The 126,183-nt window shown below is 34.0% G+C and overlaps 8 protein-coding genes, 1 long non-coding RNA gene and 2 pseudogenes across 16 annotated transcripts in view; all 11 read right to left on the reverse strand.

The window, feature by feature from the left end:
* Positions 1-1,165, reverse strand: part of LOC145029322 (uncharacterized) — a 1,611-nt gene extending 446 nt beyond the window's left edge. The window contains exons 1-2 of the mRNA XM_078977893.1: positions 1,101-1,165; positions 1-960 (exon numbers count right to left, since the gene is read on the reverse strand). The exon at positions 1-960 is cut by the window's left edge and continues 446 nt beyond it. Of these exons, the coding sequence (XP_078834019.1) occupies positions 1-874 (874 nt within the window). The 5' untranslated portion in view covers positions 875-960; positions 1,101-1,165. The remainder of the gene's footprint in view (positions 961-1,100) is intronic.
* Positions 1,166-4,337: 3,172 nt separating this feature from the next.
* HCF152 (Tetratricopeptide repeat (TPR)-like superfamily protein) lies at positions 4,338-6,880 on the reverse strand. Its single transcript, XM_078981602.1, has one exon. It carries the CDS (start codon positions 6,729-6,731, stop codon positions 4,476-4,478), a length of 2,256 nt encoding a protein of 751 aa, XP_078837728.1. The 5' UTR covers positions 6,732-6,880; the 3' UTR covers positions 4,338-4,475.
* Positions 6,881-13,148: 6,268 nt separating this feature from the next.
* Positions 13,149-14,958, reverse strand: LOC145029323 (nuclear transcription factor Y subunit B-1-like). The gene is made up of 7 exons (XM_078977894.1): positions 14,817-14,958; positions 14,412-14,641; positions 14,172-14,301; positions 14,057-14,062; positions 13,897-13,965; positions 13,746-13,796; positions 13,149-13,333 (listed from the first exon to the last, which is right to left on the reverse strand). Exons 2-7 carry the CDS (start codon positions 14,627-14,629, stop codon positions 13,286-13,288), a joined length of 522 nt encoding a protein of 173 aa, XP_078834020.1. The 5' UTR covers positions 14,630-14,641; positions 14,817-14,958; the 3' UTR covers positions 13,149-13,285.
* A 34,017-nt stretch (positions 14,959-48,975) lies between these two features.
* LOC145032704 (putative LRR receptor-like serine/threonine-protein kinase At1g67720) lies at positions 48,976-53,500 on the reverse strand. The gene is made up of 14 exons (XM_078981603.1): positions 53,163-53,500; positions 51,895-52,932; positions 51,679-51,811; positions 51,530-51,601; positions 51,347-51,415; positions 51,202-51,273; positions 51,051-51,119; positions 50,809-50,963; positions 50,478-50,716; positions 50,262-50,388; positions 50,090-50,158; positions 49,780-49,966; positions 49,563-49,698; positions 48,976-49,486 (listed from the first exon to the last, which is right to left on the reverse strand). The coding sequence occupies exons 1-14, from the start codon at positions 53,242-53,244 to the stop codon at positions 49,163-49,165; spliced, it is 2,772 nt and encodes a 923-aa protein (XP_078837729.1). The 5' UTR covers positions 53,245-53,500; the 3' UTR covers positions 48,976-49,162.
* Positions 53,501-61,994: 8,494 nt separating this feature from the next.
* Positions 61,995-65,182, reverse strand: LOC145032705 (APETALA2-like protein 3). Its single transcript, XM_078981604.1, has 10 exons — positions 65,027-65,182; positions 64,317-64,869; positions 64,011-64,036; positions 63,849-63,879; positions 63,457-63,735; positions 63,263-63,372; positions 63,040-63,170; positions 62,897-62,968; positions 62,604-62,814; positions 61,995-62,192 (listed from the first exon to the last, which is right to left on the reverse strand). The coding sequence occupies exons 2-10, from the start codon at positions 64,817-64,819 to the stop codon at positions 62,149-62,151; spliced, it is 1,407 nt and encodes a 468-aa protein (XP_078837730.1). The 5' UTR covers positions 64,820-64,869; positions 65,027-65,182; the 3' UTR covers positions 61,995-62,148.
* A 15,895-nt stretch (positions 65,183-81,077) lies between these two features.
* Positions 81,078-81,906, reverse strand: LOC145029324 (ethylene-responsive transcription factor ERF026 pseudogene; annotated as a pseudogene).
* A 5,627-nt stretch (positions 81,907-87,533) lies between these two features.
* On the reverse strand, positions 87,534-89,931 carry LOC145030363 (uncharacterized; annotated as a pseudogene).
* Positions 89,932-90,739: 808 nt separating this feature from the next.
* Positions 90,740-93,857, reverse strand: LOC145032706 (protein REVEILLE 8-like). 8 transcript variants are annotated; one of them, XM_078981606.1, is made up of 9 exons: positions 93,548-93,857; positions 92,811-92,868; positions 92,551-92,674; positions 92,278-92,439; positions 92,056-92,148; positions 91,843-91,952; positions 91,503-91,562; positions 91,204-91,303; positions 90,740-91,047 (listed from the first exon to the last, which is right to left on the reverse strand). In XM_078981606.1, the coding sequence occupies exons 1-8, from the start codon at positions 93,715-93,717 to the stop codon at positions 91,220-91,222; spliced, it is 861 nt and encodes a 286-aa protein (XP_078837732.1). In that variant the 5' UTR covers positions 93,718-93,857; the 3' UTR covers positions 90,740-91,047; positions 91,204-91,219. The 8 variants fall into 8 exon arrangements, with proteins under 8 accessions (XP_078837732.1, XP_078837735.1, XP_078837733.1 ...); XM_078981609.1 differs by having other exon boundaries at positions 92,071-92,148; positions 93,548-93,856; XM_078981607.1 differs by having other exon boundaries at positions 92,071-92,148; positions 92,266-92,439; positions 93,548-93,856.
* A 7,197-nt stretch (positions 93,858-101,054) lies between these two features.
* Positions 101,055-103,205, reverse strand: LOC145030365 (uncharacterized). Its single transcript, XM_078978740.1, has 2 exons — positions 102,419-103,205; positions 101,055-101,095 (listed from the first exon to the last, which is right to left on the reverse strand). Exons 1-2 carry the CDS (start codon positions 103,203-103,205, stop codon positions 101,055-101,057), a joined length of 828 nt encoding a protein of 275 aa, XP_078834866.1.
* Positions 103,206-103,243: 38 nt separating this feature from the next.
* LOC145030366 (uncharacterized) lies at positions 103,244-113,528 on the reverse strand. The gene is made up of 10 exons (XM_078978741.1): positions 113,517-113,528; positions 113,348-113,388; positions 113,109-113,229; positions 112,856-113,035; positions 112,702-112,770; positions 112,418-112,623; positions 105,818-106,746; positions 105,502-105,701; positions 104,015-104,666; positions 103,244-103,749 (listed from the first exon to the last, which is right to left on the reverse strand). Exons 1-10 carry the CDS (start codon positions 113,526-113,528, stop codon positions 103,244-103,246), a joined length of 2,916 nt encoding a protein of 971 aa, XP_078834867.1.
* Positions 113,529-113,890: 362 nt separating this feature from the next.
* On the reverse strand, positions 113,891-114,510 carry LOC145029325 (uncharacterized). Its single transcript, XR_013676471.1, has 3 exons — positions 114,303-114,510; positions 114,085-114,178; positions 113,891-113,995 (listed from the first exon to the last, which is right to left on the reverse strand). It is a non-coding gene; the product is annotated as an uncharacterized LOC145029325 (long non-coding RNA).
* Between the last annotated feature and the right edge of the window lie 11,673 nt (positions 114,511-126,183).

Below are 126,183 nucleotides of genomic sequence, written 5' to 3' on the forward strand. Positions count from 1 at the left end.
TCATTTTTGAAACTGATGGAACTGATTCCAAATCTGTAAACTTTAAGATTAAAGCAGTTGCAGTTGCAGATGTAGAGTTCTCTTTCTTTGGTTTCAACTCAATGATCTTGTCTGTCCAGTAAGAGTCTCTAATGCCATGTTGGATTTCTGGTTCTTCCCTCAATTGGGATTTTGTCTCCATGCAATAATTCCTAAAATCAGACGAAAATTTCACCAGTGATTCAAGGTTATGATGTTTTTCAAACGGGTTTCTGGCGGAATATCTAACAAGGGAAAGAAATTCATCCCTGTTAAGTTCAAGATTTTTCCTTTTTCTGCCTCTTTTCTTAGGTGTATATTCCACTTCAGAAAAACTATGATTACTTTTTGTCATCAAATCCGATAAGCATTTCATTTTCTTGCATGGGCTTAAACCACCATCTGGATAGCCTTTCCAAGAACTAAAAGATGATAACTGAGCTTCCATGGTTAAAATCTCTGATGTAGTTATCCCAAATGGATCTTTAGCTAAATCTTCAACACACTGGATGATTTTGGCAGGTTTAAATGAAGCAACAGTTGAATCTTTTTCAGTGAATTCAACATCATTTGCTTCTTTTGTAGAGTATTGGCGTAAATCAACAACAAGATTGATTGCATGTAACTCGCCTACTTCTGAAACTAAATTTGTCCCGAGATTTGGATCATCTACCAACCCTGATCTTGAAACTTCACCATTCAAACGCATATGATCATTTCCCCCATTTTCAACATCTTTCGAAATTCTCTCATCTGACGCCATTACGATCCCTTTTCCATATCCAGAAACCCTAGCATCGCCAACTGAACCGAAGCTCACAACACCATTTTCATGCTCATCAGAAGACGATTCCATCACTAGGGTTTAGGTGTTCGATGATCCTAACAAGAAACCTCAGTTCCTTACACTATCAGAAGTTCGTCGATATAAACAAATAATCCCTAAAACACATGCAATCCACGATAAAACGCAAAATCAAGAACCAAAATACGCATAGGAAAAGTAATTCAAGAACAGCGTGGAGTGTGTTGGATGAAAACGTTATTATCAGAAAAGAGAAGCGAAAGATGGCATACATTACCTGGTGCTAATCAATGTCGCAAAATCTTCGTAAAGAGAAGCGACATAGTGTTAAGGAGAGAGACTTTACGCTTGATCGTTGCAAATGAGGTGACTGTTATTTATCAAGTAAGATACAATTGGGTTGTACACGTGTCATGATAGGGGGAATCTTGGAATTCGGACACAACATTTTCTGTTTATCATTTCTATAAGTTCTTTTTCCACTAATAATAACTTATTAATAATAACTTTTATTATCGATAGGCAAATTCGATCTAAAACATCCACGACAACAACCACGATTTGCATCCATCTCAACCTAAGACTGATTTGTCGTTGTGGTTTGTGGTCGGACAACGATTGACCATGAACGTTGTACCAGGATGATGTGTACGTCCGTGGTTGTAGTTCCAAGTGGTAACGAAGACTCTCAGTTGAAACTTAAGAGTATACCTAACCATCTAACTATTTATTAAAAAATTAATTTTTAATTAAAATTTTCTTTTTCTTTTTTATCTATATGATTTCCCTTAAACATAAATGTAATTATCTTGATTCTTTTTTGAGTAAATTATACTTTTGGTCCCTATGGTTTGGTTAGATTCATATTTTTAGTCAAACTTTTAAAAATCTGACAATATACATCTCCGTGGTTTAAAGAAATTACATTGCATATCCTTAGTTAATTAAAAAAACCATTTAATTTTTTTTATATTCTTTGCTTACATTTTATTTTATTTTTTTATATTTTTATTATTATTTAGATTTAATTTGATATTTTTTTTTGAATAATTTTTTCTAGTTTTTTGACGTGTTGTTTGAATACATTTTTTTTTGATGTTTTATTTGTTTATATTTTTAAAATATTTTTTTGTAAAAAATGTAGAAAAGTTCATAAAATGTGAATATTATTAACATAGATTAGGTATACAAATATTTTTTTAATATGATTAATAGATAGGTTAACCGGAAATCGAAAACGAATTTTTAAGTAACATAATGGCTAATTGGAAACCATATAACTTGAAATGAACAAAATTTCTAAAAATAAAAAAATGAATTCGAAATCTGATTAACATTTTCCATTGAACAAAATGTAATTTTTTTTCTAAAACTGAAAAAATTGAACTCGAAGCCATTGACACTCATTTTAATTTCCGATTAGCCTATACAATATCCCTATTAAAATAATTTTTTTTATACCTAATATGTGTTAAACATACTCACATTTAACAAGCTTTTTTATATACTTTATACAAAAATATTTATAAAAAGCTTTATAAAAATATAAAAAAACAAAAGATCAAAAAAACATTAAAAAATATATTCAAACAAAAATAAAAAAAACTAGAAAAATTATTCAAAATAAACATCAAAATAATGTAAGCGAACAAAATATAAAAAACATTAAAAAATATGTATTCGAATAAAATTTCAAATATATATATATATATATATATATATATATATATATATATATATATATATATATATATATATATAAATCAAAATAAATCAATAAATAAATAAAATTAAATGCAAGAGGCAATATATATATATATATATATATATATATATATATATATATATATATATATATATATAAAGATTAAAAAACAAAAATATAAAAGTAAGGATAAACTGTATTTTTAAATGGACTAAGGATGTGTAGTGTAATTTCTTTAAACCATATGTATGCATCTTGTCAAATTTTCAAAAATTGAACTGAAAGTGCAAATCTGACCAAACGATAAAAACCAAAATTGTATTTACTTTTCTTTTTTTAGCTTGAAAACCTCAATTATTGTTTAGATGATTGAATTGCTATGTTGATTGTTTGATTACGTAATAAACCATTTAATTAACTTAAGTAGCCAATAATGTTATTAACTTCGTAAGATGTTGATTAACATTATAAAATCAATTGATATAATTGTTGGTTTTTCGGGCTTATGAGAAAATGACTTGTGGTTTGTATAGTTGTTTGAACATTAATGCAATTTTCGCATAATTATAGAGAGCTTGTTCAGTAACTATGTAGTGAATTAGTTTCATTTGAAGAACATGCTTTATTTAGATGATTTTGTAACTTGGTTGAAAAACTTATAATCAAGTGCTAGACAAATAAGATTTATTATTTGATTAACTCATTAATGAGTTTGATCAAGTTAAAAAGTTTTTAAGAAACTATTGCACAATCACAACTTATGATCATGCTTTTCCAATAATTACACGATTATAATACAAATGTCGATTAAGTTATTTTTAGTTTATTATTATTATTTTTAGTTAAATTAATACATCCGGTTTTATAGTTTGAACTCTCTTTTATTCGGTTAATTATATGATTTGATGTTATGTTGCTATTCTTTCTTGCCATTTTAGTTTTGCTATAACCCAACGTTTGATTCTTAACCCGGTTCATATTGGCCGTTTAAATTAGGGTTAGTTCGCTATCGTTATTCGATTTGTAACATCCGTAATTGTTTTATGAATTGATGTTAAGTGACTTACATAGAAATAGTTTTGTGATGAGATTAACTTAGGTGTAAATTAAAATTGCATGTTTTCACGCTCCCAAGCTTGTGAGAAGTATTGAACGTTGTTGGTAACATTTGCACAAAAGTTAATGGGATCTTTCAATCTATTTCTAAGAGCTTGTTTAGAATAGGTTAGTAAAGTTATGTTTAATTGAAAGAGCATGTTTTAGTTATACAATTCGATGAATGGAAGATGCTAGAACTTGTTAGTATCTTCAAGTACCAACTTAGACTAGAATTTAATTTGATATTGATTTATAATTAGCATGCATTAATTAGGTGGACATAACTTGAAACCGAATTGTTTTTACTCTTGTTTCTAGTATTTCTTTAACATTATTTCATTTTAGTTTTACTCATTTTCAAAACCTTCACTGTATATCTACTTTTTATGTATTTGAATAAAACCATAACTATTTTGGTTTATTTATTGATTAAAACTAATCCCTAAAGATCAAAATTGTTTGCTACTTGTACTATCATTTTTAAATCATATAAATACAAATATGACTTACTATTTGATGGATTCGACACCCATCAATAATACTTCACAATTGTTCATCGAAGATATAGACAAAACAAATTGACCACATCAGAACAAAGATACAAACACAAAATTAACCACATGAGAACCTTAATCTTGAAGAATTAGAAGTTGCAAACATATAGGCACAAAAATGTTCAGCAAAGCTTTAGGAAAAAGAGAACAATGGTGGTTGGTAATCAAATTCTCAGTTTTATTTCATATAACCTTGATCGTATAATCCTACAACTAACAATACACTTATGTATACATTCCAAGTAATTAAAAAATATATATATATAAACCTGTCTCTATATATAAGATTGTTACATTAAATCGCATACTCATCATCTTCAGCTCCTTCAAGTCTCCACTCACTTCCATAGTAAGAATTGGGCAATCCCAACCAGAATTTAAAAGCTTCAGCTGCTCTTTTCCTCTCTATCCTCCGATCTTGCCTTGCTCTTGAAGCATGTTTGCTTGTAAACATCCTCGAATGCATCTCTACATAAATTCTCGTATATTTCGTCTTATTTGGTGCTATTCCAAGTTCCTCCATGAACGCTACAATTTCCAAAGCTTTCTTAAAGAAAGCAGCTCTCACACAGATATCCGCTAAAGTATCCAACAGTCCTTCATCCGGCTTCAAAATCGGAACATTTTGAGGACCAGATTTAGAAACCCTAGTTTCATCTGTTGTTATCAATCCACATCGTTCCTTTATTTCGTTCCAAAGTAACAGAGCATCTCCTGGTTTTTTTGCTAATGCTATGCAATTAGCGAGACTCCCGTATGTAGCTACATCTGGATAAACCCCTTTCTTTTTCATTTTCTCGACTATTTCATTTGCGGGATCGAGCATTCCTAATCTGGCATAAGCTTCTATTAACATGTTCCAAGCGACTAGATCTACTTTCACTCGTGGGTCCTTTTGCATTTCGTCGAACACTTCGTGGGCAAGCTTCGGTTGCCCAGATACAGAAAACGCTTTCATCAGAGTTGTGTAACTTATCTTTGTGGGAGCGATGCCTTTTGATCTCATTTCGTTGAAGAAGACGAGAGCTCCTGCACAGTCGTCGATCAGTATACATCCATCGATCATTGTGTTGTAGGATACTGCATCTGGTTCGATCCCTGAATCGATCATCTCTTTGATAGTCTCCCTTGCGTTATTTATTTGTAGTTGTTGGCAATACCCTTTGAGGAGGATATTGTAAGTGACCCGATTGGCTTGAACTCCTGCTTTACTCATCTCGGATAGAACTTGCCTTGCTTTTTCCATTGCTCCAACATTCACAAGTGCAGAAACGACTGTTGTGTATGAAACGTGATCTGGGTGACTAGAACTGTCTTCTTGGTTTCTCATTGCCTCGAGCATTCTCACTGTATCTTTGATCCGGCCTGCTTTCATGTAACCCTTCATTAAAGTTGTGTACATTCTAGTGTTGGGAAGGAATACCTTTGGCAACAATGGTGGTTCGTAATCAGCTGGGTGTTTCATGTTCGGAAGCAATTTCTCGAACACTTCATTTTCATTTTCATTTGGGAATTCTTCCGAATTTGAATCCCTTAAAAGCTTGCAAATATCTTGTCTCCCTTCCCTCATTGCTTGAACGATTTTCTCTGCGGTTTCCAGATCGTTAAAGCCGATATAGGAGGCCACCAACGATTGCAATGTTGTCATACACACCGGGATGCCCTTTTCGAGAATCCGTTCCAGTACAAAGACAAACAAGTCTTTCCTCTCAATCCTCGCACAAAGCTTGATCATGATATTGTAAGTCAAGATATCCGGCTCGCATTTGTTCTCAGGCATTTCCTCGAACAGTTGAAGGAACTTTTCGGTCCAACCCAAATTGGCACACGCATTAAGGACTGCATTGTATGCCGCAGTGTCAGGGCGCGAATTCATCACCATGGTTGGCTCCGTGAATCTCTTGATTGTCCGGGTCACCGATGAAAACAGCTTGACGGCCTCCTTGGGGCCATCATCGCCTGATGCTGCTAGGCGACTTACGACGGCACTCCACGCCTTGACATGAGGGAGGTATCCAGATCTAAGCATAGACTTGAGAATAGAGTTGGCGTAGAGTGTATCACCGGACTTGGCAGCAGCGACAGCAAGAAGACCAAGGGAGTTAGAGTCGAGACGATGGAGCTGGCGTTCATGACGGAGGCGTTGGATGATGGATTGAGCCCGGGTGAGGGCCGACGGCGTGTTTTGATACGATAATTGGCAAACTAAGCGGCTAAGGCAGGTGGGGTTTGGTAGATGAGGGGATTGAGTGTAGACAAGCCAAGCCTCCTCGGTTTTTCTTTGCCGGAGAAGGCTTAGGAGGGTGTCGTCATGGGAATCTCGGTGTGGGGTTGCAGTTGTGGTGATAGAGGCGGAGGAGTCAGTGACGGCTCTCACTCGAGATGGGTTTGTGGTGGTGGTGGAGGAGGTGGATGTGAAGAGTTTGGTTGCGAAAGGTGGGTGGGACACCCAATGGAGGTTGGCAGGGGCGTTGAGCGAATGGTGTTGGTGTTGTTGGTGGCGGGATAGTGTTGAAGTTGTGGTGGATGACGGTGGTGGTGTAGCTGTCATTACGTCGGAAAAATGGAGGGATGAAGGAGATAAGGTACGGGGCTTATCGGAGAGAAGGGGGTGGGGGTTATTTGAGTGGAGGAAGAAAAGTACAACATATTGAGCAGAGTGTACCACGTCGACAAAATACTGTCCTCTTGTTTATCGTACATTTCTGTGGATGATAAAAGGTTAAATGCTATTTAACCATCAAAGTATCCTACTTTCTCATTTCACCAACCAAATTCTCCGATTTTACAAATACACGATACCACCCTCAAATTTCATTTTCCTATCATTTTTTTCTTTCATTTTTCTTCTATCTCTAACCCATTTTCACATTAGAATAATACTATTTATATCTTTAAAAATAAAATTAAAATTTAGTTGTGAATTTTAGTCTCTCTTATTTTTATTTTATATATTTCTAATTTATTTTATTGACTAATTATAATTTAAATATAATATTTAATATTTATAATATCATGTTGTATACTAATTTATATTAATTAATCATAAATATAAAGTTTAATATTTATTTATTGAATTCATATAAAAAAGTTAAATATATATTAAAACCTTAAAACACGATAACATAATTTATAAAATATAGTAAACAAATATGATTGTAATCTTGATCTATTTATTATAAATATAATCTTATTTATTTAATAATTATTTATAATAAAGTAATAATTAATTTAAATTTATTATATATAAACATTTTATTTATGATAATATAATTTGAAATATTTTTGTAATGAAAAAATATAATATATATTTGTTAAAATCTGATTAGTAGATATGTGTATTTGATAATGTATATAAGTTATAAAAATAAAATATTTTAGGAATATACTTTTTGAGTAAAAAATAGGGTAGAAAATGGAGTAGGGTTGGGGATGAAACACTATTTACATAATTTTTTACTCTATTTATGGGGAAAAATAAAGATGGGTTTGAGATAGTATCAGTTAGTTAGTTAGTTAGTTAATTAGTTTTTAAATCGTATATATTTTTCACTTTGATAGTAAAGTTACAAGTTTTTTAGAGATTTTTTTATAACTTGTATATAGAGTTTGTTTTCTTTTTTTAGTGTGGTCCATATTATAAATATATGCGGAGTCGAAGATAAAATCTCCAAAAGAGTCCTTCTAGATAGAAGATAGACTCCAAAATATATAGACATTTATATTACCATATCATACCGATATGGATACACTAACACTCTCTCAAAGTTGGAGGCTTAATAATGATAGATAGGGATGTGGTGAAACACGGGGGTGTGGGACGCTGACTCTAATACTATGTTAATATATGTTGAGTCAAAGATAAACTTTCCAAAAGAGTCTTTGTAGAGAAAATGGGGACTCCAACATATATAGTCACTTATATTAATGTATCTACCGATGTGTGATACATTAACATTTATATATAAGTTTTGTGGAAAGTTTTATTATAGTTAAGACATGGGTGGGCCTACTTGGCATCTCAGGATATTACGGACAACCTCTTAAATTTTACCGTCAAATGCAAAAATTAGTGTAAATTCGACAAAATCCCTCACAAAAGATTTCGTTGGGAATCCATCACAGAGTCCTAATAAGTGTAAACTTAATGTAAATGTGTCATATTGACACTTTTAGTGATGTTTAATCATCTAATACATGAAAAAACATAAAATATGATGCAAAATGCTAATAAAATCTAATATAAAAGATGCATAAAATGGCATATATCAAGTAGCGATGCCCGCACCAGTTACCTTGAGGATTACTGATGGCCGCCAGGTTAAGGGGGAAGCTCCAATGGTGAAGAGTAGGGCATTCCAGTTGATAGTCGAGGAGGCGGGAACAATACCATATGTGGTTACCGATATGTATCATTACCATATCTTTTACTTCTTTCCTTGTTTATGTATTACTTATGTTTTAACTGATCACGTATAGAGACGTCTTTAGTCAACGGTATGACTGCTCATGTTTTGTTCGATTCAGGTGCTACCTGATCTTTTGTGTCTCTTGTGTTTAGCAAGAAGTTTAGCAACACTCCAGGGACTTTGGATTATCCATTGGAGGTATAGATTGCCATTGATCATTCATTGAGTGCTTCTATAGTTCATTTGGGATGTGTTATGAATATGTTCAGTGAGAGATATTCGATTGATTTCGTTCTGATTCCTCTGTGAGTGTCAAAGGTTATTGTGGAAATAGACTAGTTAGGCCCTAATGGGGCCATGATTGATTTTGATCACTAGTTTGTGAGAGTTCGAAACCTAAGTGGGGGAGAAATGATTATTCATGGCAATGGTGTTTAGCGTCGACTGACTGTTTGTTCAGTTGTGAAAGCTAGGAGGTATATTCAGCAGGGGTTCTTTGGATTCCTAATTTATGTGGTGGATACACGAGAGGAGGGTAAGAAGAGTGTGGACAACATTCCCATTGTTCCGGAGTTCCCTGATGTGTTTCCCGAGGATTTATTAGGAGTTCCTCTTAAGAGACAGGTTGAGTTTCCAATTGATTTGATTATGGACGCGGTGCCCATAGCCAAGGCAACCTATCACTTAGCTCCTCTAAGAGATTCAGATGTTTTCTACACAACTATAGGAGCTGTTAGACAAGACATTCATCAGACTGAGCAGTTCTCCATGGGGAGCATCGATCATGTTTATGAAAAAGAAGGATGGTTCACACAGGATGTGCATTGACTACCGGGAGTTGAAAAAGTTGGTGGTGAAGAACTGTTATCCACTTCCAAGGATCGATGATTTATTTGACTGAATTCAGGGTGTGTCTTGGTTCTCTAATATTGATTTGAGATTGGTTATCGTCAGATGAGGGTCAGAGATGAGGATGTGCAAAAGACGACCTTCAAGACTCAGTATGGTCATTACGAGTTTGTGGTGATGCTATGTGGAAGAGGTTGTATGAGGCCCTATTTTTAACCGTTCTCAAGGGTATGTATGATTTTATGGTTTATTGCGATGCATCGATTTTTGGATTAGGTACAGAGCTTATGCAGAGGGGTCACGTGATTACTTACACTTCAAGGCAATTAAGGCCTCACGAGGCGAATTATCATATACACGATATGAAGCTGGGGGATAGGGTTTTTTCTCTAAAGATTTGGTGGCATTAGTTATACGGGGTTCGTTTTAACATTTACACAGACCACAAAAGCTTGAGATATCTGACGGATCATCCGAATATGAACATGAGGCACAGAGGCAACATAGATGGTTGGATGTGGTGAAAGATTATGACTGCAAGATTTTATACCATCTTGGGAAGGCCAATGTTTTGGCAGATGCCATGAATCATAAGGCAGTGAGTTCACCCATTAGATATCTATGTTTGAGGATGGTTATTGTTTCACCATTATTAGTTCTTATTAGGAAGGTACAAGTGGAGGGATTGAAGAGAGAGATTCAAAGGAAAAAAGAATCAGCGGTCATATTCCCTTATTTGTTAGGGATAGTCGTCGATTATTGAACCAGTACGGGAGAGTGGGGGTCCCGGTTGCTAGTGGGGTTAGGCAGACGTTATTAGAGGAAGCTCATAAGTTGAAGTTTTTGATCCATCCGAGGGACACAAAGATGTATAGAGAATTGAGATTGAGCTATTGGTGACCTTCATGAAGAGGGATATAACATGGTTTGTGGAGCGGTTCTCTACTTGCCGGAAAGTCAAGGCCGAACACCAAAGTCCCCATGGAAAGATGTAACCGTTACCCATTACTATATGGTAGTGGGAAAAGATCATTATGGAGTTTATTACGAAGTAGCCGAGGATGGTACATGAGATTGATTTTATCTAGGTCATTGTTAATAGGTTGAAAAAGAGTGCTCATTTTATCTTATTGTTTAGAGCATTTCTGCCGAAAAGTTGGATGATATCTATATCAGGGAGATGGTTGTTCGACATGGGGTTCTAGTTTCAGTGGTTTCAGATCGTGATGTTGGTTTCACCTCCAGGTTATGGAAGAAGTTTATGAGGAGTTGGGTAATCAGTTACTTTTCAGCACGACATACCACCCACAGACTGACGGACAAAGTGGTCAGATTATTCAGATGCTCGAGGATGTGCTTAAGGAATGTGTGTTAGATTTCGCTGGGAGCTAAGATACTTATCTTCCATTGGCAAAGTTCTCGTACAACAAAATTTATCACGCAAGTATTGATCGAACTCCCTTTCGAGATACTTTATGGGAGGAAATGTTAGACCCTGATTTGTTGGGGGTGAGGTCGTGCATCCCGTTATAAGGAGTACTGACGTAGTACTCAAGACCATAGAGTTGATAAAGCAGGTGCGTGATCGGCTATAGACCGTACAGAGCCGCCTAAAGAGTTATTCTGACTGACGACATTCACACCATGGAAAGATGTCACCTGGTTGCGTACTCATGTCGGAGATTATGTGCTTCTGAATGTCACTGTGGAAAGATGTCACCCGGTTCCAGGAACGGGGCAAGTTGGTTCCCCGATATATTGGTCACTTCAGGATTATTGTCGAGGTGGGCAAGGTTGCATATCATTTGGATCTACCTGACAAGCTTAGTTAGATCCACAATATTTTCCATATTCTCAGTTGTAGGAGTGTTTGGCTGATGATTCCACATTGGTTCTCTTGAATGACATTCATATTAATGAATGTCTGAATTAAGTAGAGAGGTCAATTGCGATTCTTGATGAAGACCCTGCATAACAATGTGGTAGGCTTGGTGAAGGTGCAATGGCAGCACCAGAAGGGTTCGGAGTGGACATGGCGGCCCGATGAGGAGATGATAGAAATTTACTCGAAGTTATTTGTAGCAGCAGACTTCAAGGATGAAGTCTGATTCAAGTGGGGAAAAGTTGTAACACCCGTATCCACAAGTATAGTTATCTAAGGTTAAATTGGTCTTTTGTTGAATTTTTATGCCCTACATTGTGAGTAGGATAGTCCCCTACACTAAGCGTAGGTGGAAGATGTCATGCGAGGGATTAGTGACCTACTCTAAGCATAGGTTGAGTTACACTGAGCCTATGTGCATTGCATCCAAACCCTAATTCTTGGGGTTGTGAACCCTATTTAAAAGTTCTAACTCCTTGAGCGCCTTTGCGTGCTCATCTTCCACCCTCTTATTTAGTCATCTTGAAACCTAGCTACCTTTTTTGAGTTTTGAAGCCTTATAATGTTTTGTGTGCTTGTTGAAGGAAGATGGTGTTTATAGAACCAAGTGTGAAATTTCAAGATGTGTAGATATGATATTTTCAAGCAAACATTTCTCTCTATAAGGTATAATGTTCCCATCTTGGTGTTCTTTCATGTTAGCTCCAATTTTGTTATGGATTTATATGCTTCTTGTCCCAAAATCTTTGTCTTTAAGAGTATGAGCTACTCCAGATCTTTTGGATGCCATTTTCTGATGTTTTTGGGGTTGTTGATTCACAAAAATGAGAGCCTGGTTACACTTATCCATTATAAAAATTGAAACAAACGATACCTAAATATATAGTAAACAAACGATAGCTAAATAAATATTAAACGCGTAAAAATTATATCTATATTTATTTAAAAGTGACATTTTATAAATTATAAAAGTTGAAACAAACGATACCTTGCTTCCATAGCGTGGAGATCCTTTCAAAAACATTTTTTCGCAAACGGAATCTTCTTTTGAAATCGCTTGGTTGGTAGACACAATTTTCCGCAAAGTAATCGTTAACTAGTCGGTTATGCCCTTCCTCGCGATCTCTATTTAACGTCGCACGTCGAGTGGGTAATGGAGCTGGATCTGACTGTACTAGGCTGCCTGTATAATACTGGTACATCATACTCACGAACAAATCATCTTCGTCATTATCATCGTTGTACGGATGAGCCAGATTAAATTGATCCATATTTTGGTTTTGAAATATTGAAAGAAACATGTAGAGAATTTTGTAGGTAAAAATGAAAGAAATATGATTTGATATAGTATATATATAAAAATTGATTTTTTTTTTATGTTACTGTTTGAAAACAAACGGTCAAAATTATGTTGAAAAAAAAAAAGAAAATACCCGTTATCACCATAACGCGCCTTAATGCGAGCCTGGGACGGTGTTCCCCGCCATGGCACCGTTAAGGGCGTATGTCACGTAAGATAACGCCTCATGCGCGTTGCCCACAGTTCGTCTAAAAAATATATATATACCTCTCCCCGTTTTTCACCATAGCTCTACGCCTCTACGACAATCCAGAAGGTGAAAAGTACGTCTTTTTTTAGCTTGTCGGATACGCAGTTTTTTTTTTTTTTTTTTTTTTTTTTTTTTTTTTTTTTGCAAATCCATAATCAAATTCAAAGACATTACTTATTTAGTACACCGCTGATAAGGTTGCACAACATAATAGTATATAGCAACCAGCCAACACGAAAATCTCAATAAGAATCAGAATAAGAGTGAATGAGATATATCAAATAAAGTTTTGATCTTAACATTTATAAATAATTGAAGCCTACATAAATATTTCCTACAAGAATCCATGATATCAAAAACAATATTAATATTACAACCCCACAACATAACTCTGATAAAAAAAAATAGCATCTTCCTACTCTGTTCGTTGCATGGGTACCATCATATGTTGTTGACCTTGCGCCTGTCACGTTTCAGGAATCTTGTCAAATTATAATTATATACAAATCCCACAAAAAAAAAAAAAGGCAAAAAACAATCTCTTTTCTTAACAGTGGGACACGTGGAATGGTCAAAACATCGCACTTAAACTTTACAAAATAAAAAATGATTTAAAATTTTAAAAAACTAAAAAAAAATCTTACAAGAAACGGCTACTTTTGTGTTTTCTCAATTAAAAAAAAAATCCGATGAGAAGGTTAATGCATGCCCACATAAATAAAAAAAATCAATATAACTTTCTACTTTTGGTTGTACCACAAAGGCACAAAATACAATGTTTCCTCTTTAAAAAGATTCTTTTTCCAGATTTACCTATTGGATTTGACTAAAGATATTTACATTTTACAATCTAATCCAATCCAATTAAATAGTACCTGTGAGTTTCCATAGTTAGGACCTTGTGTGTATGGATTTTGAATGCCAAACTGTAGAAATAGAAATTAACATTAGATTCAAGTTTAATTCATACATAATTAGACTAAACCTGATTCTTTTGTTTCCATGTAATTAATTAATAATTATTACCTGTGCATTAAGATTATTGTCTTTCCTTGAAGACCCTTCGTGGCCCTTTCCAGATCCCTTTGTGTCACCCTTTAAATTAATTACACGTAAACCAAACATTAATTAATTATTATTATTAATTAAAATTAAAATACAATTTTTAATTAATATGTCAACTAACCTCCATCTGTCCAGTAATTTGATCACGAGCATAAAGAAATCCAAACATGAAATCATCAGTAATTAAATTAATAAGCTATGATTAGTAAGAGTGTAATGTTCTGAAAATTAATTACCTCTCTGTATCTGTTCAAGTAGGATTTGAGGGGATCAATGTAATCTTCGAACCCTAAAGTTGCCATTGCCCATAGAAGATCATCACCATTGATGGTTTTCCTCTTTTCCCTTAGACACTTATCACTTGCCCTGTATCCGATTCCAAATAACGTACAGATCTATATAAAATCAGATCAACAATACATGTATATACAAACTGATTAACACGCAGGTTTAGTTCAAAGCTCAAACGTTCGTACTCGCTGGTGATAAAGCTGATAAACTCAGAAACACACTCCTGGACAGTTTCCTTAGCATCCTTTGCGATTTTCCCATTAGCTGGGAGCCCTTTCTTCATAATGCGACTGATATTCGCAATCGGTAAGAACCTGTCTTGCTCCCGAACATTCGAAGACCTTGGACTCAGATCCCCACTCTCATGGCTTCCACCGCCTGGACTCGTGGGGCCCTCCGCCATTCAAAACCCTACCTACACACCAAAACCAGAACAAAATAATCATCCATCGATCTCATGTAACACAACCACAAGTCCACAACCTCGACTAATAACTCCTCCTTTAAATTAATCCGTAAAAAAACTAGCAAACACCATGTGTGACGCAAAAACAGTGTCTGAAATTGGTTAGAAGAAATTGAGGACTTACCAGTTGGAGAGAGAAAAATTCGTAAAGTTTTGGAGGAAATTTGGGCGCGAGAAGCGTGGATGAAGAAGATCGGACGCTGGAGAAGAAGGGTCAAGGGAGAGAGGTGACGATGGAGATGCGAAGGTCTGTTTTATCAACACCGTTGGTTGGTACACTCTGCGTCTTTTAGATGCCAACAGTTGTACGGTGTCTTCAAGCTCTTTGCCAGTTAATTTCAATTACACTCCTCATGCTATGGTAATATGTCATATCAGTCCCTATAACATGGGAAACATATTTACTTCACATATATTATAATAAAATAATAATAATAATAATATAGTAAATATGACCGAAAATGCAAAAATACTTTGAGGGTTTATCCGTCCCAAAATTATTATCTACTGACAAAAATCACATATGTTAAGAAAACGGTAATTATCAATAATTTTATTATATGAAATAACAGTTTTACTTATTTATTGTATTTATTTTCATAAACTATTAATATAAGACGAGGTATTAATATAAGACGAGGGAAAAAGTAAAACTTTAGAATAAAATCTTAAGGTTAAAGAAAAATGCAACAAAAAATAAAGTGGATTTTATCAAAGTCTTTTCTCTTTGATATATAGTATACATATTGTTAATATTTATGTTGAATACAGTATAATTAAAATATTAAATTAATCTTTTGGACAACAAGTCATTCATTGTGATTCAAACATGAGACAATTCATTTGAAAAGTTTAATTCTAAAAAACATATCAAATGTTTAAGAATAATTATTCCTTTTTTACATTTTTAATTAATATTTTATACAAAGTTAATGACATAAAATCTATAATAACCATAAATTTACTTTGTTAATCATTCATCATTGAACATTTAATGGACAAAAAACTATATTTTGTATTTATTTAACCCAACAAAGTGGATATTAACCGGGTAACACGTTATTTAATCACATGTATCATCCAATATAGCATCTAATAAAACAATATTTTTACATGTTTCCATACGGCGTTTGTATAGATGTTCTTTAAAAGTTCTAATATTGCGTTTATAATTACTGTTAATATCTTACTATGATTACAATCAATGAAATTAGTGTTTGTTTGTGAAGATTGAGGAAGCAGTGAATATATTTAAAGATGTTCACTGTTTAGAATAAACAAAGTTATCCAGTTGGATTGGATATTCAAAAATTTCCATTAGTTTTTCGAAAAGTTAAATTATTATTTTTAGTTTCATATTGGTTTTGGTTTATAAAACAAGAACTACATAGTAAAAAATAATAACAAATTGATCTTTATTTATTTATATTATTTATTTTTAATATATCTTTAATCATTTATAAATTTACTAAATTATTTTTAAAAGATTAGATAAATGCATCCAATATAATCCATTATTATTATTATTGTGTATTTCTACTCAATGAAAATTTTGTCGATAAAATAGTAAATTATAATACATTTTTCTTAGTATTTGTTTATAAATTTTAATTCACAAATAAATAATTTATGTTAATTTCTTTTATAGATTTTATTAATATTTGAGTTCTATATTTTTTAAAATGTCTTGATTTTTGAAAACCAAATTGAGAATAGTAATTTGGTTGGATCGAATCGAATCGGATATGAATTTTGTTTGGACTATTCGGATTTATGTTTTGAAAACTGAAATAAATTTGAATTCATTTGATCGGATCATATTTTACTGATCCATCTAAACAAACACCACTAAATTTAATGGGAAAAGGGTGTTCGTCTTCATCCATGACAAAACAAATCCAATAAAAATGATGAAGCAGTAAAAAATATAACATCCCAACAACCAAGGCTAAATTTTTCGTTTTTAAAATAAAATAACATCCATTTTTAATAAAGCTACAACCATTTTTTCATAAACCATTATTTGAAAACATAGTTAATAAAAAGATAATGCGGAAACTCAAATCATAATCTGTTGATATGTGTGTACAGTCTTGTCTACGCAATCCGATAAGTACCTACAAAATTTTTAATCCACAGTTGTAAGCATAAAGCTTAATGAATTTCCCCAAAATATCACATACAACACAAGATAATAATTAGCTATGGGTTATCAACAACCCTAGGGACTATCAGTGGTCCTAGTGTGCTAACAACACGCCATGTGGATTAACAACACAACTCACAAGTTATCAACAACGTTGGGGACTATCAACAGTCTCATAGACTCACAACAGTTTAGGATTTATCAGCAACTCAGTTCACATATAACAGAAATCTATAAATAGACCCAACTGGTCAACATGCATACACTACCACACAGGCAAGTATAGTGAGAAGACTCACCTGAAGTAGCAATCACAACATAAGGACCACTAAAGTGACTAAGATGGATATCCAGTTCTTTGAACTCCTAGAACCATATAAACAATCTTAACACACAATTAAGATATCACTATAACACCCCTTAATACACTTATGTTCATCTTTTATTTATAAAATACGCTCATAAGCCAATTCCATAAACCATATGACTAACTTAATTCATTTAGTCAAAATATATTTATTTCTCTAAATTAAAGATCATAACATCACCAAAGATATCAATGAATTGTAGCATGAAGCTAAAATGGCCCAACACAATAATCACCATATGTTAATTCATTTAACTTAAAACAAGCCCACCATGATTGATTACTTATCCCAACATCTAATCCATTTAAATGAGATAGTCAAATAAGGTCAAAGGGGAATACCTCACTTCATCCCCATCGCACAACAACTGCACTAGGGATTTTCTAGAAAACAACCTTCTTCCGACGACACCCCAAAATTGATGGGCTTTCTTCCTTCGGCTGCAACAACCATCTTCCTAAACATGTAGCATTCCATCGGAGCTCCAAGATTACCCATCTTCTGCACTTAACTGAATGAAGTGCACCAAAAATATCGATTTCAACGGAGTCTTCCCAAAGGAATCCCGATTCTCTCTCTCTCTCTCTCTCTCACGCTCACTCTCACTCTGTCTCTCTCTCTCTATCTCTCTCCCTTTATTTCTCTAACTATTACCTCTCTCGGCTTCTCTCATCATCTCCTTCCAATTCCTTACAACTCACACACTCATAGCTTAAAGAAGAAAAAACCACTTATTCCTTACTCACCGTCCTCTGACGTCCTCCGAAGGTGAAATCCAATGCCCAACAGTAGCTTCAGTGATGACAACCGCCTCCTCTTTCTCTCATTCTTTCTCGATCTCAAACTCTTTCCCTCACTCTCCAGCCGCACAATGTAACACCGTAAAATTTTCAAACAAAATTTTCATTTTAAAACACAATAAAACTCATGTTACATTTTCTCAAAAACCATGAGTGTCTCAAATGTCAAAAAATCCACAAGTAAAAATCACAATCTCATAATCATAAAAATAATCTCGCTTCAGTGTGTACTATCAAGTTGGTGCCTTCCCATGATCTTGAGAGGTACCTGGAACACATAACACATAACACGGTAAGCACGAAACTTAGTGAGTTCTCCAAAATACCACATATATCTCATTAGCCTCTCATGGCTATACTCAAATGAGACCCTACGATTAATGTGTCTTAGTGGGACCCTCTAGTCCCACAACTCGGGTGGACCCTCCGGTCCTAACTCAGTAAGCTCAGAATAATACACAACACAAATCACAAAGATATAATGCAAGATATCACAATACTCAATATAATACATAAGACCCTCCAGTCACACAAAGGTTACCACTCTAGGTAAAGTATAGTGAGAAGATTCACCTCGTAAGCTAGCAAGTAATAATCTCGTACACGAACCTCGTACTAGCCTACGCCTAAAACATAAGATAGTAATCTTCAATTAACACTTAAGTCACGACTCGAAATAAACTAGGTTATTGTCTCTCTCAAACTTTTGAAATGGGTAAAAGACCATTTTACCCCTCTATGGTTCCCATTCTCCCTGCCTTGACCAAACCCTAAAGTCAACAGAAATCAACACTCGAGTCAACTGTTCATGTTGACCTAACTCGCCGAGTGCATCTATGTGACTCACCGAGTCCCCCTTGTTCCTTCATAATATCGCAAAAACACAACTCAACTCGTCGAGTTGTCCCGTTAACTTGCCGAGTTACCCATGTCCAGACTCATCGGGGAAAACCCTAGCTGACTCGTCGAGTCAGCTCTTTGACTCGTCGAGCCCCTTAAGTTAGTTTCTCATTTAGATGTTTTAAGGCAGATCTACCACTCTACACTCTAGATCTAGGCTCCCAAGACTCGAATGTCACGTAAAGTTTCGATCTTTACGTTCATGCATGACACATTTTGCTCCAATATGCCAATACAACTCTAACAAAGGTATTTAAGCACAATAACTCGTATATAGTTGAATAAAGTTGGGACTTGTGGACTCTATGGACCTCACAAGGTCTAGATATGAAGTCTAGACCTCCTGATAGACTCCATGCACTCAATGTCCCAATAAAAAGGTGGTAAAGCCCTATCATTCATAATCATGAGATCTAACCAATAAGATAAGAAAGGTGTAGGATTTTTACCTTCCACAGAAGCTCCAAGTGAAGGAATGTTGGATCCCATAGCCTCTCCTCGTTCCTTGCTTGTATCTGACTTCTTTCCTTCCAAAAGAGTCACCAAAACACTCAAATATTAGCTCAATCACTCTCTCTTAGCTCAATGGCCGATTAGGGTTTCACATAGGGGAGTTGGGTAGCTAGTGAGGTGGGAATGAGGACATAAGTTTTCTTAAATAGGCCCCAAATATGGGGATTTAGGGTTTCATCTCACAGTGCCAACTCGGCGAGTTGGCTCTCTGACTCATCAAGTCGGTTATTAGACCCACGTGGTCAATCAGTCTCTACTCGACAAGTTGAGGCACCAACTCGTCGAGTTGCTCATTAGATCTTAAAACAAATAAAAAATAATATACATGGGAGTCTGGATGTTACACATAAACATGCACTCACCCATCAATATAGGGTTTGGATTGGTTAAATACGGGATATGCTGCAAATAACAACAAAACGTGATGAAGTTCTACCCTCATCCCGTAGTCGTGATGCACAGACCAAAGAGGCATGGGTTTTCTGGAATCCATAGAAATAGTTCCTAAGTTTGGATATTTGGTGGGTTAATAAAAAAAACAAGTTTATGAACATAACATAATATCTCCTTAGACCTTTATATCAATTATTATTTTTATCATTATAACTTCAATTAGTAAATGGTCATTTTGATGACAATAACTTATAAATAGTATTTTTAAATTAAATAAAACCCAAATGGTTCCTTATTTCTATATATATAATTATTCAAATATTTTGTAATGCCCGGTTCCTGGTATGTATTTTAAAAAGAATTGTTCATTTACGCAAAGGGACTCGACGAGTTAAAGGCTCCAAAATCGTCGAGTAGAAACAGATTTTTGGGACGCCGGACTTGACGTCTACTTGACGAGCCAAGAAGCCTCGACTCGACGAGTAGGAATGCCATAGTGAAACCCTAATTTTTAGGGTTTTCACCCTATTTAAGGACTTTAACACTCCATTGTGGTCTCCCTCGTCTCCTCCCTCGGTCCAGCAAAACCCTAATTCGTGATCTCGCCTTGTGAGTGTGTGTAAGTGAAAAGGAGTGATTCTTTGGTATTGCCTTGAAGGAGTGGAAGCTAGAAGTTCTTGGTAGAAGGAAGAAGCCCTAGATCCATAGATTTCATGGTCAAAGCATTCTTATTGAGGTATAAAGTCTATACCTTCTCTATTCATTTACTAGATCTCTTCATGGAGTAGTTTAGGGCTTTAAGGAGCCCATTTTGGGACCATTCATGGATGAAAGCATGTTATGGAGTCATGACTTCAGATCTAGAGCCTTTGAGGGACTCCATGGCATAAAGGTGCCAACTTTATGGTCATGGGATCCCCATGCAACTTGTGAACCACTTTTTAGGGTTTTTTGAGCTAAATAACCCATGCATGGACGTAAAGTTAGAAACTTTACGTGATATATCGACCCTAGGGAACCAGGTCTATGACTTGGATGTATAAAGCCCAAATAGAAGTGATTGTATCGATTTAGATTATGGGGGACTCGATGAGTTGTTCATACAACTCGACAAGTTGGGTCGTGGTCCCCCAACCATTTCTGTTACTGAGTAAACTCGTTGAGTCTTGGAGATGAATCAGTGAGTTGGACATGTTTTGGGCTTGAAGATTGAAGAACTCGATGAGTTCAAAGAGGAACGCGACAAGTTATGAGCAAAATGTCCCGACTCCGTATGAAGGAGAACTCGACGAGTTTAAGGTATAACTCAACGATTTGTGAGTAAAAGGTCCCGACTATGTTATAAGGAAGAACTCGATGAGTAGGATCAAGATTTCAGGTTTTATGGATTATGGAACTCGACGAGTTGATACACCAACTCGGCGAGTTGAGTCAACAGGATGTTGAATTTGACCAGGATGTTGACTGTGAATTTGACCATTGACCAGAGTTGAACTTTAAAGGGGTTATATGTATGAAAGGGTAATTAAAGGAGAGTGTTATGTGTAGCGGTTTGAGAGGAGTTGATCCTAGTATTGAGGATAGTTCAACTATTACGTAACATCGAGGTGAGTTACCTTCCAATAGAAGTGGGTCGAAGGCACCATTGTCGGCCCACTAGTAAGAGTTATAGTAGAGATGATTGTCTTTGTGATAATTATCTGGTATGTCATTATCTCTTATGCTTATGTGCTAGTATGTTATGATGTTATGTTATAGTGGTAGGAGGGGTAGGATAGACCCCAGTACCAGTTGATAGGGCCGAAGGGGTATGCTAGCACCTGGATAAGCTAGGCAGTACATGACTTATATGTTTATGCACTCGGATACTATTTGGTAGAAGTAGGGGGTGAAATAGTCCTTGGTACCGATCGAAAGGACTGAAGGGGTAGGCTAGCACCCTGATATGCTAGGTGAGGTACTGGTCGATAGGACCAAAGGGGTAGGCCAACACCCTGATATGCTAGCCAAGTTACCGGTTGAAAGAGATTGAAGGGGTAGCTAGTACCCAGATATGTTAGACAGTATGTGTTATGTATGGTATGTGGTGAGAACCTTAAGTTATCAGGAGGTGAATAGTTAGTTGGGTGATAAGTGGAATGGATTCAGAAATGATTCATTGTAGGCGCTTTGTCTGGGAGTCAAATTATATCAAGACTTTAGATTTCAGATTGAGTAAATGTGATTATGTGGCAAGGGATTCGTTCATCATCGGGTTGTAGATCCCTACGAGGGTTGGTTTTGGTTTCCTTGGGGAAGGATAGGGTATGTTCGAGGTTGTATCCATGTTGCTCAGGTTGTTTAGCATGTCGAGAATGTTAAGGAATGATTTCGAGGATGAAATCTAATTTAAGTGGGGGAGAGCTGTAACACCCTGTTTCATATTGTTTCCCATTTTGGAGTAATAATAAGGGATAGGATATTAGCTGGATTGGGACCCTTGAAGAATTGATATTTGGACTCATTTGCGGTTGGATATAGGGATGTCAAAAACCCCCGTAGGACCCCGATACCGTATAGGACTAAATTTTTTTAAAAAATCGGAAGCGGGAGCGGGGAGGGGGCAGATTTAAACCCCGTTTATTTTCGGGAATGGGGTCAGGAGTCGGTATTTCCATCCCGTACTCCCGTAGGAGGCCTGGTTGTACATTTATGTAAAAAATATATATTTAATATAAAATACATATACAAAATAGATTTTCTAGGTTTCACTTTCCCGTTTCCAATTAATTGATATTGAAGATGTAGCGAATTGATCATATATTTTTGGACATGTAAGTATTTTATATTTGTAATGTTGGATTTGTTGTATTTTATATTTGTAAGATTGCTGAAATTGTCGTTTTGTAATGTTGGATTCATAATGTTGAATTTTTAGTTTTTTAGTTTCTAAAGATTAGGTTTTAAGCTTTTAAAGTTATTAAAAATAGTTTTTTTAGCCTAAAACAAAGCAGTTTTTTAGCAAAAAAAATCGAATTTTAAGCCTATAAACCGGGGGAACTGGGGAAATGGGGGCGAAAAACGCAGATATCTTTTAAATCCAAGGGTAAATATTTTATTTTTATTATAATCAAAACACAGATATCTTTTAAATCCAAGGGTAAATATTTTATTTTTATTATAATCAAAACACATATATCTTTTAAATCCAAGCATTCCAAAAACATTGCTTAATTATAACATTTATTAGAGTTACATCCCAAAATCACATAATACGGAAAAAGCGGGTGAGAGCGTTGCGATTAACCCGAGCCCTTCCATTCCAAACCAGTGATAACTGAAACCATAAACAAAACGGTAAGCACGAAGCTCAGTGAGTCCCCCGTAACATACCCCACACAATCCACATAATCACATAAACCATATTAGCCATATAAGCTACACAAGCCATGCATACAAGCATATAAGGATGCCCTGGAAACCCTCTAAGGTCTTACTCCGGGTGCCATGGGAACCCCCACATGGTCTTAGCCTAATGACATGGGAACCCATAAATTGTCTTAACTTAGGATGCCTTGAAAACCCTCCAAGGTCTTACACCCAAGTGCCTCGGAACCCCCTACCCCCCCCCCCCCCCCCCCCCGCGCGCGCGCGAGGTCATTCATGCAAGTATCACAAATACAAGTAGCATACCACATAATCAACTAGCATACCACATAGCATATAATGGGCCGGCCTTGGTGCCTTCGACTTATTAGTATGGTGAGGAGACTCACCTCGATTGCAGAAGCTTCCTGGAAGAATCCCTAGTTGCTGCCCCTCCGACTTCCTGAGCTATCAATAACAGAACCAAATAAAATCTTAGTTAATAGGCCAAAACCCTCAAGTTTGGCCCAAGGTCAAACTTTGTCAAAAGTCAACGGTTAATGGAAGTCAAAGTCAACAAGTCAAACTTTAGGTTGAGTACGCCTAGCGTACTCAGCTCGTACAGATGGCGTACTTACCAACTAGAATCAGTACCCCATACGAGTACAACAGTGTACGCCCGATATACCTGGCCAAATTTCACTTTTCCATCAAGTGCTTAATCTCTTAAGTCCTTTCATCCAACACTCAGATCTAGTCCCACAACATCTGTAATGCCTGCAGATTCGAGCTAGTCAATTTGGAGACAATAAGCATCAAAAATGACTTTTTGATAGAAGATTATTTTGAATAAATAATCTTAAATAAGTTATAGTATATCTCACAAGGGTTTCGTACATATAAAGAATGCTGAAATCTGATTTATAACGAAGAAGTTATGACCGGTCGAAGTTTTATGTAAAAAGTGAATTTTTGATCAAGTACTTTTTAGCCTTAGAAATCTAAACGAAATTTGTAGTATACGTTAAACCGAGAACGTGAATAAAAAGAACGCCCAAATCTGACTTCATATGAGGAAGTTATGATTTTTCTAAGATTTAGCATAGCAGTACGCAGACTAGAATTCGAATTTCAGATCAAGCGATTTTTAGCCGGCACAACCTAAATGAGAATTGAATATCTCATTAACAGAAGCTCAACGATAAAAAGACAGTAAAAAATGGAGTCCGTATGTAGAAGTTATGAATTTTGCACGGTCGTTAACACTGTCTCCACCTAAATGAAAGTTTTAGATCATGTCTCTACCTAAGCGTGGATATAAACAACGTCGAAAACGGAGCTTGTATGCAAAAGTTACGGGTTTAGAAGTCGGCAGGGTGTTGCTGCGAAGGGGGGGTGACGTGGCTGAATCTGGGCCATTGCTTTCTCCCCAAGTCTTGCCACCAGATGATGACATGTGGCAACAAGTTGAGCCATATTTCAGCCTATAAATAGAACCCCTTCCACCCTCATTTCTTCATACCTCCACCTTTCTTTTTCTCTCTCTAACTTCTCTCTAAGCCTACCCCCCCTAAAGCCCTAGGAAACTTCCCTAGCACTAGAAGAAAGCTCTGGAACACCCGATGACTCCGAGAGAAAGAGCTTTTCAGCTCAGAAGCTCTGCTCTAACGAAGCCCGGTTTTTAGCAAAACCCGCTGTAAGTGAGATACGCCTAACCTACTTTAAATAAAGCTTATATTTAAATATAATATCATTACTATGAACCTATAAATAAGATTTATCAGTGATTTAAAGTCGTTATACTGATTGATCTACTATGGGGATGATGTCTAGGCTATGATTTATTGAGGTGTTTAAAGTGGGATTTCCAAACAGTATACTTCGTATACCAAATGGACCATTCCTCCGATATGATCCTACCTGGTTGTTCCTTTCTTGATTGATCATGAAGTAGACTCTGAGTTAATGAAAAATCTAGACTAATAATTAGTCGCAATAAATATTGGATTAAAATCTAGTGGTACTAATACTAGGTTTTTTCGAAGGAAATCATAGTGTTAAGAAACGAAGCGCTGCTCGAATTTCGCGTCGCCACCTTAACAAGTGAGTGCATAGTCCCTTTTATGAACATGATTTTAATACAAGTATCGATTGAAGTATTAAATGTATGTTTATGTGTGAAATATTTGATTTTGCCTGAAATACGTTTTAAAGAGCATACCTGATAATATATGACGATTTAGGATAAAGAATAAACCTAAATTAATTATGAGGAATATTAGGTAGTATCTTCTTATGAGTACGATTGAGATATACAAGGAGAATAGAACTTTAATTTATGTCATTGATCCATGAGCATGGATTAGACATAGTAATTCGTCCCTAGTCTGAGAGTATGGATTGGGCACAATCATTTGTCACTAATCTGGGAGCATGGATTAAGACATAGTCAGTTGTCCTTATTCCGAGAGTATGGATAGGACATAGTTATTTGTCATTAATCCGGGAGTATGGATTTAGACATAGACAATTATCCTTAGTCCGAGAGTATGAAACTGGCATAGTTATTGATCCGAGAGCATGGATTAGATCCGAGAGTATGGATTAAGTAAAGAGATAAATTTGAAGGTCCGAGAGTATGGATAATGATGTTGTGAGGATCAACAGGGTGGGTTAAGAGTTGATTATATATGGTGAAATTGTATACTTTGTGAGCTCTAAAGTATATATTGAAGGGTTTTGAGCATTCTAACACTCCTAAGGTGTACATGCAACCCTAGAAACCTTGGATCTATATTTTACTAAGATACATGAAAATTTGATTTTCCAAGGTTCTTAACTTAACTAGCATGACATGGGGAACTTTGAAACATAAAAGCTAGTAAAAGAACATACCTTTTAGTTGCTTGGATTCCTTGAGAACCTTGTGAGCCTAACACCTCAAGTGTGATGCCTTAAATGTTTCACACAACATCACAACTCTTGGAATAACTTTGAGATAATTACACTATCACTCAAAATCAGATAGCCCTCTTGTTCTATACATAGTGGCCGATTTTGCTTGCCATGGAGCTCCTTATATAGTGTGCCACATGTAGCGTTACTCCATGTAAACCCTAATGTGCATGGCTTTTCATATTTCATGATCCATGGGTTTATAACCTCCATGGACTATCCATGGAGCACGTTATGGGTTCTAGCCCAATTCAATAAACCATGGATCATTAGCCCACTGTACAAGAATAGATGATTTACACAATCAACCCCATATATTTAATTAGTCTCCTTTTGATCACCAAATTAATTCTAAATTAATTCTTGATCAATACTAATTAAATAATATTATTAATATATTAGAACTTATAATATATTAATAAACCCTTAAGTGTCCTTTCTCTTATTTAGTCTATCCAAGTACATACACAATATAGTTATGGACTTAGATATCTAATCCAACAGTCTCCCACTTAGATAAGTCTAATAACTATAGTTACCGATATGACTTCAGAAACCGATTAGCAATCGTAGCTCTTTCAAAGTATCGCAGAAATGAGATGATGATGATACGCCATTTAAGATAAGTGATCATATAGTCATCTGCTCTCATGATATCAGCCGGACAAATACATGGAACAATGTCTTACTTATTGTCCAACAGTTTGTTTCGCGATTTTCGATTTGTTTGACATAGAACTTAATCGAACACATCAATTTAGTTCTGACTGGACCCGATACATAGGTCAAAACAAACTCATCGAGGGGCTCACATATCGTTTCTAATCTAAGAAGGAACATATATACTTCGACTCATATGCTTATTCTACTACTTGTTGAATTATACACAAATGCACGTTTTATAACATCGTGTTACCAATGCATTTTTGTGCAATCGATGTATAACCAACTCATAGTCAACAACTCATATCTCTAGGTTTGAAGACTTATATGATATTACTGTCTCACGATCACCTGAGATAAATTCCATGAAGTGATACAAGTAAGCGTGGGTTGAGTCCAATACTCAGAACTTATGAGCACTCATGAATGTTGTAGCAACTCTTGCTATGTCCAACACCTTAGACATCTACAAGCCAACTTCATGACAGTCTTGATTCATATCTACTTCCAACATATGACTTACTGTGGAGAATTTGAATAATATGATATACCATAACATAATTATTTTGGAAGTCAAAACATGCAAAATGAAATGATAGAAAACGATTGACAGAAGATAGCAACACTTTACTTATAGACGAACAACAACTTTTATTTATCATCAAATGTCAATTACACTTTACAAATTTCAAAAGCTATCTAGTTTCTACAACTAATATCATCATTTAGCCCTATCCGCCTCGCATGATGAAGATGCTTAACCCTTCCCAGTCCCTTCGTGAGGGGATCTGCTGGGTTCTCATCTGATGATACCCTTTTGCCACGAGGAGATCTTCTTCTATCCAATGCCTGATAAATTGGTATTTCCTGTTGATGTGTCTGGATCTTCCGTGATCCCTTGGTTCCTTGGCTAAGGCAACTGCACTTTCACTATCATATAAAATTTCCATAGGCTCCTTTATAGCTGGTACAACTCCAAGGTCTCCAATGAAGTTCTTTAGCCATATAGCCTCCTTTGCTGCCTTACTTGCTACTATATACTCTGATTCACAAGTTGAATCAACCATTGTCTCCTGCTTGGAACTTTTCCAAGTAATTGCTCCTCCGTTAAAGGTAAAGACCCAGCCTGACTAAGAGCGGAAATTATCCATATCAGTCTGGAAGCTAGCATCACTATATCCTACTACTCTCAAGTCATTAATCCCACCGAGGGTAAGGACCCAGTCCTTAGTCCTCCGCAGGTACTTGAGAATGTTCTTTACCACAGTCCAGTGAGCCTTGTCAGGGTCCCCATGATATCTGCTAACCATGCTCAATACAAAGGCCACATCATGACGAGTATAGCATACATGATCGAGCCTACAACGGAAGCATACGGTACTCGACTCATCTCAACTATCTCACCCTCTATACTCGGTCTCTGAGTCTTACTCAATATGGCGTTACTCTGGATCGGTAACTCTCCTTTCTTGGAATTCTACATGTTGAACCTATTCAACACCTTATCCAAGTAGGTACTCTAACTAAGTCCAATTAGTCTCTTACTCCTGTCTCTTAAAATCTTTATCCCTAAGATATAGGCACCTTCTCCAAGGTCCTTCATAGCGAAACACTTCCTAAGACAGGACTTAACCTCCTGCAAAGTTGGAATGTCATTTCCCATGAGTAGTATGTCATCCACATATAGTACCAAATAGCTAACTATACTCCCACTAGCCTTGACATATACACAAGATTCATCTTCGCTCCTCGAAAAGCCAAACTCTTTGAATTTCTCATCGAAACAAAAGATTCCATCTGTGAGGTGCTTGTTTCAATCCATAGATAGATTTATCAAGCTTACACACTTTATTAGGGTACTCTGTACCGACAAAACCCTCTGGCTGACTCATGTAAACATCCTCAGCCAAAGTTCCATTAAGGAAAGTGGTTTTGACATCCATTTGCCATATTTCATAATCATGAAATGCAGCAATTGCTAACATAACCCTAATAGACTTAATATTTGCTACTCGTGAAAAGGTCTCATCATAATCAACTCCTAGAGTTTGAGAAAATCCCTTTACAACTAGTCACACCTTATAAGTGTGTACATTACCATCCATGTCGGTCTTCTTCTTGAAGATCCATTTGCACCCGACTTTCTTACGACCTGGTACATTGTCAACCAAGTTCCAAACTTGATTGTCAAACATGGACTATATCTCGCTGTCCATATCCTCTTTCCATTTATCAGCCTCAGAGCTTGCCATGGCTTCCGTGTAGTTGTTAGGTTCATCTAGACCTACCAATGTGTTATCATTGATAAGTGGATCACCTTCCGCAGTAGTATGGAAACCATAGTAATGCTCAGGTGCATTCCTAACTCTCGTAGAATGCCTTAGAGGTACAAACTGTTCAGTCGAGCCAACATGAGTTTCCTCGTCAGGTTGATTGCTAGGGTTTGAGGTTCCTTCACCACTTGACTCTTGAATTTCTTCAAGGTCAATTTGCCTCCCACTGTTTCTTTGGCTTATGAACTCTCTCTCTATCTATCTATCTCTATCTCTTTTTCTTTCTTTCTCTCTCTCTCTCTCTCTCTCTCGACTTCTCCTTGCTATGAAGACCACATTATCACTGGGTCTTTAGAAGAGGTAACCAAAGGATTTTTGTGGGTAGCCAATAAAAATACACCTCTCACTTCGAGGTTCGAGCTTATCGTGAGTCTCGCGCCTCACGAAAGCCTCGCAACCCAAAATGTTGATGTGGTCTAGATTGGGAACTTTTCTAGTCTAATTCTCGTGAGGTGTTTTGGCAACCTTCTTTGTAGGGACTAGATTAAGGATATGGGCGGCAGTCTCAAAGGCATACCCCCAAAATGAGATTGGTAGAGAAGCTCGACTCATCATGGAACGAACCTTGTCCAACAAGGTTCGATTATGCCTCTCAGCCACATCATTAAGTTGTGGTGTCCTAGGTGTCAATTGTGAGACAATCCCACATTCCTTAAGATATTCAAGGAACTCTGTACTATGATACTCACCACCTCGATCGAATCGGAGCATCTTAATGTTCCTGCCCAATTGATTCTTCACTTCCTGTTTAATCTCTTTGAACTTTTCAAAGGTTTATGACTTATGCTTGATTAAGTAGACATATCCATATCTACTATAGTCATCAGTAAAAGTCACATAGAAACGGTTAGCATCCCTTGTGGCGGGTCTGAAGGGTCCACACACATCAGTGTGTATGAGGTCCAACAAACCCTCACCCTAGCATAAGTACTAGTGAAATGTGATTTTGTCATTTTCCCAAGCAAACAAGATTCACAACTATCATCCGACTTTAGGTCAAATGACTCCAAGACTCCATCCTTTTGGAGTTGGCCTATGCGTTTCTTGCTTACATGTCCAATACGATAATGCCATAATGATGCTTTATCCAAGCTATTGGAAGAGTCAATACACAACACATTATTTCCTAGGTTATCTACAACCGACACAATTTTATATACACCATCACAAGGTAATGCTTTAAAATAAAGAACATTATTAAAGAAAGCATTAATACCACCACATTCATTATCAAACGAAAAGGTAAAGCATTGTTTGTACAAACCATGAAAGGAAATAATATTTCTCGCTATTTCAGACGAGTAACAACATTTATTCAAATCTAACACTAACCCACTACTTAGCAACAAAGAATAAACTCCAACCTTGGTGACAGGTGAAGTTGTCCTATTCCCCATGATCAAGTTTATCTTCCCATGCTCCACATTTTCACTTCTTCTTAGTCCCTGCAAATCAGAACATATGTGAATACCACAACCTGTATCAAGGACCCAAGAATTAGAATGTGGTGAGTTATTAGACAATATAGTGTAAATACCTGCATGGTTAGGTTTCACATTCCCATCCTTCACATCTTGCAGGTACTTTGGGCAGTTTCGCTTCTAGTGCGACTTTTCATGGCAATAGAAGTATTCGGCCTCTTTAGGGTTGGCAGAAGGAGTGACAGAACGTCTTTTGGTTCCACTTGAAGAGGTGCCATCAAGGGACTTTCCCTTGGTACCCTTCGAAGGACTCTTTCTCTTCTTCCCTTTGCCTTGACCGATTGCTAAGACAGGGGCCGCGGTAGGAGTAGGAATGGTAACAATCGATTTACCCTTAAGACCACTTTTGGCGGTCTTCAAGAGTCCTTGAAGTTTGAGAGTGTAACTTCTTCCTTGTTCATGTGGTATGTCATTCGGAATTAATCATAACAAGAAGGTAAGGAGTGAAAAATGATGTCAATTGCCAACTCCTCGGGGAAGTTGACATTCAATTTCAACAAACGGTCCACATACCTTTGCATTTTCTATAAGTGGGTCGTGATGGGTTCACCATCCTTCATTCAGCTTGTTATCATGGCGGAGATGATGTCATACCTCTATTGATGAGCACTTTGATGGTAGCGTTCCATCAAGTCCTGGTGCATCTCAAAAGGGTAATAGTCCTCATAGGACTTTTGGAGCTCGGTTGTCATCGTGGCCAATATGATACATGCCACTTTGGTGGCATCTCTCTCATGAGTTTGGAATTCAGTGATCTCCTCAGGAGTAGAAAACGACTCATCAAGTTCCTTAAGCTCCTTGTTGATGACATATTCCTTGTCCTCGTAACAAGTGACCATCCTGATGTTTTGGATCTAATCCATAAAGTTGGAACCATCGAAGATGACTCACCCACAAAGGTTCATGAGAGAGAAGGAACCAGTAGTGTTTGAGCTAGAAGCAACATTATTGGAAGACATCTGAAAAGAAGAAAGAAAAGTTTAGATTAGATATAAAGATAGTCCTTAATAAGACACCCAAATGTAATATTAAGGCTTGGACCCAACACAATATTTTATAACTTAGAAGAGGGATGTCGTAATCCAATCTATAAAATATTTGAAGGTAGGTGAATGACGATTCACCAATTTCCACCATGAAAAACGAAATGTACAATTAGGTTTAAATTGGTTCTGAAACTCCTGGATATTTTTGAGATTCATTGAAGTTTTCAATGGCATGTTTCAATATCGAGTGTGCCCTTTAATTTTTGTGACTGGGACGTCGAGGATCACAAAACAAGGTGTGAAATAACCATGCAAATTACTTGGTACTCTTAATGTTTATCACCTAACCGATATGTCGGTTAACCACACGAGCTCCACCGATTTATGATAAACCTTAAGCCACCCTTTGTCTACCTTGTTAAGTACAAGTTAGTGTGTAGGTTAACCACACACACTCCACTAACGACTTAAGCAAAGTGCAAAGTGTAATTTCATGGGTTAGCACCATATTCAAATTTTCCTAAAGTAACTAAGATTGGGAATTTATAAAACCATTTAGTTACTTTACAATCATCATGCTTTTAATGAGGATTAAAGTCATTGTCCTACCCGTTCGACTAATGACCCTCTACCAGTCAAGGAAGCGGTGGGTGAGAGTGGACACCCATTAAGCTGTCATTTTATAGGCAACAACCTTATACCCCCTCATATAGACCGACTTCGTGAATGAGGCCTACTAACGGTAAAACGACTTGTTCTTATACATACATATATATATATATATATATATATATATATATATATATATATATATATATATATATATAATATTATAAAGTATAAGGGTTGAATTTTAACTTTTAAAATTCTAAGGGTTGGAACTAAAGTTTTTAAAGTGACTTTACATGTTCGAAAACTTGAGGGCAAGTTTTGTAACTTTCAAAACTTTTCAACTTCATAACTTATGAGTTAATAGTTTATTAAAATGAACACTCTTCATTTTTCATGTAACTTATGTGTTTCTTTAATGAACTTTAAAAGAGTGACTTTTGGTAATCCATAACATGAGGATAAATTATCGATTCCATTAAAACACATCAAGATCAAGAATTAAACTAACAAACTATTTGCAAATAACTCTTATGATCTTCTAAACTCATAAGTGTATGAACATTCATATCAACAATTTCAAGAATCATAAATAATACATACAAAACTTGAAATTTTGATAATAGCCATTGTAAATGGATTAGCATAACCATTACAACATCTAAAACAAGTTTTATAAGACCAAAACAGTTTAGGGTAATGTTTCTAGTCCATTTCCAGTAGCAAAACTCGAAAATGTGCACTCAGTACCTTCTATTCGTCGAGTGCACGGACCTACTCGACGACTAGGATGAAATAACTCATGGACTCGTTGAGTCCCCCTATGGACTCGGCGAGTTCACTCAGGCAGAAAGCAGATTTATCGATTTTCTTAACAATTTTGCATCAAGTATCAAGAAACAAACCTAGGCTCTGATACCACTGAAGGGTTTTGAGCATTCTAACACTCCTAAGATGTACATGCAACCCTAGAAACCTTGGATCTATGTTTTACTAAGATACATGAAAATTTGATTTTCCAAGGTTCTTAACTTAACTAGCATGGCATAGGGAACTTTGAAACATAAAGGCTAGTAGAAGAAAATACCTTTTAGTTGCTTAAATTCCTTGAGAACCTTGTGATCCTAGCACCTCAAGTGTGATGCCTCAAATGTTTCACACAACACCACAACTCTTCGAATAACTTTGAGAGAGTTACACTATCACTCAAAGTCGGATAGCCCTCTTGTTCTACACATAGTGGCCGATTTTGCTTGCCATGGAGCTTCTTAAACAGTGTGCCACATGTAGGGTTACTCAATGTAAACCCTAATGTGCATGACTTTTCATATTCCATGATCCATGGGTTTATAACTGTTGGGTTTTCTATTGGGTTTTTTTGGCCCATGAGGAAACCCTACTTATTTGGCCCATGTATATATATGTTTACATGCCCTAATTCCATATACACACAAAAATTCTCAGCCACCAAGAGCAATAGTGAGAGCAAAAGAGAGAAATCAAGGGTTTCTTCAATTTCCGTTTTTCTAGACACACCTTCAGTGTTCCTTTGTTTCCCGGAGATCCAACGGTACGTTTTCTCTCTTTTTTGGAAAGAAGCTTCCCAACATTGAGGCCTTCAGATCCAACGGTTAAATTGTCGAGATCAGCTCCAAAGACTCGGTAATCGTTGTTTCTATTTGCTGTTGGAAATCAGGAACATTTTTGGGTGATATTCTTCTTTGTCTTTGCTTATTTGATTCCATATGCTTGATGTGATTTAGTTCCAAGTATATGATGATTATTGTATGCCTCTAGTACATCTAGAGAAGACTTTGTATTGCTCTAATATTGGTGATAGTGGATTTGAAGCGGCTCTAGTAGTGCCGTGGTTTTACTCTATTTTATTGAGAGGTTTCCACGCTAAAATTTCGGTGTCTTTATTGGTTGATTACTTCCTGTTTTTTGGGTTGATTATATTGATCATATAACTTGCATTGGGGCTGATTTGTTGCAAGTGAAACTATCCTATTTGTTTGCATCCTAAAAGGTTCATTCAAGACGGGAATAGTTTAGTCAAACGAAGTATTATTCCGCATTGTTATTTACCGTTGTGCTGCATTTTTCACAACAATAACCTCCATGGACTATCCATGGAGCACATCATGGGTTTTAGCCCAATTTAATAAACCATGGATCATTAGCCTACTATACAAGAATAGATGATTTACACAATCAACCCCATATATTTAATTAGTCTCCTTTTGATCACCAAATTAATTCTAAATTAATTCTTGATCAATACTAATTAAATAATATTATTAATATATTAGAACTTATAATATATTAATAATCCGTTAAGTATCCTTTCTCTCATTTAGTCTATCCAAGTGTTGCAATCTCATGCAACCCAAATTGACCATGCCAACCGAGTTAAGTACATACCCAATATAGCTATAGACTTAGACATAGAATCCAACATATATATGATATAACATTGTGGGATTGAAATCCCTATGTACTCACCAGGTTTCCCAACCAGACTCACTCAGTTTATTTGTATCACTGGTGTCGATATAAAGCTACACTACACCGAGAGATTAAAGAGATGTAGATCAGTAGTTCAAATGAATATAAGTTCTGTTTATGCTTATGTCTCTGTTGTAGCGCCCCGATTCCAGGTATGGACTTAAATAAAGAATAATTGGCCTTATGTCCTACTCGGCGAGTTGGTTTCCCTACTCGTCGAGTAGCAGCGGGAATAGAATGCGTGTTTAGTGACCTACTCGGCGAGTAGGAGCTGGCAGATGAAACCCTAAATTCTGGGGGTTTTGCACCCTATTTAAAGGATCATTGGCCTCCACCAGCCTCCCCTTACTGCTTCTTGTCCCTCTTAAACCCTAAATCATGTGTGTGTGTTCCTTGGTGTGTTCAAGCTTGGAGGAGTAACCTTGGAGAAGGAAGCACTTGAGGTAGCAAGGAAAAGCAAGGCCAAGAACTTGTGGGAAGCTAAGGGATTTCCTCAGTTATCACTCTCTGGAAGGTATTAGGCTGTTCCTTAAGCTCATTTCTCTTTTAACCTCTCTTGGATGGGTGTTATGAAGGGCTCTCCATGTTTAAGCTAAGATCTGAAGTTGTAACTTCAGATCTGGACTTCCCTTGACCTCTAGATTCATAAAGTTCCCAGCTTGTTCAAGGATGAGACTCTCCCAAGGTGTAAAACTCCATTAAGAGCTTAGATTGATCATTTAGGGCCTTTAGAGCCTTGCATGTGCGTAAAGTTTGCAACTTTATGTGATAAACATGCCTTAGGAGCTTGGATCTGTAATCTGGGACCTTGCCATGGCTTAAAAAGCATCTACATGGATTAAGAACTGCAAGGACTCGGCGAGTTGAATGAGAAACTCGACGACTCCGTTGAAGATGGCCATGAACTCGGCGAGTTGGATGAACAACTCGGCGAGTTCGTTGAAGATTGCCTTGAACTCGGCCAGTTGTTAGAAGACTCAACAAGGTGGCTAGGGTTTCTTCCAAATCTTGGCTACATATGAACTCGACGAGTTAAAAAAGGAAACTCGACGAGCCAATCAAGGATTTCACGACTTCTCGAATTCAGGGAGGACTCGACGAGTTGGTGATCTGCACTCGACGAGTCGAGTCAACATAGACTGTTGACTCTGACTGTGGACTTTGACTTGGAATAAGGGTTGACCAGTTGAATTCTGTTGGTTTCTGGTAATTGGGAGATTTATGAAAAAGGTTGTATGGTACATATAGGTGGTGGAGTTCGTGTTGAACCCGGGAGTTGAGCTTTCTTATTTCCGATGACAGTTGCGAGGTGAGTTATCCTCACTATACTAAGGGGTCTAAGGCACCAAGGCCAACCCATTGGATATGATATCCTAGTAGTTGTATTATGTTGAGTATGAGTTAGTTATGCATGCTAGTTGAAACGCTAGAGGGTAGGTCTGTAGGACTACCAGTGATACTGATTGATTGCCTGTATGTGCTTTATCTGTTACATGTTCATATGTTATGTGGGATGGGTTGAGGTTGTACTGCTCCGTGTGGTAGCCAACAAACCCTAGAGTATTCCAAATATGAGCTGAGGGCCCGGTAGGCATTCCAGACTCTTACTGAGGACTTGGGAGTATTCCAGATATGAGCTGAGGGCCCGGTAGGCATTCCAGACTCGTACTGAGGGCTCGGTGGCAATCCAGATGTGCGATGAGGACCTGGTAGGCATTCCAAACTCACATTGTGGGCCCAGGGGTATGCCAGTCTGTAAAGTTGTGGACCCGTTATGTGCTGTTCTGCTCAGTTTGTTATGATATGTTATGGTGTGACATGGTTATGTGGACTATATATGTATCGGTATTTTGGGGGTAACTCACTAAGCTCTCGGGCTTACAGTTTTAGTTTATTGTTTCCGATACATCAGGGGATCGCGGCAAGGCGAATGCATGATCATACAGCTCCTCCTATTATGTTATGTTTCTGGGAAAACTCTGATACAAATGTTTTTTGAAAGTTTTGATGAATTCGACATGTTTTGTAATGTTTTGATGAATTCGACATGTTTTGAAAGTTTAAATTTGTCTTGAATTTTTGGGTGTTACATTTGTATTGACGATGACATACCAAAGTTTTAAAATGAATAAAATACATTTCTTCGGAAATGTTTTGATAAGATATTTATCATGTTTTTCTGGGAACAAATTTCGCAACACTTTTCTTTAAAAGGTTACTCCGATTTGAAAATAAAGCATATGGCCGTGAAAATGGGGATGTCACAACATCATTGTAAGTCATAAAGTTTCCACATTTATGACTTTACATGTCTAGAAAAGGTCCAAAAGCTAAAACCTTAACTTATCAATCCATTAAGACATCATGACACTCTCATGGAAGGTATAGAAGGATCAAGATTACATTGTTATGGATCCTAAAAGCTCCATAATGGATATAGTTTCCAACATTATTCATTAGAATGGTCCAAACCACAAAAATATCTAGCCTTTAAGCATCAAATGGGACCAAAAGTCTAGATCAACAAGCTCCAATGCAACCAACACTTCTACAAGAAGTTCCTTCTTCTCCAAGGTGCACCATCCATACTCAAAAGCACTCAAAATCACTCAAAATAAAATTATTTTACCTCAAAGGCTCATCTAAGGTTAGAGCTTCATGAAAGGGGTGTTGGAGGGGTGGATGTTGAGAATGAAGTGGGTTTGGGGAAGTTAAGGAGCTTAAATAGGGCTTAAACCACGCAAATAGGGTTTCTACTTTGATTTCGTATGCCCAACGCACTCCTGGTATGCCCAGCGTACCCAGGATTCCATTAGTACGCCCATCGTACACCTTTTTATACGCCCAACATACTCAACTTGGCCCAAAACCACCCAAACTTCAAACGGTCATAACTTCTTCGTTCTAACTCCGCTTTTAACGTTCTTTATATCAACGAAAAGGTATTTAGGAGATCTACAACTCTATCTAATTACTTTTAACTTAAAACACATCAAACTAAAATCCATAATTCATAAAAGAAGTCTGAAACACTACATTCCCATTTTACCCTTTGACTCCAAAGTGCAAACCGAACTATTAGGTCACATATCTACATTACCCACATCCAAATAGGCCAAAATCTTACCTTTTTAGAGGCCCTAATCCTTATGATGACCGCTCTTCGGGCCACAACCTCGAATTAAGAATTGATTCGGAACAGGGCGTTACAATATATATATATATATATATATATATATATATATATATGTATGTATATAGGGATAATGTCATAAAAAACCTTAAGTTTGGCAGAAAATGTCGGTTTTACCCTTCGGCAGATTTTTGGTTCGTTTATATCGCAAATTTGTCATTTTTTTTGTTGGTTTTGCCCTTGTTACCTGCAATAGCAGGTTTCCAGGTTATTATGAATTATTTTTTTGCAAAAAAACCCTTAAGTTTACAAATATTTTGAAAAAAAACCCTTAAGATTATAAACATATAAAATATAAATATATATTCAAAATTTTATAAAACTAAATAGTTTTCTATTGAAATATATTTTTAACTTTACATATGGTAACTTTTATATTTGTTTGATATAAACTTTTTATATTTAAATTTTAAAAAACTTACCTAGTTTTAACAAAATTTGAAGATATTTCTTAATTAATACTTCAACTTTTCAAAACAAAATTAAAAAACATTTGTTAGTTAATACGTAATTATGCTAAAATAGTTATTATGAATAATATGGTATCATGTACATTCAATTAATTTTTTTAAAAGGTAAATAAAAATATTTTATATGTTTAAAAGGTTTGTATTTCAGAAATACTAACATATCGTATTTTTTATATGTTTAAATACATAATAATATTATCATATTTTTTTTATAAAAATATCATAAACATGTTAAACATCAAAAATAAATATAAACATTTTAAACATATAAAATATAAATATATTTGTCTAATTTATTATATAAATATATTTATTTTTATATAAAATATGATAGTTTATTATTTCTGAAATTCAAACCTTTTAAACATACAAAATATTTTTATTTTTCTTTAAAAAAAATTAATTGAATGTCACTAATGTTATATTATTATTAGCTAACAGATGTTTTTTAATGTTACTTTGAAAAATTTAAGTATTAATTAATAAATATTTAAATTTTGATAAAAGTAGGTAATTTTTTTAAAATTTAAATATAAAAGCTTTATATCAAACAAATATAAAATTTACCGTACATAAAGCTAAAAATATGTTTTAGTAGAAAACTATTTAGTTTTATAAAATTTTGAATATATATTTATATTTTATATGTTTATAATCTTAAGGGTTTTTTTGCAAAATATTTGTAAACTTAAGTGTTTTTCGCAAAAAATAATTCATAATAACCTGGAAACCTGGTATTGCAGGTAACAAGGGCAAAACCGACAAAAAAATGATAAGTTTGCGGTATAAATGAACCAAAAATCTGCCGAAGGGTAAAACCGATATTTTCTACCAAACTTAAGGTTTTTTATGACATTATCCCATATATATATATATATATATATATATATATATATATATATATATATATATATATATATATATATAGGTTCATTTGAGACCATGCTAATTTTATAAGACATGGGAATGCGATCCTAGCCACTCATTTTGGAGATAAAAAAATTATAAATCGCAAAATAAAAGGAAAATTCCAAAAATTATTTTTTTAAATATTATTTTCGTTATTTAATTTATCCAAAAAATAAAAATAAAAATAACAGTTTTTTTAAAAATATTATTGAAATATTATAATAAAATATTACACTGTAAATAATAAAATCGAATTTTTAGAATGTTAGAATATTTTAATATTAAAATTGGTACATATGCTAAAATAATCTAATATTCTACTTGATTTGTTAGATTTTTCAGAATATTCTAATATTTTATTAGAATTTTTTGAATATTTATAGTTTAATATTCTAGAAGAATATTCTAACATTCTAAAAATTCGATTTGAATAATTACAGTATAATATTATATTACAATATTTCACGTATATTTTGAAAAAAATGGTTTTTTTTTTTGATAAAATAAATGATGAAAATAATATTTTAAAAAAATTTCAAAAATTTTTGTTTATTTTGCATTTTTAAAATATTTTATTTGATCTCTAAAATGAATGGCTAGGATTACGTCCCCATATCTCACTAAATATGATGATGTTAAATGAACCTAACCTTATATATATATATATATATATATATATATATATATATATATATATAGAGAGAGAGAGAGAGAGGTGGATTCAATTGAGAAAATAAAAAAGGTTGAGAATGAGGGAATCATTCTCAGCCACTCATTTTATTCAAGCATAAAAAGACACGGTGACAAACTTGTAAATATGAGAACAACCTTTAATATCAAATACGTATTTGTAGTTCAAACTCATTCATCGTTCATCATCCAAATTTCTTCTCCATCTTTCAACAATTATCCAGATTTCTTCGATTAAACCATCATCAATCCATTTTTTTTTATCGGGTAAAGCCGTAAAGGGGATACGAAGCAGATGATGGCGAGAGGAAAACGAGAAGCGAATTGATGAAAGAACATAGCGGGCTTTGCAGCAAACCTTCGTTCACCTCCCGTCGTCGGCAACAAAGGAGACCAAGGTGAAGATTCTCCGGTGCTCATCTTCGTCTGATTAAGGGGGAGAAGCACGGAGGTTCGTCGCCCGACTCGCAAACCGAGATGGTCTCTGTGGTTTTGACTAGACCAAAGGAGGAGGTGTTTGGTTTTGCTAGGAGATTGCGATCGGAAAGAAGCCAGAAGCGAGGGTTTGGTTTTGCTAGGAGATTGGGTCGGACGTCCGTTGCCTCTTATTTGCTTCCTGCCGGCGAGAAATGAAGAGAGAGGGAGGCGAGGGAAGATGGCATCGGTGTTAGTGGGTCAATGAGCCAAGGCATAAAGGGAAACCGAGGTTCCAATCGACGGAAATAGTCTAGAAGATGGTGGCTTTTGGCTGTGGTAATCGACGGGAAGTGCTGAAGGATCTCGATGGGGCAGTTGCTGCTTCAATTGGTACGGTCCTCTTCTTGTTTCTTTTATTTTGATTGTAAATCAGTTAGGTGGGTGTTTGGGTGATCGATGTTCAACGAGTGAGTAGATGGGGGAAAAAGATTTGATCAGGTTTGGTGTGTTCATCATGAACAGATGGAGAAAGGGGTTTGACTGGAAATCAACGATAACGAAGGGAGTTTGGTTTGTTTCATTTGACAGGAAAGAAAACAGATGCCAATGATTTCATGGATGTTTGTTTGCTATTGTTTAATCTTGTTTGGATAGAAATGTATGGTGTGTTTGGTTGGATCATTTGACAGGAAAGTCTGTATGTTATTCATATGTGAATAACATATAAAAATTATATATATTTGTGAAAATACATTATAATATTCATATGTGAATATACTGTGTAATCTTCATATGTGAATATACTGTGTAATATTCATAAGTGAATATATCATCTAATATTCACAAATGAATATATTATGTAATATTCACATGTGATATACCATATAATACTCTATAATATTCAGATATGAAAATATTATCTAATATTCATAAGTGAATATAGTATGTAATATTCATAAGTGAATATACTATGTAATATTCATAAGTGAATATACTATGTAATATTCATAAGTGAATGCATCGTCTAATATTAAAATATGAATATCATATGTTTATTATATGCTATATTCATATATGAATGATACTTCAATTGTAAAAAAAATAATAATAATAATAAAAAATTAATCATAGTTTTTATTCATAACTGAATAACGAATGTACTGTAGTAAAAACCTGATTTATTTTTATTCACTTATGAATAACGATAGCTGAAAATATAAAAAAAAAATTATTTTATCTTAAAACTATATCAATATAGATGTCTATTTGTAGAGAATAAAAAATCATGAATTTTGGTATATTTAAAATTATTTTTCGATAAAAATAGCTTCTTAAAAATTAAAAAAAATGAAAAAACTATGTTTTTGTATATATTAAGGTAATGATTAGCATAGTTTAAGGAAACATGTTTTGTTGGAAAACACATATCTATTCCTTTCCCATTTCTGCTGGTACGACGGAGGTTTTTGCGACAAAAATAAATAAGTGGCTGATAATGATTCCCCCATTCTTAACATTTTTTTTCTCAATTGAACCCTCCTCTCTATCTATCTCTATCTCTCTCTCTCTCTCTCTCTCTCTCTATATATATATATATATATATATATATATATATATATATATATATATATATATATATTACTTAAGGAATCAATCAACCAATCTTTTTTTTTTTAACATTTAGAGCTTGTTTATTATATATATATATATATATATATATATATATATATATATATATATATATATATAAATTTATAATTTTTTTATCATTTACTAATGATATCAAATTTGATTAAGAAAATTCATCAAATTCATAGTGTTAATCTTTGTAGATTCATAATGTGAATATGAATTCACACGGTAAAACTTAAAAAATACATAATTTATTTTTTAGCGTTCACAATGTGAAGTTATTAATTTAAAAAATTTTAGTTTTTTTTTTCAATAAACAATTAGTTCTAAAACTTGAACAAAAAAATTTAGTTAGTTGAATAACCAATAATTATGGTTTCTTTTTTGAACTTATATATATATATATATATATATATATATATATATATATATATATATATATATATATATATATATATATATATAGGGAAAGGATCAAATGAGAACACCTAAAAGGTTGAGAACGCGAGAACACTTCTGGACCAATCATATTATAAGGGTATATTAGTAATTGTTTATTTATTTTAAATAGAATCAAATTAAATTCAAATCTTAATTTCCTAAAACTTAGTGATAATGATTATCTACCTAAAATAAAATATGAACCGATTTTTTTTTCTTTTATTAATGGATATTAAAGATAATTTATATTATTTTTTTGTCAAATAAAAAATCCTTTTTTTTTCTAATTTACTATTCATCAAAATAATTTCAATCATATATGAATAAAACATTTGTAATTATAAAAATATATGTTTGTAATCCTAAATAATAAATCAGAATTTAGAGATAACATTTATAAATGAATAAAAATAAATTACTAATCATACATGAATATGCTAACAAATAAAAAAAATCAACACATTAAAAATTATATTCATAAAATAAAATTTTCAAAGATTGAGTTTATATATTTATATATTTATATTCATAAAAGAATATCCGAAGACTAGTTTGATACATTTATACATAATTCTATTCAACAATGATTAAACCACTTCAAATAATTTTTTTTTTGCAAAATTCATCCCTATATCAGCTATTTTCTTGAATTGGTCACAACCCCTTCCTTCTCTTTGAATCAAATGGCACGCGAGCTTGTGTAACGAGTAGGAGCAGGCACAGAATCTAAAGAATTCTAGCATTCCTTTTCCTTTGATTAGTATCTACAAAAATAACAATAACATATAAAGACAATAAAAATACCAACAAAATATTAAAATGAATGATTAGTAGAAAAACATATGTTGTTATAATCATAAATGATTATAATGAGGGCATCTGAATTATTGATAACATAATCTTTAGCCCCATAAACATCACCTTTTGCTATCTTCATTAGTTTAGACGTACAAACATTGACCTTTTCTTTTCCTGCTCTAAAATGGCGACAAAAGAAGCATGTTTTCCTTATAAGAGTGAAAAGCATACCAAAAAGCAATGGATTGTATACTGGTGAAACAAGATCAATGTGACCACAATGCCCTGGGCATTGAAATGACTGCTGCCCACATGACTTACAGGGTGCTTGTTCATCCATTGGGCCCAACAAAGGATCATACAATCCTCCTGGCATTGGTCTTCCAACACTATCAAGTAAAATAGGGTTTGTAATCTTTAAAACATTGTGCTTCCTGACCTCTTCATCAGTCATGAAACTGAACCTTAAACCCTCCACAATCTCAGACGCACCCTCGGTGGTCTGAGCCATCTTTTACAACTGAACAGCTTCAACACAAATCGAAAACAGGTATATGTTCCAAAAGATAGGGGAGAGGGGAATAACGGATTCCCCTGTAGACCATACCGATGCTTTGCTCCTACACGATGCCAGAGAGCACTAGCGAGAAGCGCAGCCGCCGAAATAACAGTAGGGATGATAGATTTCCAAATTAAAAGTTAAAAAAATACCGCTTTCTAACTTTACGGCGGCAGACAGCACCAATAAGCAGTAAGGGCGGAGCAAGGGTAAGGGGCGACTGATGAGGGCGGAAGAGTGGTGGGGATGGAGGAGGGCGGAGGCGCACATAGAGGCAGGAAGCTGAGAGAGGGCTGAGGGTTTTTCAAGGTTTGCAAAATTAGGTCAACGAAATAGAGAGACAGAGAGTAATTATAGGAGTTTACAAAATTAGGGTAATGTTTATTTACCTTAACACCCTTTATAATTTTCTTTAATTCGAAATTTAATTTTTAAATGTATTAATAATTAGAAAAATAACAATTAATTATAGCCACACATCTTAAAAATTAAATGGTCTAGATCTGTTCTCACGTTCTCAACCTTTTAGGTGTTCTCATTTGATCTCACTCCTATATATATATATATATATATATATATATATATATATATATATATATATATATATATATATATATATATATATATATATATATATATAATTTCTGCTAGATTTCACAAAGAATGTAAGCCATGGTCCCCCCACAATCAAGATGACTACGACATTTGTGATATTTTTATCTCCTATATATATATATATATATATATATATATATATATATATATATATATATATATATATATATATATATATATATATATATATATATATATATATATATATATATATATATATATAAAGTCTGTTTCAACCGAACCAAATTTTGACTAAAAACAAAGCAATTGGTTGTTAATAGATATTACATGAAGTTAAAATAGTCATTACACACATTTTTTCATGATATATAGTTATTTCAGAGTTAAATATATAAGATTTGAACCTATTAAGACAAGACCTGTTTCATTTTGAAGTGGTTAAATTTCAAAAAATCATCAATAGGCTACCATAACGACGGTTATTAGCTACATATAACATGTCTATACTTTTATAATTATATTCACTATTCCGTTTACTCAGTTTTGATGAATTTATCTAACATGATCATAATTAATCAATTTGTTCTTTACTCAAATATATTGTTGTAGACATACTTTTTTGTTTGGAAATGCATAAATAACCATTTAAAGAAATATATCATATTTAAACATAGATTTTGTTCACACATTAGAAGGTTAGGTATCAAGTTGAAACTCATTAATGGTCCCCTACCATATTTGATGATAAGACAGAATTGTGGCCTTCAATAATTCTGATAGATTTGAATTATACGTACGTTGGTAAGTGTCATGAATGTCGACCACTCAAAAATGGTAGGTAATAACTAATTCCGTATCATGTGGAGAGGTCGGATATAGTTTCTTGATTAAACCATGTTTTAAGAATAACTGTTATATTTGTATGATTGTTGATATTTGATATATATATATATATATATATATATATATATATATATATATATATATATATATATATATATATATATATATATATATATATATATATATATATATATATATATATATAAAAGATTTTTAAAAACATCTATTAGGTATTTTAGGTTTTAGAAAGAAAAGTAATAAGTTTTAAGGGATTTTCTAATATCTGTTATAAGGACACATATAAGAAGTATTAATTAATCATAATTATTATCATAATTAAATGTGAAATGCATTAATTATAGAGATTATTAATGAATTTTATATTTAATTATGATAATATTTTTTATAATTAATGTGTTTAAAATTTCATTATGATAATAATTGTGATTAATTAATACTTGTTATACGTGCCTTAGGGCACATATTAGAAAATCCATAAGTTTAAAAACAATTAATACCATTTCGACTTAGAAGTAAAATACCATAACAAAACATGAAAACAACATAAACATTGAGAATACCATTTGTTTAAAATCGAAAAAAATATTTTGATATCACTAGTTTTGAACAATCATATCTAAGTTATCTTTGGTGTTTTAGTTGAAAAAATAATTTTTAATTTAGAAAACAGCCCTATTTTATTTTTTCAACAATCTAACTCTAATTTACACTCTATAAATAAAAAAATTAATAATTACATTCTAAATTTATAGTGTTAATTATAATATAGAGAAATGAATAGTTACAATTTAAATTTAGAGTATTAATATATCATCTCTCATACACTTCAATTTTACGATTTAAAATAGAGTTTAAGGTTTAGTTGGAAATGACCCATTATAAACTCTATTTTACATCCAAAAAGTATAGTGCTACGGTGTGGTTAGAGATGCTTTAAGATAGATTATCAAAATATGCTATTTCAACCTAACTTACAAAAAATCTTGCCTATAAGCTACAATAACATATTTTGTGGTGAACCAAATGATAAAATACAATAACCTAAATTATGAGCTAACTTATTTCAAGGACCTAAAAATACAGATAATACTAATTACAAAATATTGTTCTAAATTTTAATAATACCATTAACAACATTTAAAATGAATAGTTTATCTTTTATGATTGTATTATATTACTAAAACAAAGAAGTGTTGCTCCTCTTAGCCTTCCTTAATCTCGTTACTATTGAGCATAACAAAACAAACATTGGAGTTAATGTAAATTAAAAACTTTTACTCTAATATCATGGAACGCTTCTCTATTATTATGTTCACTTACAGGGTATTGTGTCCGATCAACACCCCCCCCCCCCCCTCTTCCCGGGACACAAATGTCGATCACCCCGTATTCTACAAACCAAACATACATATTCTTGATTTCATAATTCAAATATTATGCTTAGATAACTTTAATTTGGAAGTAGTCATACAGTAAATAAATCTATTTCAAGGTGGAATCCGTACAATTATCCCAAAATACAAAGCAACATTAAAGGTATTCTAGCCATAATCGATGAAAAAACTTACCTTGACACCCTAATTTCTTGTTCTCGTAGTTACAAATCGTGTTTATTTAAGGTGAACACTCGTTGATTTCTTGCATAGGTCTCTCCAAGCTGTCCGGTGTTGATATTGGAGGAATATATTAGGTATTTGATAGGTAAAATAAATGACTAATAGATGAATTTCAAGTTTCAGCAAATCCTTAGAAAGTTTAACATATGTCAATTCAATGATAGAGGTAAGTCGAAGTTCAAATATAATAACCCGTATGATAACCATTGGCGGAGCTTTATAAGGGCAAGGCGAGATGATAACTAACAAAAATACCACATACACAAATAATTAGCCTCTCATGGCTAAATCTCGATAAAGACCCTCCGGTCATGTGTCTCAATGAAGACCTTCCGGTTTCACATCTCGGTATGGACCCTTAGGTCATAACTCAATATATACACAGAATAATATAGCAACATAAGTTACAAAGACAAAATTTATAATAACACATATCTCAGTATAAGCAAATAAGATCATCCAGTTAATAATACGAATAAAACCCTTCGGTCAATAACACGAATAAGACCCTCTGGTCACACATAAATTACCACGCAGGTAAGCATAGTGAGAAGACTCACCTTAGTCGATGGATACAAATCCTAAACGTGTGTTGCACAACGGCTCCACATACTAAGCCAAACAAGATTATTCCCATATAACATTCAGGGTTATACCCAAAGCACAAGGCCCAATCTAAACAGGCCCTCTAAGGCCCAAGTCTAAACTAGGCCCACAAAGGCCCAACTTAATAACTCCCTAGGCCCAACAAGGAAACCTAACAAGGCCCAAAATAGCAAAGCCCAACCTCAGAAACAAGTCCATGTCCAAAGCCCACAACTCCACTGATTAGACGAACGTACGACGTTCGTGGGCGGAATGCACAACGTTCGCCGCCAGCTCGCTTGACGGGGACTTAGGCCGGAACGCGTTGCGTTCCTAGGGATTACATGCGGCGTTCCTGGCGTAATTCCAATTCTTGTTCTATTGACTTACTCCATTAAGTCCAACGTCCAACACCTCAGAATAATCCCATAATATTGCATTAATCCATAAAGTCGAAGGCTTTAATCCTTAGCATGGCTTAAAGGGGCCCAAACATTATTTCAAGCACTCTAACTTCATAAAGAGGCCAATAACTCACATTTAGTCCTTAACTCCTTAAGTCCTTTCACCCAACACTCAGATTTGATCCAAGAAAGCACTTTACAACATAAAGTTCCTAACTTTATGCCTTGTGATGGCTAAATGTGCTCAAACACAAACCCTAACTTTTAACACAAAAACCCAAACTTCATAATCCTTTGCATGGATGGAAGGAATGGACCAAGATCACATTTTTATGACTTAGAACACTCAAATTAAACTAACGGTGAATGAATCGTGCAACTTTTAATAATAATTATAACATTAAATTAATTACAAAATAAATAAATAAAAGGATATAATAATCATTTTATATCTTGTAAGGGATAGAAGCATGCAAAATTAAACTAACGGTGAATGAATCATGCAACTTTTAATCAAATTAGGAACGGTCCGAGTTAATTTTTGAAAATAAAGACTAAACATACATTTTGGTATACACGAGGTACGGTGTAATTTACCCTTAAAATAATAAATAATAGACAAAATTACATAAATGATCTCTATGCCTTGAACAAATTACATAAACGGTCCCTATGATAGGAAGGATAAATATGCTATTTCACAAAGGATTTAACACTATTAGTCAAAATAACCGGTTTTGCAACATTTTGAAATCATAAGGACCATGTGCAAACAATTCCTCATAAAGATTACAATTGGTCTATCCTCTACAACCACAAGGACCATTTATGTAATTTTGTCGAGTTAATATGATTAAAAGATTTGCTTCTTCCGACTACCTTGCTAATTTGTTGATTTATTGTTGCTTTTATGGATGCTTTGTGATTAAAGAAAACAAAGGATTTTATCCTTATTTTGATACCTTATTTTACCTTTTATGGATGCTTTGTGATTAAAAAAACGAAGGATTTATGGATGTCTTGCTAAACGGTCCCTAACACAGCTCCATTGCAATGGTATCAAAATGGCCTGGCATGGTGGAGCCCAGGTTGAGTGGATGCCATGAAATGTTTCACTGTTCATGGCCAATTGAAGAATGCCGATCTCCATTTGATCCTTTTGAATCAATACCACCAATTCATGACCAATTGAAGCATACATCATGTACAAACAAAAACCCCCCTCAACAGTGAAGGTGAAACCTCAACGTTACCCTAAAACCCAAAATCGAATTACCTTTTCAAATTTCAACTAACCTATTCACAACTAGATCTACCTATCGGGCAGAAGGGAGTGCAACAGACTCATGAAACGACAAGTAAGGATCGCCACCATGATCAAGTAATCCCATATTCAACGAAGAATGAAAAGATGTCCGTGAAATTTCATCAGAACTACCTCCCTCTCCACCCTTCTCTATCGCAATCGCATCTTGAATCTCCTTAATAACTTCAGACATTGAAGGTCTCGTGTTTGCGTGAGGTTGGACACACATCAACGCTTTCTCTGCTATCTTCCACATCGATTGAATATCATAGTCGTCTCCTAAACACGGATCAATTATCCCTTGAATGTCCCCGTTCTCTATATGAAACTTCGCCTGCAAAAAACCAACCCTAATTACCTCTCATGGATTCAACCATTTTTTTCTTTTGTTTTTCACTTAAAAGCCTTACCCACTGCACAATGTTGCGGCAATTTATACCAAAGCTTTCGTTAGAAATGGCTTCTTTACCAGAAACCAACTCAAGAAGAATGACTCCAAAACTATAGATATCGCTTTTTTCTGTCAAATGGTTCGAGATGTAATATCTACAAATCACAAGTAATATGAAGATGAGAATCAACAAAATTATTCAAGAAAATAAGAAATTAAATCGAACATTGACTTACTCAGGATCAAGATACCCAAGAGTGCCTCGAACTATGCTTGATACATGTGAAGTTCCATCAACTGCAAGTTTCGAGAGACCAAAATCTGAAACTTTGGCTTTCATGTTGTGATCAAGAAGAATGTTGCTTGTTTTCAAGTCTCTATGGATAATGGAAGGGACACAACCAGTATGAAGGTACTCGATTCCTAAAACAAAAACGAGATATCTCATATATCAGTAAGAAAGGTTAAGTGCAAGAAATATCATTTCTTCTTACTATAATCAGATACATTATTTAGAGTGCAAATGCCTTAATAAGAAAAACAAACCTTTGGCAGATTCTTGAGCAATCTCGAGGCGCTTGATCCAATTGATTCTTTGTTCTTTTGCTAAAGGTCCTAATTTGTACACAACCCTTTGTTAATCAATGCCAAAAAGACTCAAAAAGTCAAACGAATCAAAACCAAAAGGGCAATCCGATGAGGTAAATTAAGAACTTACCATAAAGATGTTCTTTGAGAGTTCCATTATGCATGAACTCATAAACAAGAATATCCATCCCTTCTTCTTGGCAAAACCCATAGAATTTTACCAAGTTTCTATGATGTATTCTTGACAGAAGACTCACCTTCATAAATTGAATTCAAAAATATTTACTTGTGTTGATTAAAAAAAAAAAAAAGAAACAAACAAAATTTGTTGTTAAAAAAAGTAAACCTCATTTGCAAATTCCTTCTTTCCTTGATGAATGTTGTTATTTCCAAGAAGCTTGACTGCAATTTCCTTTCCATCATTCAACTTACCATAATACACAGTTCCAAATCCACCAGATCCAAGTTTCTTCTCAAAATCCTTTGTTGCAATTCTAATTTCAGATAGTGTAAAACATCGGGCACCTTCTGAAGTTGTTGTTGTTGTTGTGTTCATAGAAGAAACATGCATGATGTGTTTAGGCTCTAACAAACAAAAAAAGGACAATTAAATAAAAAATTATCATGAGACTATGAATCCTAAAATTACAAAACTTGAAGTAAAAAAATTACTATACCTTGCTTGTGATCTTTCTTCCCTTTGCGAATAAGCATGCATGAGATTATGAACCCTAAAATTAAAACAGCAGCCCCAACTAGTAATCCAAAGATAATGTATATAATGTTTCTTCCTTCACTACTTTGTTTATGAAGATTTTTGTTTCCAGTGTAGCTGATAAATCCAAATCCAGAAATAACAACTTACAGATTGAAGAGAATTATAAATATAGTTTTAAGGAACTAAAAAAAAAACACTAACTTTAATACTATGTTCTTGTTCAGAAGGCCAGGTGGCACAGATCCAGATAATAAGTTATTCTGCACATACCTGCATAGTGCATAGATTGACTCGTTGAAGTCAAATGTTGACTTTTCCATTTTTAAAGTCAAAATGAAAATAGAGTACTTACAATTTACTTAAATTAGGTAAGTTTGCTAAAGAGGAAGGTAGATGACCAGTCAACCGATTGTTTTCAAGATGTCTGGATAAAAAAAGTCTTATCAGATATGAATATGATCACAAATTATAGAATAACAAAGTAAAAGTTATTTTACATGATTTTTAAATTCGGGCATCCTGTAAAATCAGGGATTTGACCAGTCAACGCATTCCCATCAAGCCACCTATTGCAAAGAAAATGTATTTTAGACTATTTGTTATTATGTACATTTAATAATGTAACAAGAATAGGTAATTTTGGTTATGTACTAATTATGTATATGATAATATACACTTACAATTCTTCTAAGCCGGTCAACTTGGTCAAATCCAAAGGGATGCTTCCAGTCATGTTCTTATTAGACAATTTTCTGAATTGAAGGGTAGAATAGTCAATGTACATAATATCACCATGATATATATAAAGTTTCAAATTTGAAAAACTTACATTGATATAACCTTGGGTTGAGGATCGGAATCACACTCCAACCATGACCATGGAACCGGTAAGCACGGATCGCCACCTTCTTGGGCCCACTCTAACGACTTGTAAACAGAAACTATACTCGCAACCACACCCACTGAAACATCATGAAAAAAAGACTATAATACCCTTACAAGAAAAATGAGGGTAGAAATAGAATAGTGATATAGTCATACACACCATCAAAAGAAGCATCAGCTATTTCGAGATATCTACTGATTTCAATCGCATTAAGAAGAGGGCCTTCAGTAGAATCAGATGTCTTCCCGAATCTAAAGGATAAAACAAAAGGAAGTGAAATGTTATCAAATCCGGGTTCATATAAACGGTATTTCCCCTGAGCGTTTTCTTGAATGTTGACAATGGCTTTACTGATATCCGGAGCTCCGGGAAGAATTAGCCGGAATTTACGGGTTTTATTCTGATTTAAATCTTCAATTTCAGCAAAATAAGTGTAAGCCCAACCAAAACCCGGGAACCCGTCCAAATTCAATCGGTAAGTTAATGACCCGTTTCGGCCCACAACAGCTGTCTGCATGACCTTCTGAGGGGGTAATTCGTCTTTTCCGACATCAATTGGTAATTTTGTGGAAATTTTTTGGGTCCCGGAAGCCACGTCGACAAGGTAATTTGCTTTTTTAACCAAATCCGATTGCCAAATTCTATCAAACGGGTCATCCGGGTACCTTACCGGATCTTCATTTTCTGCCCCGAAATTGATTCTAGCAGAAACACTTAGAAAAAATTGGTTCTCGAATGGCGTAAGGTAAATAGAGCCATTGAATTGTCGAAGCTCGAGTGTTGAGATGAAAGGAAGGCCTGTTTTGGAATTGGATAAACAGATACTGATTGTAGGATCAGAAGCTAAAAAGATGAGTTCTTGAGATTCTATGGTGTTAGCGTCTGAGATGACAATTGTTGACCAGTGAGTGGGGCCCAGTGAGATGTCGAATTTAGGGTATACGTTGTTGTTATCGAAATTACCATATAAAAAAGTAGCTCTTATGAGGTATCGAGTCCTGGTTTTCACGTTAAGTGAGTAGCAGTATTTCCGGTTATCCGCCGGAAAATATCGGAGTGTTTGATATTGTCGTCTGTTTTCGTTTTCGATGGAGATTTTAGTCGTTGTTCCGTATTTGATTTCATCGTCGGGAATCCACTCCAGTCCGAGGTTGTCTGTGTGGTTCTTGTCGCCACCGCAATCTAGACTTATAAAACCTGCAACACGTAAGTAAAACAAGATTTATTACGCAGCTTTCTCGATTCAAGATTCATGTTCATCCAAAAAGAATAAAGTTTAAGAACCCTAAAAACATGTTAGTCGATGTTTAAGAAAAGTGATCATCGAATCAAGAAAACAGAGGATTCATCTAGAAAACAATCAAATCAAGAAAAGTAAAATACAGAGATAACATAAATAAGAATAATCTGGAAGGAAAAAGGTGAACCTGGCATCTGGGATTTGGTGAACTCCATGAAACTGTGAAGAAGAAGAAGAATCGAGACGAACAAGAAACGATTAAACCCCATTCGGGTTCTATTCTGTAATCTATATCTTCAAACGAGGTGGAAAACAGGGTTTAACAGAAGATCAAATCACAAAAAACCCATGAAAAAGTGGTTGCATTGTGAATGAAAATATGAAAAAGATTGAATCTTTTAAACCCTAGAAACAAAAAGAAATTCTTCCCCTTTCTCTAAAGTTAAACAAGTTTTAGTTTAGTGGAAAAAGCGAAAAGAAACTGATGATTTTTACTTTATAGGGGAATAATAACGTGGAGTGAACTGAGTATGAACAAGGAGAATGATTATGTGAAGAAGGCTGTGTTTAGTGTTTACCATTAACAAGAAACAGGCGGGGCCTACTGGAATGTGCAAGCACTTCTGTTGGAGTTTAGGCTGGCTTATCTTTAATAATTTCACTTGTTATGATCATTTCGTCTAAAAAATCAAACCCCTTTTTAGTCGTTTTGATAATGATTATATGATATTTTTTAGGGTAGACTATAAACTTCATCATATCATATGGTATACTTAAGTTATATATTCAGTTAAAAAAAAAAGTTTCGCAATTTCAGTTCCAACTTTTGCAATCTCAGTCACATATATGTTTTTTTTTTTGGGTCAAAATTAATGATTTTTCATTTTTGTTTGAATTTATGATTAAATCTAACTATTAGATTGCATTTAATCAAATGATATGCGAACGTTTTAGAAAAATGACATAACCTAGTTTTTATACTTTTTTTTTTATCATGATGTTTGAAAAGGACGAAAAAACATAAAATAAGATGTTAGACTATTCACATTAATACAATGTCACTAATCTTTCAAGTATATTAGCTTTGCACTTATCACCTACATCAATACAATACAAATTATCTTTCCAAAGTGGATCTCATTGACACATCACCAATTAATTTATAAAACGTAAAATAAATCTAAAATTATATATATATATATATATATATATATATATATATATATATATATATATATATATATATATATATATATATATATATATATATATACTACTTTTCCAATAAATTATTTATCCTTTCACTCATTATAATTATTTGTTATGGGGTGTTTTTTAAATTATTGTAAAGAAATGCAAATAAAACAATATAAAAGATACATCGGCATTGCAACTCTTCTTGAAGCAGTTGAAAGACAAAGAGGTAATATTAGTGACATGACACCTCCAATTTATTTGCAAGACATCTTTAAAAGACCCATGTGGATGCTCTTAGAAATAATAAAAATCAGATCTAAAACAGATTTACCCCATATTAAAACCATTTTATTCAAGAAAAATCGAACATTAGTTTTCTCTTTCAAGAATGAAATTATTTGAAGCATAGTTGTAAAATCATGTTTCAAGAAAAATGATGAAAGTGCAGAAAATAAAAGAATCAAGTCTACCTCCGAGACTCCAAGTTGAAAGAACTAAACACATCAAAATCATGCATATCACCAAAATCACCAGTCCACCACATATTTTTTTTTTTGTCTATCCAACTTAAAAGTGTGTGTAAAATAACTTGCTCAAAAAATAAGGAGAAAAGTAAATAATAATAATAATAATAATAATAATAATAATAATGTGAGTGAAACCTAAATTATTCCAAATAAATAATAAATAAAGATATTCCATCAAATTAACCTTGAAAGACCAAATTGTTATCAAATAGTATTTTAGATTAAGAATGCAAAATCTGAATTTTTTTGAACCTGTCCATAGCAGTGGAAATTTTTTGACTAAATTTTCAAGCTTAACATTAAATTTGTTTGGTTTTTATATACTAGATGCTTAAAATCCCAACCTGAAGAAACCACAACAAAACAAAAACTAAGTTGGACCGAAAACGATAGCAAATGGAATACCGAACAATCAATCTAGAAACAATAGCTACCATACGAATTTATGTGGTTCTACTAATGATGTGATAGTGAATAATTGTGAGATATGCCTATTAAGACATCTTCTTTTCAACATATGTTTAATGTCGATGTATGTATATTAAGACATCTTATTCTCAACATATGTATATGCTTACTTGTAATATTATGCTTATTAAGGCATCTCACTATGTGATTTATGTTCATTTGTGAATACTTGTCCGATATTGTTGTGAGGTTGGTGGTGTTCTTCAAGGCCTAAGATCGCAAAAGAAGAAATATGATACACTTAAATGTGTGTGAACAATGGAAGAAAAAGGGTCCTTCACCTAGTGACGGAGCTTGAACAAATGAGTTGGGGGACGATTGCAACAATAATTGTAACCGGTTCCTTCGAACCTATAAATAGGGTCTTCGCCTATATAAAATAAACAAGTTAAGTTTGAGTGTTTAAAAAAAAAAATAGTTTGTCTATTTCTGAATAGTAAAGTTCTATCCAAACTATCCACATAAACATTCAATTATTCAACACAATCCATCATCAAGACAATCCAACGCATCAATCAGGTATAATCTTATCTTAATATTCATTTATCCGTCATGTCGTTAAATTTGGTATCAGAGCTAAGTATCGTTCTTATTATGATTATGAATGTTAAATCTTCCGTTCATATGAATACATGTTCATCATGCATCATCATATATATCATAAACTCATTATTAAAATCAAATACTACTATCCACCTACAATTTAAACATATGTCGGTAGAAGGTTTTTTACAATTATGACTATGTACCAAGAAGTTAGAAACACATTTTATTAAAAAAAACCTCACCATCAACATCTTATTAAAATTTATAAATCGTAACTTTAAAAGAAAAAATAAATTATCATTTTGTTTTTAAAAATTATAATCATGAGTTTTTCAAGTTTAAATATTAACAAATAAAAAATCTTGAAGATAAAATAACAAGAATAATTTATTAAATATGTCTCAAGAAATAGAAAATACACCAATAATTATTAATAACGAAGAAAATGAATCAGGATACACCTTGATGCTCTAATTAACAAAAATAATATTAATAAAGATGCTATAAGAAAATCAAAATTTACACTATCTGAAAAACATAATTTTAGATATAACTCATTGAAAATTTTCTTTTCTAGAAAAAATATTATATATTATGGAAAAATTATAGGAGAAGAATCAATACCAATAGAATCAACACAAGGAAATATTATTATACCAATAATAAATAAACAACAAATTAGAAATAGATTATCTAATATTAAAGAAGTAGATAGAACAAAAATCGCTTATATTCATATATCAACTATTCAAATAATTTTAAAAAGTACTTTTAGCGATTTAGACACACCAATAGAATTAGAAATTAGAGATGATCGTATAATTAATAATCAAGAAAGTATTATTGCAAAAGGAAAAAGAAATTTAATTGAAGGAAAAATAAAATTTTATATTAATATACAACTAGGATTAAGTCTAAAAGATAAAAATTTAAGTAATAGTATTACCATACGATATAAATTATTAAGACAAAATGTTATGTTAAAAGGGAATCATTCATTTACTATTACATATCAAATAAATTATGCATTAACAAATTCTCATCATAATATTACGTTTAAAACAGAAGATAGAATTTATATAGATAAATTATTTACCCCTTTATTATCACTTGAATTACCAAATATGACTAATAATAGTTTTTTTAATGAAACTAATTTTCAACCAATAATAACTACTCCGTTAAAAAAAGATATCCAATTATAGAACCTCCAATTTCAACTATAACAGGTAGATTTTCTATATCAAAGAATCAACCTACAACATCTACTAATAACCAAGATGAAAAATTAGAAAACATAAAACAAATGATTAAATCATTAAGTTTAAGAATATGATAGAATCATCTAGTAGCCCTTTAAAATATTTTAAAACACTCGAAGGTTCATATCAAAATACAAAACCGTGCATACCAGATAAAGAAATGATTATAGAAATACCACATAATTTACCACAATGAACAATATATAATATTGGTCTTGATTCTGAAGAAGGTAAATCGATAGGAGATAAGTTAAATATAATTAACCAAAAATTAAATAATATTATAGAAATAGAAAGTTTACTTGTACTAAAACAAATTCCTGAGCTATTACAAAGTTTAACTCAACAGAAAATATTACTTGAAAAATATTTAAAAATAAAAACTATTAAAGAAAAGCCACATGAGAAACCGCTTGAACAAAAACCACTCACTATTAAACCACATTTTACATGGTAAAAATAAATAATGAGCAATAAAACTCAAATATATTGTAATTTTGATAATAAATATAAAGTCGATTTACTTAAAAAATTATAGAAAGATTTAGAAAATTCCACAAAACATTTTAAAAAAAAGAATGTGAAGTACAAGAACTAATTTCTAAAAACAAAAATTATACTGCATATCAATTAATTAAAATAGGAAGATTAAGAACTCAAATTAATCATTCTAAAATAGTAATAAAAAACATTAACAATTCAATTAATTTTCTTTCAGACGCCTTAATAATCTGTTAAAATGAATTTAAAAGTACAAATTAATTCTTCAAAAGATAACATGCTTTGGACTAATATATTAAAAAACCATTGGAAAATAAATTCTAATATCTCTAATACCATTCAACATTTAGAAAAAACTTTATCATATGAACAAAATTGTTTGATAAGATTACACTCGGAAAGTGAAGAATATAGTAATCAATTAAAAAAGATATCTCGATTACAAGAAGGAATTAAGAAATACAAAAAATCACAAAATCGTAATTTAAAAACAATACGCAATGCTTCAACCGTTCTAACAAACACAACTTGTTAATATGAAAACTTTGCACATATAGAAATTTATAAACCAATTCTAATGAGTAGAAGGAAAACAAATATTAATCCAAATAGTACCTTTATTACAACTAACATACAAGAAAAATAACTAGTCTCATATATAGATAGAAGAGCTACTTTATGTTTCGGAAGAAAAAAGATATTAAAAAATTGGGAAAAATTAGAAAAACCATTAAAAATTACAATTGCTGATAAATCAATTCACAAAATTTGGTTCGTAGGAAGAGACATAGATATAGTAATTGAAAAGGCACTATTTAAAACTTCAACTATATATCAACACGATTCGGGAATAGATTTAGTAATAGGAAATAATTTTCTTAAATTATATCAACCATTTATACAAACAAATGATCATATAAGTCTCAATCACCTAACAAAAGGTATTATAAAAACTGCAATTATCAAACATTTTGATCTTATTAAAATAATCAAACAGGAAGTTGGCTTTCAACTACGCATATTACTAACATTCGCTAAAGAAATTGCTGAAAAACAACTCGAAGAAGTATTTAGTGAAAACCCGTTAGATCAATTAAAAAATAGAAATAATCAAGAAATAATAATATTATTAAAAAACGAAGTTAATATTCCAAACAAAGTTCCATATAGTATCAAAGATGTTTCTGAATTTAAGCAAGAATGTACTAAATTACTAGAAATGGGAATCATTCGACCTAGCACAAGTCCTCATTCTGCACCTGCATTTTATGTAGAAAATAATAATGAAATAAAACGAGGAAAACGAAGAATGGTAATTAATTACAAGAAAATGAACGATGCTACTATTGGAGACTCATATAAATTACCACGAAAAGAATACATTATGGAAAAAATAAAAGGAAATACACACTTTAGTACATTTGATGCAAAATCTGGATATTGGCAATTACGCTTACATGAAAATACGAAACCACTAACCGCTTTTTCATGTCCTCCTTAGAAGCACTATGAATAGAATGTCCTTCCATTCGGTTTAAAGCAGGCACCAGCAATATATCAACGATTCATGGATGAAACCTTAAATGGTTTAGATCATATTTGTTTTGCATAAATTGATGATATAATTGTTTTTACAAAAGGAAATGAATAAACGCAGTTATCAAAGTTTTACAAAGAATCAAATAAAAAGGTTTAGTTTTATCAAAAAAGAAATCAAAACTTTTTCAAACTACAGTTGAATATCTTGGTTTAAAAATTGGAGAAAATAGCCAATTATCTTTAACAGACAACATACGAGAAAAATTAAATATGTTTCCTAATAAACTTGAAAATAGAAAACAAATACAACGATTTCTTGGTTGTTTAAATTATAGTGCAGAACAAGGATTTTTAAAAAACTTAGCAAAAGAAAGAAGAGCTTTACAAAAGAAAATATCAGAAAAAATACCTTGGTCTTGGACAAATACAGATACTATTTTAGTACAAAATATAAAAGAAAAAATTCAAGTACTTCCTACCTTATATAATGCAAAGATCGACGATTTTCTAATTGTAGAAATAGATGTGTTACAAGACACTTGGGCAGGATGCCTAAAAGCAATCATACGCGGAAAAGTATTATTAGGATTAGATAGTGAGGGAAACCTCACATCTAACCCATCAAAAGTGTACAGTGATATGAAAATGTCACCAAAAGCATACATTGATACAAATGTATCACCTGAAGTATTAAAAACAGATAAATATGAGCAAAAATTATGCAAGTATATATCGGGAACATTTTCCCAAACGAAGCAAAATTACAACACACATGAACGAGAAACACTAGCATGTCTCAGAACATTGAAAAAATGGAAAGTCGACCTACTCCAAACCAGATTCGAGCTACGCACAAATTCCAAATAAATACTTGGCTTTTGGCGATATAAATTACAAGAAGATTATTGTCGTGGACGTTTAATCCGTTGGCAATTACAATTACATCAATTTCACCCATACCTGAAGTATATCAAAAGTGCCAACAATCATATAGCAGACACACTAACAAGAGAATGGAAGCCATCATGAAGCAACCCAAATAAAAAGCAACACTATTCGTGGAAGACTAACACAAGAATCAAAAAATATCTGCTTTTTCGGAAGCGGGAGGAATGACGTAAGCAATGACATAAAAAGTCATTATTGATGATGTAAGCAATGACGTAAAAAGCTATTATTGAAGACACTTGTCCTTTCAATGTGAAACGGATTATTATATTTGTAATTATGTAAGTGTCGGCAAGAATAATTTGTATTTGTCGTTTGTATTAAAATAGTGTCGGTAGGATGTGTTATAAACTGTAAGACCCTCCATAGTCTAGGGGTCTAAAATGTAAATATATGTTTGTCGTATTGCAATCAAACGATTGCAACAATAATTGTAATCGGCTCCTTCGAGCCTATAAATAGGCCTTCGCCCATATGAAATAAACAAGTTAAGTTTGAGTGTTTAAGACTTGAGTTGATCTCAAAGTTCTTCTCTATTGAAATAGTTTGTCTATTTCTGAATAGCAGAGTTCTATCCAAACTATCCACATAAACATTCAATTATTCAGCACAATCCATCATCAAGACAATCTAACGCATCAATTAGATATAATTTTATCTTAATATTCATTTATCCGTCATGTCGTTAAAGGGGGAGGGGGGGGGGGCAGTCAAATTTTTTTGTTTTGGGTCTAATATGTAAACTTTTAAATAGTAATGCTCTACCTCCTCGAAGGAAGTAATGGGAGTGGTCACATGTCGAGGATTATGACATCGAAGTATAACGGTTGGGATCCAATGTAGCGGTACGTGATCATACTTGGCATTAGAAGAAAGGCCATTTTGAAAGGATAAAGGTTCATCTTCCACCGCATGAGGACGTGCGGCAATTTTGCGGTGGGAGAGTGTCACGGGCTGATATCTCGTGACCGTGTTAACCAATAAGACAAAGACCATGCCATTGGAATAGCTTGCCATTGGGTTCAAAAGGGGGCATCCTAGCCCAAGGGACGTTGTCGTGCTAGTCGTTGCTGTCTGGCCGAGTCGTTGAAGTGTGTGACAATGAAGGGGGTCGTAGAGTTCTAGAGACACAACTGGTCGGGGGCTAGTGTTGCTTCCTTGATGAGGTTATGGCAGGGCAAAACCAGTTGGCATGTGTAATATGGGACGGCTAGTATCAGTGTTTTATGGGGGACCTCGGTACGCCGCACGAGAAATGAGTAATGTCGAACTTGCATCCATGACAATGAGCTCTTAAAAACATTACGTTAAGGTGGCATTTCAAATCCAAATAAATATATTTTTGTTTCTCTTTGTTTGATGTAAGTTTTGGTGAAATTCTTACTAGTTTTCACATTGTACCTTGTCATTTTTAGTTTAAAAAACCAATTTTCCATAATGCTATGCGAAAGCATCCTTTGAAGCTACTAAATTCTTATTTCTAATTTGCCATTATTAACTTTGAACTATATTTGTGTTCTAGTTGTCATTAAACCAAAAATAAAGACAGCTAAGTAAGAATGAGTTATAAGATGGCATGATGCGACAACATATTTTGCCAATAACGATTTTCTAGTGGTGTCTATAACTTTACAATTGGCCAACTGTAAAATATCTTGGGGTTTTTTTTTTTTTTTTGGTATATTAAAACTTTTAAGCGATTTTATGGCAATTTTCAAGTCTGGGCTAATATTTATTTTGCTTTTTATATATTCTAAAAAATTACTTTAAATATTGTTTTTTTTTTTTTTTTTTTTTTTTGGGGGGGTTGATATGATATGCATTTTCTCTTTTAGCGTTTAAACAAGAAATACACAATTTTTTTGTTAGTATAAAGATGATAAACTTAATAAAAGCTACTGAATTTAAAGACTACATGACAATTTCAATCATTTTTTAAAACAAGTATCGAAACCTCAACCTTATATTATTGGAACCGAAACTCCAAATGTGCAATTACCAATTACCAATGTCGTTTTAGCATAGAGGCCAACAAACAAACAACATTAAAGAGCCTTGTAGTTTGTACATAAAGTTGCAGAAACATATTGGTATATAACCAAAGGTTTTTTTTTTTAATTTTAAATAACTACCGGTTAATTGAATTTATAGAACATGTGTTCCTTTTGTACATATGATGTAAACGTTACACATTTAATAACCATGATATTTCCCCATCCACCAGAGATCCTACACGTACAAATACAAGGTACAATGAAAACAGGTTTGTCATGTTACATGAAAATTAGTACATCATGTGTTTTCATGTTGTAACTTATAAGTCGCAGCATGCAGGTGTTTGTACATTTAATCTTGAAACCCTACCATTGAATGGGTGAAAAACAAAATGTACATTCCAAACCCACAAGGACAAACAGTTATACATCGACTTGTACAATGTAGTATGTACGATGTTACCACCCCCAGGGACATTTTTGACTTTTCATATCAAATCAAAATCAATGTTACCACAACACTTTATTCAAAAAAAACTTGTACCCCCTAAAGCTTTTCAAGAATATGTCAAACTAACTAACTGACTAATTATGTTGTTTATATGCTGTATCTGCTTGTACCTTTAGCTCCTAAAGTAGTACTCACCTGTACCACTTCTAATTGATGGATTGTAGTGATGGTAGGTTAGAAATGGAACAGCAGTTGATGATGCTGAGGATGATGATGTTGTTGATGATGAAGCATTGTTTGTTGAATTACCGAATCCTGATGATGCTGCAGCAAAGAGATGAGGACCTTGAAACTGCCATGCCCAATTTTTAGTTGGACATTCCATACCCTTCTCTATTGCTGTTCCCTGAATTATAAAATGGACACAACTCATGACTAAAATCGTAATTTGGACACATTCTAACCAACTGCAAATCAAAAAAAGGTACCTGGTAAGCTGGAAAAAAACCAACACCACTTTGACTTCCTAATGTCATAGGTGTAGTAGAGTGGTTTTCAATCTGAAAATTGTATAAAAAAAGATGAGTTAAACAGATGGATAACTATGAATAAAAGCAATTTACATAATTACCCTTGTTCTTCTATCCTCAGACATGTCACCTAAGAGCCAGTTGATTTGGTTCAAACTCCCAGAAGTCTGATTTGCGTTATTATCTAGTGGTAAAGAGGGAGGAGCAATACCCAGATTCAAATCCATGGAAGCTGTAATTCAGGATACAAATCACCACAAAAACTAATTAAAGTTTACATGGAATGGAATCAGGAAATCCAGGGGTTAATTAGTAATTTAGTACCTCCATCTCCATTGTCAGTCACAAGAGTTAGCTCACCCTCGTATGAACTTGGTTCAAAGTTGGTGACTGCTTCTCTCCCATTGCATTTTATAGCAGCTTTGTCATAAGCCCTAATAAATATAAATTATCAACAATCAAATGGTGGTTTCAAAGAAAGAATGAGAGGCTCAAAAGTCAAAAGTCAAAAGTCAAACCTTGCAGCTTCAATTTCAGAGTCAAACAATCCAAGATAGATGTACTTTTTTCCAAGAAATTGGCCCATTCGAGCTTCCCATCGACCACATTTATGCAGGGTGACTCCTCTGTATTTTGAGCTTCCTCTAGAGAACCCAGTGCTTTGACGCCTCAGAATATGAACAAACTCTTCCTTTGTTAAGTTCTTTATCTGTTTCAGATCTTCCTCGTAATCACTTATGTTGAAATTAATATCAGCATCAAGTCCGCGAAACTTAATTGCAGCCCGATCATATGCTCTGTAATTATGGGGTAGAAGAGATTAATTTCATATGGGAGGATTCACAATTCACCTCACATGGTAATGTAAGGTCAAAAAAGAAAAAAACAAAACAAAAAAAATGATAGTTACCTTGCAGCAGCATGTGCAGTGTCAAATCCACCTGCAAAATCAACCACATACAATCAGACAAAAACAAAAAGGTTAGCTATTGGCCAAAAAACAGAATCATGTAAAACTTGAATTAGGAAACCCAAAAGAATCCAATGCAATTCGGTATCCATAATTGCTTACCCAGATAAACTTGTTTCCCACAATCCCTGCAGAATTAGAAGGAAAGAAGAAATCAAACAGGGATATAACATTGAAATGCACAGATGTTTGTCAGTATTTTAATACTCGATTGCATGATGAAACGTTTTAGTTTTAGCCCGTACTCTTATGGTTACATTTCACGATCGAAACATCTAATTGTTATGGTGAATAAGCAACAGCATCGGTTTCTTAACAAATTTAGTTACGTGAATTGTTAATGAGTCGTGATTTATTACCGAAGCAGTTGATGATCAAATTTATTCATGTATGTAATAATTGACTAACCATATATGCGATTCCCATCTTCCAGTTCTCCGGTAAAAAGTAACACCACGATATTGAGAACTCCGAGGCCTAGGTCCTCTCCTACTCTTCCTCACCTGCTGTCTCTGCTGCTGCCTTAACATGAATTCTCTTCTTTCGTCTACGGCACTTCCATCAACAACAGCCAGCCACTGATGCCGCTGCAAGCCACCGTCTCTATCACTCTCCGGGAAGAGCTGCTTCGTTACCACAGTCCCTGACCTAAAATCCCGATCGTCTTCTCGGTTACTCGGTTTCAATATATCGAAACTATAAGCGAAATGATCGGGACAAGAGTACGAGTGCTCCTCGTCGCCAGCGTTACTCGATATCTCGACATTCACGACGGAGGAATTCGAGGTACCTCCGGAGTATTCCAACCGACCGCCGCTGCCGCATACCTCGAGAAACTGCTTACCGCCATCATTCTCCGCGTATTTTGATATCAACCCGCTCTGATCAACACTCAGATTAAGGTCCAACATCACTTCAGACTTCAGTTTTCAAAATTCAGCTACAATTTTACTTTTCAAACCTGCATACATACATATTAATAGAAATACGATCAATCAAATTGCAACATCGATATATCAACACCGTGCTTAGATAAAATCGATATATATATACACGTATATGCACACAAACGCGGGCAGATATTGTATAGAATGGAAATAATAGAGTTTTCATAATACTTGATCGGATGAAGAGCGAGATACAAGCAGTCGGCGACGGAATCAAGGACGGCGGTTGTCTGCTTCCATTTTAGGGAGTGGTAGATTTTCGAGAGAGAGAGAGAGAGAGAGAGAGAGGGTGTATTTGCTGTGTGCTGATAGGGAAGGAAACACTAAACAGCAACAAAAGAGAAATAGACCCATGAAAGACGAGTGTGTGAAGATGGGACGTTTGAAGGAAGCAAACAAGCAAACGGTAGCGCGTGGATTCTACGATTTAAGGAATGCAGGGCTAATTATGTAATTTAGTGTATGTTTGTCAAAAATTAGTCGGTAAACACGTAAGAGAGTATCGAGACTAGTTTTATGAGACATTAAGTAATCTTAATAATTTATGTGTATTTTTAAGAAAATAATTAAAAACATTTGTTTTTATGAAATAATCATAAGTTTGGAATAGAATCTTTGGACCGGTTAAAAATATATATTTTTTATTTAACAAAATAATCTATTTTTGGTAGATATTTCCGATTTCGGATTTAATAAAAAATAAAAGTACTCGTTAAGAATAAATTTGAAATTCGATAAATAATTCCATAATTTCAAGAAAAAAAAATATTTTTTTTTTACTAAAATCCAATATTGCGGAACTCATTATTTTTTATGCATTCGATCGACTGTGTAGTAGAGTGCTCAGCTTAGGCAAGGAGTTCTTAGGAAGTATTCGAATATAATATTATATAAAGAAATTAATTTATGAAAAATCAAAGTTTTATCAAAATCTATATGAAATATCAATAATAAAAAATGTTATTTGAATGTTAAACTGATTTAAAAAAATAAAGAATTTAATTGTAATTTGTGGTGTCTTATCGTTACCCAAATCAAAGTCAAATATTACAAGACATAGCAATATTGAATGTAATCCACGTGATTTCAATTTGTTTTTATCTTTATTATAATTATAATTTAAAATTTTACTAATAAATAGATATTGATTTCACACCAAACACTAACTAAAAACAAAATAATTATTAAAAGGTTATATGTTATAAAATATATCAATTTACAAAATAAATTATAAAGTAAAAAAAATATGAGAGTGGATATAATTTTTATTCTAATATTTGTACTGAAATCATCAACTTTCTAATACATATGGTTTACTATTTATACAACCAAAATAAGATGAAAGATGAATGCATATTATTATGGTGCATTATTACACTTATAAAACACATTGAAATGATTGTTACTAATGCTAAATAATGATAGATAGTTATGAGAGAAATGAGAAATCTAATGGTTATTCACAAACTAAAATTTCATAACACTCTCCCTTGATTGACGATTATATCATACCTCGTTAAAACCTTAATAGGTAAAACCGCATGGGAAAAACCCTTTATTAATGAAAAATAGTACATGATTAATAATAAATATTGGAAACAGTTGTCTCGTTAAAAACTTTGTTAACAAAACCCAGTAGGAAAAACATAGCTAAGGAAAATAGTACAATACATTTCCAACTCCCCTTGATCGACACATCACTTGATTTCCTTGAAGCTCCGCATAATAATGTTTTGTACCATCTTTTTAAATTTGGATGTAGGAAGTGCTTTAGTGAACAAATCAGGAATGTTGTTACTTGATTGAATATTCTGGATGTTGATGTCATACTCTGTTTGAAGATCATAAGTGAAAAAGAACTTGGGTGATATATGTTTGGTTATGTCTCCTTTGATAAATCCTTCCTCTAATGGAGCTATACAAGTCGTATTATCTTCATATAGTATGGTTGGAACATCTATGTTAAAAGTTAGACCACAATTCTTGCGAATATGTTGAGTTAACTTTCTTAACCAAATACATTCATGACTTGCCTTATGAATTGTCATAATTTCTGCATGGTTAAAATAAGCAGCAACTAAAGTTTGTTTAACATAATGTCAAGAAATTTTCTTACCTCCATAACTGAATAAATAACCTGTTTGAGTTCGAGCTTTATATGGATCAGATAAATATCCAGCATCTCGAAGATACCAAAGAATATATTTGACTCTATTCCGGTGTCTTCTTGTTGGATAATAACTATATATTGCTAATAAGTTTGCGACAAAAGATTTATCACGACTTGTATTAATAGTAAGATATACTAGTGCACCAATAGCACTAAGATCTGGTTCTTCGGGAACAAGAAGATTTTTCATGTTTTTTATGATGTTGAACTTGGTCCTTTTTGGCATTTAAGTACCTTACCACCATCGGGTTACTCATGGATGTAATTTATTCCTATAAAACATTTTTTAAACACCTTCTCTAGATACTAATGTATAAAAACTCCATTTCTGTGTGCTTAATTTGAAGATCCAAACAAAATTTCATTTACCAAGATCATTCATTTCAATTATATCTTTAAAACAAGAAGTGGCCTTTTCCAATTCTATAGGAGTTCCATTTATGTTCAAATCATTTACAATAACATCAATTATAACAAATTCTTATCCGAATTTTTTTGTGAATACACATGGGATTATTGGATCATTTTTGTGGCCCTCTTTCAACAAAATGGTATTTAAAAAATTAAACCACATATGGTCTTATTGTTTCAATCCATACAAAGATTTATTTAATTTTACCGAATATACTTTTCGAGAATTAGAAGTTTGTGCTTTTGGTACTTTAAACCCTTCTATGATTTCATATAAATATCATTTTCAAGTGAACCATATAAATAGGCGGTAACTACATCCATCAGACGTATCTCTAGTTTTTCATGTGTTGCCAGAGTTATTAGATAACGGAATGTAATTGCATCAACCACATGAGAGTATGTTTCTTCATAATCAATTTTGGGCATTTAGGTAAAACCTTGTGAAACAAGTCTTGCTTTATATCTCATAACTTCATTTTTCTCGTTACTTTTGCACACAAATAACCATTTGTGTCCCACTAGTCTTACTCCATTTGGTGTACAAACTACAAGTCCAAAAACTTTTAATTGAGTAAGAAAATTAAGCTCTTTGTTGATTGCATCTTTCCATTTTGGCCAATCTTTTCTATTTCTACATTCCTCTATAGATTTAGGTTCAAGATCCTCATTTTTTCCATAATCTCGCTCGCAACATGATATGAAAATTTATTGTCGACATCTATCTTATTTCAGTTCCATCTTATTTCTGTCATGACATAATTTATTGAGATCTCATCATTTTCATTTTTTCCAGATACCTTGTTATCTTTTTTTGTGTCATTGGGCTCTTCTAGAGCTTCATTAACCTTTTCAAGAGATTATGTTTTCTCTATTTGATCATCAATTATATTTGCTCCCTTTCGTTTTCGAAGATTTTTATATTTGGAACCAGTTGGTCTTCCACGCTACAGGCGTGCCATAAATTCATTTGTAGTTGTATTTTTTCCTTCTAGAATATCAATTCTAACTGGAGCATTTACAGGTGGTACATGAGACCTTGTTACTCTATTAGGGTCAGTAAATGCATATGAAAATTGATTTGCAACATTTTGTAAATGAATTATCTTTTTATTTCAAGTTCACATTAATTTGAACGAGGATCTAAAACTGAAAGTGATAATTTATTTCAAGAGATTTTATTTTTCAGCTTCTTTATTTCTCCCCCTAATGTTGGAAAATATGATTCATCAAAATAATAATCATCAAATATAGTTGTAAATAAATCTTCAGTTGATGGTTTTAAATATTTTACTATAGATGGAGATTCATGTCCAACATAAATTCTCATTTTTCTTTGAGGTGGAGCAATGGGTACATAAATTGCACATCTGAACGTCCTTAGATGGAAATAGTTGGTTCCTGACCGCAAACCAATTGAATAGGGGAGAACTAATGATAATTGGTTGGCCTGATGTGTATAAGTGATGTTACATGTAAAATTGCATGCCTCATGTCGATGTAGGAAGTTTAGAATGCATTAGTAATGGTTTTGCAATTAATTGAAGGCGTTTGATTAATGAATCAGTTAGACCATTTTACGTATGAACATGTGTAACAGGATGTTCAATCCAATCGACATGCAATAATCATTAATAGCTTGCAATGCAAATTTTGCAGCATTGTCAAGTCAAATTTTCTTAATTGGGTAATCGGGGAAATGTGCCTTTAAGTTGATTATTTATGCATAGTAATCTTGCAAAAACCAAATTACAACTAGACAACAAGCACACATGTGACCATCTAGTTGACTTATCAATTAAAACCATAAAATATCTAAATGGTCCACATGGTGGTTGAATTGGTCCACATATATCCCTTTGAATTCTTTCTAAAAACTACAACTTTCATGCCCAACTTTGTTCAGTGATGGATGGGAAATTAATTTTTCTTGAGAGCATGCAACACAAGAGATTTCATCAGCTTGAAAAATCTTCTGGTTTTTGAAGGAATGACCACTTGAAGTTTCAATTATTTTGCGCATCATAATTGATATGGGATGACCCAACCGGTCATGCCAAACTTTGAATGAAGGTGTTATCATACATTTTGTTTTCAATAGCATGAGATTCAATCATTCTAATATTTGTATAATACATTCCGGAGGACAATACTTTTTCCAAAAGACTTTTCTTACATGATATCATTTTTGTAATATTAAGATACTCTTTATCACATTCATTTGTTATTTAAACTTGATATCAGTTGAACTGAATATCCTTAAAACTTAATAAATTTTTTTGGTGATTTTGATGAAAATAATAACTCACTAATTGTAATTATTGTCCATTGTGGTAATATTGTATTTGCTCTTTCAAGGCCTTCAATCATTTTTGCATTACCTATTATTTTATTAATATTTGATTCTCCAATTGATAAATAAGCAAAATATTTTTCATTATTAAAAATGTTATGTATCCTTGCACTGTTTGCATGACATATATTTTTCATTTCTTTTGCGAATATCCATATTTCTCTTCAATAAATAAATAAAACATAAGAAACATTCGACTTAGAGAAATAAAGTCATATTTTATTACTTGGAGAAGATTGTTATGACATCATTTCGCATGAAACGAATATGACATAAAAAACATAATAAATAACATGAAACAAAACTAATATATATTATTTTTCCATCACCATCCATAACACCACTTGTCCCTTTTAGGTAGACAAGATAATTCGCAACATCCAAATGTGCCATTTTTGGTTGATCTTCTTGAAAATCATTTTGAATAAATTTGTTTCGGTATTTTATTTTTCTTTAGATTTTAGAGAAGCTTGATAAAGATCAACAAAATGCTTTGTAGAGCGGCATGTACAAGACCAATGACTACACATCAGTGACAAATATTTTCAACTTTCTTTTTTCCCTATCCACTTTTATCTAGGATGTGAGTATTTGTTATTTTCCAAGTTCTGGTGGTTACTTGTAATCTTATTATTTTTATGATAATTATGATAACCTCCATGACATCGGTTATACTCATGACTATTATGATTATATGATGTTGCATTCACTACAAGGAATACACTAGAAGCGGTCGAGATTGATTAGTAATTTTTCATCAATAACTCGTTGTTTTGTTTCGCCACAAGAAGACATCAGATTAATTCATATTTATTTTAAACATTTCTCATGATATTGCTACTGCAGGAGCATGTTAGTAGTATGAAAAGTAGAGAAAGTTTTCACTAACATGGTATTCCATAATGAGAATAGTAATCAAAATAAATACTTGTATGTTAAGGAATTGTTAGTTAAGAAATTCCATAAAATAAGTTGTAAGCATTGTACATGTAAACTTATAAAAAATACATACTTGAAAATGACAAGAACAATAACGAGTCAGAGCTCTATGGTAGAGTCGTGCTGATAACATGTTATAAAATATGATCAAATAACAAGATAACTTATATAGTAAAGAAAGATATGAGAGTGGAGACAACTTTTATTCTAATACTTATGATGAAATCTGTAACAACCTGTTATTTTCAAATCTGTAAAAGTCAACTGAAGTCTAACTTGAAAATAAAAGTCTAAGTTGTTGATATGTTAGTTCATTAAAGTTAAATTAATACTTTAATTTGTATAGAACCTTTATTAAATAAAGAAATCAAAATGCTTTAAAACCGAGAAGTCTCGCATAGAACCACTAATTCTCAGACCGAAAACAGTTCCAACCGAAAACCTTCACATGATCTTATCCCTTTCGGACCAAAAACGAGTTCTCGATCGAAAAACTCGGATAGCAAACCCTCCTCGGTGGGTTTCCCTTTTCGTTCGAAGAATACTCTTCTCGGGTGGAGTTCCTGACCGAGAACCCCATTCCTCGGATTGTGTTCTGGACCAAAAACAGCCACTTTATGGCTGAAAACACTTAAACCGTCTATTTTTCCTTCATATTTAAGTCACATTTTGAACATATATTACACCTTTCTTCACCACCACAACCAAAATCACTCACATTCTCTCTCAAATTCCTCTTATTTTCAAAAGTTAAAAACAACTTCAATGAGTATTTAGCTTGCATTCTATTGCAAGTTTTGGTACGTTTTAATTATAAAACTTATGTTATACAAACATATATATATATATATATATATATATATATATATATATATATATATATATATATTACAATTATCATTTTAATCACACTTTATTATGTGATTAAAACCATTAGGATAACATCTTCCCCATGTTCTAGCCCGAAGTCACCATTTTCTACCTCGTAATCAAAACCGTTATCGCACAAAAGGTGAGTTCATACCTGTCACACCCCAAAACCGAGAACGGCGGAAACGTTCTGGGGCGGAGGACGTCATGTAAAGTATCACAATACAGTATAATAGTAAACAAGTAAACAACATCATCCATTACATTAAATATATAATTTTAATACAAGTGTGTTCTGTAGTATATAAGACAACAAAACATGAATCAAAATATAAGATGAGTCTTGTATGCGCTCCATCTTCTCAAAAGCTGGCATCGGTACCTGTCTACTAATGACCTGAGAATACAAGTTATTTTGAAAGAGTTTATCAGCATTAAAGCTGGTGAGAATACAAGGGTTGCTATAAGTGTGGCAAAACTGGGCACTTTGGCAAGGATTGTACTACCCCTACCCCCACCTTTCAAACATCATACTGGATTTGCTTCCATTGCAATCAAAAGGGCTATAAAAATGCCGCATGCTCAATACTAGTACCAGTAGCGCCAGTGGCGGCACCATCTTCAGCGACCCTACAGATCACAGATGGTCGACAGGGCAAGACAGATGCTCTAGTGGTGAGGAGCCGAGCCTTCCAGTTGACCGTCGAGGAGGCGCATGCCACACCAGATGTGGTGACGGGTATGTTTTATTCTCCCTAACTTTTGTTACATGTCAATTATGATATTTATGTATATGATTTATGTGTTGTTAGGATCCTTCCATATGAACGATATCACAGTCCAGGTGTTATTCGATTCGGGCGCTACCCGATCATTTGTCTCTCTTGCACTTAGCAAGAGGTTTCCTGAGTCTTCGGGTATACTGGATTGCCCTCTAGAGGTCGAGATTGCTAATGACCGATCAGTACGAGCATCAGAGGTCTTCAAAGATTATGTTTTGAGGCTATATGATGATCGCTACCTGGTGGATTTGGTTCCCATTCCGTTGCGTGGGAACAAGGTCATCATCGACATGGATTGGCTGAGCCCTAATGGGGCGGTGATCGACTGTGCGCAACAGAGGGTGCACGTCAGGGCCCCAAGTGAGGGAGATATGGTGATTCAGGGCAAGAGGCCACAACGTGGACTAGCTATGTGTTCGGTGGCAAGGGCTAGACGCTACCTTTAGCAGGGTTGCACATGGTATGTCGCATACGTTATGGATACCCAGGAGGCAGGTAAGGCGACTGTGAGTGATGTACCAGTGGTACGAGAGTACACGGACGTAACCACCATTCTGATAATACACCATAAAGATCTTTGGTAACTCATATGATGACAAGGAACCAACTCTCAACTAAACCCCATGGATTGTGATTTCCTTGATACGCGTATGGGTCCTGTGCTTTCAGTAGTACGGGCCCATACTACCTTTCACACATACCCATATTTGTCTCAAGTATCACCACAAAATCCTAACTATATACATAACCTGGAAAGCACTCAATCTTCACTCCTAGAGGAATGTTGAATATCTCATAACTGGCCTACCAGCCTCGCACAACCTACCCATGAAGCTTCCACTAACCCTGCTGCACTCGTGTATGCTATCCATAAATAAAGTTGGACCCTATATACTTTTGAATACCTGATCCTACCCTAAGCCCTTCATCGAACAAGAACATGAAATAAGGTCAAACCAAACATTCTCAGGATATAAGATCTTAATTATGTACAATCGTGATGCATACACAAGCAACTACAGTAATGATGTCAATTTCATGTACAGAAAACTCTAGGCTATCAGGAATCATGTAATCAGGAAATTCTCTCATGCAATTCCTAAAGATCCCTATCCTAGTACTAGCATGTTGTTCTAACATATCACAAGATCAAATAATTGTATGGTATTTTGGGGCCTACTTACTGGCTCCGGCTGATCGTACACATTGCATCCTCCTTTGATATTTTGAAAACATTTTTGAAAAATCATTTTGATAGTCTTTTCCTTGGTTTGAGATTGGATTCACACATGTGTTCCTCTAATTCAATCAAACCAAGGCTCTGATACCAACTTGTAACATCCATAAAAATCAGTCAAATTTAAACTTTTTAAAACATTTAGAACCAATAGTTATTACTAATTTGTTTTCCAAAATAGTTCTATATCAAAGTATCCTAGAAACATAGCCATAAAAGTGAGGAGCTATATGATCACACATTTGCCTTCCCACTATCATCTGAGGTACCTATAACCAAAATTGAAAACCGTAAGCCTAAGGCTTAGTGAGTTCCCCCCAAAATACCGATACACTACAATACACATATACAAATAACAGCATGTACTGGGTCCACATCTTTATAGACTAGATTACCCCTAGGCCCACAGTGTGAGTCTGGATTGCCTTCCGGGCCCATAACTCACATCTTGATTGCCACCGAGCCCATAATACGAGTCTCCTTTAGCTCCTATTTGGAATGCTCCCGAGCCCACAGTACGAGTCTCCCTCAGCTCGTATTTGGAATGCTCTCGAGCCCACAATATGAGTCTGGCATGCCCCACCTGGCCCTTAGCTCGTATCTGGAATGCTCCCGGGTTTGTTGGTTACTGCAAGGAGCAGCATCACCTCAACCCATCCCACATAATATGTCGACATATAACACAACTGATGCACATACATATAATCACATAATAACACATGTAGTCCTATAGATCTACCTTACTGGCATAACAAGTAGCATGCAACACTAACTCATACTTAACATACTACTAACTGCTAGGATATCATATCCAATGGGCCAACATCGGTGCCTTAGACCCCCCTAGTATAGTGAGGATAACTTACCTGGCACTATTGAAGTCCTGCGGATGAAACTCCAGTTGCTGGTTGACCGATTCCCGAACTACCAATATTAAACAATACTTAATTAATAATTAGGTTCCAAGCCCAAGGTCCAACTCACACTCCAAAGGCCTAATAGTCAAGTAATGGGCCACAACCCAACATATGGCCCAATTTTCCAAATTGGGCCCAGACCTCTACATGGTCTCTCCTTAAGGCCTATCCAATTGCTCTAGTCCAACCTATTGGTATTCCCATGGCCTAATATCACATAATCATCAAGCCCAGTTATGGACCACCTATGGACCAATTTTCCAAATTGGGCCAAGTCCTTCACATGGGCCTTACCCTAAAACTCATCCAATTATTTTGGTCCATTTACTTGTTATTGGATATCCCATCAATAGTCCAACCACCAAGGCCCAATAGGAAGGCCCAAATCAAGGCCCAAGTGAAATTTAGGTTTTCACATAAATTGACGATTAGGGTTAAGTGTTTCTTACTTAACCCATTAAGGACTTAATCCATTAAGTCCAATATTGCCTTAGGTTGAATTGTCGATGATTATTATTTAATATTTTAAGTTTATTAAATAATTCTTGTGTGTGTCTCAGTAAATTCCCAATACGGTTTTATGCCATTAGGGTTTTCCAAACCCAAATTAGGGTTTCCTATCCAATACTAACCCATTAATCACATGGTTGGGCTTTTAGGTTAATTAGGACTTCATTGGGCCCATTAGGGTTTCATTGGGCCGACTAGGGTTTCGTCAGGCCTGTTCTTTCTAAGTATCCCAAACGAGTCAAAACGCAAACCAGGCACACCACCACCCAACACGGCGGTTGGTGGCGGCAGCCACCACCTCACGATGGTGGTTTGCTTTTTCTTATCATTATTCTTATCTCTAATTACATGTTACAATGCTTTAGTCATGAAAATAACACACACACTAATTGATAAACACACACATACGCAACCACCCTTGTGGTGGCCGATGGTGGTATATGGTGGCAGCTACCACCTCACGGTGGTGGTGGTAGCCCTCTTGTGATTCCGGATAAGACAGCCACACACACACACTAACAGAAGAACACACCCACACGTATTCTGCTTGTAAACGGTGCTGACGGTGGCAACCACAATGGTTGGCCGCCATGGTGGTCCTTCACGACTTACCCTCATTAGAAACTCACATGCCCGCATTTTCACCTTGTTATAGCAACACATACACGCAAAAACTTCACGAATCCATGAGCTCAACCACCATTTCACGGTGGCAGAAAGGCGTTCCCGGTGATAGCTTGGCCTTCAACGAAAAATGGGTAGTGGTGGTTAATAGTGGAGTAAGGAAATAGAAGAGTGAGATGAATAGGTAAGGGGTGGCGCCATTACCGGAAAAGTGATGTAACAGTGGTGCCTTTTCTCCTGGTGGACTTTTCTCCGACCATTCACGACGTCACGGCCGACATGGGCTGTGGAGGTGGTACTCGATGACTCCAGCAAAGACGGGTTGGGACTCGACAGAAGAGGAAGTTGCGATGTCGGAGATCGAAGGAAGAAGGGGGTAGTGGCGGCTGGAAGGACAAGGGTGGAGAAGGTGGCGGCTAACACCCGATTAGGGTGAGGGTTTAGTGGGTGACGAGTTTTAGGTTATATACATGTCCCATATAAAGATTGCCCATAATGACTCAAATAGTCCCTCATTCTCGTCTTTTCTTACAAATCAAGTCCAAATGTTACTAAATGGCCCCTCCTTTACAAATTTTTTTTCAAATGAAGTTCATAATTTACCCTTTATACCCAAGGTCTTATAAATCCTTCTAGAACGAGTCCAAAAGTTACCCATGACGCCCTGCCTTCTAAAATCCTTACAAAATAAGTCCTAGACTTACACTTTAACCCTCGAAAATCAAAAGTATATCGTTTGGCACCCTGAAACCAACACCCCACTAATTATTATTTGATTTGGGCAATAATAATATAAAACAATAGTAAAATTACTTCTCGGGGTTCCAAGTTTATTATTTAATTATTCCATTTTAAACGGGATGTTACAGTGAAGGTGTAATGGTAGCACCGCAAGGGCTCAGAATGGACTTGGGAGCCGGATAACGAGATGAGAGAGCACTACCCCGAGCTTTTTCTGGATGCAGCAGCAGACTTTGAGGATGAAGTCTAAAATAAGTGGGGTAGATTTGTAACTCTCGGTTCCCAGTACATATTTTAAATATGAACTTTTGAATTTTTATACTAGGACTCGACGACTTGGTGGCCCCAAACTCGTCGAGTAGGGACATATCTTGGTCGCGGGTGAAAGAGTGTACTCGACGAGTAGGTCTGCCATAGTGAAACACTAATTTTCAGGGTTTGCATCCTATTTAAACACCTTATATGGCCTCAACTCCAACCTCCATCACCTTCAGACCTTATTCACGAAACCCTAATCAACTTGTGAGTGTTCTTGAGCTAATTTGAGTCATTTTAGTGATTTGAAGCTTGGAGAAGGAAGGTAAGGCTTAAAGATTCATGAAGAAGGCAGTAGATCCAGAGCTTGGGTTGCATTTGTAGCTTGTTTGAGGTAAAAAGCTTAAACCATGGCTTTCCATCACTTAGAACTTCTTTAGGGCTTGCATATTGTCATTCTTTGGCCATTTCTAAGTCACTTTCGGGATTTGAGTGCATATTAGAGTAATGACTTTAGATCTGGGAACATCTGAGCTCAAGAAGCTTAAAGTTGCCACCTTTATTGAGCTATGGCCCTATCCCATGAATTAGAACTCATGTATAGCTTAGTTTTGATGTTCTAGCTTCATAACACCCATGCATGCACGTAAATTTTGTAACTTTACGTGTTACATTGACCCTAGGAGGTCAGATCTATGCTTTGGATGCAAATAGCCCAACTGAAATCGACTGGATGGACTTGGACTTTGGGGGACTCGACGAGTCGTTCATAGGACTAGGCGAGTCGGGTCATGGTTCCCCAACCTTTTCTGTTTTCAAGCAACCCGGTCGAGTCTAGAAGAGGACTCAGCAAGATGGACGTGATCATGGACTTAAAGATCAAAGAACTTGACGAGTTCTAGGATGAACTCGGCGAGTTGAAGGCAAATGTTCCGATTGATATGAAGAAGAACTCGACGAGTTCAAGGAAGAACTCGATGAGTCAAGGGCTAAACATCCAACTTATATGAAGTAGGACCCGACGAGTTCAAGGATGAACTCAGCGAGTCATGAGAAAAAGGTCCCAATTCTGTATGAAGGAGAACTCGATGAGTTAGGAGTAAAAGTCCCGACTATGTAGGAGGGGACTCGATGAGTTCTTGAAAGACTTGACGAATAGGATTGAAGTTCCATAATGAAAAGTTAATTAAGGAAGATTGTTATGTGTAGGAGTTTGAGAGGAGTTGATCCCATCACCGAGGATAGTTTAGACACTACACGAAACTGAGGTGAGTTACCTTCCAATAGAAGTGGGTCTAAGGCCATAATGTCAACCCACTAGTAGGAGAAACTGTGAATGATTGTCTGGATTGCCACTATCTGTTATGTTTTTCGTGATAGTATGATATGATGTTATGTGATAGTGGTAGTAAGGGGAATAGTCCCCATATCCGGTCGATAGGGACAATGGATAAGTTAGGCACCCCGGTATGCCTGATAGTATGATTATGTTATGTTTTTATGTGGTGGTAGTGGGGGTGAAATAGTCCCCGTAACCGGTTGAGATAAACAGGAAGAGTAGGTTGGACACCCCGGTATGTCTGATAGGGGTAGGTTAAGCACCCCAGTATGCTTAACAGGGGTAGGTTGAGCACCCCGAGATGCTCAGCAGGGTGGGTCGGGCACCCAGATATGCCTGACAGTATGTGTTATGTGTGGTATGTGGTATGATGGGGGAACTTACTAATCTTTCTGCTTATAATTTTCAGTTTTGTTTTCAAGTACCTCTTCATTGAAGGGGAAGGAGCCGACACGGTAGCAGCGCATCACACACACATGATTTCCACATTATGAGATTCTTGGAATTGTACTTTGACATTGTTACTATTTTATGATATGGTTTTAAGATATGTGACTATGGTTTTATGAAATGATGTGACTTGATGATGTTTTGTTATAATTGTTTTTCCAAGTCATTATATAAAAATAAAATTTTTGGTCTTGAAAGTTGGGATATTACATTAGTCATCTAATTTACACACATTATTATGTGTTAGAAACTATTAGGTTACAGTCACCTTCAAGTGTTCTAACTTGAACATCACCACCATCACTTCGTTATCCTGCCAAGAACACACTCGAGATGAGTTCATACCCCACATTTTTTGAGATTTTCAATGACTTGGGGGGGGGGGGGGGGGGAGGGGAATACGAGTAAAACACAAAAAATATTGTGTTAAAAATACGAAATGGTTAAAATACATTTTCCTACCGTTTATACAAAGGTGCAAAATTCATAAATAGTTTTGCGTCAAAACTCGTGAACTTTTCATACAATGTTTTGCTAAAAACATAAAGCCATGAAAAATAATCACAAATACAATAGTTTATATATATATATATATATATATATATATATATATATATATATATATATATATATATATAATGGTACACATAAAGGATTCATTATTTTAGCGAAATAATTTTTATAAACTATAATAGATATAGTTTTTAAGGCATTCACACTATTTTACCCATTTGGGACAAAGAAATAATTATTTAAAAATATAATTATTTTTACACTACGTAACCTCTGTGGAAGGGTAATACTTGCATTTACAAGAAAAAGGATTTTCATTACACTAGATGTGAACTCGTTGGGACAATTATTTATGTGACATTTGTCTTCACCGTACTTACCAGGGTACATACTAAAGTCCTGAATTATAACCAGAATCTCCCGTAAGAGAGCGTGACACTTGTGTATGGAACTATATGGGACTGACAATCCCACACCCTAACTATTAGCTACAGTTAGACTGGTAGGTATGGGGTGACAAATGTCATTAACATTCTGACGCTTGAAGAACGTCGCAGTAGGCATATCAGGTCATAGTACGGTTATAAGAACTCACATGGGAAACAACGACACATTTAGTTTACAGGAAACTTTTATTCAAATGATTTTATATAATAATAATAAAAGTACATATTACTATTTTTAGTATGAAAATAGTTGTACTTTTCAGGATTTTTAAAACGAAAACCCACTATTAAGGAAAATATTAGATTTTCTGGAACTAAACACTATCATTTTATAAGGAAAGGTTTACAAATCCTCATACAAACTCTTATGAACTCAACAATTTAATTATTGATACTTTTCAAAACCACTTGTATTCTTGGAAAATCAGTAAACAGTGACCCACAAAGGTTTTTGAATATAGGGTGCAACAGTGTCACGTCTTATAATTTTTGCTATATGTATTTAGGGTCAAATAAACAATGATTTGAATACAAATGTAATTATAAATTATCAATACGATGTTTGTAATACTTTGATCTCTATTATTCAATTGTTATGATACTGTAACATGAAGTCACCTACCCCCAGACGTTGCCGTCGTTCCCGGTTTGGGGGTGTGACAATTGGGGGCAGTAGTGTTTGACCTCAAAATTTGGAGACATTATCTTTATGGGGTCCGCTGTATTGTTTACACGGATCACAAAAGTTTGAGATATTTTATGGACCAACCGAACTTACACATGAGACAACGCATGTGGCTGGACACGGTCAAGGATTATGACTGCGAGATCCTTTACTATCCGGATAAAGCGTATGTGGTAGCGGATGTTTTGAGCCGCAAGTCGGCTGGATCTTTAGTTGGAGAGGCATGTATGAGGAATTGAGGATATATGTTGATTTTCCGCTTTTGGGTTTTGGGTTTGATTAGAGAGGCACAAATAGAAAGAGTTCGGAATGAGAACCAGAAACATGAAAGTATCAGAGTGCAACTTTTTAACTATCCAAGTAACACTCCACATAAACATAATTTCTTTTAACAAACATTAGATTGTATTATCAACTTTAATTATAGTGATTAGAACTATGTTTCACACTGAGTGACTGATAGTCATGTCAACAAAATGAACCGCCATGCTAAAACTTGTCATGATAAATATAAAATATAAAGGTAACAATAAAAAAAATCACAATTGCTAGTCTCGCCTGCCTAATGCCTTCTTTTTACATTTTAGCAAATAAAATATAAAAGACTACCCATATGTGAATAAAAATGAGTAGTTTGACTTTTGAGAACAATAAAACTCATTTTCCTGCAAATTGTTGCATCTTCTTTCCGTAAAAATCACATAAAATTTCCCTTTTAAAGTATCCCGATACATTCTTGTAAGAATATCTTTATACTCATCCATCTCAACATCGATATAAATATAATCAGCATTCACCACCTCCCCTTTGCTTTAAATCAACCTCATCCGTATCTTCCTTATCAATCATACACAGGTTCATTCTCCATTGTTATTTCTTGTTGAGAGATATGGACTAAAGTCTTTACTTGAAACATAAGTGGTAGACTGGTGGTTATAACTATATTTAAAAAAAAAAAAAAAAAAAAAAAAAAAAAACCCTTCAAATCAACCGGTATTTATTTTTATTATAATATAAAAGTCACAACCTGTAGGCCGTATAGGTTATTTGTTTACAAGTTAAAAATAGACGGTGCAACGCTTACATATCACTGGTGCGTGACACTAACCCAGAATACTCCGATACCTTCGTGGCTTTTTTTTTACCAACCGAAGCTTTTGGAATTAAAAAAAAAAAGCACACGAAAACAACATAAAATAAAGTCTGAGAAACATTTAGCGATTCATATTTCATGTATATACCGGTTGTTAGCAAGCTTGGTTTCAGTAATTCCAAAGATTGCCTCCACCGGAATGATCAGTTCCATCATCCGGTGGACTGGAATCCATCCTCGGAGGACTTATCAGCATTCCCTCTGCCATGTCAGACCACAGATTGGGTTCATGTTCATCGCCCATATATGCACCAGTAGGGGCTGTACTTGTAATGCTTCCACCACCAGTTTCATACCCATACCCCGGTGCTCGAGCGGCAGCTGCTCTCGCAGCTGCTGCACGGATGTCATCAGCAGTTGGACACTCCGGAAGTGTACTTGAAATAACAGAGTCCGGAAAGTTTAGAAGTACATTCCTACCTTTGAGTGCCAATGCAGCCACGTCATAAGCAGCGGCTGCCATTTCCGGTGTGGCATACGTGCCAAGCCATATGCGTTTGGTCTGGTTCGGTTCACGAATTTCAGAAACCCATTTTCCAGCTCGCAAACGGATACCACGGTAAACAGGGTGGCGACCGGAGGTATCATTTCGGGGCTGCTGGAAACCGGAGGAGTTGGGAGGTCGACGATTAGCCATGCAATGTTATATGCTTCGGTGTCCGTGTGTGTGACAGGGTTTGATGAATCGGGTGGTTTTATACTTTTATAGATTCTGGTGGCGGTCGATCCATCCGCAAGTGGCAGCCGTGAATCTTTATTCCCTGGAGACGTATTGCGGAGCGTGGCGAGTTCGCGGACGCCGTATTTATAGAAACGACAAAAGTTTCTGAAAGAAAATGTTTTTCCAGAATATTTCAACGTCACCCTCTATTATATAAAAGTAGTATTACTAAGTACTAACACCTTTTATCATAAAAATAAGCATCTTAGTCCATGGAACGAAGGAAAGATTAGGGCGAATCTAAAAGAAGAAAAGATTAGAACCAACCTAACAGAAACTCCGGCGGACATAGGCGGAAGGCCGGAGATAGCAGGTCGTTAGGTGGCGGCTAGGTTTTTGTAAAAGATTTAGGGTTTGTGGGTATTTGAGAGATCGTGTGTTAAAATGAATTGAAACTTAACACAAAATATGGGTGAAAGCTAACCCAAGAAAGAGACTGCCTGCTTTGCTTGTGTCTCAGTTCTGACTTCAAATGTTGGCCCTTAATCCACAACTTCAAGCTAGCTATTTTGATACTTTACCCCCTTTAATTGGCACAACTAAATCTAAAATGCAGTTTAACAAAACTAAGCTACAAAAATAACAACAATCAAGGCTTTCAAGACTAGTTTGATAATTTAAATCAAATATATTTTTAAAAAGCCCATACTTTAAGTAATATACTTAATTGTGTTTTCTGGCTCACCGGCTAAGTCATAAGAAAACATATTTGAAATGATTTTCGTGGGAGAATTAAAAAAAATAGAAATGATTATATATGTTAAAAATGTTTGAAGCAATCGAATTAAAAAAATATTATCTATCTTACCCAACGAGCTACTATTTGTTTACTCATTTGGTTAGTAGTAAAATTTGAATTTGTATTCTAAATCATAGCCACAGGTGTAATTAGGAGTTAGTTTAGGAATAGATTATAATATTTGTATTTATCGTTTATAAAAAAAATGTTTAAAAAAATTGTTTTAAATTGTTAGTTGTATCATTTTAACTGGTTTGTAGGTTGTGAAACTGATTTTCCTTTACATGGAATATTAGATACACTTTAGCATAATGTGGTGCTTAAGTGGCCCTACGTGAATTATTGTTTGTTTTTTCATTTTATAATGGGTGTTTATATTATTCATTCATACCACAAAATTGTAAAAATGATTTCCGTGGTTGGTAATTTTTTGCGGTTTTGATTCAAACAATTTGGTCTCGGATATTTTGTGTTGTTTGAATCTCTATGATTCACATTTTGCTGTGATTTAGGTCCATACCTAACCTAAAATGATCAATATACCCTCTAAAATAGTTTTTTTTTTAAACTTTATTTTATTTACTTTCATATTTTTTTAAATTAAAAAACCAAAAAGAAATCCAATTTCACTCGCTTCTTGAGTCAATGTCTTCTCAATCTGAATCTTACCCTAAAACCCACCATCATCAACCTTGTGGCACCATCTCAACAACCGAGATCCACATCAATGCGGTTGTTTACCATCTTCATGCTTCATCATCATCTTCATCAGATACCAATTCAACTGGTAATGAAGGTTAGATCGATTTCCCCAAAATCGGAACCTAGGGTTTGGGTTGAATGCATACTCGACAATGGAATGAAGGTTATATCGATTTCCCTAAAGTCAGAGTTTGGCAGTGACGATGATGGTTTGAGGGAAGTCTAGCTTGTCTCGTCTCCCACTCCCCCTCTCATCTGTGTCGTCTCCATAACATTCAACAACTATGTTCCTGAGAGCTCTGGAAGACGAGGTCCTTATTCGGGCGAAAAAGGATGTTGATTAAAAGGGTATAATTTGCACAAATTCCAATGTAATACTTATGTACAGGATGTTTATTCGGCACATGATTTGGAGAGAACGTCTTCGTTTAGGTTTGCTTCTTCATCTCTAGGTTATGGGGTTTACGTGGCTGCTCCTGCTTCAACAGTTGTGATGGATGTGCCATGAGAAATCCGACTTTGATTTGGCTTTTAAAAATGTTCACGATTACCATACAATTTTTACTCAATCACAACCACAAATTCAACAAAATGGATGAAGTTGAACTCAATTTGCAGGTAAATCGATGGCAATTGAAGAAAATTATGCCTTTTCACAAGAACCCATTTTAACTCAACCCTCCTTACTAAATATCCTCCAATTTGAATTGATACAAACTGTGAAGTTGTAACGACCCAAAATCACGACTGGAAATTTCTTTTAAAACATTACTGAAGCCATATTTATAAAAACCGTATCATAAGTCATAACATAATTTTCGAGTTTTAATTCAAAACATAATCTCATTATCAGAGTAAAACACTCCCAGGCTAACTAACTATGGTGTGTGCACTGCAACCTCGCCGAGCTCCTCTTTTGAAAACTGAGTACCTGAAACCAAAAACTGAAACCGTAAGCCCAAAGATTAGTGAGCTCCCCCAATCTACCACATACCATACAATAACATATAAAGCACATATTGGACCTTGCCCACTGCATCAGACCGAGGTCCGGACTAACTGGGACCTTGCCCCCTACATCGGACCGAATTCCGGAAACTGACTGGGATCTGGTCCCCTGTATCGGACCGTAGTCTGGTCTAACTGGGGCCTTGCCCCTGCATCAAACCGAAGTCTGAAAACTGATTGGGACCTTGTCTCCTGCATCGGACCTGAGTCCGGACTAACTGCATCGGACCGAAGTCCGGAACTAACCGAACAAAGCATAACATAATCATATCAACTAGCCTGAACACACATATATTGCATACTACATCGGGTCGTAGCCCGGAACACATAACACATAAATCCTGTCTGAGCTACGAAGGCATCAAACATACTAACTACTGCATCGGACCGAAGTCTAGAAACTACTGCTAACTAAACATGCCGACATTATGGCCTTAGACCCGTTCCTACTGGAAGGAAACTCACCTTGTGATGCTGACTACTGACTCCTGAATGAGAAATCCCCGACTGTTGCTCCGAGTGCTTCCCAGCTATCATGGGAAATAAAATACTAAATCATAATAGGGATTCTCCTATGGGTAAAATGACCATTTTACCCCTATTATGGCATGGTCACAACATGACCCAAAAACCCTCAATTCCTTCTAAGCCCATCCATGGCCCCACTAAAGGCCCACTCATGGCCCAATTTGCTCTATTGGGCCCAAAGCCCTTTATTGGACCTTACTCAAGCCCAATGCTAAATCCTTGATCCTTAGAAACTGAATTTTGATGGCCCAATAAGGCCCAAGGAACCTAAGTCTCAACTCAGCCCACACCGAGGCCCAAAATGCAATAAGCCCAACTGACTGCGTTACGCGGGGCGTACTCTAATGTACGCTTAGCGTACTGGCCTGCTAGAGAGTACGTGGGGGGTACCTGTAATTACGCTCAGCGTACTCATTCTGTTAAGACACTTTCCATTAAGCACTTAATACCCCGACTCAAGAGCCATAAACTTAGATCTAGGTCTTATTCTATTCCCTAATCCATAAAGTTGCTTGCTTTATGGCTTCCATGACTTACATAAGTCCCAACTCCAAAACCCATGTTCTAATTCCATGAAAGAAGGTCTTAACTCATGCATGAACTCATTGGGACCATAAAGATCGAAACTTTACTGCTTATGGGACTCATATGACTCTAAGGGAGGCAACCCTGGTCTTGGAAACGAGCTTAAGTCATAAAGTCTCAATCTTGGGACCAAAAAGGTCCATAAACTTGTACTAAGGAGATCTAAGAGGTTAATCATCAAGCTCAAGACTTTTTACCGTGCAGAGGTCCAAAATGAACCACTTATCCCAGATCTACAAGCTCTAGCTTCAAAGGTTCCTCCTTGCCAACCTTCTTCTCTTTGCTTCTAAGCTTTAATCCACCAAAATGGGTTCTCCAAGGTCAAGATCTCATAAAATGAAGATAGGGATGTTCTAGGGTTTCCTATGAGGTTGGGGAGGCTGATATGGGGGCTAGGGTTGGAGCTATAATGTCCTTTATATAATGCTTGTTTAAGAATTAGGGTTTTTAAGCTGTTAGCATACGCTGGGCGTAACTCCCGTACGTCGGGCGTATGCCTATAAGACCCGCGATCTTTTGCCCCTTTACGTTGGGCGTACTCAGCTAAACACACGCACCCCAACATGCATGAATCGTCTTCTATGCAAACTTTTCTCTATAAAGGCCATTCTTGCCAAATCTTCAAAGTATCATAACTCCTTCATTCTATATCCGATTCTGATGAACTTTATATCCACGGAAAGGTGACGAGAAACCCTACGTTTCTAACAACACAACCCGGCCCGAAAACTTCTCAAACAATAAATCTAAATTTAATGAAGGACTAAAATGCCCTTGGACTTAGCCTCTGAAACTCCATAAACGAATATTTTAGAACAGGGCGTTACAGAAGTCCTCACCATCATCATTGACTTACAGAACCTTCCCGTTTTCCATTAGGTTTGTCTTGAGGCAAAAATCAATTGCAATGTTTTACAGATTCCGATCGGGTAAGGGTAGGTTTTGACGATTTTGGTTGAGTGTTATGGCAGTCGATGGTGATGATAGCGGATGGTAGTAGCAGTCGGTGGTGGAAAATGGTGGTGATGGTGGCAACCATTAGTGATGATATGTTTCTTGAGTGTGTGTGTGTTTTTTCGGAGAGATGGAAAGAGAAATGGGATGGATGGGCATTTTTTTATGTTTTTAGTTAAAAAATAATAAGTAAATTAATTTATGTATTTCAGCAATTAAAAAAATATAAATTATAAGGGCATTGTTTTTTAAGTATATAGGAACCAAAACTAATAAAAAGATCCAATTTTAGACCATTTGTGCACCACCAATTTTTTTAGAATAAATCCACATAATTTTGCCAAGAACAAAGACTATTTTTGCAATTTTGTCTATTTATACTCTCAGTACTAACTAGATGTATAGATGTATCTTTATCGTGGTGTGTGTGGATATGTGTGTATAGGGCCAGGCTCGTCTAATCAGGGGTACATTAGTAATGATGTATGAATATAATCACTACAAGAAAACTAGGCATTAGAGGTAGGGCTGTCCAAATTGTACCACGGAAAACCACCCAACATGCTACCAACCGAAGTAAGAAGGTTGTTAGTCAACATATTTGGTAGCCAACATGTTTGGTTGGTAGTACCGTACCAATTGAATAATCTTGGTATGATAATGGTATAAAATTATGAATACCATGATCAAGGTTTTGAAAATCGGACCGGACATCGAACCGGCCGCCATACCGGGTCGATGGGTCAACCGGTTCAACCGATCGGACTGGTCCAAAAAACCAGATGAACCGGGTGATGTCTTTATTACATTATTATTGTATTTAAAATTTTAAAATATTCCAAAAAATATAAAAATAAACTTTAAACCAAAAATACCAACAAACATAAGTTTTCAAAATTAGATAAAAGTACCAAACATACAAAGTGCCATAAACATAATTCTCCAAATCATGATTATATTCTTAAAAAAAAAAACAAAGTTCACAACATAAACATCAAAATACCATGGTATGTATCAAAATACAAACTTCAATCACAACTTAATTTTCATCTAAAGGAATCCATATCAATTTCTTCTAATGCAACTTCATCATCATCTTCTTCATCATCTTCAATATGAAATACAAATTTAGTTTTAGGAAAACTTAGACTCAAATAGAAGAATAACAAAATATTGATAAAATAACATAAAATACTGACCTTGAGAAGCTTGGGGTTCAACCATTGTTGATTCATTGTAGTTTGGTGGTTCTTCTTCAACCATATTTTCCAATTCATTATAATTTAGTTCACCTTCTGGTATTTCATCAACCACCCAAAACTCAATTTTATCAATACTTTCATAATCGATTGGATCATAAGATTTTTTGTAATCCTTGAGCCTAGAAAAATATATTAATATGCTTTTACACATAAATAAAGAAAGTGAAAAAAGAGTTTGAAAGTATAAATTACCTATTTTGTAAACGCAAATTATAATGAACATAAACAAGATCATTAAGCCTTTGATGCTCCAACCGATTCCTTCTTTTAGTGTGGATTCTCTCAAAGACACTCCAATTCCCACACCCGGAAGAAGAAGCATTTTAGCTTAAAATTCGAACTGCAAATTTTTGCAATTCCGTAGCATCTCCACCATGTAATTTCCACCATTCATCTAATGGAAAATTACAAAAATAATATCATAATATTTTTACTACAATTCACTATTAATATTTTTACTATAATTTACTATTAATAATATTTTGAAAAAAAAAGTTACCTGAACGAGTAGTATTACGAGAAGCGAAAGCAAGTTTTCTACCAAAACTACCCTCATGCTCACGAAACAACTTTAGTTGGTCCATGAGAGTTAGACCATCCACAGTACCAGCACTACTATAATACTCAATCATATCCATAACCCCCCCCCCCCCCCCCCAACCACCTCTGGTTTCTTAGAAAAAATTTCTTGATCATATTGAAAGACTAGATTTAACCAGTAAGCAGCAGCATGAAGACTCATATGCAACATCCTATCCCACCGATTTTTAATGATGTTAGTATACGGGGTGTACAACTCTCTATTGTTGCGAAAAAGTTTATTAATTCCTTTTTTTGCCCTATACATCCCTTTGTATACATAACCTAAAAAACATAAATTAAAATAATAAAAATGATAATATATTTGTAAACATCATTAAAAACTATATATAAAAAAATAAATTATACCTAAAGCCGGCTTCTCATCCGATTCACAAATCCGTAAGAGTCTGAGCATTGGGGTCATCACTTTTACTATGATAACACAATTATTCCAAAAGCTTTCATTCAATATGGTAAGCTTAACTTCTTTTTTCTTTTCTAATCTAATCACTTTTTTATAATCTGGGGATGTAACCATAGCTTGCAAATCATGTTTGTGATCACATAAACTCTTCAATGCAATAAATGCAGTACCAAAACGAGTGGCACCCGGACGAATAATCTCTGTCCAACCTGGTCTTTTTCTTAACCAATTTAATGGCCATTTGTGGTTATAAATAAAAACTGTAAACCTCGATGCAAGTGTAACCAAATCAGCGACTTCATGCATCTCCGACATGTCCTTCATAATCAAGTTCATGCAATGTGCTGCACAAGGAGACCAAACAATGGACGGATACTTCTCACATAACAATCTTCCTGCAGCCTTATAGTTTGTAGCATTATCAGTGACTAAATGAACGACATTTTGACAACCAACAATCTCAACAATCTCACTAAATAAGTTGCATAATGTTTGAGCATTACTCTCAATATCTGAAGCATCAACTGATTTAATGAAGGAGATTCCTTTTGCACAATACACCATAAAATTGATAAGGGATCTGTGTCTTGTATCCCGCCACCCATCACCCATAATTGTACAACCATTTTCTGCCCAGTAACATCTATAAGAATCAACTATAAGTTGTACGGACTGTTTTGCATCTTTCAACAACGTGACACACATAGCATAATATGAAGGCCCCGTGTATCCATGACCCATACTAGCAACTTTGCTCATTGCTATTTGGAAAATGGGAGAATTCACGTCATTCATAGGTATGCAAGAATCATAAAACCACATAGCAAGAGCTAGATCTGTATCATTCCACCTTTTCATACTTTGTAGTGTTGCCTTAATCGATGGTTGAGAAGGATCATGCATACCTCGTGAAAAAAGGTGGCACGGTTTGTGTTTGAGAGGTAGGAGGAGCTTTTCTCTTTCCATCTTTTTTTTGAGTTGATTACTTGATTGTTGGGTGAGTATTTGAACATCATCATCAACATCATATATGTTATCTACATTAACCCCCGCAGTATCACCAAGCACACCGACACGTTTCTCTTTTGTTTTTTTGGCATTATCATCCAATGAACTTTTCATGACAAACTTTATACCTCCTAGACAACCTGTCACTCCAGCAAGGTGTTGTTTCATTCTATTGATACCTCCACCGTTATACGTTTTTTACAAAAAGTACAAAAGTACTCCCATTGATGTGACCAAGAACACGAAAACCAGTGCAATTGGTTTCAAGAGATTTCAAAGTATTTCTTTCGGGCATCATGATTAAGTCGTCCGAAATCAAGGGTTAAGGGAAATAATGTCTTTATATTGTGATTTCATAGGGTTTTTTTAGTGCCAGTAAAGATGTAGAGCAGGTCTATGATGACCGATGATTGTGAGAAGTTCAAGATTCTAGAAGTGTTGGAGTTATTTATTTTTTGGGGGGGAGTTATGATACCATATTAGGTTATAATTTCTTCTTGCATTTTCTATTAAACATCAATATATATAATTTTACAACGGTTTGATATAGACTTATACAAAAAGGCCCAAAATAGGCCCAACTATAATCACGTATAGTTGGATACATATACAGCACTAATAAAAACTAATGACAAATTGAATTATTGCAATAACATATTTCATAACATTATTAATATAATAATTATCTAGAAAACAAATCGTTATCAATTTAGGTTCATAACTGTCACATTTTAAAATACTATGCAATTTAAGAGATCAACCATGTTACAACCTCTATTATCTTAAGGGTCTCAAAAACATATTGAGGATGTAAATTTATTTTGGATCATTGTGAAAATCATAACATGTTTCTTGTCAATTACCGTCTTAAAATTCATACCATGTTCTGTTTTTATAGCTTTCACATTTGGATGGGTGACACTTTGTATGACACCAAAGTTGAAGTTGTATGTTTGCAGCAAATGATTAGTCAGTATGCCAAAAGTTCCTTTTCCATTAAAAAAACGGTTAAGTTGGTTTGCCAAGACAATTTTTTTCTTTTGATTATTTATTATTCCTATGGATTACTTCTCCCTCTGTCACTTTTTGTAGCAACACCACTCTTACAAATATACAACTCACGAAACCATAACATTAAAAAAAATACAAGAAGAAGAAGGACCATATGCCAAAAAAAAAAAAAACGTAGCCCTAACCATATGAGTTATATGACCATCTTCACATGCGATGATATTTGGGATGCGACTTTCTTGATCTTTGTGCATGCCATTCTCATTTGTAGTTCTGTTAAATCAAGAAAAAAAATGCTTTAGATACTTACGGAAGATAAAAATCCAAAAAATATAAAAATACTTTTCTAGTTTAAGGAAGATATATAAATATAATTAACTAACTAGGAACTAATTAATAGTTTGTGTAGTTCAAAGGAAAGTGACATACTACATATATATAGTAATTATGGCTCTGATTCTTGGTAAACATTGCATGCAGAAACTCCTATACTTTTGGAATTCGCATCATATGATGACAGAACCTTTCTCTGCACCCATCAACATCATCATCATCATCATCATCATCATCTTAACACAATATTACATGCTACCTACACTACACTAAACCCACCCCAAGGGCACAGTGGTAAATTCACCGTGAACAACAATTCAAACCAATAGAAATAAATTTGTAACTACAATAGTATATAATATAGGGTCATGAAAAAGGACATAATAGATAATTACCATTGGCTCAAAGTCTGGACTTGATAAGTTCACTGTCAGGTTTCTCATCAACAGTAACACCTCAACATTCAAACCAAAAACAAATTAATAAAGGATCTTTGTTATGTTAAATATACAATCCAACATATCTATGTTACTAAAATAAATCTACCAATCCACTTTTCATTTTCTTTCAACTTTTTGCTTATTGCTGATTTGGCATTAATTTGTATTGCCACATCACACATCATCATTGGTTGGATGCCACATAAGCAAAAAGTTGAAAATCATTAGTACGTTGCTATTAAGAGTAACAAAAAAAAAAAATAAGTGTATAAATCTAATCATTATCCTGACTCACTGTTTCAAAGTTTATAGGATCCATCTCCTTCAGTTTCTGCACATGCCCTTTACTCTCTGGATCAAAAACACTTCCAATAAAGCTATAAACTTCAGAGAAATCCGGTGTACCTGAAGAAAAAAATAACAAAGTTAATTACAAAAATACCTACATCTATATATAAATTAATATATAGACACATGCATGCATATATTAGGAGAAGAAGAAGGGTACCATAGAGGACAGAACCTTGTTCAGAACTTGGCATTTCTCTATTTGAGCTTCCTATACCACTACTCCTTCCTGTCCCCTTCGATCCAGTGTCAGCTGAAATGCAATATAATAACTAAGTGTCAATATCTTATCTTATAGAGTATAATTTTATAAACATGCCTGATATACATATATATTATATATGCAATGAAGAGATGAGAGATTACAAACATGCATGCATGCCTTCATATCCATGGAGATCATATTCAATTTCATCTTGTGGTGGTAAGATTCGACCAGATGGGCTCAAAAGCAGGGAGGTGTCATGATCCCATGGTGAGTATCCAGATGCAAGCCCACTCAGGGAAGATGGATACCCCAATGATGCTTGAAGTGGCAATAAAACTGCCACACGATTAATTAAAGTCAAATTGTGAAAAGATTTTGAAATTTATATAAAACCCACAGCATATCATATATATATATATATAATATATGTTATACTTATGAACAAACCATTTTTGGGAGCTTTTTGTGGATATGGATGTGTGGCCTTGCGTTTGGGGCGAGGTGGTGGAACATGTGCTATTGATCCGTTCTTTTGGACCTTTAGAAAGTACTTTTGGGCATGACTTCGTATCTGAAAAATATCATTAATTACTTTACTACCATGCATCAATTCAATCTTAATTAGGGACATATTGCATTTTTAATTAATCTAGCTAAAATATCTACTTATTTTCAGTTACTCATATTCTATATATATATATATGCACCTGAATTACTGTCTTGGAACCAACAAAGTCTTCGATTTTCTTCCAGTCACGATCAAATCTGTGAATTACAGAAAGAATGATATAATTAAGGAGGTTTAAAACCACTAATCGTCATTTCAATAGATCTTGCTTCATTAGGACTAGCCACATGAAATACACAATCATGGAGTTTCTGAATCCATTTTACTCTATATATCCGTTTAAATTCCTTCTCTATCTTAGTCCCTTCATGCTTTCCCTATTATCAAGGAGGTGAGAGTTCATAAGTAATTAAGCATGGCATCACTAGTGAGATTGTGGCTTGTATATCTCTCTCTGTGTTGGTTAACTAAGGTTTACTTGTTTTAGCCTATCTTATTCACACGAAAAGTATATTTTTACTGTTAAACACTTCATGTAAAATTGTAAATGGTTATAGAAATTGAATTACACATTAAGATATCTTACATTTTTTAGTATCAACATCATCATTAACTACTAGTATCAGTTATTGCCATATTATACAAAATTAATAATTATCGTACTCTAAAGGTACAATAAGCATGATGAAATCAAAAGCAAAAAACCTTGAAGGCTAGAAACCTCCCACGCTCCAGATAAATCAATCGAATCAAACAGAGATGATAAGGATAACTCTTTCACGAATTCAAATCATATGATCAAACTCAACATCGAATCGATAAGTTAAGCGCTATTCAGTTTAGATATTTAAAAAATAAACAATCAAAATTACTAACAATTGAAGAGCTTCAAGGAACTTATCGTGTTCTTCTTCAGTCCAACTCTCTCTGGACTTGGTAATAGTATAGGGCTTCCGTACCTTCTTACCGGAACTGTCCGTCGGCGTCGAATTCGCTGCCATTGACGACGACGACGAAGGCGTAGAGTTTTTATTCGAATTGCTCATCACTATTCTTATGAATGCATAGGAGGATTCCAGAGAGAGAAAGGGAGAGACAGAGAGACAGAGGGAAGATGGCTGTGCAGCGTTTTGCAGTCTCGTCAGTCTGTGTGTGTGCGTATGTTGTGTGGTTCAGGTGATCTGAAGCTGGCGCGTTCAATTAATCGCACCACTTGTTAGACGTTTGTTTTCCATTTTTTGTATTAAGACCTTCTATTTTGATAGATTTGACAAATTTAACCCTAATTTAATCAATTCCCAATTTGGTAACCGATTAGATTCATGTCTCCAGTGAGGAACCCACAACACATTATAATTCTCATATTTAATCATCTCGAATGATTCGTGGTAGTATTGCTCTTTAATGTTTATTTAAAAATATTCTTTTGCCCAATTCTACAGAGTAAAAAATTAAAAAGGTAAAATACAAAAAAATATATAAACAATTTTGTTGTATAATATATAAATATATGTATACAGTATACACCATAGAAATTATAACAAACGGATCAATGTCATAGTGATGGTTTTGTGGAAGGAAGGAGGTTTATAAAATTGTACATGGCTTGACATTTTTGTGGTCTGATATATATGCTCGGGTTTGGACCTCAAATTCGACCTAACATTATATACATAAAATTGTTGATTAAACAATTAAACGTAAAGTTAGTAAAGATAATAATTTATATCCAATCACAACCCAATAAATAACTTTTATCAAAGTTAAAGATAATAATTTATATCCAATCTCAACCTAACAAATAATTTTTATCAAAATTTTATGTGAGACATATTACATACACATTAGATTCTAGGAGTAGTGTCATGGTTATCACCGTGTCATTTTAGATTTTTTCACAGTCACGTCACTACCATATCATTTTTGTTACGCTAAAAGTTCAACATATCATATAAAAAGATTCTTTTCGTTTAATTTAAACAACTATATATTTTATAAAAAAAAATGTTATTTAGATAATTTGATTGTCGACATTATTTCCACTAAGTGGAATCGGTTACTCCCTATCAAAGTAAATGTTTTTCTTTGGAGGTCGTTTTTAAACAAAATTCCTTCTCGGGTAAATCTGGATATGAAAAGGATTAATATTGATTCGTTGTTATGTAGTTTGGATGTCGAGACACTTCATCATCTCTTTTTAACTTGTGAGATGATAGTTGACCTCTGGAGTTTATGTGATTGGTGGGTGGATTTGGATATGCCAATTTGCTCATCTTTTCGTGAATGGGTTGATTGGTTGTCCTCCACTCGGTTGGCACCTAGTATTCGGCAATGTCTTTGATGCAGTTGGTGCAACCTTGATTTGGTTTGTTTGGTACTTTAGGAATCAAAAGCTTTTTAGTCATGAAAAACCGTTGAATCGAGTTTTATGGGATTTTATAGTTTCCCAATCTTTCTTATGTATTACGGCTAGGAAGGCTAAGCGGTGTATAAATTGGTTTTGGTGGTTGCAAAATGCTAGTTTAGCTATTTTCATTAGCTAATTTCTTAGCTTCTTGCTAATTTCTTAATAAAATAAAAAGTTACAACACTTGAAACATAACCTTGACCATGACTTAAAACTTGGCTTACATAGAGGGCTTGAGAGAGGAAATTAATATTGTGAAGGTTATAGTGTGGTAAGAATTTGAGGTTGATATGTATATTTATAGTATTGGAAAAAAAAAATATATTATAAAAAACAGATAGTTTTAAAATAATGATAAAAAATATCATTTAATTTAATTGAAGTAGGTAAAAATGTCAATATGTCATCTCTCTCCTCTCTGTTTCTTTCTCTAGGTCTCTCTCTCTCTTTCTTTCTATAGGTCTCTTTCTCTCCCCCCCCCCCTCTCTCTCTCTAGTAGTGGGTTGTGTATCCTCTTTCATCAACATGTCACTATGGTGGAATGATGTTTGACAAACACTTTACTAAGTGTTGAGTCTTATATACATTATTTTTATATTAGGCTATGCGGAGTCGACTTGGCATGAGTGTGGTGGACTCTCGGAGCCTAGACTCGACAAGTATCCATCATCAAGATTAAGACACTTGGTTTTGGGGTATTGATGAAAATAGAAAGATCAAAGAAGATGATCTTCTCTACAAGTATCCACCATCAAGATTAAGGCACTTGGAATGCTAGTTTCCATCTTGTAATCGTGGGTATCTTAAGCCTTTAAGCACTTAACTCAAATAAGAACTAAATGAGATAACTCAAGGAATATTTAATCACCAAACTAGCTTCAAAAGAGAGAGATGTGAAGGGAAGAAGAGTAGTTTCGACCATCATGAAGTAAGGAGCAAAAACTAGCAAAAAAATCATACAAGACACTTCTTTAAATACTCCCACGCAAAGTAAAGCATACCCACTATTTAAACATAAAGTATTAGCTACTAAAGCAAGCATGGGGAACAAGATGATGAAGGTTGACAAACAACCTCTCATGCCTCTAAATTTTCATCCATAAGGATAAGAAAAAGAAAAAAATTTGTCTTCTTCCTCCTTTATATAAATGCATCAAATAACTAGTTAAGACATGGTATCCCAAAGTGTCCAAAACACTTGTACATGTCTTATTAATCATACCATATGATATAATAACTAGTTACTCTCTCGTTAATTATTATTTTCACAAAAACAATAATTATTCCCCAATTAAATACAAGAGTTGATATTATTTATTAATAATCATATTAATAATAAATATACAGAATGTGTCAACTTGATAAAGGTGTGACCCTATAGTATCATATGTTATTAGCAAAATCACTTAATTATGATTCTTGAGCATATAGATCCAACAATCTCCCAGCCTGAGTATCAAGCAGATACGTAAGATAACCTACACAACCATGCTGAATATATTGTCGAGCCTTGGCAGCAGAACAAAAGGTTGGCCCAATCCTGGTATCCTCTCCATAAATAATCAATTCTCCCCCACTTGGGGTTTGAATCACTACCCACTGACCCTCGCAATCAATCATAACCCCATACTTGGTCAACCAATCCATCCCTGCTATCACACATATATCCCCCATGGGGATAGGAATCAAATCAATCGGATAAGGCACCCAAAAAATCTCCAAGACATAACCCAAATAGACGCTCAGTGTAGAAAGCAAGTGTTTGTTGATGATAGAAACCCGCAACGGACATTCCAATTCTCCAAGAGTCATATCAAAACCCCTACTAAAAGAGTAAGATATAAGAGCAGGCAAGGAACTCACTAAGAATGTACCTAGTAGAATCATAAACATAAGCATACCGAAAAACTAAATGATAGAGTAATAAATAGAAACATACCAGTAATGACGTGTAGTGCCGCCATGGCCTCCTCTCTAGTGAGCTGGAAGCATGACCTCGAGCCCTCGGGGGCTCTGCCCTACCCTGTCGCCCATCTGTGATCCTTAAGGTAGCCGGTGTTAGAGCCTATGATGGTTAACAGCGTGTTTCTTGGTCAACAACATGTTTCTTGGTCAAAGCAGAGTATGATGAGCGTACAGCTGGGTATGCCCCGCGTACTCAGTCTGTAGGGTTTAGGAGTTTGGGCTTCAAGTTTGGGCCACCTTTTTGGGCTTAGATGCTTGGACCCTTACTGGACCATCTGAGTATTGGTGTTTTGGGCTAAGTGAAGGGATGAACTTTAGGGTAAGGCCCAAGTAGGAGTTTGGGCCCAATTTGGAAATTTGGGCTAATTATGGGGCTTTAGTGATTGCTTGGTTTTAGACCTTTTGGATCAAGATTTGGGTCTGGGTCTTAGCCCAGCTAGGGAAAGGGTAAAGTAGCCTTTTACCCTAATGATGGACTACTATCTTAGGTTGTAATCATATTATTAATCGGATGATTATTTTGTTGTGATAGTGCGGGGATTTTTAGTGAGCCAAAAGTTGGAAACTTTAACTGCGATTCAACAGTGTGAGGTGAGTTTTCCTCACTATACTTACAGGTCAAAGGCACCAAGGCCGGCCAATTGGTTTGATAACCTAATATTCGTTGATATGTTGAGTATGGAATAGATATGCATACTAGTTTTGTTAAACTGGTCTGGTAGATTTGTAGGACTACCTGTGATACTGTTTGTTTACCAGTGCATGATATTATCTATTATATGTCGACATATTGTTTAGGTTGGGTTGAGGTTGTACTGCTATGTGCGGTAGCCAACAAACCCTAGAGCAAGCCAAATATTAGCTGAGGGCCGGAAAGGGGATGTCAGACTCATACTGAGGGCTCATGAGCATTCCAAATACGAGCTGAGGGCCGGGAAGGGCATGCCAAACTCATACTGAGGGCTTAGTGGTATTCAGTTCGAGGACTGATCTGGTCGGGGAGCAAGCCAGACATAAGTCGTGGGTTGAGGGCAAGCCAGACTTACGATGTGGGCTCATGGATAATCCAGTCTGTATGTTGTGGACCCATTTCATGTTGTTATTGTTTATGTGTTATTTGTTGTGTGTTGGTATTTTTGGGAGAACTCACTAAACTTTGGGCTTACAGTTTTGGATTATGTTTCAGGTGCCTCAGAGGATTGCAGGAAGGCGAATGCGTGATCGTGCACTCCTCGTGTTTGGTTTTGTGATTATGGGCAAACTCTGATAATAGACATATCCTGAAAACTATTTTGTAAACAATTATGATTTTTAGGTTGTTTAAAAAGTTTAAATTTTTCATGAATTTCATGGATGTTACAGATATGAGGTTTGACGCTGATGGAAGGGACGATACTTTAGACTTAAGGATGTTTAAATATAGTTGAAACCCTAAAAATTAGGGTTTAAGGTTCTAGCACATACGCCCAATGTACATGAGCTCCGCCCAATAATTACAAAAATGTCACTACGAGCCATTTTGCAACACTTCTCATACGCAAGGGCTAAAAATGCAAATAATCTTCATTCTTAGGGTTAAAAATAGAAATACCTCATCATCAAGATGTTACAAATTATTTGAAATTATGTAAAATATACTCCAGTTGTTTACATATTCTTTTAATATTATTAAAATAATAAACGTGTTGAAAAAAAAAACAAATCTAAGTTGAATAAAATAATTTAAAGTAAGAAGTGGTTTGAAGATGATGGTTTAGTGTTGCGTCACGCAACACATGCGCATCAGTTTTTAAATTAGAAGTTTTTCAAAAAACAAACAGTTGCAAAAGACCTAATGTTGCGCGGCACAACAAGAAGTTGTCAGAAGTGGTTAGTAGATAGCAAATATATTTTGAAGGCCATGATTTATATGGTTACATTTGCCTAACCATATTTTGATATGTGCTCAGATTGTAAACATAAAAAAGATGCTTAGTAGATAGCAAATATATTTTGAAGGCCATGATTTATATGGTTACATTTGAATTATGTTACGATATTGAAATGTCACCTCTGCTTTTATATTGAATTGTCACATTTGCTCTTAAAATTCATAACTTTTGTCTTCGGTATTTGGGAGTGTATCGCCGTTTTTCGCTCTTAAAAATTCGTGACCTTTATCTTTGGTATTTGGGAGTGTATAGCCATTTTTCATTTCCAATTCTTTATTCTTGCAATTAGAAACAAGTATGTCACTACATGTTTTCCCCTCCCCCTCCGCAAGGAAGTTAATGGTGTAAAATGCAAATAACCAAACTGAGGGTTTCATTTGTAAATACTTTAAAATAGGAGGGGCTTACTGTAACTAACGCTCATGTTTCACTTCTTTGAGGGTTTGAGGCGACACAAACGACCTTTCTGGTCTACGAGGATATCACCGCGAAGAATTAGAAAACTGGCGTTTTTTTGCAAATATTGAATGTTCAAAGCGGTCCCACAGCATGCAATGTGTGCGCCCTTCTTAGCCACCAGTTTAGGGAGTGGGGACCACCTGGCAAAGTCGAACTCTTTGTGGCCGTTGGATTAACAAGATCTAAATGGTTAGCTGTATTTTTGTGGTTGATAATGAGCGGACACGTGGGCCCGGTTGTGCTGTTTTGCATTATAAAAATGAATGGATGTTAACACGTGGCGATCGTTATATCCACGTAACATGGGAAGTTACGACAGCCGAGCATTTTGATGAAAAGAGTTTTGGGCCAATGATACATTAAAGGCAATGGTTCACGTGGGGCTTTTCTTTCTTTTAATGGATAAAGAAATTGTTTTTTACAAAATATGGAATTTCTCTAATTTTAAGTTGTTTAAGAAATATCATAATTATGACAAAACTTTGATTAACAATTATCAAAAGGCCATTTATCATAAATTATTATCAAATTTGTTATGAACTCCAATTGATTTAGTTTTCCTTTTATAAATAACATTTGAAGTATATATTCACAGTTGAATATTTGTGAAATTCAAATCCGAGATCCATTATGATTTTAAAATTTTTAAGTGTTCTACTTTGTACACATCAACTTACAACATCATTTTATATCATTGAATTTACTTTTTAGGTGAATGATGATTATATAATTATCATTTTCATTACTTTTTAGGTTATGATTACAATATAATTATTATTTTGACTAACTTTTATCATTATTTCATTATAACAAAATCAATAAAAATTTATTATTTAATAATTATATTTTTATTGCTAACTTATTAATATTAATAATTTTAAACTTATTTTTTATTAAGATAAAAAACAATAATAATTTTATTTTTGTAATATAATAATATATAAATAGTATTATAAAAAATAAAATTTAAAATAAATTTTCATCAATATTTTTTTTACCTTATCCACGATAAAAACAAACGACAACAATAATTTTGTGTGGCTATGCCCCTACGAAGAATTTAGGTGTGTTAATGCCCAATATTTGGTGAATAAAAAGAGTTATAAATGTAATATTTGAAAATATCAGTTCACTTCATCAACAAATTTGATTTAACAATTTCATTGTTTGATATAACAATATAAAAGATTAAATAAACACATGATTAAAAAAATAGTCATAAACTCATATGTTAAAGAAGAAATGCTTTTATTTAATGTTAATACATTATTATTTTATTTCAAAACTTATATATATATATATATATATATATATATATATATATATATATATATATATATATATATATATATATATATATATATATAAAGATCAAAATAATGATACTTAATGTTCAAAAATAATAGAAAGCAATATAACTAATGAAGTTTCATACATGTCGAATTTGTTTATATGTGAGATAGATTATTTATATTAAAAATAATACAAAATAAATATATTCAAAAATAAAATTAATAAAAGATGATATGTTGTATATGTTTGTAAAGTTAAAAGGAGGAAAATAGAAAATAATATATAAATAAAGGGGCATAAGTAATATTAAATGTATTTTATTTTTTTCCTATTTTCGGTAGTTAATCATTGCGTCACTAGTGTTAAAAGCTGTTTTTAAGAAATAAAGAGAAAATTAGAATCAAATATTGTTAGAAGTCCTTTCAAGAGTCCAATATATAGATCAACACAACAATTATAACTTTAACTTATTAAAAGTCGTTTCGCATTTAATAATTAAACAATGTTATTGGATAATGATTAGGGTCAACATTGCATTTTTCTATTAGTATATTTGTTCCAAAAGATTATTCAATGAGTGTTCCAATAATGACTTTCCTAAACCTTTGGTTGTTTAAAAATCTAGGTCAAAACTAAACTAAATTAAAATAACCTTTTTTTTTAATAATATAACATTCTAACTCCTCGAACACCAAGGATTTGTTCCAACAATGAAAATCAATTCTAAACACACACATGTATTATTGAGGTCATTCAAGTTTTTAATCTCCATAAGTGGAAGGCATCCACACCGTTGATTGCACAACGTTAATATCAAAACATATTATTGGTGTTGACTGTAGTGAAAGTTAAGCTGATAAATAAATTCATTTCATCCCGGAATTGGGGTTGGCTATTGAATCACGTCTAGGATGATTGTAACTTGAATGACCTCAATTTTGTATGTAGGGGTGATTATATTCCATGTCGGTAGTTTTTTATTATTATTCCTAGGTTAAAACCCGTGAAACCACGGGTGCTGTTTTTGAATTGAATTTAAAAATTAATTATTTAATAAAATATTATATTAATAATTCTGATAACTTATAAATTGTAATATTGAATATTTAAATAAATTTTTTTATTGGTAATTATTTAATTACTAACTAAATGGGAAATATTTAATTAGGAATGAAGATTTTTGAAAACTATTTTTTTTTATTCATCATTCTAATTGGACATATACAGATGATACAATACCAATGTGTGTAATGAAATTAACATAAAATACAACAATACGTAATTATAAAAAAATACAGTAATATGATGGATTAAGTGTGATTTCCTAAAATTGAATAAAACGACGTTACAAAAAAGTTGGCTACAAATTTCGAAAAACTTCCTTATAAACAACATTGGAAGTTTTATTTGTGAGTTTGCTATCTTTATCTAAAATTAATAATTTTAATCCCTCTCTACTCTGAACTCTAGATAAGGCAACATACAATTGTCCATGTGAAAAAACTGGATCTTTCAGAAACATACCAACCTTTGACAACGATTGTCCTTGACTTTTGTTAATAGTCATTGCAAAACATACAGCCAAAGGAAACTGTCTTCTTGTGAATTTGAAGGGAATCTTTTTTTCTGATGGAGTTAAAGACATTCTTGGAATAAAAGTCCGATTTCCAATATTAGTTCCAGTTATTATACGTGCCTCAATAACACGTTTGCCCAATGATAACACCTGTAGTCTTGTGCCATTACATAAGCCGTTTTTCTGATCAATATTTCTCAGTAACATTACTGGAACACCAATTTTTAAAACTAATTTATGATTTGGTAAACCGGATACTCTGAGTCCATTTAATACATCAGGAGAGTATAGATTTGCATCAAATTGATCATGGAGAAATTCGGATTCACATATGCAGTCTGAACTTAAATATTCAACTTGATCTCCTGGAAACTTCTTAAGTAAACGGTCGTTTATTTCCTGGACAACTTCATTTTTTGGAGCAAGTATCGCTCTTTCTTGGAAATAATTTATATCGCTATAGTACTCTAAAATTGAAGGATATACGAACTCAATTAAGGAACCTATAGGATCATGTGAATCATTAATGAGAATATCATCCGGAATATCGATAATCGTTTCACCGTCGTTCGGACCACCAAGTTTTCCTTCTCCTATATCCAACAACCAATTTGCAAAATCTCTTATTTTTCCTATATCTGATTGATCCCTTCCAACAGTTAGCCTCATGTTTTTTGTTAATCTATGGACTTTGCAATGTTCCCATAAATATGAAGAACTCAAAGAAGCATTTACAATGTTCTGTCTACTGCCACCCGACACAACAGGTAGAATTTGTCTAAAATCTCCTCCAAAGACAATAACTTTCCCTCCAAATGGAATATTTGAGATGGTTGAATTTACGCACCTTAATAAATCCTTCAAAGTTCGATCTAAAGCTTCAAATGCATGCTTATGGACCATAGGTGCTTCATCCCAAATTATCAAAGAGGTTTTCCTTATTAAGCTGCCAACTCACCATCTGGATTTATGTTACAAAAAGAATCCTCTGTAAGCTCAAATGGAATTATAAATCGAGAGTGTGCTGTTCTACCACCGGGCAATAATAAGGAAGCAATACCACTTGAAGCAACATTTAATACAATATTTCCTTCAGATCTAATTGCTGCAGATATTGTTTTCCATAAAAAAGTTTTACCCGTTCCACCATACCCGTAAACAAAGAAGACACCTCCTTTATTTTGTTGAATAGCACTCTTGATGTTTAGGAAAATGTTCCGTTGCTCATTTGTTAATGCAAGAAACATACGATCATAGCCATTCTTTATCACGGGAATGTCGTAATCTAGTTCCTCGGTGATAAGTCGATTGTTTGAAGAAGAAACGGATTCAACATCTGGGTATGGCATGTTTTTGAAGTTTTTGAGAGTAGAGTTGTTTCGAAGTAAAATTTGTTGTATTTCGAACAAAGTTAAGTTCTTAAGTTCATCTACTCCGAGAGACAATTCTGCACGAAAATATTAAATAATTAATAAAATACGTGGTTGATATTTAATAATTTCATTACTAATTATTTAATGAGTGTTGAAAAATAAAAATAAATTAATTTTAAAAAATAAGAAAAAATGTAATACCTGCTGACTTAAATCTTCGTCGTTAGCTATATAGAATTCCATCTGCCAAATATTCCCATGTATTTTCCCAAACGATCTCTGGTTTAGACATACTATTACACATCAACAATGTAGCAAATAAAAAGCGTAGATAAAAACCAGATCCAGAACGACTTGCTTCTTTAATTGCATCAATGTATTCCTTGTCATCATCTAATAGCCCGAGTGCATAACAGGCATCTCTAAAAGAAGAATGTGTTTCTCCATTTACCGTGCGAATTTCATCAAATGATGTTGGTCCTTTTACTTTATTTAAAAGAATCCTTAAGAAATATGCTTCACCTAGTTTAGGTGAAACTGAATGAATTCTACCGATGGCTTTTCCTACTTTCCTTCGCTTCCAAAACCGACCATTTAATATCCAAACAAACTTTGTAGGGAATTCAACATATGTGAGTTTTCGTGCTTCAATGTCGATTGCATTACACTCCATCCAAGCTGTGAACTTTGAAGCGGCAACAGAAGGTTTGTCAAGAACATCATCAATATCATCATCTTCGCCATATACAATCTGTTGTTGATTAGGAAGATGAAAAGGTAGTCTAACAACAGAAGGATATCTGCAATGAACATCATATCTAAAAATTCGCCATGATGCTTCACATGCTGATAAATATCTACAATCGTAATATTCAGCTATTTCATCGACCGCATCATTATTTTCACATTCATTGTTGGTTGGTACAACAGCAACTGTAGCTCTATCAGGACCCTTATTTATGTATTTAAACAAATACTTTATAGAAGATCCCTGATTGCACCATTCAATATTAATATGTGCCTGATATCTTTTCAATAGATATTTGTTGTATGGAACAACATTTCTATTATCCAACCTTACACCTGATTTTTCTACAAAATGACCATCGTTTCTTCGCCTATATAACGGAAAACCATTCTGATCAATAGACGAATGATTAATGAATTGTTTTGGAAAGTTTTTAGAGCACTTTTTATCCACCATGCATGGACAATTCATATTTTCAGCTCCACATGGACCATGAATTAGGGATCAGCATCGGAACCGTGTACCTGCTTTCGGAACCGGAACCACCTTGGAACTGCCGGTTCCGAAACTGGAACCGCCTTAAGCGGTTCCGGTTCCGGTTCCTAAAGTTACGGAACCGCCTTAAGTGGTTCCGGTTCCGGTTCTCGTTTTTTAGGAACCGCTACCCGCTGGGTAACCGCCGGAACCGGTATATATATATATATATATATATATATATATATATATATATATATATATATATATATATATATATATATATATATATATATTTATATATTGGTATCTAGTATGAATATATGTGTGCGCTATTTTGACCGATTTAGAAAATATTGATCCGATTTTGTCCGTTTTTGTTCAGAATTTATTCGATTCCGACCGAAATAAATTATAGTTTTATTGAAATTTTTTAATAAATTTGATGTAACCGGGTTACCCGCTCCCGGAACCGGAACCGCCAGTTCCGGGACTGGTTCCAAAAATTGAAGAACTGCCTAGACCGGTTTCGATTCCGGTTCTAACTTTCTAGGAACCGCCGGTTCCGGTTCCGGTTCCGGTTCTCGCCAAATGAGGCGGGTACCCGCCTACGCTCATCCCTACCATGAATCATAAACTCATTTACAAGTGAATACAATTCAGGATCTTCAATTCTGTCTGGTATCTCTGCTGAAATTATTGGATCGATAAGTTCAACAGTTGGTAGCTTGTTGTCAGAATGCATGAATAGACATATATGACTATGCGGCAAACCTCTTTTTTGAAGTTCAATGGTATAAACATCTGTAAAAGAATTTGACAAAAAATAAAAGAGAATGTGATTAGATATCAAAACATATTTAAAATATAATAATAAGATCAATGTTTTATAAAAAAATTAAAAATATAGTTTTAATTACATGCTTGAACTTTGCCGAAAATTTGATTCTCCCTTAAGTCTTTAATGAATGCATCAAGCTTGATCTTAAACAACCTACATAGTATATCAGGTCTGTCTTCTGGTTGAAGTGAAGTATCCTTAAGAAACCTTTTAATCTCAGGCCATTTGGGATTACACGTAAAGGTTATGAAGAAATCAGGATATCCAAACCATTTACATAGTGACATGGCATCCAAATAGTTTTGCAGCATATAGCGTGCACCTCCGGTAAAGGATGAAGGTAATATGACACGTTGGCCGACATTCGAGATATTAGTCGTTCCTTGAGCTTTTTGGTTACGTAAATTTTCATAAGAATCACATCTAAGAACATGTTGTTGCCTACGTATGTAGTACATTCTCTCCGTTTCCATCATAGTATAGGCATCTACCAGAAATTGTTGAAACAACCTTCTTGAATTAAGTATGAGAGAGAACGAATGATCTCTGTCTTGAATCCTATAAGCGAAATATTCTCTCATTGTACATTTCGCACGCTTGCTGTTAGTCATAAATGACACACCTCTATGAAGAATGTCAACACTATAACCATCATCCCCATATGGAAATAGCAATGGATATTGGAGAGGAAGGTACGAAGGATGCAATTCACTGATACGTTGTAGACAACCATTTTTTGTTTGAACGACGATATCCCTCTTTTCGATTGAATCCGAAATGTCACCAATTATTAAAGCAGCAACCTCAGAACCAGTCGGTAGGTTATATGTTCTTCCATCTTGCTCCCTTCTCCCGATAAGTCGTAATTTCATATCAACTTCTGGATTTTTTTGAGAAGTATCTCTTACCATTCTATAAGATCTAACCAAGACATTATTTGAATCCAACATCACCTTAATATCTTTAACAATATCACTATCAGTTGATGTTGATTGATCTTTTTCACCACTAAAATAAATAAATTTATACATAATATTAGTAATATATACATATATATATATATATATATATATATATATATATATATATAATAGATTATGAATAAGAAGTTTGAGAAAATACCGAAAACATCTTTGTCTATTTGTAATTTCGTTGTCAGTGTCATAAATGTATAACTGAGAGAATTTTGGTTCCGATCCTTTTGCTGGCAAAAGACTTCCAATACTATGATAATTTTGACCACCCAATCTGAAAATGTAAGGAGCGTTTCCTCTATTGATTCAAGAGTCAATTTTACCACCCATCGACGTGAAAGAAAACATTGAATTGTAACATCGAATGTTTTTCATGAAGTGTTTGCTTTTTGAATCCATATTTCGAAACATTCTTTCATAAGTAGGGGGTGCATTCTTTAAGTCTGGAAGTTGAACTTTGCCGTAACCACAACATAATGAATAATCTGTGTTCCCATTTTCTTTTCCTCTAATGGATTCATTTCTCCATAACTTTGCACGACATGTTTGACATACAACATCTTGATCACCATGATCCAAATATTTTGTAAAATAAAAGCGTTGAATAAAATATCAATGAATTTTATAATAATATAGAACATAGTATCTGAAATGTAAAATGGATTTTATTTTTTCATTACCATTTGAGATACCAACTATACGATTTTCATTGTTCACTTGATGTATATTTTATACATCTTCTGTCAAATCAATCAATGGGATAGGGGATAAATGTCTTGTCTTCGTTTTTAATTTATGACATCCTGGATTTAACTTGATTGATGATGAAGAAGTTGTTACTGTAGATGCATTTTTTGATGTCATATCATTTGAAAGTACATGGTACTGTCTTTTCTTTGCTAACTTGGAAGTGATATATTTATCGAAACCAATGTTATCTGAATAAAATAAAAATAAAATAGTTAACTAAATAAATAAATATTTACATAATGGATAATAGTATATTTTAAAAACCATAAATAATTACCATTCGTAATGTTAGATAACGGATTTATAACATTTGTAATGTTAGAAAATGGAGTTCTAACATCTGTAAAGGAAGGACAGTATTATATGGTTGTGTTATGCTTTGCAGGTGTTGTAAATGAATTGACATTTTGAGTTTGACGAACAATGTTGGTTGATTGATCTGCAAATAGAAATAACTTATAAAACTTGTAAATATATGTATTCAACTATATAACAGTAAAAGATGGAATATAAAATACTAATACGGTTATAGTTAATGGTTTTTTTGAAGAGATGCTGTAATGATATACTTGGAACGTTTGATATTGTTTTTATTTTCTTCGATCTTTTATTTTCCAAATATATTTTTCTTTGTCTTCTTTTCTCTTTGGCCTGCATGTGGTACATGTTATTGTTGTTTTCTGCATAAGAAGACATAGGTTAGGAAATGAAATGTGAAATTATGTACATAATATGTTTATATAATACAATTGAAGTTAGTTAGAATTAAATAAATAATGATAATAAAGTAAATGTATTTAAAAAGTTACCTTTATTAATTTGTTTATTAAAATGTTAGCATCATGACTCATCATCCTCATTTCCAACCTAGGGTTTATTCGATTTAAATCTACTGTTTCCCCAATTTCAACCAATCATGGGTTCGGATGATATCAGGGGTTAAAACCCTAGATCTCCATGGAATCAATGAAGGTAAAATTGTGTGATACACGATAATCGTGATGATTATAAATTGCTTATTGATCTTATGTATCTATTCAAGATTATTTTTTTACAATTAGAAAAACATCTATTCCAGCATATTGATTATTGTTGTAAATTTCAACCATAAATTCATAGAGAAAACAAAGTGATCTAAACTGATAATACTAACCTGACATATGGATATGGAAATCTTGCAGGTAGAACTGGAATGAGGATTACAACTTTAATGAAGCAGTTTGATGTAAGCTTAATGAAAAAAAATCGCAGAAACAATTGAACATTAAGAAGACGAATGAGGTGTTTCAAAATTTTGGATTTCACGTTTTGAGGTAAAGTTATATGCTTGAATATTGGAAAAAGATTACGATTATATGATTTTATTGTTGTTGGATCTTTATTAGATATAATTTTCTTCCTGATTTTTTGGAATTTAAAAGATTACAACTAAAAATTAGTTTAATATTCAAATTTCATCTAAAAAAGGAGTATAGAATATTAGGAAATAGTTGGTTGAATATAGGTTATTTACAGAAGATAAGTAAATATGCTGCAACCATTACAAAAATGTATGAATTAATTTTAGAGAATCAAAGATATAAATTTTGTTTACAATTGGTTATTGATTATTTATTAAAAATAACATATTTATCGTGACAAAAATAATAGTTATTCTAAATAATAGACATAAATGTTCCATGTTTAAAATAATCAACATAAAGATGCGAAGGTGATTATGGTTAATATTCATTATTGGAGTCAAATGCAGTTCACGTGTAAAAGCAAAAATGTTCGCATTTGGTAATACAAATCAAAATTGGGTTTCGCATATGAGGTTGTATGGATTGGGGTTAAAGATGCGAAGGTGATTATGGTTAATATTCATTTCGTATTTGGTGAGACAAACAACTCAAATGCGAATGAACTAAAAAAAAATGACTGGAACATGCGAAGAAAGAGGGTGAATGAAGAATGTGAATTTTACAGTAGAATGCGAATTGGGGAAGAAAGCTAAGAATTTCGCATTTTTATTATACAAATTGATTGATTGATTGATTTGTCTTAATTGTTAATTGCGATATATGAAATACTTATCAAGTTAGGGGCAATATGGTCATTTTGAAGTAAAAGAAGCCTTGGTTATTAAATGAATCATACGAAGGATCTGTTATTTGATTTTGGAATTGGGGCGAATAATCGAACGATTTGGAGTTGCGAATTTGATTTTGAAAAGCCAATCAGTTGGGTTCGCATATGAAAACAGATAAATTTTGATTTTGGATTCGCAATTGGGTTAATTGGGTTATTGATTGAGGGACGATTCGTGAAGAAAAATGCGAAGTCCAGAAGGACTGTGAAATGTGATTTGTTCAATATTGGAGTCAAATGCAGTTCACGTGTAAAAGCAAAAATGTTCGCATTTGGTAATACAAATCAAAATTGGGTTTCGCATATGAGGTTGTATGGATTGGGGTTAAAGATGCGAAGGTGATTATGGTTAATATTCATTTCGCATTTGGTGAGACAAACAACTCAAATGCGAATGAACTAAAAAAAAATGACTGGAACATGCGAAGAAAGAGGGTGAATGAAGAATGCGAATTTTACAGTAGAATGCGAATTGGGGAAGAAAGCTAAGAATTTCGCATTTTTATTATACAAATTGATTGATTGATTGATTTGTCTTAATTTCGCATTTTTATTATACATATATGGAGTGATACAAAACAAAAAAATCTCCAACTCTTTTGTCATCTTATTATACATGGTCTCTTTAAATCGTTTTCTCTTTTGATACTATGCTTATGAACAGATGCATGGTTAAGCCTTGTATTCACCTTTACAAAATATAATCTATCGTTTAGGTCTATTTTGTCATTCCATATATAAAACGTAATGCAAACACAGAATAAACCACATGTCAAGCACGTTTATGAAGTTTTATTCTCCTGGAAATTGTCTATTCTATGTCAGGTACTAAACCGTACCTTTTGCTTTTCAACATAAAGTGATAATTTTGTCACATTAGCAAGTCTCTTCAACATAAATATAGATAAGAAAAACCAATTATGTATGTATTCACATTTGCATCTGTTTTATCTCCTCAACATAGAGAAAACAACAAACCAAAAAGGTTTCATCCGACCTCCGCATCGCGGGGGCTCCCCCTCTAGTTTATGATATTTAGAGGTTACATAGAAACCAATGAAAGTACATTGTCATTAAAGGAATGTTCCATTAATATTAAACCAAAAAACATTTTAAAGTACAATGGTATAACCATAAGATTTAAATGGTAACAAATGAAAAAAAAGTAGGATTCATCAATATGATGAAAAAAATTATTAAGTAAACAGCCGTTAAAGGGAATGTTCCATTCTAAAAAATTACATAATAATGATTTTTACTGGTTAAAGGGAAACCAATGAAAGTAAAATGTTGTAGTATTGACTATTGAGTAGTTATTTTTTACTTTAAGAAGAATACCAACAAAGTTTTCATTTTTTTTTAATACAAATTAAATAAAGTACAAATTAAGCACCCTCAATCACAATATAATTTCACCTGTAAAAGTATCAAAGTATCAAGCTCAAGATAGCTTTTACATTTGAACAATAATAACCACATATGCAATATCGGCCAAAAATTTAAAATATTAAGAAAAAATTTAAAAAAATTTTACAAGCAAATATAATTAAAAGTTTATAAAATAAAATGAAAAACCTTTTGAACAGATTCGTGAAGAAAAATGCGAAGTCAAGAAGGACTGTGAAATGTGATTTGTTCAATATTGGAGTCAAATGCAGTTCACGTGTAAAAGCAAAAATGTTTGCATTTGGTAATACAAATCAAAATTGGGTTTCGCATATGAGGTTGTATGGATTGGGGTTAAAGATGCGAAGGTGATTATGGTTAATATTCATTTCGTATTTGGTGAGACAAACAACTCAAATGCGAATGAACTAAAAAAAAAATGACTGGAACATGCGAAGAAAGAGGGTGAATGAAGAATGTGAATTTTACAGTAGAATGCGAATTGGGGAAGAAAGCTAAGAATTTCGCATTTTTATTATACAAATTGATTGATTGATTGATTTGTCTTAATTGTTAATTGCGATATATGAAATACTTATCAAGTTAGGGGCAATATGGTCATTTTGAAGTAAAAGAAGCCTTGGTTATTAAATGAATCATACGAAGGATCTGTTATTTGATTTTGGAATTGGGGCGAATAATCGAACGATTTGGAGTTGCGAATTTGATTTTGAAAAGCCAATCAGTTGGGTTCGCATATGAAAACAGATAAGTTTTGATTTTGGATTCGCAATTGGGTTAATTGGGTTATTGATTGAGGGACGATTCGTGAAGAAAAATGCGAAGTCAAGAAGGACTGTGAAATGTGATTTGTTCAATATTGGAGTCAAATGCAGTTCACGTGTAAAAGCAAAAATGTTTGCATTTGGTAATACAAATCAAAATTGGGTTTCGCATATGAGGTTGTATGGATTGGGGTTAAAGATGCGAAGGTGATTATGGTTAATATTCATTTCGCATTTGGTGAGACAAACAAATCAAATGCGAATGAACTAAAAAAAAATGACTGGAACATGCGAAGAAAGAGGGTGAATTAAGAATGCGAATTTTACAGTAGAATGCGAATTGGGGAAGAAAGCTAAGAATTTTGCATTTTTATTATACAAATTGATTGATTGATTGATTTGTCTTAATTGTTAATTGCGATATATGAAATACTTATCAAGTTAGGGGCAATATATTTTATTTGAGTTATAACCAAAATCAACTAACTTGTCCAATTTAAAACAATAAAAGTATCCAAAAATATTCAAAACCAATAATATTTGACATCCTAAATACCCCAAAATAAAAATCATACCAAGCAATTAAAATATCTTTATAACCAAAACAAATGATCAAAATATATTAAATGTGTCTTATAACCGATAGAAACTCACTTTTCAATTTTTGGAATCAAGAGTGGAGTTTCCTCTGCGGTTGACTTTCTTTTAGCCTTAGTTGAACTTAAATCATATCCAGAATCAACATCATAAATTTCTTGGAGGTTGCGCTTCAAATCACCTGATATTTTGCAAGGACTTGTTGCGGTTGACTTATCAACTGTTGAGGGTGTAAAACTTTCGTCTGTTTGTGAGATCACATCCTAATTTAAAAAAAAAAATGTTTGATTCCTAAAAAAATAACTAATATAATTAAAAGTTTATAAAATAAAATGAAAAACCTTTTGAACAGGCTGTACAACATCATCAGATTCCAAAGCAACTTGATTTAAGGAGACAGATTGATTACTCTAAAAAATAAAATGGAAATATGTTAATCGTTATGTACTTTAACATTAAAGAATTGTAAATTTTCAACAATAAAAAATTACATACCATAAGTTCTATTTTACTTTCCAATTCACAAACAATGGACATATCTTCTGTAACTCTGAGAACTGTGTAGATGTTATTATAGTTGTTGACATTGTATTCTGTAATATCTACAACAAAACCAAACTTGCGGTTTTTCAACACATTAAGTTGCATTGGAAATAGGGCATCACTGTCTCCGGCCTGTAAGATATATTTTAATAAATTAAAAAAATTAAGTAAATGTTTTCTGATTTTAAAGGTATGAATAATATACCGCATCATGTATCTTTTTCAACTCGTAGGCACTTATATTTAACAACCTCCTTGCTTCCCTATCAAAAAGAGTCAATCCAATGGTTCCAGTACAATCTTGTACGTTAATTGGAATTATATACCTAAAACAAAAAATAATTATGTCATTGTTAGTGTTGTTTGGAATGATTGGTTTTGGGAACAGGGATAATTTTTTTTCCACATTTTTTGCATGCTTCATAATACCATGGTAGATTCTACCTTATATTAACAATGGAAGCAACTAATAAAAACTTCATTTCCTGTATCATATAAAATGTAAAAATTATTAAAATAAATTATGCAAAAATAAAATGTAAAACATATAAAATAATGCAATATACCTTAATTGGTTCGGTGATCTCACAGATTGTTTTTAATGGAAAATTGCCCTTAAAGTCATCTGTATATGAAGAAGAGTAGCTTTGAAGTGTAGTTATGCTTTTTTCAGTTATACCGAAATTGTCATGACATTTCAACCTGTAATGTTTAATTTAGATTCATGAATATTAGGTTTTGTGTTTTTTTTAAGTTAAAATACATTATAAAAAAATAAAAAACAATTGGAAACTAACTTATTTTTAAACTCATTTATTTCATAAATGTCAGAATTTATGAACAATTTCGTTACTTCAAAATGACTTTTAGCTTCACCGAGACCTATAAAAAATGTATATCTAATTATTAAAATTTATATAAAACAGTAATTATAAACATCTATATATAAAGACTGAATACAAACCATTCCAAATGTTTAGCTTCAAAAACTGCATCACGATAACAACAAAATTAACAGTCGGGTTATTTTTTAGGTATTCTGAAATTTGATATGCTTGACTTCCAAAAATAGTAACCTTCAGATGTACAAAACTAAATAAACCATAAAATAGTATATTAATATTAATTTGTGATTAATTAAAGATAATAAATAATAAATAAATAATACAATATAATCTCACTCTAGGTTGCTAAGAGTGACTTTTATATAATGCTTGGATGGTACTGGATTTGAAGTTTCAAGAGGCCTAAATGACACGATATGTCCAATAACATCTACAAAACAGATACCACAAAAAAAATAAAAGTTTAGGATTAAATTCGTAATATTTAAATAATAAAATGTATAACCAAAAAAACAAATGATAAAAAATGATTTTATTAATATTTTATGACCAACCAAAGAATGTGTCTTTTGGGCATGTTTGTTCTATGATAGAATTAAAGTCAACAAACATAAATCCATTGACCGGACCCGAGAAATCATCACATTTTTTTAGGATGCTTTTCCAATCCAAAGTTAAGGTCTGTTTATGACCTGTATAACTAAAACCATTAGTAACAGCAGCCATATTGGGTTTTATAACTATATAACTTTCATCTTCCTTTAAAAGATGACGAAATCTGGAGAAATTTTGATTGAAGACACGAGCTTGGTATTGTGTACCCTGTTTAAAAAAAAATTAAAAATTATTATGTTCATGAAACATGTCTAATATTGAATGATGAATAAAAAATATATCAAATACAACAAACCTCCTCATCCATGATGATCATTTCAATGGAACAAACTTTATTATTTCTGACAAAGTTCCAAATTTTAAGCACCCGAACCTTGATATGCGATTTTTCATCTATCTGGTCAATGTTATTTAGGTAAACCTTATTTCCTATTTCCATTTTCTGCAATAAATTTAATCATTATAGAATTGTAAGGAAAATTAGCAACCTTTTAAATTAACAGCAAATCAAAGTAAATGAAACAGCAAAACAAAAAAAAAAACATATTGTAATAGTTAAAGCTTTGAAGAACAGTTTTTTTTAAAGAAAATAAAGTTCTCATTTTTATTACTAATTTCGTATTTTGTAATCATTTTCATCACTATTTACGTCATATAAACTAAAAAGGTAGAAGAAGAAGATGATTAAGAAGAATTAGGAAAAAGAAGAAGACAAACTTCACCAATAAAATGAAAAAATGATAGAAACTGATAAATCAGACCATTAAGAGCATAGAAATATTAGTAATCCTGATATTTTAATACACTAACCTGATATTTGATTTTTTAAGCGTTGCAGAATCAAGAAGAATAAAGAACAATAATTTTGCAAAGATTACTATGGAGCAGAATTTCTATGGAGCAGAATGGTAAAAAGAAAAGAACCGTATGAATGGTATTTACGTTTGAAAAGTTTTTATGAATCAATAACAATCAAGAAGATTACGTTTGCAAAGAATAATATTGCAGATTTTTAGGGATTTAATTTGCAATCAAAATAAACAAACTTTCAAAATTAATCGGGTTTTTCGAATCTGAATATTAATTAACATATTTTTTCAATGTATTTCTATATCTTTTATTCATTTAAATTTTTTGGTTGAATATTTTGAAAGGATTTGTTTGCAGATTTTTCCGGAATTATTGAATTTGGATTGTATGGCATTTACGTAAATATAGATGAATAAAATGAGCGGGAAAACTCTATTTTGGAGGTCTTATAGATTGACACGTGGCAGAGTTCTACTTATTTATTAGAATTAGGATTACGACAAATCTAATATATATATATATATATATATATATATATATATATATATATATATATATATATATATATGGGTAAGTGAATATACCTAACAACTTTATATAAGCTTAGGTACCTAACTCCATAATACTACATTGACTTGTATCATATTTACATTGTAATAACCTAAAGTTTTTAAACTTCAACCTCATAACTTTATTACTTCCAAAATCTTTGGACTTTCACAAATATTTTTCTTTTACATCACGTCTTTCTATTGAATACCGCATGATGGGCTTCATATAATACCGCTACAAATAAAATGATGTAGGAGAAATATAATGGTGAATTTCCAATTTTTTTTTTTGAAGTAAATCAAGTTTAGGGATGAAGTTTAAGAACCTTTGATGATTGCAAGAAAATTTAATACAAAATTACGAAGTTTAATGAGTTTAAGTACCTAAGTTTATATAAGGTTGTTAGGTATATTCACTTTACCCTATTATATATATATATATATATATATATATATATATATATATATATATATATATATATATATATATACTAGAAAAGTTTGTGGCCCATGCTAAGCACGATCCTACAGAGGGTAATTTAGGTATTGGTATGTTATGTTTCTTTTTATGATTGAGTTTTCAATATAAAAACATGAATATGAAAAAGAAAATAAAATTATATACTTACGACATTTTTTTTCTTTTTTTCATATTTTAGTATTTGACAACTTATAAATTGATGGCCTCATAATATTGGTTAAAAAACAAAGCAATGTTCAAAGCTAAACAATAAATATATCATAAACAAATTTAGTAATATAACATATATTTCAATAAGCTATATTGCTAGGTCCTGTTGATTGTTGATTCACCAAGAGGGTAATACAGATACTGAATGAAATTGCTTAACATGTCAACATCCACCGATAGATGTAATCGATATCTGGAAATTTAGATATCAAAATTTTTGGATAGTGGACTCGAATGTCCGAATCCGTATCCAAAATTTTGGATATGGATACGGATATGGAATCAACTCGGATATCCAAAATGTTTGTGTTTTTTCATCGATCTAAATAAGTGGAGCAACATTTGTCTAATAATCATCTAAAAACATCTTATATTTACAAAAAAAACATTCTAACCAAAACATAAAATAGAAAAAAAAATACGAAAGAAATACCAACTTGTACAATATACCATAACTTGATAGAGGTCTAATTAGTATAATATATCATTTTTGTTTACAAATAACAAATACAACAATAAAAGAACATATCTTTTGGATTTCCTATATTACTACGAGTTTTGTAGAAAGTGTTTTTTTTTTTTCCATCAATCAAGTTCAAAGCAAATTCTTTCATCACACCATCACCACAAGAAAAAACATGAAAATGCACATTATAAATCCGTAAACTTCACAATAATTAAACTTCACAACATATTAAAAAGTTGTTTATCTATTTTCTAATGATATGAGAAAAAGGAATTGAGAAAGTAGGTTACCATTGTGCACACATAGTAACCAACTATGGTTAAGTAGAAAAACAACATTCTAAAGACGTCCACAAGTTGACCACATTATTATCATTTCAAATGGCAGTTGGTTTTTGATTTGGGGTCCACATGATTCATTTATCTTGTCTCAGTTAAAAGTTAAATGGCATTCTGAATGATTCATAGTCAGGATTGCTCTATATATATATATATATATATATATATATATATATATATATATATATATATATATATATATATATATATATATATATATATATCAACTCAAATGTTTTATTATTATCCCTGTGTAATATTTGGTTAAATTAAGACACATATAACACAAAAATATCCTTGAAGTTACTATTTTTAAGCCATAATCAATCATAACAAATAAATCCAACCACGAGATAAGACTCTTATTTCCTAAAAACATCTAGCCTTACCACATGGCATGACACTAATGAAGACTCCTTCAAGAAAATTGATTCAATTAACATTAATATAATACACAAATAATAAAAGTACATTGCGTTTCGTGCATTTAATCCGCAACAAGATGCAACTAAGAGTATTTGTTTACAAAAGTTCTGTCATACGCATGCGACAAATTCAGAATTTCTAACCATGTTATGCCTTATAATGACAAATATGTACCAAACTGAATAAATAAACAAAATACTATACTATTGAATCATATATTGCAAACCAAATGGAAAAAGGTCAAAGGCCTGGTTTTTATATATTTAAATTAGAAAATTCTTTATGAAACAATACATCAAACACATAGAAGGCATTAGTATCAAGTCTTAAGATACTATTGCCAATTTGCCATAAATGATTTCATATTGCCCTAAAATCCCTTGAATCTAAACTTGTAAAAAAAGAAATTAAGATCACTAACCAGACCGAGGAAGGATATACCGATCCTGATGATAGTTATAAAAAGAAATTAACAACATATGTTGAATTATGGGACATATATGCTCAAGGGTTGCTGATATTTCATTCTCGATTTTTATATTTTCTTCACCATCCATGTGATACCAGAACAAGTCTGTTGAAGAAAGATCAGAACATTTAATCATACAGTAAATTACCTTTTGCATACTAATGTCAAGATATCCTTGCATATGAGAAGTCGTGTTATTGGATGTGTGTAGAGGGAAACACATGCAATTCAACAATCATCGTATTCAAATTGTGAACTAACGGAGACGGTGACGAGAACAGAAGGACCGCAGGAGAAATCTAGGGCTCGAATATAGAAAACGAAAACACAAAAAATAATGAAATTGATAGGGATGAAACGAAAATAAAGTCGATTACATACCTCGTTGATCCATCGATACGTCAAAGTGTCCATCGATACGGCACAATTGAAAATGAGGTGGCAGGAGTCAACTTTGATGTCCAGTGGCATCGTTTGGAAGGTGGGTTACGTGGCATCCGAAGAACTATGTTATATTACTCTAAATAGCACCAGATAAATAAATGTCGGGGAAGGAGGGGATACCAAGTAAAAGGTAAGCGATCATAAATTTTTTCAAGATGAGGAGCGGTTGTATGGTATAGGAGGTAAAAGGGGAAACGGGGAACCAGATACGACACACCTGAGAAAATGAGCCGGTGTGAATCGAGGTTGATTTCAGTCGCGTCGTTTAGAATGCAGGTGACGTGGCGATTAACGAAGGTTGTAAATTTGATTTCGGTAGAACGAGAATAAAAAGGCTTTTATATATCATTATCGCACTCTCGTTGTCATAATACAAAGGGGTAGGCTGAGATATGTGAATGCCGATATCTGCAAAAATCCATCTCAACCAAACAATCTCACAAGTGGCAATAGTCATGATTCGATACTCCGATTCTATAAAAGATCGAGAAACAACATCTTGTTTCTTGCTTTTCCATGATATCAATGAACCTCCAAGAAAAACACAATACCCAGTAATGGACTTACGATTATAAATATCATTATCCCAATTTACATCACTATAGGCACACAACTTAAGAGAGGATGTTGATGGAAACATAAGAATACGGGATTGAGTACCATGTAGATATCTCAAAATATAAAGAGCAACTCCCCAATGAACAATAGTAGGAGCAATGACAAACTGGCTAACCACATGAACTGCATGAGCAATATTCGGTCTAGTGACAGCCAATTAAACCAAACTCCTTAAAATGGTACGATAAAGGCTTGGATCTGATAATGGGACACCATCGGTTGGAGAGTATTTTGCATTACTCTCTATAGGCGTATCAACTGTCCGATTATCAGTGAGTCGTGCACGTCCAAACAAATTTGAAATATACTTTGTTTGAGATAAAAGATAATCCTTTGGAGACTGAGCAACTTCAATCCCCAAGAAATAACTTAGCAAACCAAAGTCTTTCATAGCAAAACAATGAGCCAAATCACGCTTTAAAGACTCTATACCATCATGATCATCACCAGTAATAATTATGTAATCGACATATAAGGAAAGAATATTCCGAATTGCATTCGTACATCGAATAAATAGATCCAAGTCATGGTTACTTGGTTGAAAACCAAGCGAAGCAATCGCTGTATAAAATTTCTCAAACCAAGCACGAGGGGCTTGTTTGAGGCCATATAGTACCTTCCGAAGTCGACAAACTTCACCTGGTTGGTAAGCAATACCAGGGGAGGAGACACGTATACTTCCTCATGAAGATCACCATTCAAGAAAGCATTATTGACATCCATCTGATAAATCTTCCATTGGCGAATGGAAGAAATTGCAATCAAGGTGCCAACAGTTGTCATTTTTGAAACATGAGCAAACGTCTCCTCATAATCCATACCATAATTTTGCGTGTACCCTTTCGCAACAAGTCTGACATTATAACGCTCAACGGAGCCATCAAAATTTGTTTTGATTTTATATACCAAACGATAACCAATCGTGTGCTTTCCGAGAGGAAGCGGAACCAGATCTCATGTATGAGTCTGATAAAGAGCTGCAAGTTCCTCATCCATAGCAGTCTGCTAAAGGGGATCAGAAACGACCTCTTTGTAGGATGTTGGCTTAGAGAGACGATGTACATTAGCAATAAAGGGGGCAAACACCGGTGAGTAAGAGGAATAGACAAATTTAGGAAGCTTTGTAGACTTCTTATTACGATAAGGCCTTGATGGAGGAGGACCTTGATGATCTGCAGCAGGTGGTGGATCAGCAACCGATAGGGGTGAGTATTTGGACCGGACCGGACCGGGCCGACTCTTGGACCGGACCGGTTATGGAGAATTTTGTGGACCATGGACCGGACCGGATGAGTCGTGTCAGTGTCCGTGTCTGGGTCCGGGTCCAGGTTCGGGTTTTCCGGTTTTTGGACCCGTTTGGACCGGCATAACTTTAATTGCATAGAGTATAAGTAATCTACATTGATGTATAATATTATAACTTGCAAAATTAATACGTTTCCGTTTCATGCATAACTAATCTACATTGATATATAATATTATAACTTGCAAAAATTAATTTTCCAAATAAAAACAACTAACATATAAATTAAGTTCACCAAAAAAAAGTTATAAATTTTTAAGACAAACATAAAAAAGTATTACCGTAACAACAAAAATCATATTTTAAACTTTAAAATCAATCAAACTAACAAACTTCATAAACTCATAATCTAATCTTTAATTTAAAAGCTGAATTTTTTCAGCTTTGATAGCTCTACTTTGAAAGATTGTAACTCAGTGAATATAATACCAAAATAAACAAAATTATAGTATAAATTCATCTAAAAACTATAAAATAAATTTTGGAAAAAAACGGAGGTCAATCCGACTTAAAACGAATGAATTATGGGTGTTTAAAACACGTCACATACTATAATATCTTGCTGAAAAGCTGAAAATTTTCAGCTTTGATAGCTCTACTTTGATGGATTGTAACTCAGTGAATATGATACCAAAATAAACAAAATTATAGTCTTAATTCATCTACAAACTGTAAACTAAATGTTGGAAAAAACCGGGGGGTCAATCCGACTTAAAACGAATGAGTTATGAGTGTCTAAAAAACATCACAGATTACAAAATCTTGCTGAAAAGCTGAATTTTTTCAGCTTTGATAGCTACACTTTGAAAGATTGTAACTCAGTGAATACAATACCAAAATAAACAAAATTATAGTCTAAATTCATCTACAAACTTTAAACTAAATGTTGGAAAAAACCAAAGTTCAATCCGACTGAAAACGAATGGGTTATGGGTGTTTAAAAAATATCACAAATTACAAAATGTTGCTGAAAAGCTGAATTTTTTCAGCTTTGATAGCTCTACTTTGAAGGATTGTAACTCAATGAATATAATATCAAAATAAACAAAATTGTATTCTAAATTCATCTACAAATTGTAAACTAAATGTTGGAAAAGACCGGAGGTCAATCCGACTTAAAACGAATGAGTTATGAGTGTTTAAAAAACATCACAGATTACATGTCCAACCGGTTCTAAACCCGGTTAAAACCGGACCGAACCGGGAAAAAAACCGGACCGGACCGGATAGAAATCTTAGAACCGAGAACCAGCCCGGGCGTCCAAAAAACCGGTCCGGTCCGGTCAGGTCCGGTTCACCGGTCCGGTCCAATCCACCAGTCCAATGCTCACCCCTAGCGACCGATGGTGAATCATCAGCAAGTAGTGGATCGGTAGCAGGTGGTGGGTCAGTGATATGTGGTGGATCATCAATGTCAATGCTAAATGGATGAATAGTATGAAGCTCCTCTCGGGTTGCATCATGTGACTGAACATGAATGCTATAGAATGGAATATGCTCTAAAAAGTGACATTGCGAGAGACATAAAATTCCTGATTTGAAGGATCATAGCACCAATAACCTTTTTGACCAATACCATATCCCAAATAAACACAAAGAGCTTATTTTGAAGACAACTTATCTCTCTCTACATGAGGCTTCAAGACACAACATGTACACCCAAACACTCATAATGAAGAATAATCTGGAAGTTGTCCAAACAACATTTCATAATGAGACTTCCCCAAAGTGTACACAGTGGGAATGTGATTAATAACATAAGTGGCAGTATGAATAGCTTCTCACCAAAACATATTGGGAACTTGAGCATAAAGTAGTAAGGATCTGTCAGTTTCTAGGTGATGTCGAGGTTTTCTTTATGCAACACCATTCTGCTGAGGAGTGTATGTACAAGATGATTGATGTATAGTGCCATTAAATGTCAATAATTATTTAAAATCATTGGAGGTAAATTCTCCTCCCAGATCACACCGAAAACATTTTATAACAGCAGAGTATTGAGTCTTGACAAGAGCTTTGAGTTCACTATATATGGTGAAAAAATGAGACCTGGACTTCATAAAATAAACTCACGTATAATGAGTGTAATCATCAATGAATGAAGCATAATGTGACATCCCCAAAATCTCGGCCAGAAAAGACCGATTTCATTTATGCTTTTTAAAATAATTTTCAGAGTAAATCCTTTTAATTTTAAAAGAGATGCGGAATTTGTTCCCAAAAACAAAACATGATAAAATAGATATTTATCAAAACATTTCATAAAGAAATATGATTTCATTTCATAATCAAAAGTCGGGATGTCATGTTCCGATACAGATCATAAAGCATAAACGATAGCATTACAAGTCATTAAACAAATATATACATACACAGACTTGTAAACAAAACAACTTGATGTTCGCCCATCTTAAGCTCTTGCGCCACTTCCTGTAAAATAAATCAACTGAGTGGGTCAGGCTTGGGAGCCTGGTGAGCATATAAGGTTTTCAACCCACAATAATTATATTTAATTTCAACAATCAACAATAAACCCGATTACCCATTCCCATTATCCTCACCTTACGTTCCTAAAAATAACGTCTATTATAAGGAACCTATTTCAGGATTTTTCATCAGGACGGACATCGCTGCAGAGGGGCTTCCTCAACAATAAGTGTCCTAAAGGCAACCATGTGGGGGATAGAGTACACCGGTGAACACGTCGTTCACAACACCTACAGGTAATGAGCCTGCTAGTGTTCCACAGAACAGTCTAGAATAGTTCGTGGTCGTCATCCATACTCTGCTGAATGACTAGAATAACACCAATAACACCGAGGCCTCTCATCTGTTTATTACACACCAATTATCTACCCATGTTCTACCCAACATATTAGTAGATAAAAATATACATTTTTATACATATTTTAAAAACCTGTATAACATGTTTTAATCAATACATATTCCACATAACAGATGAGGCATACACACATAACACGTATTTCATAGAGAATACATCAGATCTATAAGATAGAAGAGAGTGAATATACACTCACACGTATAACAACCAAATATATACACATAACACGTATTTTATATGAAATACTTCATAATATTGCGTTATAATGAAAATAACTACACACTCACTTGATCAGAAGATGATCGGGCATCACTACGACTTGCAGAAGAGGTGTTTCTCCATAGATCTGGAAGATCTTCACAAAACCGGGCTCCTCGCGGGCAGCGTTTCGGCTCGGGAATAACGCTCTTCGGGATCCTCGGGGCTTCGGATCTTGCTTCGGGGCTCGGGAATATTACCGGGGCTTCGGGGTATAAACGGCACGCAAAACTTAGAGAGAGGGAAGAGTTTGAACAAGAGAAAATGGCTGAATTCGAGTTCTATTTATAGGCTGAGGGTCTGGGATTACGCGGGGCGTACTTTGACGTCACTGCGTGCGTCGACTGGTGGCACTCGAGTATCGGTCAGACAAGTTGCATCCGACTGAGTACGCTGGGCGTACTCAAATTACGCGGGGCGTAATTGACTCGTCGAACTTCTAAATTGCGTAACTTTCGCATACGAGCTCCGTTTTCGACGTTCTTTATATCCACGCGAAGGTCAGACCATACTCTACAACTTTCATTTAGACTCCATTGGCTAATTTTGACTTTTATTTTTATTATTTATTTTTAGAAGGCCGGGACAGAAAATTTTCGTTATAAATTCATAACTTCTTCGTCTGACGTCCATTCTCGCCTAACTTGTCATCGTTTTGCTACTAACAACGAGATCTTCGATTCTCATTTAGATTGTTTCGGCTAAAAACCGCTTGATCTCAAATCGAGTATTCGGGTTGCATACCGCCACGTCGAAACTTCAGAAAATCATAACTTCCTCATACGAAGTCAGATTTGGGCGTTCCTTTTATGCACGCTCTCGGTTTAACGAAATCTACGAATTTCGTTTAGATCACTAAGGCTAAATATCGCTCTATCTTAAATTCATATTTTACGTCACTCGGAGTCGTGCCGGTTCTGTCTCGAAACTTCGACAGGTCATAGCTTCTTCGTTATAACTCGGATTTTGGCATTCCTTATATCTCCGGAATCCTTGTTTAACCCCACTACAACTTTATGCAAAGATGTCGGGCTTATCTCACACTTTAATTTTGATGCTTATTTTATTCTTAATTCATTAAATTATAAAAATTAAGAAAATACACACATAAATCACATAATTCAAATAATTCACAAATAATACATTCTTATTATTTCAAGTTGAGTTACAAGGTTAACCTAGACTATTACATTGCTAAAAATGGAAAGCCTAGAAACACGGGCGTTACACATAATAGTTAGCTCCCAATTTAGAGGTGATCGGAGAGGGACCCCACACATCATAATGCACGATAGAAAAGGGAGCAATGGAACGAGTGAGACTTTTATTAAATGGTAAAGAAGAAAATTTTCGGAGTTTACAACCATAACAATCAGAAATATCATCAGTTTTCAAAGAGCTTAACACACTAGTGGAAACCAAAAATTGTAAACGAAACGCTGACACATGCCCCAAATGAGAATGCCAAAGATTAAAAAAAGACGAAGGGTTTAAACGAAAAGACGACAAATCGACACTAGATGCAGCAACATAAGAAACATGTAGGTGCTCCAAAACATAAGCTCCCCAAGTCTATGGCCTACCCCAATCACCCTCTGAGACCAAATGTCTTGTACACAACATAATGAATCAGAAAAGAAGACCCAACAACTATATTTACACAACTGACTAACCGATGCATGATTCAAAGCAAGTGTGGGAATGTAATAAACATCTGTTAAAGATATATGAGGAGTGAAAATATAACCAACGCCCTCTACTGACATGGGTGTATCACTAGCAGTCATAATAGAGATAGGTGTACGATAAGATAATGAGCAAAAGATAAAAAAAATATGGTGACATGTGATGAGATGAACCATAATCCAATATCTACAAGGACTAAGGAATACATGACGTATTGGATGAAGACATACTTGAATGATACATAGAAGCCGACATGGAAATTGGATTGGCAACTAAGAATTGTCAAAGGTACTTAACAATCTATGGCTCCAAGGATGATGGTGGTGTGAAATTTGTTTCATTCTTAACTGAAGGTGTAGCAGCAACGTACCGTGGTGGTCTAAAAGATAGAAACGAGGGACGTGACTGTCCAGAAGACATGTTCTGTCGTGAAGCTTGAGAATGTGTTGGTGATCTTGTTTGTTGTTCTGCTGATTTCCCTTGCTTGTCAGTAAAGGATAATTTGTCTTCCAATGGTTCTTCTTCTTACATAAAGCACTTTGTCATATTAGTATGATTATAACGACTCACATAGAGAATAACAAAGCTATTACAAGATTTACGTTGAATATACACACCACTCATTTTTACAACATACAAACATTGTATCGACTATTTTGTAACTAGACACATCACTCCGGTCTTAGGATTTTAAGACCACACTATTTCATTTAACATATAATATAAGATTTTCTAGAAACACTCTCTATGAAGTTTTCAAACAAAGTAAACCAAGTATACACATGCAAATATACACAAATTTTAAACAAGACTCTCAAACTATTTTTACAGAAAATATTGGATTTTCTGGAGATTTCAAAATATTATAAAGTTTTCTTACAAACATGTTTATGAACTCACCAACATTTTATATGTTGA

Source organism: Lactuca saligna, chromosome 2 (genome assembly GCF_052625555.1).
Source record: "Lactuca saligna cultivar CGN05327 chromosome 2, ASM5262555v1, whole genome shotgun sequence".
NCBI classification, from domain to species: domain Eukaryota; kingdom Viridiplantae; phylum Streptophyta; class Magnoliopsida; order Asterales; family Asteraceae; genus Lactuca; species Lactuca saligna.

Coding starts and splice junctions, on each gene's coding strand:
- HCF152 (XM_078981602.1), bottom strand. CDS start 6,731: ATGACAGCTACACCACCACCGTCATCCACCACAACTTCAACACTATCC.
- LOC145029323 (XM_078977894.1), bottom strand. CDS start 14,629: ATGGCGGAGGGCCCCACGAGTCCAGGCGGTGGAAGCCATGAGAGTGGG. Junction 13,797..13,896: donor ACAATAATCTTAATGCACAG/GTAATAATTATT, acceptor CTATTTCTACAG/TTTGGCATTCAAAATCCATA. Junction 13,334..13,745: donor CTAACTATGGAAACTCACAG/GTACTATTTAAT, acceptor GAAACGTGACAG/GCGCAAGGTCAACAACATAT.
- LOC145032704 (XM_078981603.1), bottom strand. CDS start 53,244: ATGGGGTTTAATCGTTTCTTGTTCGTCTCGATTCTTCTTCTTCTTCAC. Junction 49,967..50,089: donor TGCTCAAGAATCTGCCAAAG/GTTTGTTTTTCT, acceptor TTTTTGTTTTAG/GAATCGAGTACCTTCATACT. Junction 49,699..49,779: donor CTTGGGTATCTTGATCCTGA/GTAAGTCAATGT, acceptor TGTGATTTGTAG/ATATTACATCTCGAACCATT.
- LOC145032705 (XM_078981604.1), bottom strand. CDS start 64,819: ATGTTGGACCTTAATCTGAGTGTTGATCAGAGCGGGTTGATATCAAAA. Junction 62,815..62,896: donor GTTTTTTTCCAGCTTACCAG/GTACCTTTTTTT, acceptor TTTATAATTCAG/GGAACAGCAATAGAGAAGGG. Junction 62,193..62,603: donor ATCAATTAGAAGTGGTACAG/GTGAGTACTACT, acceptor TTGTACGTGTAG/GATCTCTGGTGGATGGGGAA.
- LOC145032706 (XM_078981605.1), bottom strand. CDS start 93,717: ATGAGCAATTCGAATAAAAACTCTACGCCTTCGTCGTCGTCGTCAATG. Junction 92,869..93,547: donor TTCCTTGAAGCTCTTCAATT/GTTAGTAATTTT, acceptor TGTAATTCACAG/ATTTGATCGTGACTGGAAGA. Junction 91,304..91,502: donor GTCCAGACTTTGAGCCAATG/GTAATTATCTAT, acceptor TGATGGGTGCAG/AGAAAGGTTCTGTCATCATA.
- LOC145030365 (XM_078978740.1), bottom strand. CDS start 103,205: ATGGTCCATAAGCATGCATTTGAAGCTTTAGATCGAACTTTGAAGGAT. Junction 101,096..102,418: donor CAAACGTGTTATTGAGGCAC/GTATAATAACTG, acceptor TCTTAAAAACAG/CTTTTAACACTAGTGACGCA.
- LOC145030366 (XM_078978741.1), bottom strand. Junction 113,036..113,108: donor TGAAAAAGATACATGATGCG/GTATATTATTCA, acceptor TATATCTTACAG/GCCGGAGACAGTGATGCCCT. Junction 103,750..104,014: donor AGCAAGTCGTTCTGGATCTG/GTTTTTATCTAC, acceptor ATTTTCGTGCAG/AATTGTCTCTCGGAGTAGAT.